Raw genomic sequence first — 144,179 nt, 5'->3', positions numbered from 1 at the left:
CGCGCTATTACACGTTCGTACAACGCGTTTTCGCGCTATTCAGAGAATAGAACTTAAGCGGCTGCTAATCAGGGAGTGTACAACTGGCCCACGGTAAACGGCTAAAATTTTCTGTGGAAAATTTCATTTCCTTGAATGGACTGAGAAGATGATATGTAACTTCCTTACTTGTTATTCCTGCTAGTTGTTTATTTCCGCTATGGTAGTTTCAGTCTATGGATTTCGCTAGTAACTATAATAACGCTTATCATTCGCACACTCAGTGAACCAAATAAACAAACAGCGATTGAAATTCACCTGTTCGGGTTTATTCGGCTCAGCTCCTATAGTCCCGTCCCTTTTGCCTGCGGGAAAGCGTTTTATTTCTAGATGAGACGGGGATTCCCCTTGCACAGGGATCACGTACACTACACATATATTCAAATATCAACTTATGGGTCGTTCAGAAATCAACTTAGACTGTGTTCAAATATGCTCGAAAACCGACAGCGATGCGTTTCAAAGTCATATGAATGATCAACAGACAAACGTGCTCTGGATGCTAAGCGCTTTGTGAAACAAGATTTTTCTCTTCAGGAATATGAATTTAGCGCCCCCTGAAATTACCACCCGGGGCAGACACCGCGGTTTTCCCACCCCACCCTCCGCAGATCCGAGTCTGGTCGCAGTTGCTAAGGGAAACCGCTTCCAATTCGCTGAAACACATGATTGGATCGCTGCTTCCGGATGGGCAGAGACCTTGTCTGCCGAGAATGCCTGCTGCTCGCTCCCCAGTCTCTGGTTGCGCACTAGCAGCTCATCTATTGCCTTCTGTCTACAGTCTATTGTCTTTTGCAGTTCTTCCAAAGTCGTTATCTTGCTTTAGCGCCTAGTTCACGATGGTTTGTTCACAATCTCACTCTTTGTACCCGAGGACTTAAGTGTTAGATTCTTCGCAGTTCCGCGTCACTCACACCGATGAGAGTTCGTCACGACGTCGTCTACTAGCTTAGTGATCACGTCGGGGTCACCAGTGAAGCTGGAACGTGTGGATATCGCTGCTTACATGTCAGTCGTACAGTAAGGCGACTTTGGTGTCGTACCCACGATCTTAGTTCAGGATGCAGGCTACGGTGACGGTGTGGTAACGGGAATTGGTGAGTACACTTGCCGAAAATGTATTCATTCTGCCAAATGAGTAAAGGAACAAATGACAAGAATGAAATTGGATCCCAACATCCATTACCCGGCGATCGCAATAATTGTTATATAACAGTTCCATTCGAACTCCGATCCCGGAAAGTGTACAGTCCTTGGTTGACGAGCACTTCGTCCGATCGCTTGAGCGAGGGAGAACAGCAGACGCGTGTCCAGGACGAAACGAACCTTTTTCTAGCAACCGCGGGGCGCCGCGTTTTTCTGGACACGACGAAGCGAAGGCGGAAACGAACGGAAAGCGCCAGAGAGCCAAACTTCCGTAAAGCCGTCGGCACACGGACCGTGCATCCGAGCGTTGAGCGTGCCGAGTTTCTGACGTCATAGCGTGGAACAGCACGGTCGGGAGTCTTTCCGAACGTGCAGAGCAATATCTAGCATGTCAGAAATTCTCAGCGTGCGTCTGAGCGTTGACCAATCAGATGGCACAACGCCACCTACGTCACACGCACGCCATCTCCCTTCAGCACAGAGCTGTGAAGCGTCATATTGGCATTCAGTTCAAGCCTATACATATATATGGCGTTTCTGATCCCCAGCAAATTGAGAATCACTCGAAAACCCCTTGATTAACTGTGTGATTCGTTGCAATAAAATAATGAGAAACGTCATATTCGTGGCAAAATAATTATTTTAACTTGCGTATTATGAGTGTATGTCATTTGATGGTAGCGACTCACTGAGGATCCACAAAAAAATCCATTGTTTTTAGTAAATTTATTGTAATTAAATTTCAGGTAGTAACATAGCTACGAGTAAAGCATTTAGCAGGTCGTAACATGTCAGGACTGTTTGAACATCAGTTGCTGTCACTTTAGCGTAGTGAGTAGCATCAACGATCAATGACCAAACTTGTAGTAAGAACAATGGTTCGTGTCTCACGACGCTTAAATATAAGTTCAACTTCTTTTGAGGAGTGAGTTTGCTCGATTGGCTTAATCTGCAAGACAGCTTGCGATACTGGTATAAAGATACTTTATTCCTTTTTCTTTTGAGTTTCGTAATTCACGTCTTTTAAAGATTCTGCTAATGGGTAGGAACAGTGATCAAGTAAGAATCACCTAAGGGTTTTATCAAAATGTGAGAAAGATAAAATTACGTTTATCTTATGTGGAGAACTATTGCAAATTTGTGTCGCACTGTTTGTAAAGGAACTTTTCTAAGCCTGTGCCCTTATTGATTGGACTTGGTACTTTCCTTTTTGTCTTAAAACATGTACTTTGGCATTGAAGTTTTTGTGTATATTACATATAGAACAACGTGACTAGGATATGGACAATGGAGGAAACGTGCGTTTTAATAGAGCTAACGTCGGAATTTTCCACGCGCCCGTTGAGTAAACAGTGTGATATACGAATAGAAACATCCGACAACTGCCGCTGGAGTGCGTCGCGATCACGTATACCACGTTGGGGCCCACGTACTGTATGCACAAGTCGCATCGTTCCCGAGCGTTCAGCAGCACGTTGAACATGGCACGCTCAACGTCAACTTTCGACAGCACGGTCCGTGTGCCGACGGCTTAAGCATGGTCTCCCACTAAACTCGACCCACGTGGTCCGAGGACTGAAGTTACAGACCCTCCAAAAAGGCATCTATACTGTACAGCGGCTAATTTCGCACTGCCGTTGCCTTTTCTTTCGTGCTGACCCGGTCCCGTTTGCCTCACTGGGGCTGTTGTATGACCTGTTAATTTCTGAAGTTGCCCCCATACACAACAGCTTAGGTGAGCAGTACCTTCCAAAATTTACGTGGGAAACATGAACCAGCAGACTATTGAACAGTCAGTTGTATGAATAAAAAATGTTCTTTGAAGTATAGCTATCCGGATATTACTCCACGTACAACATTTTGGTTGAGTGTGGAAAAGCTGTAATCCACCAAATGCAACGAGTAAAGAATTTTTGCATAACTGTAGAAACTGATCCTCAAATGCTGTCAGCAGTGTAATGGATGTGAAGCTAATTTTTTCACAAATCACTCATTTGTATTGCGATACACAGGCCAATATTTCCTCCCCTATACGATCAATTAGCGGAAACAGTATCAGTATCTTCCTATAGCGTTCACTGCAACATCACAGTAACTGAATGGCATGGATACAACTGTTTACAATCAAGGTATCATTTGACAGTATGTAACAATATGACCAGTGAAGCAGCACCAACTTACTTTCAAATCACAAAAACTAAAAACTAAAAAAGAGTTCAAGAGCTACTGCTAGCGCGGCAGTTAGAATACTTACTTCGAACTCAAGGCTTCTCTCAACAGCTTCTAAGTCTTCCGTCGAATTTGTTAATGGTTCTGTTCCCGCAATATTCAGCGTGATTCCTACGCTACCTACAACAGATTTCCATTTGGAGGATTAGTAGAACTGTAGCTTAAGCGGCCCCTCCAGCCGGAGGTTCGAGTCCTCCTTCGGGCATGGCTGTATGTGGTGTTCTTAGTATAAGTTAGTTTAAGTATGAAACTTCCTGGCAGATTAAAACTGTGTGCCCGACCGAGACTCGAACTCGGGACCTTTGCCTTTCGCGGGCAAGTGCTCTACCATCTGAGCTACCGAAGCACGACTCACGCCCGGTACTCACAGCTTTACTTCTGCCAGTACCTCGTCTCCTACAGTTTTAATCTGCCAGGAAGTTTCATATCAGCGCACACTCCGCTGCAGAGTGAAAATCTCATTCTTAGTTTAAGTATGTTTAAGTAGTGTGTAAGTCTAGGGACCGATGACCTCAGCAGTTTGGTCCCTTAGAAATTCACACACATTTGGACATTTTGTAGCTTATGGCTTAGGTGGACTGGTGTTCAAGCTGCGAGCTGTGCACACGTGGGGCTCAATTTAACCATTAATTTATTTAACACCAAGAGCATGGAAATACACTTTCACTAAAACAACGTATATCTGCAGCCTGTAAATATCCTTAAACAGGGCTCCAACCAATCGATACAACAGTATGTCTTCCATTAAATCACAGAAATAACTCCAACCTTAGCCCTAATGTACATAACTGGGCAACAACTTTTAACAGTCTATACTGGATGGCCCCCGAATATAACCAAAAATGGCTCTGACCACTACGGGGCTCAACATCTGAGTTCATCAGTCCCCTAGACTTAGAACTACTTAAACCTAACAAACCTAAGGACATCACACACATCCATGTCCGAGGCAGGATTCAAACCTGCGACCGTAGCAGCAGCGCGGTTCCGGACTGAAGTGCCTAGAACCGCTCGGCCACAACAGCGGGCTCGAACATAACCATTTAGAATATCTGAAACAACTGCAACATTAAAACATAAGATGGCAAACAACTCTTAGAATTAACTTGCATCATAACACATAATTATCCGATGGTTTAAAAATACTACTACTACTAATACTACCATCACCAGATACTGTGACACAAAGCTACACAGAACTCTACCAAACTATCTACGCACGTATCTTAATAAATTCTTGTACATTAACACAGACATTTGATTATTCACACAGAACAAGTAACAAGATGAATTCTTCAGAGAATTTTGCCAGCAACTGAGTTATGCTCACGGTGTAATGTAAACGAAGCACTTTAGGATTAATGCGAGGAGCGTTCAGTATGTAATGCAACATTTTTTTTATATCTGAAAGCAGGTTGGTTTTTCAGAATTCCAATACAGTATATTATTTTCAACATGCTCTCCATTCATGAGATGACCTTACACGACCTAACTCGGAGGGCTTGTGTATCCGCATGATACCACCCTACTGGTTGACATCGGAACCATCTTGTTGGTGCATCAATAACCTCTGCATCATCCACGTACTGCTTCCCGTTGATTGTATCCTTCACTGGGCCAAACAAATGGAAGTCGGAAAGTGCAAGATGCGGGCTGCAGGGTGGGTAAGGAAAGACATTCTAATCAAGTTGTAAGCATATTATCATATCGCTGGATTGGTTGCGAAGTATCTTTGCGGGCAGCCGCGTTTGCACAGTCGAGCACGGGACACGGAACTGGTATGTTGTGTTAGCTCTGCATGTGAGAGGCATTGTTGTTATGGAAGTTAAAGTGTTGCTAGAGGTGCTGTTATAGTAAAGTGATGAAATATGGAAGTGATTCAGAGGAAAGAACGTAATGATGTAATTAAAAATAAGCAGTGCCGCCGATAACGTATTTGTGTATCCTCTCGTTACGTGTCGCACCGTACATCAATCATCCGCGCCGTGTTCGGCCTCTCAGAATGAACTGATGCCGATCAGCGATATAGTTTACCAAGAAAGAGAGCATTCAAGTGGCAGTATCTTGTTGTGAGCGTGAGAACGTGCGTTCGGTCATCCCGTTCCGCATCACCAACAATCAGCAGCGCCGCGACGGTTATACGCACGCTCGTACAAGTGAGAACCGAGAACTGAAAAATTAACTCTATGAACAGTGTTATATCATTACTAATGTCAAGGAGGGCTGGTATCAAATATCTGTGTATGCATGACGAGTGTAAGAACTTTCCTTCGATCACTCGGCTTCTGCATCATTAACAATCACCCGCGTCGTCTCGGTTACGCGTACGCTCGTCCAAGTGATACTGTGGACAGGTAATCATCAAGAATGTTAACTGGGACAAGCAGTTATGTCTTAGAATGTAAACAGTGCAACCTGTGATTTCTTATCGTCTCAGAATATAGATGTTCGTACCAGACGTAGGACAGTGTTGTGCTTAACGTATAATGGCTCCCCTAAACCCGCTTGCATATCTCGATAGATAATTTCAGGCAAGCCAGCAGCTGTGTGGAACAGAACAGTACGACCGCCGCGGGATTGTCAGGTACGTGGTGTGGACAGGGCGCACGGTCAAGAAGCGATAACCGGTTAGAGAGACCCCCTCCCCGCCATTTGTACCCCGGGCGTGTTACAAAGTTTTTTGAGCTCCTCTCGGGAATCCAGACTTGCATTTTTGTGGCGACGAACACACTGAAGTCGTTTCTTCAATTTTGTGAGGGTACCACAGCAAAATTCCGACTTGATCGTTGTACAATGAGGGAAGACATCAAACAGGTAACGCCTTCAGAGTTCCAGAAGACCGTCGCCATTACTTTAAATGCTGAGAGTGCTCCTTTTAACTTTTTCTTCAGCGGAGAAGTGGTGTGGCGACACTGCATGGGTTCCCGTTTTGTTTCCTGTTCGAAGTGGTGAACCCATGTTTCATCGCCTACGGTGGTGTTCTTCAAAACATTCTCACGATTAGCCTCGTAGCTTGCTAGGAATTCCGCACAGATCGTCCGTCATTGCTCCTTGCGGTCTTGTGTTAGTGTGGCGAGGAACCGAGCAGGCGCACACCTTTGAGGAGTCCAGCTGGTATCACGAGTGTCAGCACTATCAACGGAGACGTCCAGCTGAGCAGTGGTGTGTCTGATTGTGATGCGTCCATCACCTCGAGGGAGAGTGTCCGCACGTCCCACTGTGTTAGGAGTCAGAAACGTGTGAGGCACGCGGTAGATTGGACAGGTTTGCGCGACCATGTAGAAGTGACGACAGATGCCTCGCCCAACGACTTATCACGCTGTTGTTCAATGCCAGCCCCCTGAAGACATTCTGCAAGCGCCTGTGAATATCTGCAATGCTCTGGTTTTCAGCCAAAAGACACTGAATAACAATTCTCAGCTTAAAACGCACCTCCGTTACAGGAGCCATTTTGAAGGCTACGTAAATCCCCGCCACCTATCGGAACTACATGAAACTTGGAATGGACCTTTATTTACGTGACCATTACGGCACTCCAACCCTAGTTCTCGTTACAAGTAATATCGTACTACTTTTCTGCGAAGTAACAGACATATTTTTGTGACAATATTCACATCTGGTTTTATTAATGTATAGGTACTCCGATGTATCGATATATTACAGTGATATGGTTCTTGTATATATTCATTTCTGTGAGGCTGTCATAATCTTTGACTTACTTGTAACCGTTTTGGCGCGAATGCGCACAGAGCAGTCTTTGTTTCACTGCAGAAGTTAGCCAAGCGGTTAAAGGCGCTCCAGTCTGGAACCGCGCGGCCGCTACGGTCGCAGGTTCGAATCCTGCCTCGGGCATGGATGTGTGTGATGTCCTTAGGTTAGTTAGGTTTAAGTAGTTCTAAGTTCTAGGGGACTGATGACCTTAGCAGTTAAGTCCCATAGTGCTCAGAGCCATTTGAACCATTTTTGCAGAAGTTAAGTTGTTATTTTGCTTTGTAAAAGAACAGTCAAGTCTTGTGTTTGGATAAAGTCGAAATTAAATACATGAAGATTGATACAAAACTGTTTTCTTGATGATGTGACAATTAAGAAGATGTATATGCGAATTTACAAGAAGTGTAATAAAAATGTGGATCGTGAACACCAAGTCAAAAATTATTTCTACCATACCATTGTTCTGATCTGGGATTGTTTGATCATTAAGAATTTTCTGAAAAATGCATTTGTTAGGTCTTCAAATATTGCTAAAATACAGATCTGGATTTCTAGCAGTCAAAGTGGAATCACCCTAGAATCGACAAGATGACCCATAACAAGTTCGACGAAATCTACATGGGAATCCATTCAAGATAAGTGCCAAAAATTAATGACTTTTTTACAATGACTTCATTATTTCCATTGTGACGATACCATCCACAGTCAATAACTTTGTTGTTGCCCAATAAAGCGAACATATGCTGCGTGACCAACATTATTCATCTGATTTCTAATCTACTTTGCAAGTGGTGGTATTGTTAGAAACTGTAGCGGCTGAAGTGGGAATATTCCATGATGTCCCACAACAAATCGCTCATTATTTAAAGCGAAATTCACTGAGAACAAAATGTATTGCATTACTTATTGAACGCCCGTCATAATTATGATTCGATTGTCATCTAATGAAGCAACTTTGCAAATACCACTAACGTCACAAAAAGAGAAAGTGTTTAACATTACCATCCTAAACCGGTAGAAGATGATGGGTGATTAACAAATTGTAAAAGCAATGCACTAGAAGATGGGAACGTACACTGCTCCTAAGTGAGTAAAAAAATTGTTTAGCCTGGATATCTGTTCAAGATGAAATAACAGAGGACAGCGCTCTTAATTACCACCTTCTTTAAGACACGTCGGTGACACTGACAGCTGTAAATCATATGTTCTGCGTCACAGGTAGCCCGGAAGCCCACGTTACTAGATAAATTTGCTTATTTTGTTTGCATAGTTACATGACAGCAATGTCAATAAATTGTCTTTTTTATTGTTTTTATTGTTGCACAGGATATTGTTCACTGCATTCGAATTTATATGCTGAAATTTTTCTTCTGCAAATACGAAAAAAATTAGAAAATTTACTAACGTGTTAGTTAGTGGTAGTCAACCAAAAAATCTTATCGCCATATACGCAGCATTCCGTATTTTGTAAAACAGCACAGTGACTTTGAAAGATGAATCATCAAATGACTGCTAGAAGGACAATCTCTACACAACTGGAAAGACACACACACACACACACACACACACACACACACACACACACACACACACACATATATATATATATATATATATATATATATATATATATATATATATATATATACTCCTGGAAACTGAAATAAGAACACCGTGAATTCATTGTCCCAGGAAGGGGAAACTTTATTGACACATTCCTGGGGTCAGATACATCACATGATCACACTGACAGAACCACAGGCACATAGGCACAGGCAACAGAGCATGCACAATGTCGGCACTAGTACAGTGTATATCCACCTTTCGCAGCAATGCAGGCTGCTATTCTCCCATGGCTTGCCATGCCATTTCCACCTGGCGCCTCAGTTGGACCAGCGTTCGTGCTGGACGTGCAGACCGCGTGAGACGACGCTTCATCCAGTCCCAAACATGCTCAATGGGGGACAGATCCGGAGATCTTGCTGGCCAGGGTAGTTGACTTACACCTTCTAGAGCACGTTGGGTGGCACGGGATACATGCGGACGTGCATTGTCCTGTTGGAACAGCAAGTTCCCTTGCCGGTCTAGGATTGGTAGAACGATGGGTTCGATGACGGTTTGGATGTACCGTGCACTATTCAGTGTCCCCTCGACGATCACCAGTGGTGTACGGCCAGTGTAGGAGATCGCTCCCCACACCATGATGCCGGGTGTTGGCCCTGTGTGCCTCGGTCGTATGCAGTCCTGATTGTGGCGCTCACCTGCACGGCGCCAAACACGCATACGACCATCATTGGCACCAAGGCAGAAGCGATTCTCATCGCTGAAGACGATACGTCTCCATTCTTCCCTCCATTCACGCCTGTCGCGACACCACTGGAGGCGGACTCCACGATGTTGGGGCGTGAGCGTAAGACGGCCTATCGGTGTGCGGGACCGTAGCCCAGCTTCATGGAGACGGTTGCGAATGGTCCTCGCCGATACCCCAGGAGCAACAGTGTCCCTAATTTGCTGGGAAGTGGCGGTGCGGTCCCCTAAGGCACTGCGTAGGATCCTACGGTCTTGGCGTGCATCCGTGCGTCGCTGCGGTCCGGTCCCAGGTCGACGGGCACGTGCACCTTCCGCCGACCACTGGCGACAACATCGATGTACTGTGGAGACCTCACGCCCCACGTGTTGAGCAATTTGGCGGTACGTCCACCCGGCCTCCCGCATGCCCACTATACGCCCTCGCTCAAAGTCCGTCAACTGCACATACGGTTCACGTCCACGCTGTCGCGGCATGCTACCAGTGTTAAAGACTGCGATGGAGCTCCGTATGCCACGGCAAACTGGCTGACACTGACGGCGGCGGTGCACAAATGCTGCGCAGCTAGCGCCATTCGACGGCCAACACCGCGGTTCCTGGTGTGTCCGCTGTGCCGTGCGTGTGATCATTGCTTGTACAGCCCTCTCGCAGTGTCCGGAGCAAGTATGGTGGGTCTGACACACCGGTGTCAATGTGTTCTTTTTTCCATTTCCAGGAGTGTATATATATATATATATATATATATATATATATATATATATATATATATATATATATATGCATGCAAACATTCACAGGTTGAACAGAGGGAAGGCAATTTGCACCTCAAAACTTGGTAATGAAGTGAGTCTAAGTACTTATGGAAAGAAATAAGAATTTCTGCCTACTACAGTGTTCTTTCTTAAATGGGACATGAATGCAATGGTCTGAGTTAGGCTATTATAAATTTTATTTCAAAAATAAACAATAAGGATAATGAATGTTTTTACCAAGAGGAACCATAGAGAATAATACAGCAACGTATTATGTACATCAGAAAAAATGTCCAATATCGACCTAAAATATGTTGTACTGCATAGGCTTCAGAAGTAAAAAGAAGTCTACTTTAGATTCTTTTCCTCTTCTTTTTTTTATTTGTCATACACCACACACTTCGGTTTCAAAGCAACAACCCTGTTCTCATTATCAATACTAAAAATGAGAAAATTATTCATTTGTACTTAAAGTCACTCTCTTTGGCATGGAAAATTGCCAATTGTTCAGGAACACACATTATCAATACCTCGCCATCAATGATAAAAGTTTTGATTAAAATACAACAAAATTTAAAGGATATAGTTCTGATCAACATCTTATATTATACTGACGAATTTTTTAGCAGAACCAAGTATTGTATGTGTTGTTGACTATATTACACAATGCATATGCTATGTAATGCTTGACCTTGGCACAAGCTGAATGCTGTATTGCGATTTGTTAAAAAGCCAGAGTAAAGTGACTTGTTTTTATGACGTTTACTTACAACAACCCTGTAATTACATTATGTATTTGAGTACATATAAATTACAGTTAAATGTTTTCCGAAGAAATGTGTCATTTCTTTTTTATTTCTCCACATTTCACCTCACATAGGATCAGAGAAAAGAATAGTAGCACATTAGATCTTTTGGAAACACGTATTTTTGTTGCGTGTCCCAAAACCGTGAGCATGTCCTCACTATGGAACAGAAGCAGTAATTAACGTGCCCTGTAAAAAAGAAATGAAAAGGATGCTAACTTTGTATTGTTTCCACCGCTTTGAGAAAAGAAAATGAATTATTGACACCGAAACAGATCTGCGATTTTGTTAAGGATTATGTGCTATGTATTTAATATACTTCTAATAGCTTTCTTCTAAAGAACATTTTTGCTGCTGCTTCTCTGTTTGGACTGTTTACTTGTCGAAGGAGAATAATGATTGTTTGAGTGGAGGATGCAGCGTGGTGTGAATGCAATGGTGTCCACATATATAGGGTTTCAGAGATGACGAGGTAAAAGGAAGGATTAGAAAATTAAACTTTGTACTGAATTTGTGCATATTCAAGACATATTATTTCCATTTTCTGTAACAGACTGTGTACTTACAATGAGGGTGGGTAGTTTATTTGTATGTAATCAGCAAACGACCAATAACGATAATTTAAATAATTATCATTATTAATGTGGTATCACCCAGAGATTGCAGTGCCACACCAAATGCAGCAAAACGGATCGATGGCACAGACATTAGTGAGGGCTCACTGCAGTCTGCAACAACTATTGGGGGACACTGCAGAAGACACGCCCTCCCCCTCAGTATGCCATCTTCCTCGCACTGTGTTCAACACAATGTCGAGCATGCAAGAGCTCAGGCCAGTCACACACCTCAGCTATGGCACTCACCAACACCGTGTAGGACAGTGTCAGTTATAAGTCTGATGAAATACATTTCCGCAAATGGTGCATTTTGTACTGTAAGAGAACCGTTTGTTAATCTGTGCATCTTTCATGCGCAGTGACAGTTGTAAATTATCAAGCAATCCTAAGACTTCCTGGCAGATTAAAACTGTGTGCCCGACCGAGACTCGAACTCGGGACCTTTGCCTTTCGCGGGCAAGTGCTCTACCAACTGAGCTACCGAAGCACGACTCACGCCCGGTACTCACAGCTTTACTTCTGTCAGTATCTCGTCTCCTACCTTCCAAACTTTACAGAAGCTCTCCTGCGTTTCATATCAGCGCACACTCCGCTGCAGAGTGAAAATCTTATTCTGGAAACATCCCCCAGGCTGTGGCTAAGCCATGTCTCTGCGATATCCTTTCTTTCAGGAGTGCTAGTTCTGCAAGGTTCGCAGGAGAGCTTCTGTAAAGTTTGGAAGGTAGGAGACGAGATACTGGCAGAAGTAAAGCTGTGAGTACCGGGCGTGAGTCGTGCTTTGGTAGCTCAGTTGGTAGAGCACTTGTCCGCGAAAGGCAAATGTCCCGAGTTCGAGTCTCGGTCGGGCGCACAGTTTTAATGTGCCAGGAAGTTTCATATCAGTGCACACTCCGCTGCAGAGTGAAAATCTCATTCTGGTATCAAGCAATCCTGTACAAACTGCGGTCTCGGACTCAAATAAATCTTTTACTCATTTGTGTAACATCTACATCTACATCTACATCTACATCTACATTTATACTCCGCAAGCCACCCAACGGTGTGTGGCGGAGGGCACTTTACGTGCCACTGTCATTACCTCCCTTTCCTGTTCCAGTCGCGTATGGTTCGCGGGAAGAACGACTGTCTGAAAGCCTCTGTGCGCGCTCTAATCTCTCTAATTTTACATTCGTGATCTCCTCGGGAGGTATAAGTAGGGGGAAGCAATATATTCGATACCTCATCCAGAAAAGCACCCTCTCGAAACCTGGCGAGCAAGCTACACCGCGATGCAGAGCGCCTCTCTTGCAGAGTCTGCCACTTGAGTTTGTTAAACATCTCCGTAACGCTATCACGGTTACCAAATAACCCTGTGACGAAACGCGCCGCTCTTCTTTGGATCTTCTCTATCTCCTCCGTCAACCCGATCTGGTACGGATCCCACACTGATGCGAAATACTCAAGTATAGGTCGAACGAGTGTTTTGTAAGCCACCTCCTTTGTTGATGGACTCCATTTTCTAAGGACTCTCCCAATGAATGTCAACCTGGTACCCGCCTTACCAACAATTAATTTTATATGATCATTCCACTTCAAATCGTTCCGCACGCATACTCCCAGATATTTTACAGAAGTAACTGCTACCAGTGTTTGTTCTGCTATCATATAATCATACAACAAAGGATCCTTCTTTCTATGTATTCGCAATACATTACATTTGTCTATGTTCAGGGTCAGTTGCCACTCCCTGCACCAAGTGCCTATCCGCTGCAGATCTTCCTGCATTTCGCTACAATTTTCTAATGCTGCAACTTCTCTGTATATTACAGCATCATCCGCGAAAAGCCGCATGGAACTTCCGACACTATCTACTAGGTCATTTATATATATTGTGAAAAGCAATGGTCCCATAAAATTCCCCTGTGGCACGCCAGAGGTTACTTTAACGTCTGTAGACGTCTCTCCGTTGATAACAACATGCTGCGTTCCGTTTGCTAAAAACTCTTCAATCCAGCTGTAGGGAAGCAGCCTACTCACGCTGTAGTAAATTCACATCAGTTTCCATTGTGTGCCAGCCAGTCTGCTGTAACTAGCTCTGACGTCATAAATGTTGCGCAATACCTTAAAAATCAAGCAAATGACCTAAAACTTTTCTAGCATGTCAGGAATAATACTAAATTAATGTGTGTTAAATATCAGTTCGATAACTTCAGCCATTTTTGAAATTTGGACGTTTTTCTGAAAAAATCATTGGCGCAACAGAAAAGAGCTAGAGACTTCAAAATTTATATTTAGATTCATCTTTCATAATGATTTAATAAAAACAGTACTTTGGATTTCACAGATTAAGACCTTAGTGGAAATTCATGATTTTCTGGTTTTCGTCTCAAAACTGAAGGAAGCAAGATAGATTAAGTAGGCTAATAAATAAGGCTAGGATGTTTAGATTTAAATAGGTTGGAGGTCCGCTATGACTGTGAAGATGTGAAAAGTTTATTTTGAATACCTATAAAATTATAGCGATAGCGGATCTCAAAAGGGCCAGTTCAGAGCTCATCTACTGCGTGCAGTGTAATTTAATTAATTCTCTCGCCCAAAATATTTAACTTAGCCACGTCAAAATTTTATTATCAATACTTACCTGCGTGCTGGATGCACGTTTAAATTAAGAGCTTCATCGGCCATCAGCAAAAGAAGCTATAAATTATTATGTAACTTGAAGTGGTGCGTTACTAGCCCAGCGGCTAGTCGGGAGAGCCGATTTGATCAGGCGTTCCCTTAGCCGTCCGCACCGCGGCTATATATATAAGAGCGCTGCGCGAGGAAGGAAGGCAATTCCGAGCTGCGATGTCTCTTGCGAATGTTGTGTGTTCTGGAGCTGAGGGTGTGGCGGATCGCTGCCTGGCGGAGCTAGCTTCGTCAGCGGCCCCATCCGGCCCCCCACCTACGACGACCCGGCCTATTCACCCGGACTCTGAGATGGCTCATTCTTTGGATTCTCCACCTTCGCCTGGGAGTGCTGTCTCCCCCGCTGGCGGCTTGCCGTCGACGCCGTCCTTTTCTGCTGATTCTTCTGGGCGATGTGGTATCGATTCAGGAATCGATACCGCCGCCCTTAGGCGGTTAGATAGGGCACATGGCGCGTCAGGGCCCCCTTCACGTGGGACCAGCCCGCGCGCGCCGAGGCAAAGACAGGATTCCACTTTCCTTCGTCCCTCGTCCGCCCTCGACATGCCGGACATTTCCGACGCGGTCAATGTCCCTGAGGAGTCGGACTGTGACTCCCTTGGCGGCTTCATGGATGACAGCGACATCGCGGAGGGCCTGGAGGAACACCTCGCCGCTCTCCGTGACGCTGCAGAGGAAGAGGGCCAGGCGGTCGACCCTGTCCGGCTTCAGACCGCCTTCTACCCAAACATGACTGCCGCGGCCGCCGACTGCGATACCGGGGACGGGATGGAGTTCGATGACGACCATCGGCGCCCGGTCGCTGAGCGCCGGAAGCGGCAGTTAGCCTCCTCCTCGGACTCTGAGGCCCCTCCGCCCGCTGACCGCGGGCTCTCCAAGAAGAAGAAGGCCGTTGTTGACGCGGAGGGCTTCCAGGTGCCGCGCAAAACGGCACCTCGTCGCCAGTTCACCACGTCCTTGACGGACGTGCCCGTCAGCAACGCGTTCGCGGCTATTGATGGTGCCGCAGACGCCCCACCCCCTCCCCCGCCCCCCCCCACCATCAGCCACCCCTCCTGCCCCTCCACCCATTTACGTCCAACACAAGGGACCCTAAAAGAGCTTTTAGATATCCTCACTGCCCACACTGAATTCCCCTTCCGTATAAAATGGTCCGGTAATGACAACTATCGCCTGTATGTACAGTCCCCCACTGACCTTGCTAAGTCCCTTATTATCCTCAGCAAGTTCAACATAGGATTCTCCACCCCTCCGAAACGGACCCGCCGCCTCCGTGTTGTTGTCAGAGGGCTCCCTATGGAGTATTCTGATGATGACCTGCGGACGGTGCTTGCGTCTTTCCACATCTCCCCTACCATTATATCCCGGATCATCTCCCCTCGAACCCGACGCCCCACCCCTCTCTTTTTCGTCTCCGCTCCTGACACGCCGGAGAACCGCCCCCTCCTAACCCTCTCGCTCCTCGATCACGTTAGCGTGACGATGGAGAAGCCGCGCTCCAGGAGGATGACCCTTGTATGCTACCGCTGCCAGGGATTGGCGCACTTCGCGGGTGACTGCACCCGCGAGGTGCGTTGCGTAAAGTGTGCTGGTGGTCACGCCTCCTCGGAGTGCTCTAAACCCCGGGACGTCCCCCCCACCTGTGCCCGCTGTGGAGGGAATCACACAGGCAGTTATATGGGCTGCCCCAAAATTAAGTCTTTCAAGGCAAGCCAGAAACGGTTTGCAGGGACATCGGCGGCGGCCCGCCCGGGCACCAGTTACTCTGGTGCGCTGGTCGGGTCGGCGTCGCGGGCCCACCCCCCCCTTGCGTCTCGTTCCCATCCCGCCCCTCTGGGCTCCTACCCACCCCCGCTCCTCTCCCTCCCCATCCTACCCCCTCCAACAGCCTTCCCTCCCCTTCCTCCCAGCGGGTGTCACGCTCCGCTGTTCCTTCCCCTTCCCCCCGGCAGGCGTTAAGCACTGCCTCCCCCTCTCCCATCCCAGTACACTCTCAGCAGCATCGTCTCCCCACCCCCTCCTCTGTTCCCACCCCCCTTGGTGACCTCATCACCACTGTCGTTGAGGCACTGACCTCGGCCATCTCCGCCACATTCACCTCCCTCCTCCAATCCCTCCCACACCAACTTGCCACCGCCCTCTCCCAATCCATGTCCCCCATCGCCGCTCCCGCTCCCATTCCAACCAGTCATGGCTGTTAGACATCACGGATTGACAGCCATGATCTGGAATGCCAACGGTCTCCCCAGACAACAGGGCGAGTTCCGACAGTTCCTCCTGGATGAGAGGGTTGATGTTTGCCTAGTTGCGGAGACGCACCTCAAACCCCGTGTAGCGAACTACTCCTGCTACCGGACAGACAGGCCCACCGCCTATGGTGGCACGGCGGTCTACGTGCGTAACTCCCTCCGCCACCACCCTATTCCCCTCCCCCCACTTCACACTGTGGAAGCCACTGGAATTGTCGTCCACACGGTGAGGGGTCCCGTCACGTTCGTGGCTCTCTACAGGCCCCCACGAGGCCTTCTCGAAACACCGGACTATGAAGCATTGCTGTCGGTCGGCAACGACGTCTTCGTTGGCGGTGACTTCAATGCCAAACATGCTGCCTGGAACAGTAGGTTAACCAACACATCAGGTCGTCGCCTCCTCCGGGTTGCGGAGCAGCATCATGCCCGCACCATCGGCCCGCACGACCCCACCATTTACCCTTCTGGAGGACGTCCCCCAGATGTCCTAGACATCGCAGTGGTGAAAGGTCTACCCCACCCCATCACTGCAGCCACCCGCATCGCTCTAGCCTCCGATCACCGACCGGTCATCTGTTCCATCGATCTCGCTGGAACCTCGACCATGCCGAGGGAAGGCCTGGACATCCGCGGTATTGACTGGCAGTCCTACCAGAGACGGGTCGCAGCAGCCCTACCCACCATCCCTGCTGCCGATCACACGGACGCAGATCGTACCCTCATCCACCTCACCACCATTGTACTAGATGCTGCAACAGCAGCGACCCCTCACCGTCCGCACCGGCCCCCGGATCATCTGCGTCCGCTCCCCCCCCCCCCACATCCTTGCTCTCATCACAGCGAAAAACCGGACCACCTGTGAATGGCAGCTCACTCGGAATCCGGCAACCAAGCGGCTCATCAATAGATTACAGCGCCAAATCAAGGCTGCGGTGCAAGACCACCGCAATCAGGCATGGGAGACCAAAATCTCTGCCATTTACCTGAGTGATCCGTCTGCTTGGCGGCTCACAAAAAGCCTTCTGCGGCGAGGGCAACGGATCCCCCCCCTACAGGTCGGCGATGACTTTGTGTCCGAACCAGACGCCAAGGCTAACGCCTTGGCTGATGTCTTCACGCGCAACTTCACCCCGGTCAATGACCCCATTGACCCCGACCATATTCGCCTGGTCACGGCACGCCTCCCTCAATTCCTTGCCGTCCAGGACCCTGAGGATGAAATCACCCCCATCAACGAAGAGGAGGTTGCACTGCAATTGCGGTACCTCAAATCCAAGAAAGCTGGCGGCCCCGATAAGCTGACTAATGCCCTACTCAAACAGCTTCCCCCAGCTTCTATTCCCATCCTGACGGCCACATTCAACAACATCCTCACAACCAGGCAATATCCCTCTGCCTGGAAACATGCTGAAGTGGTCGCCATACCCAAGGCTGGGAAGGATCTTCGTTCCCCTGCCAGCTACCGCCCCATCAGCCTCTTGCCCGCCATCTCCAAGGTGTTCGAGAGGCTGTACCTTAAACGGCTGCTCATCCACATTGCCCGAGAACGAGTCCTCCCTGATGAGCAGTTTGGCTTCAGGCAGGGCCACGCCACCACCCACCAACTCCTGCGCCTCGTAGAAGAGGCACTGGATGCCATTGAACGTAGGGAGTACTTCGGGGCCATACTCCTCGACGTGTCCAGAGCGTTTGACTCGGTCTGGCACGAAGGGCTGCTCTACAAATTATTTTCCCTTGGCTTCCCAGTGTCCCATGTACGGCTAATAGCCACGTACCTGGAAGGTCGCACCTTCCATGTCAGGATCCCTGACGGTAAATCCACGCGACGACGCATCAGGGCAGGAGTACCACAAGGCAGCGTACTTGGGCCGCTACTCTACTCCCTCTTCACAGCTGATCTGCCGTCTGCGCCGAGGGTACATTTAGCTCTCTACGCAGATGACACTGCACTCTTCTCTCGTTCTCGGAGTGCGGCAGTTCTTCAACAGCGGCTCCAGGGGGCTACAGATTCCCTAACCGACTGGGCTAGGACCTGGCGTTTGGCATTTAATCCCTCCAAAACCCAAGCCCTTATCATCTGCCGACGCCGTATTCCCATTCGGCTCCCTCAGGTGGCGGTCCTTGGTACCCCAGTCCCCTGGACTCGTACTGCAAAGTACTTGGGTGTTACCCTGGACCAACGCCTAACCTGGCGCCCCCACATCGACGAGGTGCGTCGTAAGGCAATGGGGCGGCTATGCCTGCTCTACCCTCTCATCAACCCAACCTCTTCCCTCCCCACGCACCTTGCTGTTAGACTGTACACCTCCCTTGTTCGCCCCATCCTTGAATACGCGGTGGTGGTGTGGGGCAATGCTGCCCCCACCCACCTCCGCCGACTCCAAACCGTACAGAACCGGGCTCTCCGGCGTGCCCTCCGCCTCCCCTTCGACTTCCCCACCCACGAGCTCCACCTCCTGGCTGAAGTGCCGCTCCTTCGTACCCGCATCCTCTCCGCCGCCCACTCCTTTTACCACAAAACCCGTCACTCTCCTAATCCCTTAATCCTTTCCCTGGGCACCCGTGTTCACCGACTAGCCACCACTCGATGGCCCGACCTTTTATTTCGCCCCCCATGACTTCGCTTGCACCGGGCACCTCCTCTCATGCCGACTACCTCCCTCACGCCATAGATTATTCCCCCCAACATGCCATGTCTTTCGCTCCCCAAACATGATCCCCCTTCCCCCCACACTACCCCCAATGTTGGGCTAATCATGTTAGGCCCTTCCTTTTTCCACTTCTTCAACTGTCACCCTCTGACTTCTTTCTCTTCCCCCCCCCCCCAACTTCGCCATTTCAAGACTGACTGCCGCCACCATCACGTCGCCGCTACGAAGCAGAAGAGGCCAGGATAATGGCCGTTCGCTTTCACTCACTCTCACTGTTCCTCCTTCTGTCCTTTCTTCTGTCACTAATCGTAATTCCCGGCCAGTCAATTGGGCCGTTCGTTTTCCTTTTCTCTCACTGTCCCTCTCACTATCCTTTTATCTTTCTTAAAAAAAAAAAAAAAAAAAAAAAACAGCACAACTGTCAAGTACCAGCCACCACTACCAAGTCATCACTCATCCTCACCACACCATGCAAGAAGGCGAAGCGCAGCACGCGCTAGAACTTCGTCCCCAGCAGAGGGTTCAGCCCTCAGTCACGTGCGACTGCGAGGAAGGAAGGCCCCAGTTCTCTCCAGACACTGAATAGTACGCCATCTGTGTCGGGAGTCGCGTCGCATCGGTATCACTGCTACAAACAGCCTCGGGTGCCGTATTAAGTTACTAGAGATACGCGGAACCGTGAAAGCATTTCAAGTGAAGGGTTAATTCTGGGATGATTTTCATTATCTAGCTTCAGTTTGCGTATTGTCATATTTTCACGTGCCGTCACGGGACAGACATTCTACCAATTATTTAGCGTGGCGTTTGATGAAATATTCTCATCAAATCTTGGCGAGCATTCTTTTTAACATTTAATTCGGACATTTATAGTTGCATCAGCGCATTAGACTCTGAACTGCTCTGTTAGTTAGGTTGTAGGGATACTTGTGTTTTTTACCAGTGAATTTCAGAATGTACTCAACTATTTTGGAAAATCGTTTTTGATTAGAAATCCCGGACAATCTCCTAATTCCTCAGAGCTATAAGCTGCAGCTATAATGGTATTTTCAGATGAAGTGGGCACTAGGAACTCTAATTACAGGCTCCACGTTTTGTTAAATCACTTTCTGGGTGCTAAAAAGTAAATAGAGAGCCAGTGTTGAGAACGGCGAAAGACAGCATTAACAACATTCTAAAAGCCTGAAACTGATTCAACATGCAAACATTTATACAGAAAAATTTTAATTTTCACAAGTTAACCGCCGCCCCACAGTTGGATCCGCGTGTCGCCACTATCAGTGATTGCAGACCGAGCGCCGCCACACGGCAGGTCTAGAGAGACTTCCTAGCACTCGCCCCAGTTGTACAGCCGACTTTGCTAGCGATGGTTCACTGACAAATTACACTCTCATTTGCCGAGACGATAGTTAGCATAGCCTTCAGCTACGTCATTTGCTACGACCTAGCAAAGCGCCATTACCAGTCACTATTGATGCTGTAAAACATGTACCGTCAAGAGCGATGTTCACCAATTATGGATTAAAGTTAAGTATTCCAGAAGCTACGTACCTTTTTTGCTAGTCTCTATTCCTTTAACTGTTCCAGACCTCACGGCAGCCTGCGTGAGCTTAAACGCGTGCCTTTCGGCTTCCTTCATAGTGGATTGGCTGTCTTGCCAGTCCACAACATTCTGTGTAAAAGCATCCTGCAGTTTAAGTACCACCGCTGTCCTTCAAGAGGTAGGTTCTACGGTTCGTTCTCTGCACTTTGGAAACTGTGAATGCCTCTTTTGACTTCTCAAATGGTGTCTTGAAATACACACTAAATCACCTACATTAAATTGCTGTTTGCGTTGGTCTAACATTTTAATACGATTGTATACCGTATCTAGAAGTTTATCGCTTTTATTGTGTGATGTTTGGTTCGGTTATACTTGATATTATTTGCGGGAGCATATCGATCCACTTGTGTGAGCCACAGAGATTGAACCGCATCGACATCTGGGCTTTCACTGTTCTGTTCAGACATTCCACGATACTCGCCAGCCGGCCCCTGTGGCCGTGCGGTTCTAGGCGCTACAGTCTGGAACCGAGCGACCGCTACGGTAGCAGGTTCCAATCCTGCCTTGGGCATGGATGTGTGTGATGTCCTTACGTTTGTTAGGTTTAAGTAGTTCTAAGTTCTAGGCGACTGATGACCTCAGAAGTTGAGTCGCATAGTGCTCAGAGCTATTTGAACCTTTTTTGATACTCGCCATCAGGTGGGTGAAGGTCGATTAGTGATGTATTACATACAGTTCCATCACAGTCTTGAAATATGTATTGTAAAACTCACAGCCGTGATCTGTTTGAAGGTTGTCTGGGCTTCGATTCGTCCCCGTCTGCAGCAATCCATCAAACACAAGCGCGACTTCCTTACCTACTTATGCTTTCACGGGTAACGCCCAGGCATATTTAGAATAAGTATTAATGACCGTTAAAATGTATTTGGATCCGTTATTCGTACATGAATATTCCCTCATGCAGACAAGATCAGCCTGCCACAGGTCGCCCAAAACTTTAATTATAACATATCCTCGCGGGTATGTTTCGAGTGCTGGTTTGTGCGCTTCCTACATCCGAAATACACACACATCGGTCGTTGTATGTACGGAATGTCTTAACATTTTTGGTAGATTAGCGAATAATACAGTTAAATATTCTCATAAAAATTCTTTATTAATTTTTACATATACAATTACACGCTCAAAATACAGTTATAATAATGTCCGATTTATTTTTAACTTAGATGTTAAATCCACAATGAATCACCTATTTCTTTCTCCCAACAGTAATTTGACAAATACAGAGAACGTGTGTTCGTGAATTCTAATACATATCTAATTTTCTTCCTGTAAAGTACTTGTTTTATCGCTTTAACTATTAGCTGAGACCTTTCCTGCAGGTCTTCTAGGCGGGAGCATTCGGAGAATTTAATTTTTCCGCTTATCTCCTCCATGATGTTGTTGTTAAAACGTTCCACATCTTCCTGTGTGTATGTCGGCAACTCTTTTGCTCCCCATTTTTGCGGGATTTCTATATAGAACTTTAAGTTCAAAACTTTTGCAAGCGAGTGTTCATTAAGTGCAGTTATTCCATCAGTTTTAAATTTGAAAATGGCTGTTCTGTTGACAGGTGAACAATATCTGGCTCGCCACGCTTTGATAGAAAGTAACTATCTTTCTTAAGCCAATCCAAATGGGGTAGAGCCTAATAAACACAATTTTTCGTGTATGCCTTAAAAAGTAACCACTCTTGAATCCATTGACGCCCCCTGGTGGTTGTGTTGTGAACCAGGTCAGTTCAACTCCGGACCTCAAGGTGAACACACTGGATGGAGCTACTGCTTATGGCAGCTCAAATCGTGTCAATGAACAATGCATACAAAGTCTTACATCCATTCTGTCCAGCAGCCCAGCACAGACTGTGACCTTTTCCCACCAATTTCCAGATATTGCAGGGATGGAAAAAGATGATGGTTCAGTTAGGTTACGGGAAGTAGTCGAAATGACCCATTTTCCTTCCAAAATTTGAGCTTCCCACCATGATGTCACAGGGACATTGGCACATCTATGACCGCCATCTTGGATCCATCATCTTAAATAAATTTGGCAACAATGCAGAGTTGGGAGGTGTTCTTGTTGCCTCGCTACTCCTGTGTGGATTCTGACTGTCTGTATTACTAAATCTGAATTAATCTTTGTTTTCATACTTTACCAATGAAAGAATAGGCAGTGATGAGTAGTAGGGTACTTTTGATATCAAATTGGTATGCAAATTAATTAATTGGATGGTGTGCACGAAGACTGGAAGAAGAATGATGTTCTCCTTCCCGACAACATACGTGCCATAATTGTAGCTCCATCCAATTGCGGCAAGACAAATGTTCTCATGTCTCTGCCCACTAGGGTTTCGAAGCGTTTACGTATTGGTATAGCAGCAACTGCAATCAGAAACTGGCATGTTGTGATAGAGATTGAGATAACAGCTAAAATGTTAAAGAGCAGTTTATGTAAATGCAATGGGAAGAACTGTGTCGTGCAAAAGGCTACATCAAGCAGCAGTTGACTGCCGAGAAGACTGCGGGAAGACAAATGATCTAATGTCGCTGCTAACACATCCGGGCGGAATCTGCTTTGAGCATGTATGTGTATTTATTCAAGAACACTGCTTCAACCCAAATACCAACTATTACAGCAGATACGGCAGGGTTAGATGATGTGACATACACCACATTCAATGAGAGCAGTGATATCTCTCCATCGGAAAATGTTAAGTCAACGCAGTGCTCATATTTTCATATTTGACGATGTTGCTGTGGAAAACTAAGATCAAATTAGGCGATATTTCTGTTTCGATCGCTTACAGCTGTTGATGTATTTTATCTGAGTCAGACAGATCCCATAATCCCAAAACAGGTAGTCAGGGATAATGCAAATCTAATTATAGCATTCAAACAGGACAATCTGAATCTAAAGCACATTTTCCAGGCTCAATTAGGAACCCATATGTAGTTCAATGATTTTGTAAAGATAAGTGCAGATTGCTTGAAACACTCACAGTATGGGTTTGTTGTTTTTGACAAAACAAGAAAACTGAATGATGACAGATTGGCAAATATAGACAGAGCCTCCAGAAGTTCCTATATATATATATACATGGTGATCAAAAAGTCAGTATAAATTTCAAAACTTAATAAACCACGGAATAATGTAGATAGAGAGGTAAAAACTGACACACATGAACGGAATGACATGGGGTTTTATTAAAACCCAAAAAAAGATCATCATCATCATCATTTAAGACTGATTATGCCTTTCAGCGTTCAGTCTGGAGCATAGCCCCCCTTATACAGATCTTCCATGATCCCCTATTCAGTGCTAACATTGGTGCCTCTTCTGATGTTAAACCTATTACTTCAAAATCATTCTTAACCGAATCCAGGTACCTTCTCCTCGGTCTGCCCCGACTCCTCCTACCCTCTACTGCTGAATCCATGAGTCTCTTGGGTAACCTTGTAACCTGAATCAACCCAGCTTTCGCTCCCATGCAACAAAGTTGGTCGAAAGATTGAACGGTGCACAGATAACTTAGTCTTGGTACTGACTTCCTTCTTGCAGAAGGGAGTAGATCGTAGCTGAGCGCTCACTGCATTAGCTTTGCTACACCCCGCTTCCAGTTCTTTCACTATGTTGCCATCCTGTGAGAATATGCATCCTAAGTACTTGAAACCGTCCACCTGTTCTAACTTTGTTCCTCCTATTTGGCACTCAATCCGTTTATATTTCTTTCCCACTGACATTACTTTCGTTTTGGAGATGCTAATCTTCATACCATAGTCCTTACATTTCTGATCTAGCTCTGAAATATTACTTTGCAAACTTTCAATCGAATCTGCCATCACAACTAAGTCATCCGCATATGCAAGACTGCTTATATTGTGTTCACATACCTTAATCTCACCCAGCCAGTCTATTGTTTTCAACATATGATCCATAAAGAATATGAACAACAGTGGAGACAGGTTGCAGCCTTGTCTTACCCCTGAAACTACTCTGAACCATGAACTCAACAGTGGAGACAGGTTGCAGCCTTCTCTTACCCCTGAAACTACTCTGAACCATGAACTCAATTTACCGTCAACTCTAACTGCTGACTGACTATCCATGTAAAGACCTTTAATTGCTTGCAAAAGTTTGCCTCCTATTCCACAATCTTGTAGAACAGACAATAACTTCCTCCTAGGAACCCGGTCATATGCCTTTTCTAGATCTATAAAGCATAGATACAATTCCCTGTTCCACTCATAACACTTCTCCATTATTTGCCGTAAGCTAAAGATCTGGTCCTGACAACCTCTAAGAGGCCTAAACCCACACAGATTTTCATCCAATTGGTCCTCAACTAATACTCGCACTTTCCTTTCAACAATACCTGAGAAGATTTTACCCACAACGCTGATTAAAGAGATACCTCTGTAGTTGTTACAACCTTTTCTGTTTCCATGTTTAAAGATTGGTGTGATTACTGCTTTTGTCCAGTCTGATGGAACCTGTCCCGACTCCCAGGCCATTTCAATTATCCTGTGTAGCCATTTAAGACCTGACATTCCACTGTATTTGATGAGTTCCGACTTAATTTCATCCACCCCAGCCGCTTTATTGCACTGCAATCTATTGACCATTTTTTCCACTTCCTGAAATGTGATCCTATTTCCATCATCATTCCTATCCCATTCTACCTCGAAATCTGAATCATTACTGATCGCATTTTCACCTACATTGAGCAACTCTTCAAAATATTCCCTCCATCTGCCCAAGGCATCCACAGGATTCACCAGCAGTTTTCCTGACCTGTCCAAAATACTTGTCATTTCCTTCTTACCTTCCTTTCGAAGACTGCTAATTACACTCCAGAATGGTTTTCCAGCAGCTTGCCCCATAGCCTCCAACCTGTTTCCAAAGTCTTCCCACGATTTCTTCTTGGATGCTGCAATTATCTGTTTCGCTTTGTTTCTTGCTTCAACATAACTTTCTCTGTCTACCTGGGTTCTGGTATGTAGCCATTTTTGATACGCCTTCTTTTTCCTTTTACAGGCTGCCTTGACTGTATCATTCCACCAAGCTGTTTGCTTCATCCTACTTTTACACACTACTGTTCCAAGACATTCTTTAGCCACTTCTGGTACTGTGTCCCTGTACCTTGTCCATTCCTTTTCCAATGACTGTAATTGACTACATTCAACTAATTGGTACCTTTCTGAGATCGCTGTTATGTACTTGTGCCTGATTTCCTTATCCTGAAGTTTCTCCACTCTTATCCTCCTACATATGGACCTGACCTCCTGCACTTTCGGCCTCACAATCCCAATTTCACTGCAGATTAAATAATGATCAGTGTCATCAAAGAATCCCCTGAATACACGTGTGTCCCTCACAGCCTTCCTGAATTCCTGACCTGTTATTATATAGTCAATGACAGATCTGGTTCCCCTGCCTTCCCCAAGTATACCGGTGAATGTTCTTATGTTTAAAAAAGGAGTTTGTGATTACTAAGCCCATACTGGCACAGAAATCCAAGAGTTGTTTCCCGTTCCTGTTGGCCTCCATATCCTCTCCAAATTTACCCATAACCTTTTCATACCCTTCTGTTCGATTTCCAATCCTGGCGTTAAAATCACCCATGAGCAGAACACTGTCCTTGTCCTTTACTCTAACAACTACATTCACAAAATGTCCGACAGATGGTGCTGGACAGTAAAACTGCTACCGTGACGGGTGAGAGGTACGCCGATTTGTTACAGAATCTCATCATCCCCAGTCTCGCTGATAAACACCTGCTGAAACGTACGATGTGTATACAGGATGTCGCTCCACCCCATATTGCTAGAAGCGTGAAAGATTTCTTGCGCGCGTCGTTTGGTGATGATCGTGTGCTCAGCCGCCACTTTCGTCATGCTTGGCCTCCCAGGTCCCAAGACCTCAGTCAGTGCGATAATTGGCTTTGCGGTTACCTGAAGTCGCAAGTGTATTGTGATCGACCGACATCTCTAGGGATGCTGAAAGACAACATCTGACGCCAATGCCTCACCATAACTCCGTACATGCTTTACAGTGCTGTTCACAACATTATTCCTCGACTACAGCTATTGTTGAGGAATGATGGTGGACATATTGAGCATTTCCTGCAAAGAACATCGCCTTTGCTTTGTCTCACTTTGTTATGCTAATTATTGCAATTCTGCAGTCCGCACTAAGCGCTGGGAGCGTCAACGTCAGTATTGTGTTATGTAATTAATAACGTTGTGTTTCAGTGAATGGTACACTGTGATGCGTTTTTGAATAGGTCCTTAGGAGAAGAAATGCATTACCGAATAAAAAATACAGGGCACCATTTAAAGAAGTCATACCGTTGTTCATATCTTTGTAAAAAAGCCGGCCGGGGTGGCCGAGCAATTCTAGGCGCTACAGTCTGGAACCGCGCGACCGCTACGGTCGCAGGTTAGAATCCTCCCTTGGGCATGGGTGTGTGTGATGTACTTAGGTTAGTTAGGTTTAAGTAGTTCTAAGGTCTAGGGGACTAATGACCTCAGAAGTTAAGTCCCATAGTGCTCAGAGCCATTTGAAACATTTTTTGTAAAAAACAAAACTGCCACGAAAGCAATCATGCTGATTGATGTCCCCCTGGCGGCTAAAGAACATTTGCTTGAAAAATTTTGTAATGTGCATCTGGACAAACAGTTGTTTAGGGTGGTCAAGATAAATAGGACACCCTGTATAGTAATGGTGTTTTTATACAATATCCCAGTTTTCTATGATATCGCTATTGAGGTATGGATCATAAGGACACACCGAAATTACAATAGTAATCCGTTGTAGGTGCCACACACTTTATTCAGTCATAAAGCATTATCAAATCACAATCACAATAACAAAGGTGATTGCCTTATAAGGCCAGGTCACTTGGATTAATGACGAACAAATTTCTTTAACTGGAACAAGACCCATAAAAACTTGAAAATTGAATGTAACTAGTTAAACTAAGATAAACTTCATTACTTAGATGGAACTAATATCCACACGATTCCTATCAGAACTATAATTACTTACTATCAGCTAAAGAATACATTAAGTAACAGAACACAGATCTTTTAAGATTTGGCTAGCCAACTTTCCTAAATAAAACATTATTCCTAAAAGCTTTATTACAATAAAATCACTTCCACGACTAAGGAGGTGCTTTAATTTGACGAAACAAATTTTCAAGTTTACTTAACTGAGTAGATTCATCAACAATGTTGCTAAAATCATTACTAATAGAACACGACCGTATGACAATAGCCCCTAAAATGAGGCCGCTTCAATACAACGTGTGAATTAGTGATAGACGCAAGCACACCAAAGGATTTTAATTAATACAAGAGATGAAATAGAAATGTACTCAACTTTCCACTGCAATTGAACTTCAGACACCATAACTCTTCACGGGAAGGATGGAATCACAAGACAGTAACAACATAACCCGAGATGTAAGGGGGGGGGGGGGGAGGGGTTGCAGGGCCTTAAATATCACTCTGCCACCGTGGTACTCTGCTCCAAGTTTGCTCGCGTCGACCACTGCTAATTATCTGCAACACAAAACACATCAGCGGCAGACTATATTCTGAGGCATGAGATACACAATCTTGCCTAGAGAACAGGTGATCACTATTTTCAATGAAATCAGCTTCCGTGAGTTACTTGGCCAGTCACGGCCCCCCTAAAATGTGATTAACCAATTCGCAAAAGGACCACTAAAATAATGTCTTAAAGTTAAAATGACAAGAATTATTTCGGCACACATTTAAACGCCAAACTAAAATAATGAACTACAAGGTAGAATGGAAGACATATCTCGGCATGGCTTGGAACGCCAGACACCGACTTACCCACTACTCGTTGCACTTCAAGGTACGTATTTAGCCATGTTTCATGTCGGTTTGTTGGACATACCCATACTTCCTTAACTGCCGTCAAGTATCAAGTCACGACAGCGAGTTGCGTGATAAACAACTAGAACAATTCCCAATACTTTTTAGTACACTGGCATGTTCAGTTAAGATGCACGCAACCCACCGAAGCGATTCGACGACTCCAGTTCATTCGGCCTGTGTAGCTTGTAACAGACTCGAAGGAACTTGTTCTTCCAACCTCTAGGAAAACCAAATCACCATGGGCAATAGATTGGCGTTGCACGATTCAACGAGCTGTAGCGGCTGGCCACATTCCTTCGTCGTTCCGATTCGGCCTCTCCGCGTGCTGCCTACGTACACAGTCCCACGTCATTGCACCTCGCATCGCCGATACCCTCACAAGAGACCCAGCAGAACGCACGCACTGCCGTTAAATGCCCGCCGCCAAAGATATGAAGAAGAGCAATCAACATCGAAGTCCAAAATGAGAATCGATGGCAACTAGAGCCAGAAATGCACCAGCTCAACTATTTCTCTCAAAAGCTGACAACATAGTGACATCGACAGGACGTCGAGAATGGTCTTACTTTATTGGAGAATATACGTTGCATTGTGGAAAACCCAGTAAAAATACCTTAAGTGGAGGAAAATACGTAAAAATATATTACGTAAAACTGGAAGTTCTTACATACCTGCGTATGTGCGGTTTCTGCTGGTGCCACGTAATATCCTTATTAACAAATATAATTCCAGTGATGTAACGTGTTATAAACAAGTAGACTCAACCTGCTCATATGCTCCAGAGTGCATCTAGTTATAAAATATGGAAATGGTTGAAAAATGAGTAAAATTGGGAAAACACTGAAAAATGTGGAAAAATACGCAAATATGAGACCACTTATAAATCTCCCTAGGTGAGGTTTCTGGTGGTGCCAAGTAATATTGTTATTAACAAATAAACCTAGGGTAACGTAATTTGTTATAAACAAATAGACAATCTCTCCCTCTGCTACGCAGCCTCAGAACGCCTCCAGTTATAAAACCGCAAAATGTAGAAACTACGAAAAAGTAGGGGAAACTACGAAAAAGTGGGAAAACTACGAATAAGTGGGAAAACTACGAATAAGTGGGAAAACTAAGACTAAGTGGGAAAATTACGAATAAGTGGGAAAACTACGAATAAGTGGAAAAACTACGAATAAGTGGAAAAACAACGAAAAAGGGGGAAAACTACGAAAAAGTGGGAAAACTACGAAAAATTAGGAAAAATATGTAAAATAGAGAGTATGTACATAACTGCCTAAGTGTGGTCTCTCCTGGTGACACATAATATTGTTACTAACAAACAGAACGCAAGTGACATGACTTAACGTAATTTGTAATTAACAAACACACACATCATTTCGCTATGCTCTCCAGCTCCCCAGTAACCACTCCCACACAAGTGTCTCAGTCATAAAAGATGAAGGTGTGGAAGGGGTGCATGATCCTTATTGGACAAGGGGAGTGGGGGAAGGCGGGGGGCGGAGGGCTCTCGCGATTTTTATGACTCAGAGACAATTGCCTGGTGATTCTTTCCCACTGGTTCCTCGGGGGAGAGGCAGTGAGGGAAGCAAGGAGTCCACCTGGGTAATCTGAGTCTGGATGTGTAACATGATATCCCTTATCAGAGATCTCAAGAACGTATTAGAGCCCATCATAAATTCCTGTCCCTTCCCCACTCTTTTGAACCAACCAATCAACCAACCTGAATTCCTGCTCCCCTTCTCTAACACGAAACCCGATACCACACAGTGTCATGGGCTATCACTATCAATTGCATAGCTACGGTCTTGCACTGGAAGCTTTCCCGTTGACGATCCTACTCAGCAGTTCACTCCTTTACATTTACATCCACATCATTACGCTGCAATTCACAATTAAGTGCATGGGAGAGGCTTCAGTGAATCAAGTTATTTCCCTACCTTTCCACTCTCGAACAGCGCACTGGAAAAATTAGCACTTGAATCTTTCTGTGAGACCTTTGATTTCTCTTACTTTATTATGATGATCTTTTCTCCCTACGCAGATCGGCCCCGAAAAGTGTATTTTCGCAATAGGAGGAGAAAGCTGATGATTGCAATTTTAGGAGAAGATCCCGTCGCAACGAAAAACGCCTTTGCTTTAATGACTGCAAAAAACGCCTTGTTTTAATGTTTGCTACCCAACTCACGCGTAATGTCCGTGGCACTCTCTTTACTATTTCGCGATAATACAAAACGAGCTGCCCTTCTCTGAACTTTTTCGATACTCTCCGTCAGTCCTATCTCGTGTGGATCCTACACCACATAGCAATACTCTAGAAGTGGGTGGACAAAGATGGTATAAGGAGTTCCTTTAGTAGACCTGTTGCATATTCTTTGCCAATAAATCGCAGTCTTTGGTTTTCTTTCCCCACAACCTTATTTATATGATCGTTCCAATTTAAGCTACGCATAATTGTAATCACGAAGTAATTAGTTGAATTTACAACCTTTAGATTTGTGTCATTTGTATGTGTATCCGAAATTTAACGGATTTCTTTTAGCGTTTTTCATTATTTAGAGTCAATTGTCACTTTTCGCATGATACAGATGTCAAAATCATTTTGTAATTGGTTTTGATCAGCTGATGACTTTACAAGACGGTAAATGACTGCATAACCTGCAAACTACTTAAGACGTTGGCTCAGATTGTTTCCTGTATGGTTTATGCTTATCAGGAACCAATGAGGGACTATAACAAGTCATTGGGGAATGCCAGATATTAATTCTGTTTCACTCGATGACCTTCTGTCAATTACTACGAACTGTGACCTTTCTGGCAGGAAACCACGAATGCAGTGACACTACTGAGGCGATGCTCCGTAGGCACGCTATCTGATTATAAGATGCTTGTGAGGAACGGTGTCGTAAGCCTTACCAATAGCACTTATAACTTCGTAAGAATAATCAACAGGTAGTTATGTTTCACGAAAACGATATTTTCTGAACCCGTGCTGACTATTTGTCAATTAAACGTTTTCTTCTAGCTAATTCACAATTTTGGAACACAGTGGATGTTCCAAAACCCTATTACAAATCGAAGTTAGTGATATCAGTCTGTAATTCAGTGGATTATTCCTGTTTCGTTTCTTGGATATTTGTATGACTTTGTGCAACTTTCCAGTCTTTAGATACGAATCTTTCGAAGAGCGAGCGGTTGCGTATGATTGCTAAGGATGGAGCTTTTGTATCAGCGTACTCTAAAAGGAACCTTATTGCTATACAATCTGGACTGGAGTAATTGCCTTTATTGAGTGATTTAAGCTGATTCGCTACACCTAGGATATCTACTTCTAAGTTATTCATGTTGGCAGTTGTTCTAGGTTGGAATCCTGTAATATTTACTTCGTCTTCTTTGGTGAAGGAGTTCGGAAAACAGTGTTTATTAAATGTGTTGTATTACCATCGTCATCAGTGACATCACCATTGTTACCACGCAGTGGAAGTATTGACTGCACGTTTCCGCTGGTGTGCCATATATAAAGAAGTATCTTTCTGGTTTCTTACAATCTCTTTGGTTTTCTCGCCAGATTTCGAAACAGTTAATTGTGGAAAGTGTCAACTCACAGATGACGAACGGTGGACGGCGACAGCTGTTGTTGACGGCCGCGTACATTCCGTAGTGAAGAGTAGGTGGGGGACGGGAGGGGTGGGAAGGAGGGGGAGGAGGCGAAGTGTTCGTCGCATGACGAGTGGAAGTGGTTCCAATGTACGAGGGAACACTCTAGTGTTTCCCTGGGACCCTCAACAACTTCGCTGCGCAACCAACTGTCAGCAGCGTGGCATTGCTGTCGCTGGAGCAGTGCAGTTTACGAAACTGAAAGGGAGTGTTCAGTCGAATTTGTTGGTGAGCAACAGTCATATCGGATTTGCTACGAGTGAGATCCTCAGGCCCTCAGGTCAAATGCATAAATCTTAACACTTCATATATACATACTCTAACATCCCTACCACAACTGTGGTGTCACCGCCAGACACCACACTTGCTAGGTGGTAGCCTTTAAATCGGCCACGGTCCGCTAGTATACGTCGGACCCGCGTGTCGCCACTATCAGTGATTGCAGACCGAGCGCCGCCACACGGCAGGTCTAGAGAGACTTCCTAGCACTCGCACCAGTTGTACAGCCGACTTTGCTAGAGATGGTTCACTGACAAATTACGCTCTCATTTGCCGAGACGATGGTAGCCTTCAGCTACGTCATTTGCTACGACCTAGCAAGGCGCCATTATCATTTGCTATTTATCTTGTGATGCATGTACCGTCAGACCGATGTTCACCAATTATGGATTAAAGTTAAGTATTCCCGAAGCTACGTACTTTTCTTCCTACTATAAACTCCTATAACTGCTCCAGACCTCACGGCAGCCTGCGTGAGCTTTAACGCGTGCTTTTCGGCTACCCATCATAGTGGCTTGGCTGTCTTGCCAAGTCACAACAACAACAAAGGTCAAAATTTTAGTAACGATTGTGGTGTTGCTCACGCTGATAATTCTGCATTTTCGGGCAACATCAGTCATATTATGTGGCAGGTGTGTTTAGAGCACAGTTAATAGTCATTTCATGTAATAATGAAAAAACTAGGCACTCATCTTTTTGTGTTTCCCACGCTGGTCTCGTATTATCATGGCTCAGTCGTTGAAAATCTAGGTGATTATGATTCCAAGCTCGGATGCAAAGAGGCCTAGGTTTTATCGTGCTATATTCAAAAGTTTTGTAGATGCGCTTCACAAACCATCCTTGAAGATTACACTTTTGTTGGACAATGGTGATGTAAAAAAATAATTAGCACTCCGAAATTAAGTTACACTTCCTTTTAATTGCTTTCATTGCAGTATCACGTAAACACGAAACATCACTTCACAATACAAAACATACTTGAAAACATATCTCTCACAGTCACTGTTAAAGTTCACATTTTATAAGCGAACTACGTTATGCGTCTTTCCAACATGACGTCCAAGACTTGACTTTTTCAAGGTCCGACTCTCTAACAACTATAGCTTCTTTTTTTTTTTGGTCATCAGTCTACTGACTGGTTTGATGCGGCCCGCCACGAATTCCTTTCCTGTGCTAACCTCTTCATCTCAGAGTAGCACTTGCAACCTACGTCCTCAATTATTTGCTTGACGTATTCCAATCTCTGTCTTCCTCTACAGTGTTTGCCCTCTACAGCTCCCTCTAATACCATGGAAGTCATTCCCTCATGTCTTAGCAGATGTCCTATCATCCTGTCCCTTCTCCTTATCAGTGGTTTCCACGTATTCCTTTCCTCTCCGATTCTGCGTAGAACCTCCTCATTCCTTACCTTATCAGTCCACCTAATTTTCAACATTCGTCTATAGGACCACATCTCAAATGCTTCGATTCTCTTCTGTTCCGGTTTTCCCACAGTCCACGTTTCACTACCATACAATGCTGTACTCCAGACGTACATCCTCAGAAATTTCTTCCTCAAATTAAGGCCGGTATTTGATATTAGTAGACTTCTGTTGGCCAGAAATGCCTTTTTTGCCATAGCGAGTCTGCTTTTGATGTCCTCCTTGTTCCGTCCGTCACTGGTTATTTTACTGCCTAGGTAGCAGAATTCCTTAACTTCATTGACTTCGTGACCATCAATCTGATGTTAAGTTTCTCGCTGTTCTCATTTCTACTACTTCTCATTACCTTCGTCTTTCTCCGATTTACTCTCAAACCATACTGTGTACTCATTAGACTGTTCATTCCGTTCAGCAGATCATTTAATTCTTCTTCATTTTCACTCACGATAGCAATGTCATCAGCGAATCGCATCATTGATATCCTTTCACCTTGTATTTTAATTCCACTCCTGAACCTTTCTTTTATTTCCATCATTGCTTCCTCGACGTATAGATTGAAGAGTAGGGGCGAAAGGCTACAGCCTTGTCTTACACCCTTCTTAATACGAGCACTTCGTTCTTGATCGTCCACTCTTATTATTCCCTCTTGTTTGTTGTACATATTGTATATGACCCGTCTCTCCCTATAGCTTAGCCCTACTTTTTTCGGGATCTCGAACAGCTTGCACCATTTTATATTGTCGAACGCTTTTTCCAGGTCGACAAATCCTATGAAAGTGTCTTGATTTTTCTTTAGCCTTGCTTCCATTATTAGCCGTAACGTAAGAATTGCCTCTCTTGTCCCTTTACTTTTCCTGAAGCCAAACTGATCGTCACCTAACGCATTCTCAATTTTCTTTTCCATTCTTCTGTATATTATTCTTGTAAGCAGTTTCGATGCATGAGCTGTTAAGCTGATTGTGCGATAATTCTCGCACTTCTCAGCTCTTGCCGTCTTCGGAATTGTGTCGATGATGCTTTTCCGAAAGTCAGATGGTATATCGCCAGACTCATATATTCTACACACCAACGTGAATAGTCTTTTTGTTTCCACTTCCACCAATGATTTTAGAAATTCTGATGGAATGCTGTCTATCCCTTCTGCCTTATTTGACCGTAAGTCCTCCAAAGTTCTTTTAAATTCCGATTCTAATACTGGATCCCCTATCTCTTCTAAATCGACTCCTGTTTCTTCTTCTATCACATCAGACAAATCTTCACCCTCATAGAGGCTTTCGATGTATTCTTTCCATCTATCTGCTCTCTCCTCTGCATTTAACAGTGGAATTCCCGTTGCACTCTTAATGTTACCAGCGTTGCTTTTAATGTCACCAAAGGTTGCTTTGACTTTCCTGTATGCTGAGTCTGTCCTTCCGACAGTCATATCGTTTTCGATGTCTTCACATTTTTCGTGCAGCCATTTCGTCTTAGCTTCCCTGCACTTCCTATTTATTTCATTCCTCAGCGACTTGTATTTCTGTATTCCTGATTTCCCCGGAACATGTTTGTACTTCCTTCTTTCATCAATCAACTGAAGTATTTCTTCTGTTACCAATGGTTTCTTCGCAGCTACCTTCTTTGTACCTATGTTTTCCTTCCCAACTTCTGTGATAGCCCTTTTTAGAGATGTCCATTCCTCTTCAACTCTACTGCCTACTGCGCTATTCCTTATTGCTGTATCTACAGCGTTAGAGAACTTCAAACGTATCTCGTCATTCCTTAGTACTTCCGTATCCCACTTCTTTGTGTATTGATTCTTTCTTACTAATGTCTTGAACTTCAGCCTACTCTTCATCACTACTATATTGTGATCTGAGTATATATCTGCTCCTGGGTACGCCTTACAATCCAGTATCTGATTTCGGAATCTCTGTCTGACCATGATGTAATCTAATTGAAATCTTCCCGTATCTCCCGGCCTTTTCCAAGTATACCTCCTCCTCTTGTGATTCTTGAACAGGGTATTCGCTATTACTAGCTGAAACTTGTTACAGAACTCAATTAGTCTTTCTCCTCTATCAGTCCTTGTCCCAAGCCCATATTCTCCTGTAACCTTTTCTTCTACTCCTTCCCCTACAACTGCATTCCAGTCGCCCATGACTATTAGATTTTCGTCCCCCTTTACATACTGCATTACCCTTTCAATATCCTCATACACTTTCTCTATCTGTTCATCTTCAGCTTGCGACGTCGACATGTATACCTGAACTATCGTTGTTGGAGTTGGTCTGCTGTCCATTCTGATTAGAACAACCCGGTCACTGAACTGTTCACAGTAACACACCCTCTGCCCTACCTACCTATTCATAACGAATCCTACACCTGTAATACCATTTTCTGCTGCTGTTGATATTACCCGATACTCATCTGACCAGAAATCCTTGTCTTCTTTCGACTTCACTTCACTGACCCCTACTACATCTAGATTGAGCCTTTGCATTTCCCTTTTAAGATTTTCTAGATTCCCTACCACGTTCAAGCTTCTGACATTCCACGCCCCAACTCGTAAAACGTTATTCTTTCTTAGATTATTCAATCTTTTTCTCATGGTAACCTCCCCCTTGGCAGTCTGCTCCCGGAGATCCGAATGGGGGACTATTCCGGAATCTTTTGCCAATGGAGAGATCATCATGACACTTCTTCAAATACAGGCCACATGTCCTGTGGATACACGTTATGTGTCTTTAATGCAGTGGTTTCCATTGCCTTCTGCATCCTCATGTCGTTGATCATTGCTGATTCTTCCGCCTTTAGGGGCAATTTCCCACCCCTAGGACAAGAGAGTGCCCTGAACCTCTATCCCCTCCTCCGCCCTCTTTGACAAGGCCGTTGGCAGAATGATGGTGACTTCTTATGCCGGAAGTCTTCGGCCGCCAATGCTGATTAATTATCAAAATTTAGGCAGTGGCGGGGTTCGAACCCGGGACCGAACACGTTTTTGATTATGAATGAAAGACGCTACCCCTACACCACGGGTAACGATCGCTTACGCGCCAAACAATTAGAGTTAAAAGTACATCAAAGATCATAGTGACAAAAGAAAGAATACACGTAAGCATTATATCATTGCAATATAAACATATCTATGTATCAAAAGTGAAATCAAATCTGAATGTTGTCTCAGAAATATGTTAAGTAGTTAACAGAAATACAGTAGAATATTGCTGGTGTCGAGAGGTTCAGGTGAGGTACCATAATGCTTACGTAATTCAAGTACCATTACCCAGTCGAATTTGTTGGAGAGCAACAGTCATATCGGATTTGCTACGAGTGAGATCCTCAGGCCCTCAGGTCAAATGCATAAATCGTAACACTCCATATATATATATATATATATATATATATATATATATATATATATATATATACACACACACACACACACACACACACGCAATGCATTGCCCGCAGCTCGTGGTCGTGCGGTAGCGTTCTCGCTTCCCACGCCCTGGTTCCCGGGTTCGATTCCCGGCGGGGTCAGGGATTTTCTCTGCCTCGTGATGGCTGGGTGTTGTGTGATGTCCTTAGGTTAGTTAGGTTTAAGTAGTTCTAAGTTCTAGGGGACTGATGACCATAGATGTTAAGTCGCATAGTGCTCAGAGCCATTTGACCCATTTTTGAACCACACACACACACACACACACACACACACACACACAAATAACATAGCTAAATCTATACTACCTGCCATTAAAATTGCTAAACCAAGAAGAAAGGCAGATGATAAACAGGTATTCATTGGACAAATATATTATACCAGAACTGACATGTGATTACATTTTCACGCAATTTGGATGCATAGATCCAGATAAATCATTACCCAGAACAACCAGCTCTGGCCGTAATAACGGTCTTGACACGCCTGAGCATTGAGTCAAACAGAGCTTGGATGGCGTGTACAGGTACAGCTCCCCATGCAGCTTCAACACGATACCACAGTTCATCAAGAGTAGTGACTGGCGTATTGTGACGAGCCATTTGCTCGGCCACCATTGACCAGAGGTTTTCAATTGGTGAGAGATCTGGAGAATGTGCTGGCCAGGGCAGCAGTCGAACATTTTCTGTATCCAGAAAGGCCCGTACGAGACCTGCAACAGAACCTGGATTCATCCGAAAAAATGACGTTTTGCCATTCGTGCACCCAGGTTCGTCGTTGAGTACACAATCGCAGGCGCTCCTCTGTGTGATGCAGCGTCAAGGTTAATCTCAGCCACGGTCTCCGAGCTGATAGTCCATACTGCTGCAAACGTCGTCGAACTGTTCGTGCAGACGGTTGTTGTCTTGCAAACATCCCCATCTGATGACTCAGGGATCGAGACGTTGCTCCATGATCCGTTACAGCCACGCGGATAAGATGCCTGTCATATCGACTGCTAGTCATACGAGGCCGTTGGGATCCAGGACGGTGTTCCGTATTACCCTCCTGAACCCACCGATTCCATATTCTGCTAACAGTCATTGGATCTCGACCAACGCGAGCAGCAATGTCGCGATACGATAAACCGCAATCGCGATAGGCTACAATCCGACCTTTATCAAAGTCGGAAACGTGATGGTACGCCATTTCTCCTCCTTACACGAGGCATCACAACAACGTTTCACCAGGCAACGCCGGTCAACTGCTGTTTGTGTATGAGAAATCGGTTGGAAACTTTCCTCATGTCAGCACGTTGAGGTGTCGCCACCGGCGCCAACCTTGTGTGAATGCTCTGAAAAGCTAATCAATTGCATATCACAGCATCTTCTTCCTGTCGGTTGAGTTTTGCGTCTGTAGCACGTCACCTTCGTGGTGTAACAATTTTAATGGCCAGTAGTGTATGTCTTAGAACTGGAAGAAAACTAAATAGTATTCATTCCCGACGCTACCGCTCCACCCTAGTAGCATCACTACTCTGCGTTAGAGCGCTCGCTCTACTGACTTCATAATACCTATATTATTTTACACAAATGCTAACTTCTTTCGGGTCTCGTTTCTTTCCACACAATATATAGTAAATAGTTACTTAATAAAGTTTCCAATGCATTGCTTCGCCTTCAGTTCAGAATTGACTGTGGAGTCACGTTTCTGTGGTACCAGTTTACTGGTGTAGACACTAGACAATCTGCTCGAAGCTGTCACGCTGGCTCCTTCGAAAAGTACACTGAGGTGACATCTCATAATGTAGAGTCGGACATTCTTTTCACATGCGCAGCGCAGCAGCTCGAGGTGGAATGAACTCAACAAGTCTGATGTGTTGCCAGCATGTCTCAAGGCTACGGGGAGTGAAGGGACAAAGTTGACAGGGGATTCTCAACAAAGTAATAGCATAATAGCGCCGGCACACTGGTACCAATATAGATATTCAGCCTGCTGTAACCGGTTCTTAGAGAGTAAACTTTATTCAAATAAAATATAAAAATAAAATGAGAAACTAAAACTGACAATGTATTGAATTTATAGATTTTAGCCACCGGATATTAGCCTTTGAAATATAACACGCACAGTAATTAAAAAATAAGCATTCAAGAAAAAAATAGAATGTTTGTATATGAATGCCTCAATATGAAACAAAATCAATCCTAGGCACGGTGAGTGAATTTATATCTCAATGAAATTAAACTTCAGACTGAAATACTGCAATTCCATAAAAAAATTAATCGACCAATCCCTTGTCAAGGGGACTTTACGCAAGACCTAATTTTACAGCATTAAACAAACTTATTTTACAGGAAAACAAAAAATTTCAAACAGCAGTTTTAGTTTGTCTCTTCTGAAGCATGATGGGCCAAGCAGAATCAGTAAGCTCTACTTCCTCTTACTTAAACTAGCATATTACAACCACCTTTTTTTCTCTAAAGAAAGCACTTTCTCATCGACATTGTATTGTTGCACCACGGCACCCTTGAGAGAGCATCGGCCACACTGCCTACGTCCGACGGCGGCAGCAGCTGAGGCAGCCTCGAACACAACACAACGAGTTGCACCCCACTAGAGAGGACGCCGTCGGTAACAGCAGCACCAGTGCTCAAGATACTGCGTGACGCCACTGGAAACCGCGCCCAAGCCTAAATCGGCAACAGGCAGCAGCAGCTTCCACTGCGGACGCTGCTACGCCACCGCGGCCCTGCCGCGCCTACCCACTCAGCTGTGCCGCTCCTCCGCGTCACGCCAAACCAACAGCGGCCCAGCACTGTTCCAGGGCTGACTGCTCCCTATGACCGCCATAGCCGTGCCGCCCTTGGCACAGTACACTACTTCCCTCTCCTGGACGAGCTCGTAACTCCCTCCAACACTGCTGGAAACCGATCTCCTCTGAATCGTTCCGCGCCTGCCTAAATAGGAGATCGCGACCAGTTGTACCACGGTAAAGATCGGGCAGGAGAAACAGCCGACACACTAAACGTTTCAGAGATAAGTTACAACTCAAATTCGTTGTAAGTCTTCTGCAGAAATACTGAACCATGCTGCCTCTATAGTCGTCTGTAGCAACAAATATGTAGCCAGTGCAGGATCTTGTGCACAAACTGACCTCTCGATTACGTTCCATAAATGTTCGATGGGATTCATATCGGGCGATTTAGGTGCCCAAATCATTTGCTCCAAAAGTCCAGAATGTTCTTCGAACTATCACAAATAGTTATGGCCCAGGCACATGCCACATTGACGTCAGTAAAAATTACATCTTTTTTTGGGAACATGAAGTCCATGAATGACTGCAAATGATCTGCAAGAAGCCCAAACTAGTGGAACAAACTATGTACCACCCATCTCTCCATTGTTGCCACATGTATCCAAGATGGAGGCGATGACGTCATCCAAGATGGCGGCCTGTAGACTTGACAACAGCACACTATGTCTTCGAAAATGGCGGCCGTGACGTCAAATGATGACACGAGTGCCGGCCACGGTGGCCGAGTGGTTCTAGGCGCTTCAGTCAGGAGCCACGCGACTGCTACGGTCGCAGGTTCGAATCCTGCCTCGGGCATGGATGTGTGTGATGTCCTTAGGCTAGTTAGGTTTAAGTAGTTCTAAGTTCTAGAGGACTGATGACCTAAGATGTTAAGTCCCTTAGTGCTCAGAGCCATTTGAACCATGACATGAGAACTGTTATACGAGATGGCATCTTTTGGTGGGAAAGTGCCACGCCCTCCTGTCATGCCCCCTGATGGGAAGTTTAATTTCCATGAGGACACTGCAACACACCATGGCTACCTCCACTAACCAAAGAAAATGGAGGGAAAAAAGGTCAATTGGGCTACCTAACATAAGACAACCGACCGCCACCTCTTCCTAGGAATTGGCGGGAAAAAGACTCGGCCTGTGCTGGGCATAAGTCTTTCAGTCTTTATTTAAACGATAACAGGCAGCACCACCATCAAATCGGTTCACAATGGGGTCTGGAGCAGAACTGACCTACTACACAGTACTGCCACCAGAGGGCACTGTCATCCCTCCCGTGATGTAATCCAAGATCGCAGTATGGGGTGGGGGAAAATGGTGGGAAAAGGAGTCAGCCTGTGCTGGACATATGTCTTTAATTAAACAATTAGAGGCAGTACCTCTATCCAGTGCATTCACCATGGGGTCCGGAGTCCAACTGACGTAGTACACAGTACTGCCACAGTCAGCGCTGTCATCCCTCCCGTGATGTAATCCAAGATGGCGGTCTCGGATGGGGGGAAAATGATGGGAAGTGACTCAGCCTGTTCTGGGCTGCTGTAGAGAAGAAGGAGTGTACTTAATTTGTTTTGGAACAATTTATTTAGGGACGCATTTCATGTAGTTCATTTATTACACTGATACAAAACATTCACTCTGATGTGCTTAGGGTCCCAATACACAGTCTGCAGACCTGAAAACTACTCGTAAATAATGCAGTACACTGATGTACACACACTCGTAAATTACCAAAATACTACAGCACACAGCATACAGACCTCTAAACTCCTCGTAAATCACAGAAATAATGCAGTAACTGAGGTGCAGACCCGAAAACAACTTGTAAATTATCAAAATAACGCATGCAAAACACTGCAGACACACTCACTAGGAGTAAACTGTCCAAATAATGCACAGCACAGCCTACACACCAGCTCGCAAAATAATGCAACAGACATAAAAACTATGCACACGCACCCCCGCCGCCCCCCTGTCCACTGGACGCCACAGAACACTATCGCACATGCTCCCAGAAGTCAGGATGCACTGGCAGCCCCCATGAAGTGACAACGTAACCATCAGCTGCCGAGCCACATCCACACGCAGGTGCCCGTTTGGCTCCTGCAAGCATGAAGTGGTGGCATCCCTTTAATACTTGACACCTGAGAAATTCCTCTCGAAATACGTGATCACCTAGGCACTGTTGCTGACGCAACTGGACGGGCGTGAGGCCTATTTGCAGAGCGACTCACCCTTGTAGACACTGCAGAAATCTGTTCAATTGCTTCCCAGAATAGCAAATGCCGTTTTCTCTTCCTCATGATCCTAACAATACATTCGAGCTGCATCTAGCCGTGCTTACCTGCCCATCGCAAGCGCATCTAAAAAGGTTCTCAATGTTATACTGATGTCACATGGCTAAGTAAAATAAGAACCAAATTGACCTCTCAGAAATTGTATAGTGTCCCAGAAATAGTTAATGCTAGCTTTTGTAGGCGATTTTGTGATGTCTCAGTTTCTCTGCATGGAAAATTTGCCCTAACAGAACATTTTTACGAAATTTTTACGAATAACATTGAAAGCATTCTTCCTCACAGTCCTAATGTGGAATTCCATCCATCACGTATTACCCTTTCTGCTTTCAACATACACAAACGTTCTCACTGCTATGTAGAGACTCCTATATCCCAGCACAAAGGATGTCTTGTGAATGAATGGAGAATTATGATTGACTCTTATCGAATTTACCCGCCGAATTACTGATGCCGCCAGTGTGGAAACATCGTCCACGTTACTTTTTCAGTGGCAAAAACTATTTAGAACAGATCACCATAGTGCACCAACAATTAAACCTTGCAAAGTGGCCTGCATATCATCAAATATGGAAAGACTCTTACTCAATTACACTGCTCTCCCACAGAGGAAAGGAGCTTAAACATTAGAGCATGAAACCGATCTCTAACCCAGCAATATATCACCACATACCGTCTCGATCTAGTAAACATACAATTCGTATCCTGTGCCATACAAAATCACCCCTTTTACATCATTGGAATAGCTATTGATCGCCATAAACTTGTACATTTATGGTGAAGACAGACAGCATAAGCATAAGCAGTACTAGATATTTCCCGCAAGGTTGGGTGGTCATCCACTCCATACTCATGACCAGAGTGCCCTCAGCTGACCGAAGTCACTATTAGAATGGTTCTACATATTCAGGATTGACTCCCCTCAGCACAAAAGCGTAACTGCTTCTGGCACCGACCTGCTTACTTGCTTTTCTGCATCCATCTCCAGACTCTGGGATTACAAGAACATGTGTAATTTAGTATGGTTTGCCAGAATATCATACCATTATTCCGATTTCTAAATATCAAGCACTTAGCAGTATTGGTTGAGCAACATAATTCGAAGATATGGACCAGAAATTATTTCTCTAGAAACCCAAACCTTTTGCGATGTGGAGCATGCTGTAAACTACTGAGTAACTAGAAACTTACCCATCTGTGAAAACCTTTACTTGAAAAAACTCGAAAAAAAGAAAAATAGGGGAAACTGAATTTTTCACTTGTGAATACTGATGTCGGTATGTAACAGATTCCAACAGATCCCAATAATTTACAAAGTCAACTAAGATGTTTCCATGTTCCAGTATCATGTGAGAAAACTTGTGGCTTAATTGTTCAAAATGCATATAATAGCGACCTGTGATCTGCCAGTACAAGGTCCAAACATGTTTATTAACTGATTATGAGTAGTGTGCATCGTCTCTAACCAATCTCGAAAGTTCTGCTGATAATCCACATGATGTATTCAGGAGTTCATTCCACAAAATTGCAGAATTTTTTCCAAATAAGCGAGGTAATTTGTGGAGAGGGGAGGGGGGGGGGGCTCCAGGGGCGTTGCATACAAACAGCTGTACATGTTGGGGGCCCACCCTAGATGACTGAGGGTGCAATCCCCATCTGCAGGAGTCAAACAGCGTCGGCAGATTCCCCACTTGGTGAAGGCTCCATAGGACAGGCCTCGTGCGCTGGCAGCTGGACACCTGGCACAGGCTGACTGGCAGCAGGCTAAGCCAGTGTGGGGGCAGATGGGGCACCCCGGTGAACAGGGCCGCTTCCGCGCGCCTGCTGCAGGCTAGGGTCATCACTTCTGTCTCTATGCTGTTCGTTTTTGGAACACAACCTATGACCAGCTTAGAGACAGAAATGATGACACTTTCTGCAGGACCTGACCATCATTTTGCAGGACAATGTTCAAGCACGTACAGTGCAGGCTGTTACTGATTTGTTTGACTGATGGGGCTGCTAAGTGCTATACCACCTACTGCACTCCCCTGACTTAAGCCCTCGTGAGTTCAACTCGATTTCTAAACTGAAGGAAACACCTCACGTCATTCGCTTCAGAACTGCTACAAATTCGTCGGGAAATAGACCGCGTCCCTCGAACTGTCAACACAACTGGCACTGCTAAGAGTATCCTACGACTTCCACATCGCTGGCAACGGGTTATACACAATGTTAGTGACTACTTTGAAGGTCAGTAAAACTTTGACACACGTACCTATTTCGTACGACCTGTAAATAAATAGTTGCCACTATTAATGTTCCAACCCTCGTATAACCGTTGGAGACTGATTGTGCGTACCAAAACTGAAATCTCTGAGGAGGAGGAGGAACTGTCGAAATAATTTTCCTCAATACTACTGTCTTACCCAGTCTTGGTGAAAGAGATAACTTATCTAGGATCTGGTTCAAAGAAGTAAAATTCATCATTGTTTATCTATGTTCTTCATTTTTCTAAATAAGATTTCAGTGAAATAACCTTGGTGAACATTGTTAATATACATATATATAGATAAGAAATGATGGTTTCTATACTTTCAACTACTCACTTTCAGAGTCAATGTAACAATATAATGACCCCATGCAAGGGTATTAACTTTATTTTGCAGTACAAAACTTTTGTCATTTTCTGCTGTTAATGCCAACATGTTCTGTCACAGTCGACTACATGACACTTCAGCTTTTCTTATACTGCTATTGTAATCTTCAAGCAATATTAGATGCTTCTTGAAGTTCCTCTTCAGTAGGTATTATTTCAATAGCATGTGACTTATTGCCTGCCAATTTTCAATGTACCATGAAAACTAATCTCTATACCATTTAATTCGCGTTATTCCAATGGACATAGTCGATATCTGGCAATGATTTGTTGGAGATCGTCTTCCTCACTGCAGTCACCCTCTTCTTCTTCACTGCGTTCTCTTCAGCATCATCTTCCTCATCAGTATCATCATCATCTTCCTCCTCACAATAACCCTCTTCATCATCAGCATTGTCATCATCATGCAGCATCGGGACAGAGTTATTGTCTCTGGAAGTCTTTGTGCAATGTTTGGGTGTCTTTTCAAAATCAATTCTATCTACTTTTTGCAGGTATCCCATCTCTGAATGGTATATCCATTTTTAACTCTGCAAGCAGTCCCCTATTCGTTGACTTCTACCACTAGCGAATCAATTCTTTCGACTCTCGAAGCTCTCCTTACCTAACCGAGCTTCGCTTTCTTCACCCAGTGTACAGGAAAAAAAACCATCTCCCCTTGAAGTGGTTATTTTCCAGGCTTTTATACGTCAGAGTTGTTCAGGGAATTTTGTACAGTTTACTAATATTTGATGTTGGCATCTTATTTATTTCCTGTTTCCGAAGTCTGAAGTCCTGGTGTTTCTTTGTATTTAAGAAACTTCCTTTCCTTTCTCCATGTTAAAATACGGTTGGAAACTTGAAACAAAACAACATACTAAGCGCAGTGATACCTGCACTTCCAGATATACAGGGTGAGTCACAAAGACATGCAAATATTTTAATATGTTATTCTACAAGTAAAACTAAAGAAAAAAGTTCAAATAAACATATGTTTAGTTAAGGAGTTACTTATAATAAAATATTTTGCCTGCAGTTTAGCAACTTCGCTAATATGAAAAACTGTATGAGGTGAAAGTAAAGCACGATTTCCATTTATTTTGTTGGTATTGATCTGGTGAATCTAATAAAACATGTCCCAAATGTGTGTCTCCAGTAGTTTTCAGAACATCCACAAAAACAAAGAAGTAATATCGTAATTTTTTATTAACTAATTGGCCCAGTTTGTTTTTTAAATTCCAGACAATTGCACAAAGTTTTCAACAATAGTGGTAGGGAACTTAATTTTGGAAAAATGATGGTAATAACGTTAACTGAAACTGTATGAATGCGTCAGATAATCTGCTGGTATTAATACTATAGTGACAACTGAACCCAACCGTCAACTCTTGAGTCCATGTGTTTTATCTTTACACGAATAAATCTGTCAGGGGCCAATAATGCGACGATGTTTGTATTAACAGGTGTCAGACTTCACGTGTGCGATTAACTTTTAACCTTTACCAATCTGATAATCTGCGGCATTTCCCCAGATACTGAACATCTATTTATCTACGTGTGCTTGTTTGCTATGTCACTGATACGAATCTGGCAAAAGGTGATAGTTATCTACTTCTTATACAAATAGTGATATAATCTCGAGAAGGATTGTGTTTTCAGTTTATTCGGATTCCCAAAATGTTGTGTTGGATCGGCAGACAAATTGTTGAAGACGTTTGTACCCTCAGTCTTTCTTCGACTTGGGCAAAAGAGAAACATAAATTACTAAAATCTTTGAAGCGAATTGTGCAAAATGAGCAGTTATGTACTTTAGGCATTGTTCCCACTTCACGACTGAGCGGAATAAATATTTCTACTGACATCATCTGCGGTGACACAGATGCTAATTGTTGTGAATGTTATCACCGAATATTACTATTAATTTAGCCCAAAAATCCATAGTAGCAGAAACTGGTACAGTTCATTAACGGTAGCGATCGTACGCTATGATTATTAACTAAACATTTACATTGTTAGAACGGCATTAGAACAGAAACCTGGCAACACGGAACGAAATAACCAATAATACTAAGTGTATCTTGCGGAACAGTACTTTGGTGCAGTTTTATGAGTGGCACTTGATACACTATACCTAATACAGTGAAATCTAAATACACTGACGGAACAAAAATTGCAGCAGCAAGAAGGAGTTAGATCAGCGAAAGATGGTAGGCTTGTTCTACATCTGAAAGATGATGTCCATTTAAAGTCGCATAAGAGACTTTAGTACCGCCATTATGAAGATGCAAATTAGGTTTGCTTCAAATGCACGCTGTAAGGGTCGTGAATGTTAGCTAGCTCTGAGCTTGGAAGTGGTTGAGTTCATGTTAGACAACAATGCCTCTAAGGTGACAAAGATGCTATTATCAGCAACTCACTAAGTTTAAACGAGGTCATGTAATAGGACTAAGAGAAGTCGCCTTCTTCTTCTGCTATACCGCAGAAAGACTTGGCACGAATTTAGCCACTGCCTAAATTTTGATAAATAATCAGCATTGGCGGCCGAAGACTTCCGGCATAAGAAGTCACCCTCATTGTCAAACGGGGCGGAGGAGCGGATAGAGGTTCAGGGCACTCTCTTGTCCTAGGGGTGGGAAATTGCCCCTAAAGGCGGAAGAATCAGCAATGATCAACGACATGAGGATGCAGAAGACAATGGAAACCACTGCATTAAAGACACGTAACGTGTATCCACAGGACATGTGGCCTGTATTTGAAGAAGTGTCATAATGATCTCTCCATTGGCAAAAGATTCCGGAATAGTCCCCCATTCGGATCTCCGGGAGGGGACTGCCAAGGGGGAGGTTACAATGAGAAAAAGATTGAATAATCAACGAAAGGATATCGCTCCACGAGTTGGGGCGTGGAATGTCAGAAGCTTGAACGTGGTAGGGAATCTAGAAAATCTTAAAAGGGAAATGCAAAGGCTCAATCTAGATGTAGTAGGGGTCAGTGAAGTGAAGTCGAGAGAAGACAAGGATTTCTGGTCAGATGAGTATCGGGTAATATCAACAGCAGCAGAAAATGGTAGAACAGGTGTAGGATTCGTTATGAATAGGAAGGTAAGGCAGAGGGTGTGTTACTGTGAACAGTTCAGTGACCGGGTTGTTCTAATCAGAATCGACAGCAGACCAACACCGACAACGATAGTTCAGGCATACATGCCGACGTCACAAGCTGAAGATGAACAGATAGAGAAAGTGTATGAGGATATCGAAAGGGTAATGCAGTATGTAAAGGGGGACGAAAATCTAATAGTCATGGGCGACTGGAATGCAGTTGTAGGGGAAGGAGTAGAAGAAAAGGTTACAGGAGAATATGGGCTTGGGACAAGGAATGAAAGAGGAGAAAGACTAATTGAGTTCTGTAACAAGTTTCAGCTAGTAATAGCGAATACCCTGTTCAAGAATCACAAGAGGAGGAGGTATACTTGGAAAAGGCCGGGAGATACGGGAAGATTTCAATTAGATTACATCATGGTCAGACAGAGATTTCGAAATCAGATACTGGATTGTAAGGCGTACCCAGGAGCAGATATAGACTCAGATCACAATATAGTAGTGATGAAGAGTAGGCTGAAGTTCAAGACATTAGTCAGGAAGAATCAATACACAAAGAAGTGGGATACAGAAGTACTAAGGAATGACGAGATACGTTTGAAGTTCTCTAACGCTATAGATACAGTAATAAGGAATAGCGCAGTAGGCAGTACAGTTGAAGAGGAATGGACATCTCTAAAAAGGGCCATCACAGAAGTTGGGAAGGAAAACATAGGTACAAAGAAGGTAGCTGCGAAGAAACCATGGGTAACAGAAGAAATACTTCAGTTGATTGATGAAGGGAGGAAGTACAAACATGTTCCGGGAAAATCAGGAATACAGAAATACAAGACGCTGAGGAATGAAATAAATAGGAAGTGCAGGGAAGCTAAGACGAAATGGCTGCACGAAAAATGTGAAGACATCGAAAACGATATGATTGTCGGAAGGACAGACTCAGCATACAGGAAAGTCAAAACAACCTTTGGTGACATTAAAAGCAACGATGGTAACATTAAGAGTGCAACGGGAATTCCACTGTTAAATGCAGAGGAGAGAGCAGATAGGTGGAAAGAATACATTGAAAGCCTCTATGAGGGTGAAGATTTGTCTGATGTGATAGAAGAAGAAACAGGAGTCGATTTAGAAGAGATAGGGGATCCATTCTTAGAATCTGAATTTAAAAGAACTTTGGAGGACTTACGGTCAAATAATGCAGAAGGGATAGATAGCATTCCAGCATTCCATCAGAATTTCTAAAATCATTGGGGGAAGTGGCAACAAAACGACTATTCACGTTGGTGTGTAGAATATATGAGTCTGGCGATATACCATCTGACTTTCGGAAAAGCATCATCCACACAATTCCGAAGACGGCAAGAGCTGACAAGTGTAAGAATTATCGCACAGTCAGCTTAACAGCTCATGCATCGAAGCTGCTTATAAGAATAATATACAGAAGAATGGAAAAGAAAATTGAGAATGCGCTAGGTGACGATCAGTTTGGCTTCAGGAAAAGTAAAGGGACGAGAGAGGCATTTCTGACGTTACGGCTAATAATGGAAGCAAGGCTAAAGAAAAATCAAGACACTTTCATAGGATTTGTTGACCTGGAAAAAGCGTTCGACAATATAAAATGGTGCAAGCTGTTCGAGATTCTGAAAATAGCAGGGGTAAGTTATAGGGAGAGACGGGTCATATACAATATGTACAACAACCAAGAGGGAATAATAAGAGTGGACGATCAAGAACGAAGTGCTCGTATTAAGAAGGGTGCAAGACAAGGCTGTAGCCTTTCGCCCCTACTCTTCAATCTGTACATCGAGGGAGCAATGATGGAAATAAAAGAAACGTTCAGGAGTGGAATTAGAAAACAAGGTGAAAGGATATCAATGATACGATTCGCTGATGACATTGCTATCGTGAGTGAAAGTGAAGAAGAACTAAATGATCTGCTGAACGGAATGAACAGTCTAATGAGTACACAGTATGGTTTGAGAGTAAATCGGAGAAAGACGAAAGTAATGAAATAGTAGAAATGAGAACAGCGAGAAACATAACATCAGGATTGATGGTCACGAAGTGGATGAAGTTAAGGAATTCTGCTACCTAGGCAGTAAAATAACCAGTGACGGACGGAGCAAGGAGGACATCAAAAGCAGACTCGCTATGGCAAAAAAGGCATTTCTGGCCAAGAGAAGTCTACTAATATCAAATACCGGCCTTAATTTGAGGAAGAAATTTCTGAGGATGTACGTCTGGAGTACAGCATTGTATGGTAGTGAAACATGGACTGTGGGAAAACCGGAACAGAAGAGAATCGAAGCATTTGAGATGTGGTGCTATAGACGAATGTTGAAAATTAGGTGGACTGATAAGGTAAGGAATGAGGAGGTTCTACGGAGAATCGGAGAGGAAAGGAATACGTGGAAACCACTGATAAGGAGAAGGGACAGGATGATAGGACATCTGCTAAGACATGAGGGAATGACTTCCATGGTATTAGAGGGAGCTGTAGAGGGCAAAAACTGTAGAGGAAGAAAGAGATTGGAATACGTCAAGCAAATAATTGAGGACGTAGGTTGCAAGTGCTACTCTGAGATGAAGAGGTTAGCACAGGAAAGGAATTCGTGGCGGGCAGCATCAAACCAGTCAGTAGACTGATGACCCAAAAAAAAAAACATGAGTGTTAACAGCGGTGGTCAGCGGGAATGTACTGTGGCAAGAAGACGGGGCTGCGGATGGCCACGTGGCACTACGAAGGGGTGACACCATCGGGGGCTCATCGCACTGCATCTCCAGCGGCGATCTGAGCGGCAGTTGGCACCACAGTGACACAGCGAACTCTTACATATCGTTTATTTCAAGGACAGCTCCGAGACAGACGCCCCGTAGCGTGCATTCCAATGACCACAAACCACCGTCATTAACGACTTCAGTGGTGTCAAGCGAGAGCACACTGGAAGGCAGAGTGGAGGTCTGTTGTGGTTTCTCATGAAATCCAGTTCCGCCTCGGTGCCAGTGATGGCCGTATGTTGGTTAGGAGACCAGTTGAGGGCCTGCAACCAACCTGTCCTGGTGGTAGACACGCTGTACTTAAACCTGGAGTTACGGTCTGGTGTGTGGTTTTATATGACAGCAGAAAAACTCACGTTATCCCACGCATCATGGCTACAAATCTGTACGGCAATCTGGTGATTCGACGTTTTGTAGCGCCATTCATGAATAGCATTCCAGGGGGTGTTTTACAACAGGATAATGCTCGCTCACATACTGCTGTTGTAACCGAACATGCTCTATAGAGTGTCGATATGTTGTCTTGGCCTGATCGATAACCACATATATCTCCAATAGAGCACATAAAGGACATCATCGGACTAGAACTCCAACATTAAAACATTAAGCGTACAAAGTGCAGCAGGCGTGGAACTCCATCCCACAAACTGACATCCGGCACCTGTATTACACAATGCACGCACGTCTGCATGTTTGCATTTAGCATTCTGGCAGTTACAGTGGTTATTAAGGTTCCAGCAGTTTATATTCGCAATAGCTTCCCTGGTGCTTACATTATACTGTAATATTGCAATGTTAATCATTTAAATATGTTACCTAGATAAATATATTCCCGGATTTCCTTACTTTACACTACTTATTTTTTTGTGTTACGATTTTTTTTCCGTCAGTGTGACTTTGCTATCTCTTTTGGATCTATGATACTGACACTATACACTAATGGCCATTAAAATTGCTACACCACGAAAGAGACGTGCTACAGACGCGAAATTTAATCGAGAGGAAGAAGATGCTATGATATGCAAATGAGTAGCTTTTCAGAGCATTCACACAAAATTGGCGCCGGTGGCGACACCTACAACGTGCTGCCAAGACGGAAGTTTCCAACCGATTTCTCATACACAAACAGCAGTTGACCGGCATTGCCTGGTGAAAAGTTGTTGTGATTCCTCTTTTAAGGAGGAGAAAAGCGTACCATCACGTTTCCCACTTTGATAAAGGTCGGATTGTAGTATATCGCTATTGCTGTTTATCGTATCCCGACATTGCTGCTCGCGTTAGTCGAAATCCAATGACTGTTAGCAGAATATGGAATCGGTGGGTTCAGGAGGGTAATACTGAACGCCGTGCTGGATCCTGACAGCATCGTATCTAGCAGTCGAGATGACAGGCGTGTTATCCGCATGGCTGTAACGGATCGTGCAGCCACGTCTGGGTCCCTGCGTCAACAGATGGGAACGTCTGCAAGACAAGAACCATCTGTACGAACAGTTCGACGACGTTTGCAGCAGCATGGACTATCAGCTCGGAGACCATGGTGTAAATAGGCTGTTTATGTTTTCTTATTGGCAACGTTACGTAGCGCTCTGTATGAAAATCACTGGCTGTGCTGTGTGCAGTCTGTGGCTAGTTTGCATTGTTGTCTGCCATTGTAGTGTTGGGCAGCTGGATGTGAACAGCGCATAGCGTTGCGCAGTTGGAGGTGAGCCGCCACCAGTGGTGGATGTGGGGAGAGAAATGGCGGAGATTTGAAATTTGTAAAACTGGATGGCATGAACTGCTATATATATTATGACTTTTGATGACTATTAAGGTAAATACATTGTTTGTTCTCTATTAAAATCTTACATTTGCTAACTATGCCTATCAGTAGTTAGTGCCTTCCGTAGTTTGAATCTTTTATTTAGCTGGCAGTAGTGGCGCTCGCTGTATTGCAGTAGTTCGAGTAACGGAGATTTTTGGTGAGGTAAGTGATTTGTGAAAGGTATAGATTAATGTTAGTCAGGGCCATTCTTTTGCAGGGATTTTTGAAAGTCAGATTGCGTTGCGCTAAAAAATATTGTGTGTCAGTTTAAGCACAGTCATACAAATAATTTTTCTAAGAGGAAGTTCCAATGGTTGCGGTTACCCTTGACGCTGCATCACAGACAGGAGCGCCTGCGATGGTGTACTCAACGACGAACCTGGGTGCACGAATGGCAAAAATCCATTTTTTCGGATGAATCCAGGCTCTGTTGCAGGTCTTGTACGGGCCTTTCTGGATACAGAAAATGTTCGACTGCTGCCCTGGCCAGCACATTCTCCAGATCTCTCACCAACTGATAACGTCTGCTCAATCGTGGCGGAGCAACCGGCTCGTCACAATACGCCAGTCACTACTCTTGATGAACTGTGGTATCGTGTTGAAGCTGCATGGGGAGCTGTACCTGTACACGCCATCCAAGCTCTGTTTGACTCAATGCTCAGGCGTGTCAAGGCCGTTATTACGGACAGAGGTGTATGTTCTCGGTACTGATTTCTCAGGATCTATGCACCCCAAGTGCGTGAAATGTAATCAAATGTCAGTTCTAGTATAACATATTTGTCCATTGAACACCCGTTTATCATCTGCATTTCTTCTTGGTGTACCAATTTTAGTGGCCAGGAGCGTACTAATGGCAGTGACTGCACTCTTGGTAGACCTATTATTCCGTAAATAATGACTGCTGAGTCGGAATGTAGACGGCACTGCACCGTACAGAGGCACTGAACTGAAGTGTGGAACTGCTTGTTTGGAAACGTGTATGCTTCAGCGGCTCGTCTTGTTTTGGCAGAAGAATTTCCATCTCTATCAGTACAAGGCGGAAGCAGTGTAGTCCACGGTTGAGAGCGCTCACTTCGGCGACTGTCTACGCCATTGGTTGAGGAATACAGGTACGACGTGCATACAGACGTGACGCAGAAGCAGAAAATTCCCCGAGTTTTTGGCCACCATCTGCAGGCCAGTCAAGTGGTTGCGCCTGTGTAGTAGCAGCCTCTCGCGTCCGTTGTTGTGTATTCTTCAGTACGGTACACAAAAATAATTCCATTTCCCGATACATAGTGAAATAACGCAAAGTAACCTAGCATTTTGTCGGCTGGTCTTTTCTAGGTAAGCTTATCGAAGTACGCGTTTTTAGAATGACCTGTGATGCCTACCATTCTTCACTAAATAGCATTACTATTTCTCACAAATTGCAGAAAATCAATATGTGTAACACCAATTATTCAGTTGTTATCTTCTATATGACAATTGTGTCTCTGTCGAGTTCATCTGTCGCCTGTGTACGCTATAACCAAAACTGATTTCCTGACTAAAGGATTTTAAATTACTCTGTTAGAATCAAACGTCATCGATCAGTCGGAGAATAGTATATCGAGCGTGTAGAGTCAATAATACATGTTTATTTGACTACAAGACCACTTACTAATAGAAACTAATAATATTTTATAATATTACGGTCGGTGTTAATATGACTCTATTGATACCAACAGTTTGTGTGAAGACTGACACAAGTCACAGGTTTTATACTGGCAGCGTCCACCGGCAGCTGTACTCCAGTGAGGCAGTGGTTCGCTTTCAATTAACCGTTGTGACTTCAGTCGGCGTATTCTATCTATTCCGCAAAATAAATGCCGTTGTATTTGAATGTTGCTTCATTCTGAAGAACAATTACAGTCGTCATGGAGATTCCGAAGTGCTCACCTGCGGATCTCTACTAAGCATAGAATCCCGACACAAATAAACAAAAACATGGGCGAAGTATCTGTAAATTATGCTGAAATGAAGGCGTAATTTTCAATTGTTCTTCCTCTGCACTCGCGGAATTTATATGTTTTTTTTTTTACTCTCATTTTTGACCCGGCAGTGTTTTCTGTGCTAACTGTTGCAAAAACTGCAATCCAACGAGTATACATGTGACTGAAATCTAATTTGTATTATAGTTTATGTACTGCCAATACACATAGCACTGCGATTGCAAAACACAACATGTTCTCTAACTTTCAGAATTCAGTATAGTGTGAAACAATGATAGCGAATAAACATTTGAGGCGTGACATCGAAAATGGCTTAGATATGTTCACAAGTTTTCTACCGCAATGTGGTTTTGCATGTGATCAACAAGTAATCAATATCTGTCGCTGGGGAACCGTAAAGGAGAAGCTGCCGATTAAATACATCCCTTGCTCGTTCAGTAGGTGTTCTGAGAGACAGGCTTGCTCCGTGTTCGCCACAAGTAACCGGGCACTGTATGCTGGAAAATGGAATGTGTGATTGGCAGAATAAAACACAGTATCTCGGACGCTCAAACGTGACAACTATTCGCGTTGCTCTCTACATTTGGAATACTTACAGCTTCCGCGTTGTACCACTTCTTCATAGGATTGTTATTTCAGCTGAAGCAGGCTACAAGTAAGAATCGTTCGTAGTACCAATAGTCAACTATGATTACTATACTTACAGTTCACTTTATGTCTTCTTTCCTAGACATATTTCTTAGTTTGAGTAACATACTAGTCACAGTTTTTAAATCGGTATTCTACGACTGCCCTGTACGAGCCATAGGCACGTTTCCTGTAGATTACGCAAGGTCATTTTCCCATTCTATATCTGTTGCTAATCTATACAGGAAAGACAAACTCAATACTTTTCCCGAAAAAAGTGTTCGATAAAGAAGCTCTTGACTTTCGTACTTATCAGCTGATATGATGTATTCAACAAGTAGAGTGACAAGTTAATTTCGCAGAAGTTTGTGATACTACTAGTTTGTTAGTCCACTAACAAATATGACTTATTTCATGATCTCTCGCCCTTTTAAACACCAAACACAGAATAGATTAAGACAATATCCAGCCGACAAATACAGACTAAATCTAAGAACGGGAATCTCCATAAAACATGATCCTAGTATAAAAAAAGTCGAATTTATGTCGAGACGGCAGAGCTCAAGAATGAATTTTAGCTGTGTTTTTGCTCTAGCGAAATTGTTGTTTGTGGTTTCATGGGAAAGTTTTCCATGGGAAAGTGCTATTTCAATCCTCATATCTTTCGAATAATGACCATTTCCTGTCACCTTAGGCTGATCCATCAGAATTCTCAGTCAGTTATTAACTCCTTGTCTCCCACGGACTTCTCCATGCATCGTAGTCTGTGGCTTTTTCTAATTGCAAGCATCTGCCTCTCAGTACTACGTGCTTCTGATTTTCCCTTATCTCTAGAAGTGCTGGAAAGAACTTCTTTGGTCCAGCCATCACTCACTCGCCTTGTTACATCTCCCGCCGACATCCATTTACTTCCCATTAATCACTCCGTCTTCTTCCATTGTCTGTTCCCTGATACCTTTGATTGTTGCCCTGTCTCTCCTTGTAATCCCCGACATCCTTCGCTATGTTGCTCACCGTGCGACGTTATCTCCTGTTACCCATGGTGTGGGCATTGTACGGCCTTCAACTTACGTCGTGGATCGCAAGTATCAATACGGAGTGGCCATACACGGTCTCTCTTCAGCCCAGCAACACAACATAATAATATTAATACCAAAGCCTTAAATTAACAGTGAGAAGTTAGAGAATATTTTAATAAAAGATGTACTGAGTTTGGATCTGTTGGTTGAATCCACGAAGGATAATAAGATTTCTCGAAACAGATTGATTTTAAGTTTTATAGAAATCTCTTTTAATCACTTTTAGAGAAGCACGACGTATGCGAATGTTGGCCACAAACCATAACTCATTGAATAACTGAACAGTGTCTACAACTAGTGCAAATTTTGTTATAACTTCGCAGACGTAGGATTACACCCAACAGCGTGCGCTAAATCACAACGTACAAGTCCCGGTACACGTAAATAACATCGCGGCATAGAGACCGCCCACAGTATTACCGCCTCCAGACGAAATACCTCAGCAGTACTCCAGACGCAAGACGACAGCTGAAAGATCACGAGCTCTGGCTCTGACCACTCCCCGATTCAGTGCAGATACTTTCGTCCTGACCACCACTCTTAATTTCCACAACAATTTCATATAATTACTTACGATAAAACCTACGAAAATCTTTGCAGTCGTTTTCCAATGTCTCAACAAACTCATTTATACATTATTTTAACAATTTTAAACAAATCTGAAACACATAAATCGCCACATTCGACATTCTAGTCAGAACAGTAACTTCACCTATTTTATAAATCATAACTACAATTCAGCACACGTCGAAAGCTACTGGAATATTAAGGTAAGAAACTCATGCTAATAAGATCATTTGTGTCTCTGTGGAGGAGTTCAAAATTACGTAAATAAATTAAATTCTTTATAACATTTTTATAGTTATTTCATTAGAAAAATAATCTGTTCATTATATTAAAGGCATTATCCTCTTTCAGCTGGTGTATCACGAGTATGACTTTCGTCAATAACTTTCTAGAATGAGATTTTCACTCTGCAGCGGAGTGTGCGCTGATATGAAACTTCCTGGCAGATTCAAACTGTGTGCCCGACCGAGACTCGAACTCGGGACCTTTGCCTTTCGCGGGCAAGTGCTCTACCATCTGAGCTACCGAAGCACGACTCACGCACGGTCCCCACAGCAAAGGTCCCGAGTTCGAGTCTCGGTCGGGCGCACAGTTTTAATCTGCCAGGAAGTTTCATATCAGCGCACACTCCGCTGCAGAGTGAAAATCTCATTCTGGAAACATCCCCCAGGCTGTGGCTAAGCCATGTCTCCGCAATATCCTTTCTTTCAGGAGTGCTAGTTCTGCAAGGTTCGCAGGAGAGCTTCTGTAAAGTTTGGAAGGTTGGAGACGAGACACTGGCAGAAGTATAGCTGTGGGGACCGTGCGTGAGTCGTGCTTCGGTAGCTCAGATGGTAGAGCACTTGCCCGCGAAAGGCAAAGGTCCCGAGTTCGAGTCTCGGTCGGGCACACAGTTTTAATCTGCCAGGAAGTTTCAACAACTTTCTAGCTATTAAAGCTTCATACATGGATTTATGTTCAGTGAGTCCGCCCCACTGCCACGGCTCCAAAACTGTCTTTGGATTTTCTCTAGCATGCTTGTGACAAGTTGTAAGTATTTTCATTAAAACCATAAAAAAAGGAATGATCGTGTGGCACTGTTGGCGAGGAGACCCCATCCAGGAAAGTTCGGTCACCCGGTTGCAAGTCGTTTTCCAGGTGACGCCATATAAGGGCGACCTGCGTGTCGGTGATGATGAGATGCTAATGAGGACAACAGAACATACAGTCCATGAGCGGAGAAAATCTCCAACCCTGCGAGAAAATTATCCCGCGCCCCCTGCATGGTAGGCAAACACGTTACATCTCAGCTAAGCAGGCGGATGTTAAAACAGCATTAGTGACGACATTTGAAGTCAAAGGTTCCTCCATATTAGTTCGTCCCGCGACCATGTTGCCGGAACACACACCTCTTCCTGCCTGGAAAAACCCCAATGTGAGCTGCCGACCTGTCAGATTCTGTCCGTCCTGCGGCAATCAAACCACCTGCCTGTAACGTGTTTTCAGATTTAAAGTCTATGACTTGCCTTCAAATACCAATACTGGTACCGGTAACACACACTGCTTGTAAACTTTCTTCTTCATGCTTGTCGAAAGATTCGTTTTGAAAACTCTGTTTAGTTTATCAGACCTACGAGGAACTGGTTTTGCTCAACTTTTTATTTCTTTAGTTGCCCATCCAGTATTTGTGTCCAACTTCTCTACACAGGGCTGTTCTTATTAATATTTAAAATCTCCGAAGCGACGTAGACGACGTTAAGTAATTGGATATGAGACACATGGGGCCGCAAAAGTCGGGAAATACCACAAACATGCAGGACAAATAATGACCATGTGACGTCACCTGGTGGCTTACCACGGTACACACGCAGCGGTTGAGCCATCGGTCCGTCACACCCGATCATCGCAACATAAGTCTAGTAGTCACCACGCGCCTTTGATGTGTGGGGTTCAGGGTTCGAGTCTTGCGTATAGCAGTCACGGTTCATTTCATTGTGGGAGACAACTATGTGTGTACATTGAGGTATTAATTTATTCATTTATTTACCTGTCTCACGGCCTCTGTTGGTTTATTGCAAAGTAAGTACAACAAAATCTCCTGCATTGCGTAAGAGGTAAATGAGTAGACGCTGCCGAAATGCGTCATTACCAGGAAATAACCTACGTTTTCCTTACTACATAAAGGCTAAAAAAAAATAGAGAGAGAGAGAGAGAGAGAGAGAGAGAGAGAATCACACAATAAGAGCAGGTTTTTCTTTCTTCAGCGAGGACAATACTTTTGTTCACTTCTACATTTACAACAGATCACATATACAAAGGTGTTCGAAATTGCACCATTTGCTTGAACGCAAGTATTACATTGCTCCATCACCCTTCACGAATACGCTCGAAAATATCCTCCGGGTTTTGGATGTCACATGTTCAACATCTGTCATCCACTTTTGAGGTATTTCCCGATATATGCGGCCCCATGTGTTTTATATTAAATTACTTGTCTCAGCATCATGTACGTCGGTAGGGGGTTTTTTAAACGGTAATAAGGAACATCTTGTATTTAATATTGGTTCGACTAGTTCAATGACTTCATTAACAATTTGTAAAATTTCTTTTCAATACACTCGTTACACATTATTTCAATGAAGATGTCAGTTGTAGTAAGAGGGGTTTCGTAGATATGGTGCTGAAATTTGCGGAAGGGAGCTGCTATTGTTCGAAGCAGCGATCGTCTAATGCCTGACGCTTCAAAAAAGATATACTAACGCACTGGCAGAAGCGGGTCAGAAATGTTATGCTCTTAAATGAAGACAACTATTGGTGTACTTACGAGATAAATGCCAGCGAGATAGCAAGATCTCCATGACACATTCGGAACTTGATCAAGAGTCTCCAGAGACCGATTGCTGTGGTTTCCAAAGCCGACACCCGTGTAGTTTTCTTTCACCTTTACTGTCGCAAGAGGTGGTGTTCGCAGGCCACTTTTGCTAGCGTTCCGATACAGTACTGGCGACATGAGTTTCAAATAATTCCGAATCATTTTGAATAATATACTTCGTTCAAAATAAAATGATTGAGAGTTGAGCATGGGAGGGGTCGATACTGTCGATTCTATACATTCACACGGTGACGTGTAGTAGTGGCTTCAGCACGTTTCTAATAGCTGCATCTCTCTACTATGCGCTTTCACAAATAGTTTACAACATCCTTTCGCGTGAAACTAACACACCACACAGAGAGACAATGTAAACGACGAATCCGTTTCTCCGTTACAGGTCCATACCGTCGTCTGCAGTTGAGTGTGGAAATTACCACCTGAGGGAGGAGAGCGGTAAGAGAACGTTGAACAGAACGGAAGCTGATGGCCAGACACAGACTGTGAATAGTTGTCGCTATGGCAGTTGTTCTGTAAACCACCAGTTGTCAGTCACTTTGTAATATCCAGCCGTAGTTCCCGAGTGTTGGTGGGAAACGATATGGTACAGCAATGGTTCTACGTCACCTTAAAACCTTTGACTAGGCTTAAGGTCGGCAGATTATGCTAGTTGTGCCAATAAATCCACAGAATTTCATGGAAACACCAGTACAATGGTTCCTCATTCTGAGTAGGAACATCATGTTTATATAATAAAATTTCCGCTTCACATCGCCGTCCGGAAGGCAAGGTACAGTTTAAAATTATTTCGTAACCGTTTACATGCGTATTTTTACCAACTAAAACTAAAGGTCCTACCGAGTAACTGGAGAAGCACCTCCAGACCGTCATTCCATTCCACTGTCGCCATGATACTGTTGGATATTACTGTTCACGCACCATCCGTTAGATCTACGCACGCCTATCTGAGTGCCAGGTAAGGTACCTGTTTTCTCACACTGAACATCCTTTTTGCACGACTCAAGACCCAACGAAGACGTTCTCTGATTCACCGTACCACTCACCGCTCTTCTCCTCATTAACATATCGGCAGAAGCAGAACTACGAAAACCGAAACAAGATAATAACGGAAAACTTAGGACTAATGTATCATTAGAGTGTTCGCTGTAGGCAGATCACAGACCCTTATTTAACAAGGATGCTGGAGGACATCTTGCGTGTAGTTTGTAAAGGAAGTATCCCGATATTCGACTTAAATTCTTTATTCAAATAAAGATGAGAGGATTAAGACAACACATCGAAATGGCTCAAATGGCTCTTAGCGCTATGGGACTTGACATCTGAGGACATCAGTCCCCTAGACTTAAAACTACTTAAACCTAACTAACATAAGGACATCACACACATGCCCGATGCAGGATTCGAACCTGCGACCGTAGCAGCAGCGCGGTTCCGGACTGAAGCGGCCGGCTAATGCTTTATTAAACCACTGAAAACCAGGCCTCCCGAGTCCCGGCTTTCCCGCAAGCGATGTCAGTGCCTTAACTACAGTACCTCCTCCCTCGAAATTAAAACAGAGTTACAACGTCTCTCCACTAATGATACTCTCACTGATCACGCTCTCACCTTCAGTGTAACCCCTACTACCTGCGGCCTGCAAGGATCTCTCACAATAATTTCGTATGTTTTACTGTTACAGTTCAGCAACATTTATACGTTAATACTAAAAAAAATCATTGATTTACCTTACCACTTGCGACATTACCACTTTGCAGTCATATCGCAAACAGTGTAGTCAGGCACGTGAAGCTCTCGTGAATTCTCCATGACCCATATTTGTGGGCGTCAACACTCATGCCTTTTAGAAATCACTCCTCTGATCCTCCTGAGGCACTGTTCCTCGATAGCCTACAATTCGGGGTCTAGTGGTTACCAAACCTGCCTCTAGACTGCAGCTAGAAGATTTTCTTCACTAGGGAACAAGGTGTGCCGCCGGTGTGACCGAGCGGTTCTAGGCGCTTCAGTCTGGAACCGCGCGACCACTACGGTCGCAGCTTCGAATTCTGCCTCGGACATGGATGTGTGTGATGACCTTAGGTTAGTTAGGTTTAGGTAGTTCTAAGTTCTAGGCGACTGATGACCTCAGACGTTAAGTCCCATAGTGTTCAGAGCCATTTGAGCCATTTGGAACAAGATGTGTTGTCTTCATCATTTCCTCTCATCTTCGTCACAAAGACGGGAAAATCTCTGAAGTGGCGACAAACAGAAAGGCGGCCGAAACAACCCCAGATGGGGTCTTCTCGCCAATAGTGCAATACCATCATTTCATTTTGTTCCTCCGCATACATGGTTTCTCAAGCCTTCCAAGGAAAAACGGTGTTTGTAGTTGGGGATTCTGATCTCAGAATTTTAAGATGAAGCATCAGAATAACAGCGCTCGATAGCCGGACTCTGTAAAGTAAGAAAAAAATCATGATTTAATATAAGGAATGTAATTTTATTGCTGTTCTGCTAACGAATGTTCCAGAGAAATGTTCACCTATTGAAACTTTAAAACAAATTGTAGGCAGTCACCGTAATTTGTTTTTGGATTATATACAAGCAGGAGCTGCGAGCTGTCTCTCTCTCTCTCTCTCTCTCTCTCTCTCTCTCTCTCGTTTGTTTTAGGTGGCTGTTTCACAAATGTAAGTACCGCTCTGTAACGTTTGGCAAATAATTACGCTAATTTAATTTCAAAAGCCGTGTTTTAATTAAGACTATACTTTCCTTATTCATTAATTCCACATATAAAATTATTATGCTACATTTTAGAAATTTTCCAGGCTGCAGTGAAGGAGATTTGCCTACAAATTGTATGGTGGCCACAGCCGAACGCTACTAGTGTTCAAACGGCTATTACTTTACCAAACTTTTATTTTAGCGTCCCTGAGATATTTTACCGATCTTTTCTATCAGTATCCGGGCAATGTAATTACGCAAAGTGAGTAATTTTTAGATCCGTCACTGGCCTCTGAAGAATGCCGTCGGTCAACGCTCTCGTCGGTCTGATGGGAATCTGATGCTGGTTGGCGGAGTATATAATTTCATCATCCACAAGTAAAAATTTTCTATGTGCCATTGTATCATTTTATAAGCTTGCCGCCAGAACAGCAATGAATTTAATATTGCATTATTACTTTTTTTAAATACCAGTAATATTCAACAACGTCTCCACGAAGAGTTGTTCACATAGAAGAATTGGATTAAATGCTGTTGTATCGTATTGGAAAAGCTTTATCAACAACTATCAGTTAACTTGCCCTTGAAGTATACACTTAGAAGAATGTAGTGTGTAGAGAAGGCATGTGTAACAAATGAGCCAAAAGGTTTTGAACCCGAATTTTGATCTCCTCACTGAAGTATCCAGCGCAGTACTGTAGTCCAAACTCTCTACAGTTGATATTGTGTACGACTGAGTCCTGTTCCACTATTCAAGCCATGTTGATGCTGTCACAGAAGCCGTGTCTTGCACTGCTGAAAATCCACAAGCCGCAACCGTGTAAGAAAACCGGGAAAGATTGTCTAGCGATTTTTCGACTGCAGTTGTAAGAGTTCAAGCAGCATGAGCTTATTACCTTCGACCCTGCATGACATGCTAGTGTTACTTTGATTTCATTCGAGATGTGTGCGACACAGTTCTTGGAGACTGTAACCATCGTTGACCACGAGAGAACACGACAGTGCGTCAACCGACTTCGATAAGAATGTCTGTGAGAACCTGAACAACACATATCCTCATCGCTGGATTGCAAGCACATTTCATGTTCCACGCTGGATAGAATCGTTGTATCACACTCCCAGAACATTTGTCTTATGGCCTTATGTGAAGCCGTTGTTTTGCGAAACTCGAAGGAGAACAGCTCGTCAGGGCCCGGTCTACCAGTCACATTGTACAAAAAAACAGGAGGGGTATCTGAGACTATACAAGCGAATTGAGACTAGCGTCCCTCATTTGCAATAGACACTAGGGAGTTCAGATGTTCCTGTAGAGTTTAAAATAAACACGTGCAACAGTTCAGTCTAACAACCTGCCTTGACGGATAATTTTTGGCTTAAGATGTACACGCTTTGGCAAGAAAGGTTGTCTGCACAGGAATTTGGCGAGGTCACATGAGGCAGAGCACTACATCCACATGGTGCTGTTAGTCCGTCACTATATTGTTACCCTTCGCCGGCCGAAGTGGCCGAGCGGTTCTAGGCGCTACAGTCTGGAACAGCGCGACCGATACGGTCGTAGGTTCGAATCCTGCCTCGGGCATGGATCTCTGTGATGTCCATAGGTTAGTTAGGTTTAATTAGTTCTAAGTGCTAGGGGACTTATGACCCCAGAAGTTAAGTCCCATAGTGCTCAGAGCCATTTGAACCATTTTGTTACCCTTCATTGGGCAAAATTCATAATCCAAAGAAGTTGCATGTGTGACTGTGTATTCCATGAGGACAGTGACACATTCGTCCTAGCAGCGTCACCAATATACGAGACGGGAGAAACACTTTGAGACTTGAAGAGGAATGCAATGAGCCCAATTCCAAAGAAGGACGTTGTTGACAGGTGTGAACGCTGTAGAACTATTAGTTTAATAAATCAAGGGTGCAAATCGCTGATGCGAAGTTTTTATAATGGAAAATCTGATAGAAGCCGGCCTCTGAGGAGATAAATTCGAGTGTCGGAGGAATAAAGGAACAAGTGAAACATTCTGGTGTTGCATCTTAAAAGATAGGTCGAAGGAAAGGAAAAGTAGGTCTGTAGCATCTGTAGATTTAGATAAATCTTTTGAAAATGTTTAATGGACTACACTCTTTGAAATTTTGAGGGTAGCAGAGATAATAGGTTGTTTACACTTGTACAGAAACCAGACTGTAGTTGTAAGAGTGGAAGATATGAAACGGAAGCAATAGTTGCAAAGGGAGTCGGACAGCCTGTTCCCCATGTTATTCAGTCTGTACAGTGATGAAATTGTAATTCTGTCAGAGAGCATAAGGGACTTGGAAGAATAGTTGATCGGAATGGATAATGTCTTAAAAAGAGATTATAAGATGAACATAAACAAAAGCGAAACAATGGTCATAAAATGTAGTTCAATTAAATGAGGCGATATCTTGGCAGTTAGATTAGAAAACATGCACTAACAGAAGTGGTGGAGTTTTGCTATTTGGGCAGCGATGTAACTGATAATGCCGATGTAGAGGGAACGTATATTGCACACTGTGGAAAAATAAAGCATTTCTGGGAGTAGATTAATGTCCTATATGCATTTAAGTGTTAGGAAGACCTTTTTACAGGTATTTTCTTCTACAGAGGTGAACCATGGACGAAAGGAGTAGCAGCTTTCAAAATGCGATGCCACAGAAGAAAGTTGAAAATTACATGGTAGGATCGAAAAATAATTGGGATCTACTGAATGGAATCGGAAAAAGAAGGTTCGGTTGTTGGGACACTTAATGAAGCATCTACATCTACATCTGCATGGATACTCTGCAAATCACATTTAAGTGCGTGGTAGAAGGTTTATCAACCACCTTCACAATTCTTTATTGTTCCAATCTCGTACAGCGCGCGTAAAGAACGAACACCCATATCATTCCGTACATTTCCCTAATTTTATCGTGGTGGTCGTTTCTCTGTATGTAGGTCGGTGTCAACAAAATATTTTCGGATTCGGGGGAGAAAGTTGGTGACTGGAATTTCGTGAGAAGATTCCGTCTCAACGAAAAACGCCTTTCTTTTAATGACTTAAAGCCCAAATCCTGTATCATTTCTGTCACACTCTCTCCCATATCTCGCGATACTACAGAACGTGCTGCCTTCTTTGAACTTTTTCGATGTACTCCGTCAGTCCCGTCTGGTAAGGATCCCACACCGCGCAGCAGTATTCTAAAAGAGGACGGGCAAGCGTAGTGCAGGCAGTCTCCTTGGTACATCTGTTACGTTTTCTAAGTGTCCTGCCAATAAAAAGCAGTCTTTGGTTAGCCTTCCCCACAACATTTTCTACGTGTTCCTTCCGATTTAAGTAGTTCGTAATTGTAATTCCTAGGTATTTAGGTGAATTTACGGCCTTTATATTTGACTGATTTATCGTGTAATCGAAGTTTAACGGAATCCTTTTAGCAGTCATGCGGATAACCTCACACTTTTCGTTATTTAGGGTCAACTGCCAATTTTCGCACCATTCAGGTATCTTTTCTAAATCGTTTTGCAGTTTGTTTAGATCTTCTGATGACTTTATTAGTCGATAAACGACAGGTTCATCTGCAAACATCCTAAGACGGCTGCTCAGATTGTCTCCCAAACCGGATATATAGATAAGGAACAGCAAAGGGTCTATAACGCTACCTTGGGGAACGCCAGAGATCACTTTTGTTTTACTCGATGACTTTCCTGCAATTAATACGAACTGTGACCTCTCTGACAGGAAGTCACAAATCCAGTCACATAACTGAGACGATATTCCATAAGCACGGAATTTCACTATAAGCCGCTTGTGTGGTACAGTGTCAAAAGCCTTCTAGAAATCCAGAAATACGGAGTCGATCTGAAATACCTTGTCAGTAGCACTCAACACTTCAAGCGAATAAAGAGCTAGTTGTGTTTCACAAGAACGAGATGTTTTCTAAATCCATGTTGACTGTGTGTCAATAGATCGTTTACTTCGAGGTAATTCATTATGTTCGAACACACTATATGTTCCGGAGTCCTGCTGCATATCGACGTTAATGATATGGGCCTGTAATTTAGCGGATTACTCCTACTACCTTCCTTGAATATTGGTGTGACCTGTGCAACTTTCCAGTCTTTGGATACGGATCTTTCGTCGAGCGAACGGTTGTATATGATTGTCAAGTATGGAGCTAATGCATCAGCATACTCTGAAAGGAACCTAATTGGTATACAGTCTGGACCAGAAGACTTGCTTTTATTAAGTGATTTAAGTTGCTTCACTACTCAAAGGATATTTACTTCTCCGTTACTCATGTTGGCAGCTGTTCTTGATTCGAATTCTGGAATATTTACTTTGTCTTCTTTTGTGAAGGCATTTCGGAAGGCTGTGTTCAGTAACTCTGCTTTGGCAGCACTGTCTTCGATAGTATCTCCATTGCTATCGGGCAGAGAAGGCATTGATTGTTTCTTGCCGCTAACATACTTCACATACGACCAGAATATCTTTGTATTTTCTGCCAGGTTTTGAGATAAAGTTTCGTTGTGGAAACTATTATAAGCACCTCGCATTGAAGTCCGCCCTAAATTTCGAGCTTCTGTAAAAGATCGCCAATCTTGGGGATTTTGCATCTGTTTAAATTTGGCATGTTTGTTTCGTTGTTTCTGTAACAGTGTTCTGACTCGTTTTGTGTACCAAGGAGGATCAGCTCCGTCACGGCGTAATCAGTTTCCAAGGAAGCGTGAAAGGTAAAAATTCTGAAGGGGGAGACGTAGGTATGAATACGCTTATAAGTTTATAATCGGTGGAAGTTGCAGTAGTTATTCAAAGATGAAGAGGCTTGCATAGGATAGAGTAACGTAGGGAGCTCCACCAGATCAATCTTAGGACTGAAGACCGCAGCAACAACAATGGAGAGTACTTCGTAAAGCAGATACGGAGTCCAACGAGCTATTCTGACTGACATAGTGTAGGAAGAATGACGACAGGGAACACTAACAAGGGAAACTGCTCTCCTCACCCCCCTTCAGATTTAGTGGTAAAATCACCCATTGAACAGTCCGTCAAAAACTGAACAGAGATCAAGCATTCAAAACAGGAAGAAGGTGAAAAAGTAAACAAGGTATAAACAGTGAACCGTCGAAGCTCAAAATGTGCAACATCGAGCGAATTGCAAGAATCCCGGGATCGTTGTTGCGCGTTGACGGTGTGGGACTTCAAAGGGGTGATCTGTGTTCAAATCTCCCCAGCGCCTCTTTCTTTCTTTCTTTCTTTTTTTTTTTACCGGCCATTGGCGAGTATGTTCTTCTTCTGTAGTCTTGACAATTGTCATAGTATACATAGGTTATTGAATTTGAGTCATTGGGTGAGAATATATTACCGTCGCAAGTAAATGTGATGAATATTGGGAGGAAGTGAGATGACCCATAGACGTCTTAAAAAAAAAAAAAAAAAAAAAAAAACTGATGTGAATGTTGTTACAAGAAAGGAATTTAAGAGCCAAAACTTCCAAGTCGGAAGCAACAGTCATAACATGTGGTACTTGTGTAGAAAAAACAGGAGGTACGTGCGTTTGGAATCCGTTCCTAACACCTCGCATTGTAACGGACGTTACATCACAACACAAATACAGGTTTAAGTGAAGCGAACAAACACGTCAATGACCGGACGGGCAGTCCACAATTTTCTGAAAAAAAAAATTTGAGGGGTAGAAGGGAGATTTGAACACGGATCTTCCGTTATGCAGTCTAACACCGAAGCCACACTACTACGACGCTACGGTCATTCTAAAGCGCACGATATTGCATATCTTAAGCTTGGACTGTTCACGGTTTCGATTTTGCTTCTTTGTTCGCAGTTCAGTATATCTTCTTCCTGTTTTCATGCTAGATTTGTGTTCAGTTTTTGGCGGGATGTCGACTGAGTCGCTTTACCACTATTTCTGACGGGGGTGCGATGAGGATTTCCCTTGTAACCACAAGGCTTGAGCTGTCACAGAAGTTTTAGCAGAAATCAGCAGAGGGATCCGTTAATCTTTAAACGTTTTATTCGGCAACTTTAATAAACGATAATCTACGTAATAAACTCTTGTTCCGCCTCGCTCAGTCCCAGAAGTAATACTAGCGTCTGTACTGTAGTCTTACTACCGTTAGTTAAAATACACAAGAGGTCGCTAGTTAACTGTACCAGTTCCTGCTTCTCAGAAGATGAATCGATATTGTCTGAAACAGAAAAAAAAGTTACACGTCTAGCGGGGATATATATTTTCGTCGGAGGAAGACGCCTTATAATCGAACAGAGTTGAGTCACACCACCTCTGTATCCCATCTCATTGACGATAAGATGGAATAACATGGCAGAACATAATCTTCCAGCTTCTGCAGCTTATTTTCCTTCTCTTCCAGCTCTTCCTCCTACCAGTCAAATGAGCTCCCAGATATTATTCTATCAGAGCACAAGCGTGCTCACAAGCTTCGTAAATGGCGTAACATAGGATACCAGGCGCTCAAAACCACTGTACAACACTTGCTAATCTGACGTGCTCGAGAGGGAAACGGCATTCTATAAAAGGAAATTAGGATAGGGTGTAACGTTCCGTAAACGCAAACACAGTACTGAGAAGTGGTCTCAACATGTTTAAGAAGAACAATAACAGCTAAATCACGAGGACTGCACAAGGATTCGAAGTTAGCTTCACAGGTAGTATTGAGTAGATGTTACATCGTAGCAGACATATTACTGATCGAAGTCTTTACCCATTGTGAAACTGTCTGATGCTTACCATTTAGTAATAGTTTTTATTGGTTAAAAACAGTCTTGGTTGCAATTTTAGTTTTTTGTTTTTCAACTACGCGTTTCGCCTTATTTAGGCATCTTCAGGTTGATCTTTATTCGGTATTTCTTAGACCGATCCTTTAGACAGTGTAGCCAAAGGATATCGTCGAATACATCGGGCCAAAATCGCCTTCGTTAAACTTGCTCCTGTGAACGGGAACGCGTTATGCAGATCTTGGAGTCACTGGCGTCCATCTAGAAAAGTTTTTACTGAGTTTAACGAAGGCGATTTTGGCCCGATGTATTCGACGATGTCCTTTGGCTACACTGTCTAAAAGATCAACCTGAAGATGCCTAAATAAGGCGAAAAGCACAGCTGAAAAAAAAATACTAAAATTGCAACCAAGACTGTTTTCAACCAATACTGTTACACACTGGTTTGCTGTATGCCACATATGGATTGGAAGAATTTCTAATAGTTTTTACCAACCGCACTATTGCTACTCAAACGTACTCGTATTTTTCCTCTTTCAGTTACTGATAACATGCTATTCCAACCGGAACTCGTTGTTGCACAAGAATCAAGTAGTAATCAGATTCCCACGGTAATAATCAGCGATAGCCAACGTTTATCACTTTGTCTCTTCGGCGATGAGTAATACTATGAAGTGGTTTACAGCGTATATATAAGACACGGACTGCAAACGCTTCGTGGCAACGCTGACCTCTCAAAATGCTGAAACCGACACTGGTGGCTGCCCTGTTAGCTGTTGCTGCGGCACAGACTGCAGTCAACCAATTTCCGGATGGTTTCCTTCTAGGGGCCGCCACAGCTGCTTACCAGATTGAAGGAGGCTGGAATGAAGATGGTGAGTGTATCACAGACGTCAATGAATTCTTTAGCGTCAGGCTGTCAACATCGATGTATCGCAGCTACTAGCATAATATCTGCAAACAGTCCTTTTCATTTGGAGCCTGATAATGACTTAAAAGAGTAACCTGCATACACCTTTCACTGCACATATTGCTCACTTCCAGTATTATAAACATGCCGTTTGCTAATATTTAAGCAGACTCAAAATGATCTGATGTAGTAATTCTGTGTAACTTTGAATGGCATACAATTTAGAAATGGTTCAAATGGCTCTGAGCACTATGGGACTTAACATCTATGGTCATCAGTCCCCTAGAACTACTTAAACCTAACTAACCTAAGGACATCACACACATCCATGCCCGAGGCAGGATTCGAACCTGCGACCGTAGCAGTCGCGCGGCTCCGGACTGAGCGCCTAGAACCGCTAGACCACCGCGGCCGGCCATACAATTTAGATTATCCTTTACAATGGTTTGTTTTAGGAATATCGATGGAGATAAAATATGCCAACAATTGATCACTTCATTTATAGCTGAACGACATGTTTCAGAGTACTGTATCTACATTATTACAGAGATTCTGTAAAAATTAATGGTCTATAAATCTTCGATGTATGTGAAAGCTTTTGTGTTGATCTTGTAACAATGATAGTATGTAGCTAAGAGAAAATCGCAACAGTACGTAAATCCGAAAATTTATAACAAAGTTGTTACTTTAATTTTGTGGATGACCTACACTTATTATAAAAATAGATTTATCTATATGTGTGAATGCGTGTACATTCAGTGAAAAAAGTCACAGGACAGCGATGTGCACATATACATATGGCGGTAGTGTCGCGTACACAGAGTATAAAAGGGCAGTGCATTGGCGCAGCTGTTATTTGTACCCTCGTGACTGATGTGAAAGGGTTTCCGACGTGATTATGGCCGCAGGGCGGGGACTAACAGACTCTTTGAAAGCGGATTAGTGTTAGTGATAGACGCAAGGGACATTCCATGTCGGAAATCGTTAAGGAATTCAATATTCCTCGATCCACAGTGCCAAGAGTGTGCCGAGACGACCAAATTTCAGGTCTTACTTCCCACCATGGACAATGCAGTGGCCGAAAGCCTTCACTTAACGACACAGAGCAGCGACATTAGCATAGAGTTGTCAGTGCTAACAGATAAACAAAACTGCGTGAAATAACCATAGAGCCGCGCGGGATTAGCCGAGCGGTCTAGGGCGCTGCAGTCATGGACCGTGCGGCTGATCCTGGCGGAGGTTCGAGTCCTCCCTCGGGCGTGGTTGTGTGTGTGTTTGTCCTTAGGATAATTTAGGTTTAGTAGTGTGTAAGATTAGGGACTGATGGCCTTAGAAGTTAAGTCCCATAAGATTTCACACACATTTTATCATAAAATAACCATGGAAATCAATGTGCGGCGTACGACATACGTATCTGTTACAACAGTGCGGCGAAATTGGGCGTTAATGAACTATGGCAGCAGACGCCCGACGCGAGTGCCTTTGCTAATAACACGACGCCGCCTGCGGCACCTCTCCAGGGCTCGTGACCATATCAGATGGACCCTAGCCGACTGGAAAACAGTGGCCTGGTCAGATACGTCTCGATTTCAGTTGCTAGGAGCTGATGGTAGGGTTCGAGTGTGGCGCAGACCCCAGGAAGCTAGGGACCCAAGTTCTCAATAAGCCGCTGTGCAAGCTGCTGGTGACTCAGTAACGGTGTAGGGCAGGGGCGGGAGGAATCCTGCACGTGTGCGGTGCACTTGCACGCGTGCAGTTAACAGGTGTTCTGCGTGCACACAGGGGCAAGCTGGCCACCCGCTTACCTCCCCTCCCCACCATACCTTCTGTCCACTCCTTCCTCTGTAACGCGTTTTGTTTTTCTAGCTTGCTTTATTGAATGATGGAATAAGGTTAGCAGGAGTGCTTGAAATAAATCATGGTTTGAAAGAGTACCTATTAACTACGATACGTTTTATTTAATTATCTCAGGTGGAGTTTACAATACGTTTAATATCTGGAACAAAATTTCTGCATACAGACAAACGCAAACAGTTACGTAAATTTTCATCACATATGTTTGCTCTTAACCGAGGCTTATTAATTCAGCAAATGGTTTTCCAGCTCTCACTATATTAAGCGCAATTTTATAGCTTGCACGTACCGCTGGGCTATTATTGTTGTCGTCCTGAAAAATTGAAAACAGTGCTCCATAAAATGTTAAATCAGTTAGGTGAGAGACATGACGAGAAATTCGCAGATCTCTCGTGACAACGGCAACTAGGACAGATGCGTCTAATATCGTCAGGTCGCTCTTCTTAAGCTCAGTCAATTTCCCCATCCGCTCAGAATCCGACAATAAATTGTATTCGTCCTTGTGAAATTTATTATAATGGCCTTCAATTCTAAACTTCCGCTGACCAGCGAGAATACTGCCACATAGTAAACATTTCGTATTTTCACGTCTTTGCACAAAGAAGAAATGATTCTCCCATTACTTTTTAAAAGAAAGCAAATCTCCACGTCTCCGTTTCCTGGATTCACTCTGCATTTTCCGGTTCTTGAAATACAACGTTCACTACGTAGTGGTCGCTTCGCATCAACGTCCGCAGCTTAGCCTGGTACTACACTGCCGCAACCTGCCGGCTGTCGCCACTGCCCCATTCGGCGATTGCACGCGAGCAGCACACGTGCAGCGCTGTGCGCTCACGTGCCGCGTGCAACGTTTGCCCGCCCCTGGTGTAAGGTGTGTTTACTGGAACGGGCCTGGACCTCTGAAACAACTGAACCTCTCACGGACTGGAAATGGTTAAGTTCGGCTACCTGGAGACCATATGCATCCGTTCATGCACTTGATGTCCACAAACGATGGCGGAATTGTTGTGGATGGCAATGTGCCATGTGTCCGGCCGATAATTGTTTTCGATTGGTGTGAAGAACATTCTGAATAATTCGAGTGAATGGTTAGGCCACGCAGATTGCCCGACAACAAGCCCATCGAAAATTTATGGAACCTAATCTAGAGGTCAGTTTGTGCAGAAAATCATACATCGGCAACACTTTCCCAATTATGGACGGCTTTAGAGGCCACACGGCTCAATATTTCTGCAGGGGACCTCCAACGAGTTGTTGAGCCTGTGCCACATGGATTTGTTGCACTGCTCGGGGCAAAAGTAGGTCCAGCACAATATTAGGAGGTCCCCCGCGACGATTGTCACCTCAGTTATGTACCTAAGTTGGCCCTAAACCACTCGACCGATTTCAACCAAACTTGGTACACATATCACCTATTGTCAGAAGTTAATCTCTAAAAAGATATGAACCACCTGCATATCCGGTGGGAGGGAGTGGGGGTGAAAAAGCAGTGTAGGCCACGACGTGCGAAATCAATACTTCATTCATCCTGTATTTGAGATGGCGCTTAGCGACTTGCAGAAAACTTTACTCATAATGTCAATCCATCAAGAAGCACTTCCTAGCTATCAACCTCCAGAAAAATGATGAAAGGGAAAAGGTTTGACGCATGCAGCATGACGTTTTCATTTAGTAGTTGTTTACTAATAACTGCATTCGCGACAAATTTTCCAGACAGTATTCGCATATACCACTGAATGTACCGCCGGCCGCGGTGGTCTAGCGGTTCAGGCGCTCAGTCCGGAACCGCGCAGACTACTACTGCTGATACGGTCGCAGGTTCGAATCCTGCCTCGGGCATGGATGTGTGTGATGTCCTTAGGTTAGTAGGGTTTAAGTAGTTCTAAGTTCTAGGGGACTGATGACCACAGATGTCAAGTCCTATAGTGCTCAGAGCCATTTGAACCACTGAATGTACCAACAAATTTATGTCATTGCATGACGCTGAGTTCAGGAGATATGACGGTATAGACACTGAGATGCGTGGAAAACTGCCGCATCATGCACGACGTTTAAATGTGTTGCTGCTTGCTACGTACTCTATTCCCAACACATTTTGCAGACAGTATCCGCATATGCCACTAAATATATCTACAAAAATATGTTCTTGTACGACACGTAGTTCAGGAGATACTGGGATGCGTGAAAAACTGCCGCATCGTGGATGACGTTTAAATTTATTACTTCTTTGCTACTAAATCTATTTGTAAAATATTTCGCAGCAGTATCCACATGTTCCGCTGAATGTACCTACAAAAATATGTCATTGTTAGACACATAGGTCAAGAGATACGACGCCACAAACATTGAGTAGCCTGAAAATGACATTGCAATGCGAAATTAGATATACAGGGGAAATATGTATAGAAATACGTGTGAATATGTTAAATAACTGCGCAATATATCTGGCATGTATGTACGAGATCAAAGACTTGGGTCGGTAGCTCATGTTAAATGCCTGGTACGACTTCAGCGAAATTTGGTGCACGTATTAGTTCCGAACTGGAAAAAAAGTGAGAACCACCAGACACCGACTGGGGTAGGTGTGATAACGTGAAGAAAGAAGAGGGGGAGGAGGCGACCGGTAAAGAGGGGAGAAGGGCATAGATAGGAGGTGGCTTGCAGAGTATCTATGTAGATGTAGATGCAGATGTAGATGGACACAGTAACGGTGAGGTGGGCAGAGAGCGAGGAGTGGACGAAGTAGACAAAGAAAGGAAACAGAAATAGATGGACAGAAATAGGGAATAGGAAGAGATGGGCACTGAGAAGGAGAAGAAGGAAGTAGATAGTGAGAGGGAGAGGAGGAAATGGACAGAGAAAGGGAAGAGGACTTGTTGGACAGAAAGAGGGGAGAGAAGGAGTACTGATGAACAGCCAGAGGGGGAGGCAGTGGACAGGGAGAGAGGAAGGAAGAGATGGGCAGAGAGGGGGAGAAGGAAATGAACGAAAAGAGGGGAGGAGAAGATTGATTATGTGGGGAAAGGAGGAGTTTGACAGGCGGAGAAGGGGCGCATGAACAGAGGGACACGAAGAGATGGACAGAGGGAGGGGGCAAGAGTCAATAGACACAGGGAAGCGTAGCAGGAGATGGACAGAGGGGGGAACACAAGCAGATCGAGAGTGAGTGTAGAGTGGAAGAGGTGGAGGGACAGATGGAGTGTAGTGGGTGGAATGGAGAGGAGGAAGGAGAGGATCATATGATACAACACTCGCATGAACGCATACTCGGGCAACACCGGATACTTAGCTGTTAGTAGAAATATCTTACCGTGGTCACGAATTGTTTTTAAGAAACGTATAGACGTTACACGCTTCACTCTTCATACAGACTATATACTCTAGTATGCCATCTTATAAATATCCATTTTCATGTGAGCAGTAGTCTGTGACATCATTTTACGAGTAATTAATATTTTTTAAACACGTTTTTGCAGATTAAGATTAATCTGGTACCTATCTGGGCCTGTTGAAATCTGAGCAGTGATTTGTCTTGAGATACAGATGAAATCATTCCAAGAGTGTCCTTCCTGTCATCCTTCTTGTTTTCCGAATGTGTCAGCGCAGTATGGCGGGCGATACTTTCCTTGAAACTGACGGTAAGCGCCTTCCTCTCCAAATTGTGCAAACACTGAAGGCGTCTTGCATTCTGTATTTCTATGTTCACTCCTGGCATCTATTTGCCAGGTAGTGTAATAATCGACTGTAGAGTCCCAGCATCTACTGACATGGCTATGTTTTTTTTTCACCATCATACTGCTACCAGTATGTTCAAATGATTTTTACTCTGGTACATTAGCTTACGGGTCTATAGGTGAGAGAAATATAATGCAGTGTGACAAAAAATTCCCAAAGATTTTATTTGAAATCCCATATATGTATAATATAATTATAAAATATTTTTCTACTCAGTTTTAATGTAACACTGAGCAGCTGAGCCGGCCGCTGTGGCCGAGCGGATCTAGGCTCTTCAATCCGGAACCGCGCTGCTGATACGGTCGCAGGTTCGAATCCTGGCTCGGGCATGGATGTGTCTGATGTCCTTCGGTTAGCCAGGTTTAAGTAGTACTAAGTCTAGGGGACTGATGACCACAGATGTTAATTCCCATAGTGCTTAGAGCCATTTGAACCATTTCTGAGCAGCTGAACGTAGTGCACATTGTTGACTGTACAGTGTACTTGTGTAACTGTAATCGCGTAGGATTTGCGCACTGTCGATGCGCTGGGAGAAACTGTGAAGTCGTGTACATATCGATCGTGAACTTGCCGACAAAAATGTTTGTCAAAATAATCGCATCTGGAGTGAATACGAAGAAAGCTCTGACGTGATGAACACTACACACACTCACGAATGGAACTGTGTTGTGGCCAGAGTCCAGACACCGTTTTACTGCCGACACATGAACCATCTGAGCGACGGCCTGGATCAGAGATCGGAAATTAAACGACTTGGACAGTTGTGAATAGACCACCTCGCCGTTCCTTCCTTAACAATGTCTGCAGTTTTCAGTATAATTTGCATAATTCAGCGTTCTCCTCCACGGGCACGATTTTTTTTTCTTTTTTTAAACGTTTGCCCCTCCTTTCTCAGATGCCATTGCTTGGTCGAGGAGTTATTTCATCTTTCATACTGCCAAATTGTATAGAAAATTTCATATATTTGCCTGCTCTCATGCAGCTGTTGTACATTTATGCTCTGCCTTACCACTGTAGCCAGTCACTTTCCCACGGAGAAACGATAGTGAGCGTTACAGATTGGTAGCAGACGCTGGTTTCTTTTCATGGCCAACACAGGACATCCTCTCTGTGAAGCGACATTCAGACCAAGACTGCCTGTGTATCGATCCTCGTACATCCACTTCTACATCTACATCGATACTCTGCAAATAACATGTAAGTGCCTGGCAGAGGATTCATCGAACCACCTTCACAGTTCTCTGTTATTGCAATCTCGTATAGCGAGCGGAAAAAAGGAACACTTATATCTTTATGTGCTAGATCTGATTTCCTTTATTTTATTGTGGTGATCGTTTCTCCCTGCGTAGGTCGGCGTCAACAAAATATTTTCGCATTCGGAGGAGAAAGATGGTGAGTGAAATTTCTTGAGAAGATTCCGCCACAACGATAAACGCCTTTGTTTGAATGATGTCCACCCCCAGTCCTTTATCATTTCAGTGACACCGTCTTCCCTATTTCGCGATAATAAAAACGTGCTGCCCTTCTTTGAACTTTTTCGATGTACTCTGTCGATCCCATCTGGTAAGGATCCCACACCGCGCAGCAGAAGAGGACGGACAAGCATCCGTTTGCTATGGACACTATTTCGACAAGCCCATATTCAGCTGCTTAAAAATGCTATATCTGTGACTTCAAAATTCAGTACTAAACTTAAAAACATTTTTAGCCTCATAGGTCATTATGTAGTCTATGTCGAAGAATCGTAACCACATTGGCAGCTGATGATGACAATAAATCAAGAGATCAGTTGTATGCCGCTGTTCGCAGGGCATTTCATTACAGTATGGATTTATGTTTGATTGGAAGATAATTGAAGAATCGGCATTGAGAGCGTCCTGCTGATAATCTCATGGTACTCGTAAAATAATTGTTTCATACTAGCCATTTCTCGGAAATGACATGTATTATGTATAGCTCGTGTCATTCGATAGAAATACGTATGAACCACACTGCAACGATACCTATTCGTGTATGCAGGCAAGGGCGAGAACATCTGGGACTACATGCTTCACGAACACCCGGAGTACGGTACGAATGGTGACAATGGTGATGTGGCCTGTGATTCGTATCACAAGTACCAGGAGGACGTGCAGATGCTGAAGGCGCTCAACGTGAGTACTCGCTGGCGTTACGCAGGTGTGGTACTCGGTGAATTTACACTGTTGTGATGCGTTTCAATTTCAGCACACAGTCCCTGTCTCCACATTGATGTATTTTCCCAGATTTCTCTCAATCTATATTGTGAACAGTATCTGATTCAACTGTTTTCATCTTTTTTTGTACTCAGACAAAAATTAATGTACACTGTTTCATCGACGTGTAATACAGCATTTTATAATACTTTTATTCCCTTGTTTTCATTAAAATAGTTGGAATTCTACTTGGTGAAACAAAAGTACAGATACAGCACACACATATAAATAACGCAGATTCTCTATAAGCACGCAGAGAAAGCTGTCCTTGTGACCGTGAAACGAAGTAGATCATGTAATGGAAAATATCGGTAAATAAATATTATGAGATGTTACATAACTTGAAGTGGTCAAAGCAGCAGTGGATTACATCATTCACAGCAACAGCCGAGATATGTACTGCTATGCACTTTATAGTGCTGAAAAACCCATACTTCAAGGTAAAGCTGTGACGGAATATTGATATCAGTTTATAAAAAGAGGTGCATTTTTAACTTTAGGTATTTTACATTTTTCTTGCTTATTCATGAACTGAGAACAACAATGTGAGGTGAAATGACAAGTTTAATGTCTCAATATTTCTTACCAAACTACAGCTTTTCACACAGTTTTCAACTCGCCAACATAAAAACAGCGCAATGGATAACGCATCTTGCCAACATCAAAAAGTGAAATAAGTTTATACTCAACAATGTTAAATATTAACTCTCTGAAAGAACATTAATCTTAAGCACAATATTATGAAAGTTTAATTGGAAGTTTCTTTACATTAATCCTAAGCACAATAACATGAAATTTTAATTGGACGTTTCTTTGCAAAATTGCTCCCACACATACTTTATGATGTTGGTCAGTACTACGAAAATCGTCCGATTCCGGTTCAAAGTTCGGTACTATTTAGGATGACAATCAAGTCTACGGTGGATGGTTAGTCAAGTGACAAATTTGAGCGCAAGTTTACCCAAGGCCGCTCGATTTTACAGTGGACGCAAGCTGGTGAACCAACAAAGTTTACGCCTCTGCACGCGGTATTTACCTTAAGCTGCGACGTGCTGCTGTCTACAAGGCCGCTCTCTCACACTGAAATTCCTACAAAACTAATCTGGCCTTTGCTGAACTTTCCAGCAGAAACTTTCCCTATGTTTCTCGTTATGCGAGAAAACATGTACTCAGCCCTAGTCTTATTATGTGGCATGGTTAGAGCAGCATGCATATTATAGTGCGCTCTTAGTTCTCGCAAGAACACTTAACCAATTTTGCTGGTTCGTTCTCCACAGTTGGAGCTAAACGTTTGTTACAGCTAATTTTAGCTGGAGTGCAGCCGCTGTGAATGCAGAGTCCACACCAATTTCTTCTCTGCCTCGTATGGAGCGTTAAGTGCTCCGTTCTACACTTGACACCAGTTCAGTGAAGAGTCCTCCACAAAATTTCCCTCTTGTCCTACTCATAGCAGAACTGCCTCCCTCCACTTGGGTTCCTTTTTCACATCACGGCTTTTTTCGACCCATAGGAGCGTTCCTCTTATTTTGTAGAAACACCCTTTACCAATCACAACGTTCCATTTATCAAACTGCATCGAAACTTCAGTAGTTTTCTCCTTCCTAGTGAGTTTCCGCCTATCGGCCGTTTTGTGCCCATTCTAGGCGCCTGAAGTACATTGACCTTTCCATGTGTCGCACTCGCTGAACGAAAATGCGTCACTTGCTTTTGTTCGTATCCCATTGGAATTTCGAAACGCAGTTTTCTAAAGCTTCTTCTCTGCTCTTGTACCGATGCCCTCGCTACAGGCGGCCCTCCAGCTTGAATCACTTGGCCCGGGGTCGCTGTCCTCCTTCCTGCCACCCCTTTAAGTGGTTGCTGGCGTAACTCCCACAGCGCAGCTTCACTATGACCTTGTGGAGCTGGCTTTTCAAAACTAAAAGCGGCTCGACTCGCATTCCCTGTTCTACCTTCCACTCAGAGACATACATTGTGTAGGAATGGTGTGTTAATTACCATTGATTGACTGCCATCCCTTTTTGCATGACATATTGATAGGCAAATGTTCTCATAACTGTCGATTTACGTTAGGTGTCATCTTCACCTTCTCATTGCGATTTGTCAAGGTCTCATGTAAGGTGCAAATCTGACCATTTATTCTGACGCCTTACAAGAGTACAACAAATAATACATTATGTACTGGTAGATAGGACAGCTTGGCTGTGGAAGTGGAAGGGTAGCCCACAACATACACAGTATTCATAATTGCAAGCACCCAAGCTTTAATGATCTTCCAGCAATAAAGGCTCTTAACAAATTCAATTAAGCAAGGACATAAACTCGGTTACAAACATATGTTAACCTTCAACCAGCGAATAACCCCAATAAAGAATTACCAATCAATAAAACGTAGATAAAGGACTGCTTTACAAGAATGCTTAAATCACGTAAAATCAGGAAAGCTAAGTTACAAATTTTATGTTAAGCTTCAACAGGTGAATAACCTCAATAAAGAATTCTCATTTAAGTAAAACAGATCGGAAAATGCCTTACCAAAAATTATTGAATTGTGTAAAATCATGAAAAGCTGAGTTACAACTTTTCTCACAAACTACTTAGGAATTTACAACAAATAAACAAGCTTGGTCTGTTTAATGACAAGGTAACTGCCAAGTCCAAGCGACCGAAGCCACTCAGAGCGGACGACCGCCCCAACGCTGGTCATCAACCGACATCGTCACGGCCCAGTGGCCACCGTGCTAAAACAGACTAACGTTTCGGTAAGCGACCGACACCAACACAGGAGTAACAGTGACTGAAAGTCGGCGTACGCCTTACGAAACACGGCACACCCTGAAGCGGGAGCAGGTTCAAATGGCTCTGAGCACTATGGGACTTAACTTGTGAGGTCATCAGTCCCCTAGAACTTAGAACTACTTAAACCTAACTAACCTAAGGACATCACACACATCCATGCCCAAGGCAGGATTCGAACCTGCTACCGTAGCGGCCGCGCGGTTCCAGACTGTAGCGCCTTTAACCGCTTGGCCACCACGGCCGGCGCGGGAGCAGGCACAGCTGACTAGCGGCCATACAACCGCGAGCAAACAAATCTCACGCCGCCCGTACTAACGCAGGAAATGATAGCGAGCGACAAGACGCCACGCGCAAAGCAGCAACCGTGCCTACCCCTCGACCACAGAATGTGCCCTGTCTCCATATCTATGGTAATACAATTTATAGCACACAAGAAACGATTTAATAATGGCATTAGTTCAACGAAAGATCAGTTAAAAGTTATGTCCAGTAAAGATTTACCAACGGATTTACCTACAAACCAACTTCCGGACCACAGGCGGAAATTAGTAAACTTGGCATAAGTTTCCACCAGACCGATAAACAAGAAATCAAATTAAACAGTTGCCAAAATACAGTCACGATACGCAAGCCCTTCAAGACCTTGCTATCTTACTCACAGATCATTAACGGCGAAACATACACAAATGAATGACAAGAAATTCACCATTGAAAACAAACAAAAAAAAACACCACAAAGGTTAAATTAATTAATTTGCAGACGAGCTAGTCACTGAAAGCTCAGTTCCACAAGATTAGGACTAACCTCACTCGGCAGCAATACACTTGTGTGCGTGATAACTAGGTTGCCCAAACAGGACTCCAAAACCCAAAACAACAGGTCACACGTTAGCTGTCTTGTTCTCGGATACTAGGCAACACCGGGCTAAGACAATCGCGACAAAAAAATCTCTAAAATTACAGCTGCCTGCAGCAAAACAAATGAGTCAGGGTGCATGAACGTAAAGCACGAGCCACTGTTCCAGCCGGAGCGTAACCTTTTCAATGCACATACGGACAGAAAAACACACGTGGGCATAAAGGGAGCAGCAGATGCGTACCGAGCAAACTATACTGCGCCAAAATACGACCCACGTCACGTCCACAAACCGGATCACTGCTCCCGGAGCTGGTGTCTGCTCGCTGGACTGCCGCAACTCTCTGTCCCCCGGAAAGCGATGCTGACTGCCGCCTTGCTCAGCGCTCCCTTCTCGACCGTTAGTGCACAACAACTCTTCTCTCGTCGCCTCAGAGTGCGGCCGCAATGTCCGTTCTCCCCTGCTGTCCGCCCCAGACTCCCGTACTCGTACTCACTCCCCCGTTAAGCCGTCGGCACACGGACCGTGCTGTCGAACGTTAACGTTGAGCGTGCCAAGTTCAACGTGCTGCTGAACGCTCAGGAACGATGCGACTTGTGCGTACGGTACGTGGGCCCCGACGTGGTATACGCGATCGCAACGCACTCCAGCGACAGTTGAGGGATGTTTCTAGTTCGTAAATCACACTGTTTACTCAACGAGTGCGCGTAATTCCCACGTTAGCTCTATTAAAACGCACATTTCTTCCATCGTCCACGAAAAGGAAAGTACCATGTCCAATCAGTAAGGACACAGGCTTATAAAAGTTCCATTACATACAGTGCGTTACAAATTTGGAATACTTCTCCGCATAAGATAAACGTTATTTCATTATTCCCACATTTTAGTAAAACTCCAAGGTCAGTCTTACTTCATCACTGTTCCTACCCAGTAGCAGAATCTTTGCAACATGTGAATTACGAAGCGTCAAAGAAGAAGGAGTAAAATATCTTTAAACAAGTAGCGCAAGCTGTCCTTTAGATTAAGCGAATCGAACAGTCACCCCCCAAAAAAAAGGTGAACTTTTATTTACATAACATCAAATATTATAGTCTTGTATTAAACTAATAATAAAGTATCGGAACCTAATAAAAACGTGAATGTTAAGAAAAAAAAATTTGGTTGTGTCAGGACGCGAACCTCCGCCCCAACAAAAAGAACTCTTTGCAGAACACTGACGCTCCTCATTACGCTAAACCAACATCTCACTAATTGGCACCAATCATAGTATCTTAGACCATGCTATAAAACATTAATCGTAGATATGCTACTAACTGAAATTTAATTATAACAAATTGTACCAAGAACAATGCGTTTTGGGTGGATTTTCAGTGTGTCGCTGCCTTCAAATAGCCTACTCTCATTATACGCAAGTTACAATAATTCTTTTGCCGCGAATATGATGTTTCTCATAATTTTATTGGAACGAATCACACAGTTAATAACGGGTTTTGCAGTGATTCTCAATTTGCTGGTGCTCGGAACGGCGTATATATATAGACTTGAAATGAATGCCAATATGGCGCCTCACAACTCTGTACTGCAGGGAGACGGCGTGCTTGTGACGTAGGTGGCGTTGGGCCATCTCATTGGTCAACGCTCAGACGCACGCTCAGAATATCTGACATGCCAGATATTCCTCTGCATGTTCGGAGAGACTCCCGAGCGTGCTATTCCATGCTGTGACGTCAGAAACTCGGCACGCTCAACGCTCAACGTTCGGATGCTCGGTCCGTGTGCTGACGGCTTTAGGACCCGATCCGACAGGAGTCGCTCGCGATCGCACATAGTGCCAACCTCAGCCAGAGGAGTAATCGATGGCGTCTTGCGCCCGAGAGCCGCGCCGCGGCTCACATTACCATAAAGAATTACAAATTGATCAGTGAAAACACGTCCTGTTATTACGATGGTAATAATTTTAATTTGAGCAAAGAGCTTTCAGTCACTTATCTTGATCATTACCTCTGCCATATGTGTAATTCATTCCATGAAGAGAGCCACTTCCTAGCCCCACGTTGGGCAGCGGTTTAGTGTTGTAATGGATTTGTGCTTTAACCTCACATTGATCAGCTAATTAATGGTGATTTCTTTCATTTTTTCTAAAATATTTGTTGCACTACAGTGTCGCATGATTCATTAACAAAAGCTAACTGGATTAGCTGTACCAGCTGCAGGAATACAAATTGCGTAATTGCAACCAATTTATTTCCAAGAAATATTTGAGACCATAAGCCTCTCTTCAAGATTCTGAGATAACATTGTCCGGATTTCAAAATCAAAGCAGTTATTAGTGAACCAGTAAATGGTAAAAAATCTGATGTTAAGTTCAGCGAAGAAATTTTGGAACTTCTTAAAACTAAAACAGGAGTGGGACAAGATGATGGACAGTCTCCATTACTTTTCAGTTGTGTCTTAGATAAACTAATCCAGGAGTGGCGACAGATAAAATCAGTGTTTAAACTGCCGAGCCAATCAAAGGAGGAGGAAGTAATACGAGGATCGACTGATTTACTTTCGCAGACGACTTGCCGATTCTACGTCAGGAGATTTAAATGGTGCAGAAACCAACAGGTACTCTTAGAGAACAGCGGGAAGACTGGCGTTCCAAATATTGTTTGAAGAAAAGGAAAACAACATACATGTCCAGCAAAAGCTTGGCAATCAAAATTGAAAAAACTAAATGTGGGATAGTCGAGAAAGTTTCTCAATTAAAATATGCAGGCAAAGTCACTTAGGAAACAAGCCTCGGAAAGAATAATTATAAAATTCCTGTTCTCAATATGAAAACAGTTTTCAGGCTTATAAGACACATGTGTAACAAAAAGTGCGTCGCCAAATACGCCAAACCTAGACATTACAATACAGTCATTAGCTCAGAGTGTCTTTATATGGCTGAGGCATTCATTTTAATATGTAGAAGAGAAGCTGAAGAAATCCAAAGAGAGAACGAAAAGTAATTAGGAAAATTTTATGTCCAAATTATGCCGAAAATGGAGCGTACAGGCAAAGAGCGGATAAAGAAATTTTAAGGAATAGTGATGTGCAGTCGCATATGTAATTCTATGGACATATTAAGAGAACGAAATCAGATTAACTTGACTTGTTTTGGTATGCTACGAAACCGACAGTAAAGTAAAAATTCACACAATAAAATTGGTCGGTGCGTTAAAAGAAGATCGGAAGGAAGCAGGAGTAATCCAACTTAATACAACGGTCAGGAAAAAATTTAGGCATAAAATTCACAACTGGAGAGTTGGCCCGGCAGAACCCAAGAAGATCGGAATAATTTGGTCAGACTAGCAGAAAAGAGCCTATTCTGAGAAAATGACAGTAATGTGGGCCCAAAGTAAAACTGAAACAAAGCGCTGAGAATGGGTCTAGTTGGGTCCAAACGTGAATAATAATAATAAAATATTTCTGTTTTGCTGTATGTCTGGACTGATGGCAAATCACTTTACAAAACTCACCCAGATAGAAATAATAATTTCGATCACACACTAGAGTTAAAAAAGGAAACACTGTTACGCATTTGGTATTAATACTTATCTCAGAGCTGATTTTCGTGGCTGTTAATCATTAATTCAATACAAACAGGACACTGGCAGGCATATATTTACATGAATGCTGTGGTACTTGCTATTACCGGGTAGCACACGGCTTTGAGCCGGTATAGCGAGTTATGCAGTGCAGCACACGAGGAAGAATCTCAGAAGTCAGGCGTAAATCTGGCAATCACTGTGTGCTCGGTTATGGCAGCAGTTGCTTCAGTAGCGGGGAGATTGACGGCGGTCAAGTATCCACTGCGGAACAATGTAACCAATAGACATCAAAATCAAATTATGGAGCTCCCGCCAAGCTTGTAGTTAAGGAGGCTAGACCAAGGTTCTTCACTGGATTTGCAGGCTCTGAGTATTAATCTCAAAAATCTAATTATGTACTGGCAGATTTAATTGCTGTTGCGTAGTACTGCCGCTGCAATGGGTCCTCAAAAGGCCTGTAGTATTATTATGCGGTGAGGCGTCCCTATTTACAATCGATGCTAGTGACATCAGGTAGCTGATCCATTCTGGTGGACACATTAAACTGTCATACAATGTCAGCATCATTATTATTGTCATCATCAACTTCTAATATTGGAAAAGTTTACTGTATCTTAGTTGTGTGTTGTTAAGCATACATTCCTCAACTTCAAATTCATGCATATCCTTGATGTTCAGAGTAAGTCAAAAATAGCTTCGTTTTGTATCTTTATACTGCATCTAGTGACTCTGTGAAGTTGGAAAAGCGATTTTCTGCTATTTTGTTGGAGTTTTATAGTGTAGTATGACTTTGATTGTAGATAATCAGCCATTTTTGCGTTTTCAGTCTTCGGTCGATATACTGTATTTCTTTCTAACACACTAAATATGTGTGACATATTCATCTTGCAAACTGCAATTAATTGAAGGGTATTTTACACCAAACGCGTTTCGACTTAATTTACAAAGCATATTCTGTGGTCATTCTGAAAATATGGATGTATAACATGTTTATGCATTTTGGTGTTCACAGATTAAAATTTTTCTCAATGAAGTTGGAGTTCAGTTTACTTATGGTATCTCTACCTCTTGTTTACATGTTATAGAAACCAAAGGTTTTGCATTCGTTGAGCGGAGACTGACGTAGAGAAACTTGGTTATACATTCACTCTCATTTCACTTTCATTCCGATCACTTCTCACTCGGCTTTCTGTGCATTTCTGGTGTATGTTTGATCCTTTTTCTGTGTTGTACAAAGGTTTGCCATATCCATCTCATCCACCTTAAAATTATACTTCTCCGAAGTTACATGTAATCTTTCGGTAGGTGCTGTCGAGTTTTTTCTACAGCCATTTCTTCCTCTATATCTCACTGCTTCTCCCATCTTTTACTACACATACTTCCACGCTTTGTTAAGTTTATTTTCTAGCAACTTTTACTGTTGCTTTACTACCTCATTTTCAAGATTCTTATAGTTTCTTCTACTTTCTCTAAGTCCGATATTTCTGCATAATTCATTACTTCTTTACAGTGTAAAGTGTCCTACGTTACCTATTATCTCTTTTACTATATTTGTCTGCTGTTTTACTATTTCCTCTTTCACTATATTCCACTTAACCCCTACTGAACTACTTTCGACGCCTTTGCATGTGTTATTGCCACATACAATTTAATAAACTCACTTTGTTCTAAATTTGCTGTATGCCAATCCGTTGTATACTTTTTCTTTCTTTATGCTCTTGAATTTCAGTGCTATTTCGTCATTTAGAAGTTTCTGCCTGAATTTCACAATGTGCTTTGAAACTCTTTGGATAGTTCGATTTATATTTTGCATTCCTCCTCCTTGCTTCAGTCACCTCAGACTTTCAAATTTTCGTCTTGGTCTACAAATTTATCGATTCCTTCATTTGCTTATCAAGAGTATACCATATTCTTACGTGTGATATTACTGGTCAAATCTTGGAAATTAATCCTGTAAACATATGTCCAGAAATAATTACTTATTGGGATATGGGCGATTCTGTCCTAAAAACAAATATACACTATGTGATCAAAAGTATCCGTACACCTGGCTGAAAATGACTTATGAGTTCGTGGCTTCCTCCATCGGTGATGCTGCGATTTAATATGGTGTTGGCCCACCCTTAGCCTTGATGACAGCTTCCACTCTCGCAGGCATACGTTCAATCAGGTGCTGGATAGTTTCTTTTGGAAAGGCAGCCCATTCTTCACGGAGTGCTGCACTGAGAAGAGGTATCGATGTCGGTCGGTGGGGCCTGGCACGAAGTCGGGGTTGCAAAACATGCTAAAGGTATTATATGGGATTCAGGTCAGGACTTTGTGCAGGCCAGTCCCTTACAGGGATGTTATTGTCGTATAACCAACCCTTCATAGGCCGTGCATTATGGACAGGTGCTAGATTGTGTTGAAAGATGCAACCATCACCCCCGAATTCCTCTTCAACAGTGAGAAGCAATAAGGTGCTTAAAACATCATGAAAAACATGACCACACCATAACACCACCGCCTCCGAATTTTACTGTTAGCACTACACGCGCTGGCAGGTGACGTTCAGCGGGTATTCACCATACCCACACCCTGCTATCGGATCGCCACATTGTGTACCATGATTCCTCCCTCCACACAACGCTTTTCCACTGTTCAATCATCCAGTGTTTACTCTCCTTACACGAAGCGAGGCGTCGTTTGGCATTTACCAGCGGGATGTGTGGCTTATGAGCAGCCGCTAGACCATGTAATCGAAGTTTCCTCACCTCCCCCCTAACTGCCACAGTACATGCAGTGAATCCTGATACAGTTTGCAATTCCTGTGTGATGGTCTAGATAGGAGTGTGTAAATCTCTCGTACAGACGTATGAAACAAGTGACACCTAATCACCTGATCACGTTCGTAGTCCGTGAGTTCTGTGGAGCGCCCCATTCTGCTCTCTCACGATGTCTAATGATTACTGAGGTCGCTGATATGGATTACCTGGCAGTAGGTGGCAGCACAATGCATGAAAATATGGTTTTGGAGGTGTCCGGATACTTTTGATCGCATAGTGTACCTTGTCACATTACAGGAGCTGCTCATGTGTTTATCACTCATTCTGACACATGCGTCAGCCTTCCTTCTCAAAGATTCATGGGTACATGCTAACACACCTGATTCTCCTCAGATTTGACCACTTGAATGGACAAACACCCTTCTGTAACGTGTGTACAACGTCGATGGATGTCGAATACGACATTACCTTTCAATGTCGCCATAGCCAGAAATGTGAGGGATTAAGGCCAAGTAACAGTAAGGTCACGTCACTGAACCTCGTCGATCAATCAGCCGGTCATTACTCATTTGTGTTGGATACTACGGTACGAGATCAGGCGTGTAAAGTGGGTTGCATCTGTGTCGTCGGAGGCTACGTCTAATAACAGAATCAGTCAAACACAACGGGTTAGTACACTGGACTCGCATTCGGGAGGACGACGCTTCAATCCCGCGTCCGGCCATCCTGATTTAGGTTTTCCGTGATTTCCCTAAATCGCTTCAGGCAAATGCCGTGATGGTTCCTTTGAAAGGGCACGGCCGACATCTTTCCCTAATCCGATGACACCGATGACCTCGCTGTTTGGTATCCTCCTCAAACAACCTAACCCAACAAACACAACGAATAAGAGCTGAGTAACGACTGTTCTCTACACAAGTAAAAGACAATATGTCAACAACGCTTGTTTCCAGACGTATTTTTATGTGACATTTCTCTATTTATCACCAGTACTATCTCGTGTAAAAATAATGGATAATTTAATCGCCCTGCATAACACCTTGTCCCCCTTATTATCGCGTGATTTTGGCATGTTAACTCGTAGAGGTGTGGTCGATGTGGCTTAGTTCCAATCTTTAGATGAATGATTTTGTAAGTAACCAAAGGTGAACTCATATGTGTTCCTGAATCTTTTCTCATGTTGACTTTTGTTAAGCAGGCCACCCATATCTATTCTGCTATGTGCTTACACAAAGAGAGAGAGAGAGAGAGAGAAAACTTAAGCATTTATTTCGAAATTGATTCCACGTGAATATTTAAATTTTATGTTCCACAAAATCCATTAGCTGATTACCTTTGTCTGAACGGTTACGTGAGGTGTGCCGACCCTTCACTGCTTGAAGTCTGGTGGAGACACTTTCGATGAGGTGTCTGAATGGCGGCCCAATCTTTCTCGACATCCGAAACCAGAGAAGGTAGTCATGTTGGAAGCTGAGGTGTGGAGCGAAGTCCACGTTCCAACTCATCCCAAAGATACTGCATTGGGCTGAGGTCGGGACTCTGGCCAGGCCAGTCAATTTCAAGAATGTTATTGTGAACAGACCATTGTGGAATGTGTGTTCTTATAGGACAACTATCCAAAGATTTACACCCAATAATATCCAAACAGCAGACTCTGTACACAATTTATTAAATTGCCAATACTAAACTCTTTTTAGTAACAACAAATTCATATAACTTACAGAGTTTAACAAATGGTTCAAAGAATGAGCTTTAAAAACAATAACGGCGGCTTACCACCATAAAATCAAAGAACCTTTTACAATAGTGCTTTTAGAGTTTAGCGAAGAGACAAAATCCAATAATAAGTTAACTTGGCAATATAACTTAAAACCTTTAATAATGATAATGACACTTGGCACCACAAAATCGGAAAACATTAAGAGCAGTAATAAACAAACAAAAAAATACTAATAATGGCAACTTGGCTCCATAAAATAAGAGAAATTTCTTCTGCAACAACAAATTACAATTGTGCTTGAAAAGTTTTTACTCCACAGACCAAGAGCCAATGATAAGTTAACTTGGCATTACAATATAAAATCATTTATACAAAAAAACTTTGAGGAAGATAATGTCACTTGGCACCATAAAATCAAAGAAGCGCAACACACAATCAATAAATATAATACCAAAATAATAATTTGATTCAACCAAAGGGCAGGGACAACTCCCAACGAAATCACAGACTAGCGAGCTCTCAACACTTCGGAGCCTTCCCACTAGAAACGGTCCCCGAAATAAACCGCTGAGAGCTCCCTGACATGCCTCCCACAACTGCCCATCACTTACGCACCTTTGTTATGGTCTGTAACACACGTCAGATAATATCAACACAAGATAAAAATCAAACAACAATATAACATCCCGACAGCACATGATAACCACGGCGCCGTTAACTCGGGTGCTCTTAACATGTGCCGGGAGCCAACAAACACAAATCTAAATAAACAATTCTCGCACAGTCTTAGAAGTGCCTTAACGACACGAAACGCGACTATTCCACCAAGTTAATAATACAGTGAGATAAAAATACAGAACATACCACTAAAGGCTGTTACACAAACCAAATTGACGAGATCGTGTTGTTCAGGTCCCAGAAGACCACATATACCAAGCAGCAGTAATTCACTATGCATATACTGTCCAAAACCGCCTTTCTTAGGCAGACTTTACCTAACACATCAAATGCCAAATATACCATACATGAACGCAACTCCGGGCAGGTAACAGGAACCACCTACGTGAATTCCTTCAAAAAGGAACAAACAGGCACCACAAAAGGTAACGCCGTGCAGACCGGGTGGGCAACGACCCACTCTGCGGGATAACCAAAAGATACTCCAGTTGAGAAAATAAATTAGTACTAACAAATATCGTGACGTGCCACACACATGCAACAAAAAGTTCCAACAAAGCCGTCCCACATCAGAATGAGGTTCAGAAACCGCTGCTGGAGCTTCCAGCGGAAAATCTGACGAGCCAACCGAGCCCACACCCTAACCTGGCAGACGACTCCAAAATTCAGCAACTAGTTGTCTCCGGGCCAGAGTATCACAGGACCCCACCGGACCTCCACATCAGACAGGCAGGCAGAACAAGTACGCCGACTCCAATTAATCACCACCGTACGGCCAGCACAGCGGCGAGTCGCCTCCGCCACAGACCACTCTGCTCATATTTGCGCCAGTCACCAGCAGGTCGGGCAATACCCGGAAAACCGACTACCCTCTCGCTTTCCGCCGGCCACCACAAACACACGACAGCGACGTAATAGTAAATCACCACCGGAGCGCTACCCGCATCAGAGCAGCGAACTGTAATCGATTATAGCGCGCGCTCTGAACAAGATCACAGGATAGCGGCGCGCGCCATATCACATTGCTTCACACATGATTCTTTATGACACGGCCCATTGTCATAGTGATACATACAGTTCTGTTTTCCCAACTGTTCCTCAGCTGCACGTAGTACACGGTGCTGTTAGATCTCTTCATACCCTTCTGCATTCATCGTTTTCTCAGGTGCAATAAGGAAACCACAACCTAACCACGAAAACCATCCACATACTGTAACACCACATCCCCCATATTTCACTCTTGACGTTACACGTGATGGCAGGTGAAGTTGTCCGACATTCGCCAAATCCAAACGCATCCATCGGATTCGTCACTGCGAACCACTCGCTTCCAGTCATCCCCTCTCCTGTGGCGTCGCTGTCTGCATCAGCCGAAGCGTCATTTAGCATTGATTACAGAAACGTATGCCTTATGACGACCTAATCGACCACTGCACCCCTCTTTCTGACTCCGTAGCACAGTTATTGCACTGGCTCGACTGCCTGTAGCACGCTGGAACTCACAAATGAATCCTCCCGCTGATTTCCTGCCATTTTCTACAACCAACCTCCGCAGTGATCCACGTTTCGTGCCCGTCTGTAGCTGAGGTTTGATTGCTCTTCGTTTAGCAGTGGTTGTTCCTGCTTGTTCCCACTTCACAGTCTCGTCTCCAGCAGTCGCGTGGACATCTACAGAAGGATTTTTTACTCAGGTGGCGACCGCAGCTAGTCCACGTTCGGAGTCAGTGAACTCACCTGACCGGCTCATTCTGCTGTTACCGCTTCGCTATTGGCAACAAAACATTCACCGCCTTCGTGAATACTGGCGGGTCTGCCTTGCGTGACATGTATTAGTCAGTTCCGCACTGCATAGGGGTTTCCAGGTATTTTGCATCAGGTAATGTAAGTAGGTCCAAAAACATCCTTTCCTCAATTCATTGCTTATATACGTTTTAATTTTTTCTGACATTTCTTTTAAAAAGTTAACACTCCCTGTTCATGGGTACGTCTCGCGTTGTCATCCAAAGTGTCGTGGCTTGAATGTATCCATCTGCGGATGTAGGTGTATACCATTTCGATAACAGTGCCTAAATGCTGAAGATAATGCGGTAAATAAAGTAAAATAAAACAAAGCTGGGTGGAAAATTAGTATGGGTAAGGCCTTTGTGCTTCGTAACAAAATCCTCCTCAAGAATCTCTTCCTGTCGAATACGAAATTAGAAAACGTACCTTCAGCTGAAATCTTACATTTACAAAAGCGTACCATAAATTCCTGTTTATTTGAATGCGTCATTTGCCGTTTGTAATTTAAACAACCCTAATGGTAGTTATTAAAATTATTCTGGGTATTATGCAGCATCATTGCTAAAAACTAACAACAGTAATAAACTAAAACCGACGTTTCGGCCGAATTGCAACGGCCTTCCTCAGGGCACGACTGGCTTTGCATGGGGATAGAAGTAAGTACAGGTGTTCACATTATTTTGCCTATCCCTTGTATCTAGCAAATTAAAACAATCTACCTCTCCTACGTCTGGTTTTGCATGGGGATAGAAGCACCTATCCCTATGCAAAACCAGTCGTGCCCTGAGGAAGGCCGTTGCAATTCGGCCGAAACGTCGGTTTTAGTTTATATTGTTGTTAGTCTTTAGCAATGACGTGGCATAATACCCAGAAGAATTTTAATCACTATGAGACCGACCGCGGAAGCCTACGTTCTTAAACCCTAATTATATTTGTCTCACAGTCTTACAAAGTTGTCTTCCAGACGAAGAGAGTTATTAATTTCATAAAGTATCTCACGCTATTCTCCTTGTTTATGAACAGGCGGACGTGTACCGCTTCTCCATCTCCTGGGCGCGCATCCTGCCCACTGGAGACGTCGACGTCATAAACCAGCCAGGCATCGACTACTACAACAGCCTCATCGACGAGCTGCTGGCAAACGGAATCCAGCCCATGGTAAGAGGGACACATACATATACGTGTTTGGGATGGACAGACAATCACTTGCCTGTGTACGCTGATACTTTTGCTGGATGTTTGTTGGATGTATTAACAGTGGTAATAACATCGGACTCTATGGTTGAACAGTACCGGCATAGATCAATTCCTCAGGAATATGTGAGAGTTAGAAGAGAGAAGAATACCTCGACCCAGTTGGTGGTGGGCCACTCGCCAGTCTGTTTACTTTGTCGTCGCCCCCGTACGTTGTTCTCTCAGCTTACCTTTGGTAATTCACTGGTCAGACACACAGGGGATAGTAAAGAGATGGTTGTGTTTGACGGTCAACAACGCTGATAAGTCACTGTCGCGCTGGACTGTGCGTGTTCGGTATGAAGTTGGCATCAGTACAGGTTGTTTACGAGTAGTGCACACTTCGTATTTCCATTCAGAGGTGAGGTCGACGTGCAATGGAAGACCTCACAGAGTTCCAAAGTGTGTAGATTGTGGGTGCCCGAATAGCTGGAGCGTCAGTAACCAAGACAGCCAAGTTATTGAATGTTTCAAGAGTCATGACGGCCTACACAAAACATGGAAAGACATCATCATGTAAATGTAATAGTGGGCGCAAATCAAAACTAAATGACGAGATCGTTGTACGCTAATATGAATTGTGTCAAAACAACACAAAACTAAGTCGGCTAAAGTGACTGCAGAGCTACTACTCCCATCATTACTCTCAAAGGCCATGTTGCAGCGAACGATTATGTGAACATTATAGGTGATTAGGCGCACCATATGATTCAGATGTTGCTCCGCAACAATGATACCATATTTCCGGACGATAATGTACCCATTCACACTGCCAGAGCAGCACAATTGTGGAATGAGGAGCATGCAACTCAACTGCAGCGCCTTCCCTGGCCAGTACAGTCCCAGGACTTGAGCTTTATAGAACCTTTGTGGGCGGTATTGGTGGAGTGAATGGAGACTTAATATTAGAAGAAGGGATGGGAACAATAACAGCTACTGAGGAATATAAATATTTAGGTGTGAAAATTACAAATGATGGGAAACAGGACAAAGAAATTAGATCAAGAATAAATTCTGGAAAGACGACAATCTCTTTATTGAATGGAATTCTCTGGGACAAACACATAACAACTGATAACAAAATAAGGATTTTTAAAACAATAGTTAGGACCATTATTACATATGATTCAGAAGTGTGGACAACAAAATGGCAACTGAAATCAAAATTATTAGCCACAGAAATGGATTTCTGGAGACGTTCAGCAAGAATATCAAGACGAGAAAGAATAAGAAATGAAGTAATCAGAGACAAGATGAAATGTAAAAATTCAATTATGGATTTCATCGATCACAAACAACTTAAATGGTATGGACACATCAGACGAATGGAACAGGAAAGGCTACCAAAATGCATAATCGACTGGGTACCAATTGGAAGAAGAAAAAGGGGACGACCACCTGATACATGGAAACAGGGAGTTCAGTCAGCAATGAGGAAGAACAACATTCCTGAAGATTTATGGACAAATAGAGAGGAGTGGAGAACAATAATTAGTGACTTACTGTAATCTAGAATAGGTGCTGGAAAAATGTACTCACATTGTAAATCCAGAATAATAATAATAATATTGGAGCGCAGACTCCGGAGCAGATTTCCGTCTCCCTCGTCACTACAGAAATTAGAAGAGGTTCTGATCGAATAGTGGCATAACATTCCACTAGTGGCTATACTATCGTTATATGCCAATATTCCAAGAAGAATCGCAGCTGTATTGCGGGCAAGTGGGGGTCTAACCCGTTATTAATAAACCATTCCCAAGTACGTACAGGTGTTCACATTATTTTGCCTATCCTTTGTGTCTAGCAAATTAAAACAATCTACCTCTCCTAGCATATGCGAATTTACGTCTAGAGGAAATATTCAAGTCTCGTTTTTACATTTCCCTAAGGTTTCCTGTACAACACTGTCTGGATGGAATGATCTATCCACTGTTCGAGTAGTACGCTTTCACATATTCAGGCAACGATGCTTAAATCTTATTGGAAGGGAGAGAAAGAAGGCTTGTGAAAACCTGACGCTAGCCAGCCATTAACTGATACTCAGATCACAAAATCCCGACTTAGGCTTCAATGCATCAACATACATATCACATAGAAGACTTGTGACTTGTTAAAATTGTTTAGCGTCAAGGAAAAAAGACAAATGTTACAAAATGGTTCAAATGGCTCTGAGCACTATGGGACTCAACTTCTGAGTTAGAACTTAGAACTAGTTAAACCTAACTAACCTAAGGACATCACACACATCCATGCCCGAAGCAGGATTCGAATCTGCGACCGTAGCAGTCTCGCAGCGCCTAGAATCGCACGGTCACTTCGGCCGGCTACAAATGTTACAGAAACGATCTTTGAAATGTATAAATGTTCGGACTAAAGGCAGCCAATTTACACACCAAACAGGAGACTTGCTAGAATTGATTAGCGTCAAGAAAAAAAATCTATTCAGAACGTAAAATATAGTTGACGAATGTCTCATTTATCGAATTTCTCATGTTGATCATATTCTTGCATAGGTGTTTGTTTGCCACATTCGGTTCAGAAATACATCCTTCATATAATCCGGGCGGTCGCAGAGGGTGGGTTTACTGGTAGTTGGGAGCTCCAACGTCAGAAGCGTAATGGGGCCCCTTAGGGATATGGCTGCAGGGGAGGAGAAGAAAACCAATGTGCACTCCGTGTGCATACCGGGAGGAGTCATTCCAGATGTGGAAACGGTCCTTCCGGTTGCCATGAAGGGTACAGGGTGCACCCATCTGCAGGTGGTCGCTCATTTCTGCACCATTTATGTGTGTCGCTATGGGTCGGAGGAAATCGTGGCTTCCGGCGGCTATCTGATTTGGTGAAGACTGCCAGTCTCGCTAGCGGGATGAAAGCAGAGCTCACCATCTGCAGCATCGTCGACAGGACTGACTGCGGACCTTTGGTACAGAGCAGAGTGGAGGGTCTGAATCAGAGGCTGAGACGGTTCTGCGACCGTGTGGGCTGCAGATTCCTCGACTTACGCCATAGGGCCATTGGGTGGTGGGGTTTCGGGTTCCGCTGGATAGGTCAGGAGTCCACTACACGCAACAGGCGGCTACACGGGTAGCAGGGGTTGTGTGGCGTGGACTGGGCAAGTACAGAAAGGGCAACAGCCTCAAAGGGTGCGGGGCAAAGTCAGGACATGCGAGGACCAAGCAGCAATCGGTATTTTAATTGTAAACTGTCGAAGCTGGTAAAATACCGGAACTTCAAGCGCTGATAGAAAGCACCGAAGCTGAAATCGTTATAGGTACGGAAAGCTGGCTGAAACCAGAGATAAATTCTGTGGAAATTTTTACAAAGGCACAGGCGGTGTTTAGACTGGATAGATTGCATGCAACCGGTGGTGGCGTGTTTGTCGCTGTGAGTAGTAGTTTATCCTGTAGTGAAATAGAAGTAGATAGTTCCTGCGAATTATTATGGGTGGAGGTTATACTCAACAACCGAGCTAGGTTAATAATTGGCTCCTTTTACCGACCTCCCGACTCAGCAGCATTAGAGGCAGAACAACTGAAAAAAAATCTGGAATACATTTCCCATAAATTTCCTCAGCATGTTATAGTCTTAGGAGGAGATTTCAATTTACCAGATACAGACTGGGACACTCAGATGTTTAGGACGGGTGGTAAGGACAGAGCATTGAGTGACATTATACTGAGTGCACTATCCGAAAATTACCTCGAACAATTAAACAGAGAACTGACTCGTGGAGATATCATCTTGGACCTACTGATAACAAACAGACCCGAACTTTTCGACTCTGTAAGCGCAAAACAGGGAATCAGTGATCATAAGGCCATTGCAACATCCCTGAATAAAGACGTAAACAGGAATATTAAAAAAGGGAGGAAGGTTTATCTTTTAGAAAGAGTAATAGGAGGCAGATTTCAGACTACCTAACAGATCAAAACGAAAATTTCTGTTCCGACACTGACAATTTGAGTGTTTACGGAAAAAGTTCAAGGCAATCGTAAAATGCGTTTTAGAGAGATACGTGCCGAGTAAAACTGCGAGGGACGGGAAAAACCCACCGTGGTTCAACAACAAAGAAAACTACTGCGAAAACAAAGAGAGCCTCACTACAAATTTAAACGCAGCCAAAACATCTCAGACAAACAGAAGCTAAACGATGTCAAAGTTAGCGTAAGGAGGGCAATGCGTGAAGCGTTCAGTGAATTCGAAAGTAAAATTCTATGTACCGACTTGACAGAAAATCCTAGGAAGTTCTGGTCTTACGTTAAATCAGTAAGTGGATCGAAACAGCATATCCACACACTCTGGGATGATGATGGCAATGAAACAGAGGATGACACGTGTAAAGCTGAAATACTAAACACATTTTTCCAAAGCTGTTTCACAGAGGAAGACCGCAGTGCAGTTCCTTCTCTAAATCCTCGCAAGAACGAAAAATGGGTGACATCGAAACAAGTGTTCAAGGAATAGAAAAGCAACTGAAATCACTCCACAGAGGAAAGTCCACTGGACCTGACGGGATACCAATCCGATTCTACACAGAGTACGCGAAACAACATGCCCCCCTTCTAACAGCCGTGTACCGCAATTCTTTAGAGGAACAGAAGGTTCCAAATGATAGGAAAAGAGCACAGATAGTTCCAGTTTTCAAGAAGGGTCGTAGAGAAGATGTGCAAAACTATAGGCCTATATCTCTGACATCGATCTGTTGTAGAATTTTAGAACATGTTTTCCGCTCGCGTATCATACTATTTCTGGAAACCCGGAATCTATTCTGTAGGAATCAACATGGATTCCGGAAACAGCGATCGTGTGAGACCCAACTCGCTTTATTTGTTCATGAGACCCAGAAAATATTAGATACAGGCTCCCAGGTAGATGCTATTTTTCTTGACTTCCGAAAGGCGTTCGATACAGTTCTGCACTGTCGGCTAATAAACAAAGTAAGAGCCTACGGAATATCAGACCTGCTGTGTGGCTGGATTGAAGAGTTAGCAAACAGAACACAGCATGTTGTTACCAACGGAGAGACGTCTACAGACGTTAAAGTAACCTCTGGCGTGCCACGGGGCAGTGTTATGGGACCATTGCTTTTCACAATCTATACAGGATGGTCCATTGATCGTGACCATGCTAAATATCTCACGAAATAAACGTCAAACGAGAAAACTATAAAGAACGAAACTTGTCTAGCTTGACGGGGAAACCAGATGGCGCTATGGTTGCCTCTCTAGATGGCGCTGCCATAGGTTCAAATGGTTCTAAGTACTATGGAACTTAACATCTGAGGTCGTCAGTCCCCTAAACTTAGAACTACTTAAACCTAACTAACCTAAGGACATCACACACAGGCATGCCCGATGCAGGATTCGAACCTGCGACCGTAGCGCTGCCGTAGGTCAAACGGATATCAACTGCGTTTCTTTAAATAGGAACCCCCATTTTTATTACATATTCGTGTAGTACGTAAAGAAATAGAAATGTTTTAGATGGACCACTTTTTCGCTTTGTGATAGATGGCGCTGTAATAGTCACAAACATATGGCTCACAATTTTAGACGAATAGTTGGTAACATGTAGGTTTTTTAAATTAAAATACAGATCGTAGGTACGTTTGAACATTTTGTTCCGGTTGTTCCAATGTGATACACGTACCCTTGTGAACTTATCATTTCTGAGAACGCATGCTGTTACAGCGTGATTACCTGTAAATACCACATTAATGCAATAAATGCTCAAAATGATGTCCTTCAACCTCAATGCATTTGGCAATACGTGTAACGACATTCCTCTCAACAGTCAGTAGTTCGCCTTCCGTAATGTTCGCACATGCATTGACAATGAGCTGACGCATGTTGTCAAGCGTTGTCGGTGGATCACGATAGCAAATATCCTTCAACTTTACAGAATGAGATTTCCACTCTGCAGCGGAGTGTGCACTGATATGAAACTTTCCTGGCAGATTAAAACTGTGTGCCGGACCGAGACTCTAACTCGGGACCTTTGCCTTTCGCGGGCAAGTGCTCTACTAACTGAGGAGAACTTCTGTGAAGTTTGGAAGGTAGGAGACGAGGTATTGGCAGAAGTAAAGCTGTGAGGACGGGGCGTGAGTCGTGCTTGGGTAGCTCAGTTAGTAGAGCACTTGCCCCCGAAAGACAAAGGTCCCGAGTTCGAGTCTCGGTTCGGCACACAGTTTTAATCTGGCAGGAAAGTTTCATCCTTCAACTTTTCCCACAGAAAGAAATACGGGGACGTCAGATCCGGTGAACGTGCGGGCCATTCACCTGTCATGAAATATGCTATTCAACACCTCTTCAACCGCAAGCGAGCTGTGTGACGGACATCCATCATGTTGGAAGTACATCGCCATTCCGTCATGCAATGAAACATCTTGTAGTAATGTAGGTAGAACATTACGTAGGAAATCAGCATACATTGACCCATTTAGATTGCCAGCTATAAAATGGGGGCCAATTATCCTTCCTCCCATAATGCCGCACCATACATTAACCCGCCAAGGTCGCTGATGTTCCACTTGTCGCAAGCATCGTGGATTTTCCGTTGCCCAATAGTGCATATTATGCCGGTTTACGTTACCGCTGTTGGTGAATGACGCTTCGTCGCTAAATAGAACGCGTGCAAAAAATCTGTCATCGTCCGGTAATTTCCTCTTGTGTCCAGTGGCAGAACTGTACACGACGTTCAAAGTCGTCGCCATGCAATTCCTGGTTCATAGAAATATGGTACGGGTGCAATCGATGTTGATGCAGCATTCTCAACACCGACGGTTTTGAGATTCCCGATTCTCGGGCAATTTGTCTGCTGCTGATGTGCGGATTAGCCGCGACAACAGCCAAAACACTACTTGGGCATCATCATTTGTTGCAGGTCGTAGTTGACATTTCACATGTGGCTGAACACTTCCTGTTTCATTAAATAACGTAACTATCCGGCGAACGATCCGGACACTTGGATGATGTCGTCCAGGATACCGAGCAGCATACATAGCACACGCCCGTTGGGCATTTTGATCACAATAGCCATGCATCAACACGACATCGACCTTTTTCGCAATTGGTAAACGGTCCATTTTAACACGGGTAATGTATCACGAAGAAAATACCGTCCGCACTGGCGGAATGTTACGTGATACCACGTACTTACACGTTTGTGACTATTACAGCGCCATCTATCACAAACCGAAAAAAGTGGACTAACTAAAACATTCATATTTCTTTACGTACTACACGAATTTGTAATAAATATGGGGGTTCCTATTTTCAAAAAAACCCAGTTGATATCCGTTTGACCTGTGGCAGCGCTAACTAGCGGGCTAACCATAGCGCCATCTGGTTCCCCCCTTCAAGCTAGACGAGTTTCATTCTCTGCAGTTTTTTCGTTTGATGCTTATTTCGTGAGATATTTGGCCCGGTCACTATCAATGGACCACCCTGTATAAATGACCTAGTAGATAGTGTCGGAAGTTCCATGCAGTTCTTCGCCGGTGATGCTGTAGTACACAGAGACGTTGCAGCATTAGAAAACTGTAGCGAAATGCAGGAAGATCTGCAGCGGATAGGCACTTGGTGCAGGGAGTGGCAACTGACCCTTAACATAGACAAATCTAATGTATTGTGAATACATGGAAAGAAGGATCCTTTATTGTATGATTACATGATAGCGGAACAAAAACTGGTAGCAGTTACTTCTATCAAATATCAGGGAGTATGTGTACGGAACGATTTGAAGTGGAATGATCATATAAAATTAATTGTTGGTAAGGCGGGTGCCAGGTTGAGATACGAGGTGCATTCAAGTTCTAAGGCCTCCGATTTTTTTTAAATTAACTACTCACCCGAAATCGATGAAACTGTTGTTACTTCTCGACGTAATCACCCTGCAGTCGTACACATTTTTCATAACGCTGACGCCATGATTCCATGGCAGCGGCGAAGGCTTCTTTAGGAGTCTGTTTTGACCACTGGAAAATCGCTGAGGCAATAGCAGCACGGCTGGTAAATGTGCAGCCACGGAGAGTGTCTTTCATTGTTGGAAAAAGCCAAAAGTCACTAGGAGCCAGGTCAGGTGAGTAGGGAGCATGAGGAATCACTTCAAAGTTGTTATCACGAAGAAACAGTTGCGTAACGTTAGCTCGATGTGCGGGTGCGTTGTCTTGGTGAAACAGCACACGCGCAGCCCTTCCCGGACGTTTCTGTTGCAGTGCAGGAAGGAATTTGTTCTTCAAAACATTTTCGTAGGATGCACCTGTTACCGTAGTGCCCATTGGAACGCAATGGGTAAGGATTACGCCCTCGCTGTCCCACAACATGGACACCATCATTTTTTCAGCACTGGCGGTTACCGAAATTTTTTTGGTGGCGGTGAATCTGTTTGCTTCCATTGAGCTGACTGGCGCTTTGTTTCTGGTTTGAAAAATGGCATCCACGTCTCATCCATTGTCACAACCGACGAAAAGAAAGTCCCATTCGTGCTGTCGTTGCGCATCAACATTGCTTGGCAACATGCCACACGGGCAGCCATGTGGTCGTCCGTCAACATTCGTGGCACCCACCTGGATGACACTTTTGGCATTTTCAGGACGTCATGCAGGATTGTGTGCACAGAACCCACAGAAATGCCAACTCTGGAGGCGATCTGTTCAACAGTCATTCGGCGATGCCCCAAAACAATTCTCTCCACTTTCTCGATCATGTCGTCAGACCGGCTTGTGCGAGCCCGAGGTTGTTTCGGTTTGTTGTCATCCGCACTTTCAACACATCCATAACTCCATCACCACATGTCTCCTTCGACTGTCGATGAATTTCAATTGGTTTCACACCACGCAAATTCAGAAAAGGAAACATTGCACGCTGTTCAAGTAATGAAAACGTCGCCATTTTAAGTATTTAAACCATTTCTCATTCTCGCCGCTGGCGGTAAAATTCCATCTGCTGTACGGTGCTGACACCTCTGGGACGTATTGACAATGAACGCGGCCTCATTTTAAAACAATGCGCATGTTTCTATCTCTTTCCAGTCCGGAGAAAAAAAAATCGGAGGCCTTAGAACTTGAATGCACCTCGTACATTGGGAGAGTCCTTAGAAAATGTAGTCCATCAACAAAGGAGGTGGCTTACAAAACACTAGTTCGACCTATACTTGAGTATTGATCATCAGTGTGGGATCCGTGCCAGGTCGGGTTGACGGATGAGATAGAGAAGATCCAAAGAAGAGCGGCGCGTTTCGTCACAGTGTTATTTGGTAAGCGTGATAGCGTTACGGAGATGTTTAGCAAACTCAAGTGGCAGACTCTGTAAGAGAGACGCTGCATCGCGGTGTAGCTTGCTGTCCAGGTTTCGAGAGGGTGCGTTTCTGGATGAGGTATCGAATATAATGCTTCCCCCTACTTATACCTCCAGAGGAGATCACTAAAGTAAAATTAGAGAGATTCGAGAGCGCATGGAGGCTTTCCGGCAGTCGTTCTTCCCGCGAACCATACGCGACTGGAACAGGAAAGGAAGGGAGTGTCAGTGGCACGTAAAGTGCCCTCCGCCACACACCGTTGGGTGGCTTGCGAAGTATAAATGTAGATGTAGATGTAGATATAATGATGTTTCAGTTTACTTATACACGTTTTTAGCAAGATTTGGGTAGTTTCTGTTATGACGTCTAACCAGACAGCTCTAGTTTTAGGGGTAAAATCTTCACCTGGATAGACCTTCGCACTTGTGACTAATATGTGTGACGTCATTTGACAGCCCTAGGAAATTTAGGAGCTCATTGTATTAAAAGTTGACGGTCTCTTGCGGAGGAATGCCTTAATGTATACTCTGTTGTCCGCAGCTCGTGGTCGTGCGGTAGCGTTCTCGCTTCCCACGCCCGGGTTCCCGGGTTCGATTCTCGACGGGGCCAGGGATTTTCTCTGCCTCGTGTTGACTGGGTGTTGTGTGATGTCCTTAGGTTAGTTAGGCTTAAGTAGTTCTAAATTATAGGGGACTGATGACCATACCTGTTAAGTCCCATAGTGCTTAGAGCCATTTGATTTTTGTCCTCTGTTATGTGACTGATTTCAATGTAATAGATGCAGACATAGATGTAAATTTTATATACTCGCCTGATGTAAATTGACTGTCGTAAGTCCATACGTTGATACATTTGGAAGATCGTTTCTGTAACATTCGTTGACCCTTCAATCAATATGTTGCTAGGTTGTTTGATGAATATGGTTATCCCGTGCTGGCGTAATAATCAGATATAGGTAGGACAATAACTTCCAAAATATGTGTACTTGCTGTCTACCTAGGCCTTGAAAACCTGACTGTTTAACGCCTTTTTGAAGGATCTTCGCCGGCGGTTCTAGGCGCTTGCGTCTGGAACCGCGCGACCGCTACGGTAGCAGGTTCGAATCCTGCCTCGGGCATGGATGTGTGTGATGTCCTTAGGTTAGGTTTAAGTAGTTCTACGTTCTAGGGGACTGATGACGTCAGATGTTAAATCTCATAGTGCTCAGAGCCATTTGAACCACTTTTGAAGGATCTTCTATCAGTCGAGTTATAAAATGTGCGTGGGATGCTCCGTGAAATCAGGCCTAATGGTGATTATTTATTGAATGTCTGGAGCCATGGGTATCACCCAGATATAAAATTTGGTCCTGGGTCACGTCAAACTGGTTTATCGATGCAAACTGTGACTCATCTTGATCTTCGATAGTCGATGAGCACGTTGTTCACGCTGTTCTCATCTTGTTAATCATCTAAAGTGGGTCTAAGATTATCTGCGTGCGTATTTCCTGTGACCTTCACTCCATAGAGACAGCATCCGTTCAGTGGAGACTCTAACCTTAGTAGTGGAGCTTCTATTGCCATCACAAAGTGACAAGCTGACAAAAGAGATCCCAGAGTCTGTAACTTTACCTGCTCTGAAAGAATATCATTAATCTTTATTCGAATACGTACATATCGTCCACATAATTTGATGATTTAACTAATTTCCTACCAGCTGGGCACTGCCGAAAAGTAAAGTTAAAAGCGCTTTGGGAAAAGTGGTTAATTTTCAACCAATGAACTATTGCAGTGTGGTTTGAATACTGGGAACAATCGGACAGAAGTATTTTTATGTAAGTTCTGTACTCGCAAACGAGTCGAAAGTATTGTTTTCGTACAGTGTTTATGTACATCTGAACGTGAATTATTATCAAGATATTTGTGTACGTATCACTGCGAAACTTCTGTATCATTAGCAAACTTACCTGTGGTTCTTGTGTATCAATGCTTTTACCGACGGTAAGAAGCCGCGAAAATATCCTTAACTTGTTATTGTTGTTGTTGTTTCGATTTTCAGTCTGAAGCCTGGTTTGATGCAGGTCTTCACGCTACTGCACCCTGTGCGATGCTCTTCCTCTCCGAACAGCTGCTGCAACCCACATACATTTGAATATCTGTTTGCTGTACTCGTCTCTTGGTCTCTCTCTGAAACATTTACCTCACGCTATCCCCTCCAGTACTAAACTGACGATTCCTTGGTGTCTAATAATGTGCGCTGTCATCTGATCCCTTCTTTTAGTTACCATATACCACAAATTCCTTTCTTCTTCATTTCTATTCAGTATCTCTTCATTAGCTACGTGACCTACTCAACCCCCCCCCCCTCCCCCATCCCCAAACCACAGCATTCTTCTGTATAAATATTAATTTCATAGTCTTCCATTCTCTTCTTGTATGAAATGCTTATCATCGACGTTTCATTTTTGTACAAGGCTACACTCTAGCCTTCAGAAATGATTTGCTGGAACTTAAATTTATTTTTGATGTTAAAAAGTTTGTCTTCTTTAGAAACGTTTTTTTTTTCCATTGCCATTCTACTTTGGCCACCATCAGTTACTTTACTGCCCACGCTGCAGAACTCATCTAATAGTCTTAGTGTTTCATTCCCTAATCAAATTCCCCAGGCGTCACATGATTTAATTTGATTAAATTCCATTGCCATTTTCATCTTATAGCCACCTTTGAAGACACTGTCCATTCCGTTCAACTGCTCTTCCAATTCCTTTGCTGACTGTGACAGAATTGACGTCGTCATCAGTAAACCTCGAAGTTTTTATTTATTCTCCCAGAACTATAATTCCTTCTTCTGATTTTTCTTTGGTATCCCTTACTGTTTGCTCAATATACCGACTGAATAACGTCCAGGACAGGCGACAACTCCTCCTTCTCTAATACTGGTTCCCTTTCATGTACTTTGACTCTTATAATTGCCATCTGGTTTTTGTGCAAGTTGTATCTAACCTTCTGCTTTCTGTACTTCAGCCCTGTTACTTTCAGAATCACGAAGAAGAATTCTAGTCAACATTGTCAAAAGCTTTCTCTAAGTACACAAAATGTCTAGAAATATTTCTGCTTCTCTTTAACCTAAGATAAGTCGTAGGATCTGTATTGCCTTGAGTATTTCTCTGGCACCCAAACCGATCTTTCGTGAGGTGGCTATTAAAAGTTTTTACATTCTTCTGAACATAACTTGTATCAGTGTTTTGCCACCATAACTTATTAAACTGATAGTTCAGTAACATTCACATCTCACAACACCTGTTTTGTTGGGACTTGTAATTATATTTTCCAAAAAATGTAATCTGAACTTCATCGTACAATAATTAACAACTGTAAATATGTCTGGCCCACACGTGTGATTAACCAGTAATAAAATGTAAAGTATAACTGGTTATTTCTATTCGAGTACTTTCAGATAATATGTGAGTGTGTTTTCAAGTTTGGGCTTTGTTATTCGGAAGTCGCTCTGCTACCTAACTTTCAGGTAGCATCTGTTACAGTGTTGACAGTGAACGTTTTCAGTCTATGTGTTGTGGAAAGCGAGTGACTGGAAATAACTGTCTCGTGCTCTTGTTGCACATTAGTGAATATACAAATGCACCACGCAAGCTTTATTTCGTAACGCACCATCTACTGGCACAGGCAACGTAGTCAGATATCGTAATAAAATCATTACCGATGCTCCCAAACAATGCAAGAAGCGCTCATGCACTTATATCATGCTATAAACATGGTACGTTTGACTTCGTCCAGAAACGTACAATATCGTCAGAAAGTTAAGCATAATCAAGAAAAGAGGACATATTGCGTTTTATTGTATTAACTGAAAACAGTCTCGGTAAAACCGAGGTTAACGAAGGAGTTGTTGGCCTGATGCACTCGACGATACCCTTTAGCTACACTGTCTGATGGATCGTCCTAAGAAATACCAAATTAAGATTAGCCTGAAGATGCCTAAATAAGGTAAAATGCGTAGTTGATAAATAAAAAAAATTGCAAACAAGACTGTTTTCAACTAATAATATTAATCACTGGTTTGCTGATTCATGCCATAGATGGACTGGAAGAATATCTACATATTGCGTTATCAAGATGTCTGAACGATTACTGAACAAGATACAATTTAATTACAAGATATTTGGCGTACGATAGTGCCCTAAACATGATGTTAGAAAAATTCTGAATGTTAAGATACGCATTTGTAAGGAAATGACACAAATGGTAAATCCCTTCCACGACAATAGAAGCTGTTAATAGGGGACATGCTTACCTCTACACACTGCACAGTGACGTGGCATGCTCTGTACCAGATGGTTCAAGAGTTACCTTGGTAGTCGATCCCATTCCCCAGCAAGAGCGGTGTGGGGGTCTGAAGGTGTCCTTGGTGGAGATTGATAGGATGCAGTCCGTCTGTCGAATGCATCCCAGGCATCTTCTATACGATTCGGATCCAAGGATGTCGCTGGCCAGTCCATGCAATGGGTATCTTCAGGTCCAAGAAATTCGTTCACTACATCAACTCAGTGTGGGTGGATGTTAACGTCCATAAATAGGAAATCTGGACCGACAAAAGGCAAACATGTCGTAGCTGTACTTCATCTTTGTACCTCTGGAGGTGTACAGTATTCCAAGAGCGAAGTTGTTCATCTCAGTATGCCCATTCAACATGGTGCCTCCCCACACCATGACGCCATCACTACCAAACCGGTCTCTTTTCACTATGTTCCTAAAGTTGTATCGCCTATCAGGTGGTCTCCAGACTTACGTGCGACGAGACTCATATTGCAAACTGAAGCGGGAGTCATTTGCGAATAGCACTTTCCTCCATCCATTCACGGTCCAATTTTAACGTTGAGACTCCACAATACGCGGGCCCGTCTCTGTGTTGGAGTGAGCCGAATGCACAAGACCGGACGTCTGGCAAACAGCCTTGCTGTTCTGAGCCTTCGGTACCGAGTTTGTCGGGAAACAGCAAGTCCTGAGGCAGCTACAACCACTGCAGCCATTTGTGTTGCAAGTGTACTCCAATTCTGCCGGGCAATTACGGCCAGATATCGGTCCTGCTGGAAGGTGGTTGTTCTTGTTCGACATTGTTCAGGAGTACAACGAACATCTGTGTCTCGCAATCGTCACCAAAGCCTCGAAATGACACTGTGCGGTATATCCAAGGATACTGAATTTCCGACTGCGTCTGCACTGCTTTCAGGCGGCCGAGTATTCTACCGTGTCAGCTTCACGAAGAGACTGCAGTCTCCTCACTGTGAGTGGACAAACAATATTGAGGCATGAGTGGTATCATGCACTGTCTGTGTCTACATTTCGGTTACGTCGCTATTCACAACACGATGTACTCCTTAACTGCACTGAACGAACAAGTAGACAAATACTAATATTTACTGCGATGTTGGGTGATTGCTTACTTTTTTTTCTTTTCATTTTCGTGATTTCGTGATTATACTTAACTTTTGGACACAGCGTGTGTGAGGCCAAAGGGCTTTTAGAATTTAAAAAAAGTTGCAGCGGAGCTCCTGTTACTAGTGAACAACAGATGTAGGTCAAATGGTACAAATGGCTCTGAGCACTATGGGACTTAACATCTGAGGTCATCACTCCCCTAGAACTTAAAACTACTTAAACCTAGCTAACCTAAGGACATCACACACATCCATGCCCGAGGCAGGATTCGAACCTGCGACCGTAGCGGTCACGCGGTTCCAGACTGAAGCGCCTAGAACCGCTCGGCCACTGTGGCCGGCGATGTAGGTCACCTCGATCATTGCGAATGGTGTTGATTTTTGCGATCAAGTCACCATAGATAGCGTTTGTTTGTGTCATAGATTCGTGACACTATAACTTAGGTACATATAAGTCAGATAAACGGCCAAGGGTGCATCCTAGTTCTCAAACGCTCTAGAAATGAAGTTCAGAGGGGTAAGCACAACACCGGCCTTTAAACGCAGCAATCCACTCAGTCCATAGTAGATATTTATATGCGAATTCTATATTCACGATAAGTTCTCAGTACTTCCGTAGAATTTTGAGGCGAATATGTGGCAGGTAATGAAGTGAGGCAAATGGGAAGAGATTGCCCATTTTCGCCTCTCTGCGGCACCTCACATGACTGATTTCTCTGGGAGCGTCCAGTTGAAGGGACTGTCTACACAGTGCTGGTGCAATACTTTTTTTAGTCAATCGTAAAGGAGACAAAAATTACTATAATTTGAACAACAATCAGTCTTGAAACACGATTAATTTGGAAATTTCCCTTGAATGTATTTTTTATATCTGTCAATATAATATATGCACAGAAAGAAACTGATTTCAGACTTAACAAGAACCTCTAAACATAAAACTGAGGAAGGTAGTCAGAATACGATATGGAGTGGGTTTCGAAATACAAATTTAATGATGAAGCATATGTTGTGCAGGTGACGATGTACCACTGGGACCTACCGCAAGCACTGCAATACATCGGTGGATGGCCAAATCCACTACTCGCCGACTATTTCGTGGAGTATGCCAGAGTGCTGTTTGAAAACTTCGGTGACAGAGTGAGTACCGACAGTTATACTGTTTCCTGCGCGGGTTTCTGCCTGCTGGAACACATCTGACAGCCGTGGTTCTTCAGGTGAAGTGGTGGATCACGTTCAACGAGCCGGAGGTCTTCACCGGTGGCTATGCTTCCTCTGGCGGTCAGGCGCCTTCGCAGAACGCGTCTGGCATCGGCGACTACCTGGCCTCACACACTGTGATCAGAGCACACGGACTCGTGTATCGACTCTACGACGAGCAGTACAGGGCAACGCAGAACGGTGCGTTAAACGTCCCTAGTACTGAGTTTCCTATTGATCGGTATTATTTTATTACTACTATTCATTTAATCATTGTACATAAATAACCCAACCATTTTCGTCACTGGTATACAATATGCCACAGAGAACGGAGAAAATATTTCTTCCATATGCATAAATTCATAAAAATCTCGGATGAACCTCCCACTTACCTAATCTTTTCTGCAATAATATGCAGGGTGTAGAAAAATTTTGTAGCGAAATTTTAACCCTGGATAGCTGATGGCAGTAGGAACCAAAATTACTAATGTTGTGTAGGTCGACACTGCAACATTTGTAAACTACGGAAATCTGTCCACGGAATTGCTCTGTTGCCGGATGCACTGGACAACGCTCGTTAACGCAGCATTCCGTCGTGTTCCAGGCCATCCATCATCACCATTATACCCCGCCAATGAGCCTGTTTCGCCAAGTCGCCGATGAATTGCTGTAAACGTGTGTGGGTGGTGTCTTTCTGGGTACCGTTCCTCATACAACCGTCGAGCTTCATGCGCATTTCCGTCGGCTAGTTCGTAAAAAAAACCATATCTCGTTGTCCTTGAAACGAATACTGTGCCGCCATGCTTACTGTACGACTAAATCACAGGTGACGTGTGTATGCGGCCCTTATGTGTGAATGCCTCTGACGTCAGGTGGAGACAAACAGCAAGACTTATACGACACGTGTGCGTATCACATTGGTGCAGTGACGGGACGATTGACGTTTGTATGTGTGAACTGACAACCATAGCGCCGCCCTTCAACCGACGATTGGCAACAGGGCAATCCTACGGCCAATCGGAGCGCGTGGCGCCAAGTTTCCGTAGTTTAAAAATGGTGTGGTGTCGACCTACACAACAGTAGTAGTTTTGGTTCCCACTGGTATCAGCTACTCGGAGTTAAAATTTTGTGACACAGTTTATCTCCACCCTGTATATTCGGACACCGCTGCATTCACAACAGTCTGTACACTTCACTCACACAGTCATTATTCTTCTTCGATAAATATTTAGGTACGCTACCGCACTGAAAAAAGCCGAACAGGGATAACCATCAGCGGAAATTTTCTTTGCAAGAATCATCACAAAGTCGTAGTTAACACATTCCACTAATCCCTAACAAAAACGAAGATCCGTTTCGCTGTGAATAGTTCATTTTTTCTTCGATCATTCGAAAACTATACGGTATTAACATGTTTTTCATCTCTTTCTTACAGTAGACTAGAGTTTAGTTACAGTTGTTGTTTACTTGCGAGGAGATCCTGAAGTGTTTGGTACACGTAAGGAAAAAAGAAATTTACAAATGATCTAATACGCTGGTGTCCATTCCTCTCATTCTCTGTATCATACTCTTCAAGGATGTGAAAAGGAAAAACAAGTTTGCCTTGTTTTAAGGGGCTCTGGAAAGCCCTGTCTTTCCAGTGTTAAAATAGTGGTTATATACTACATGTTTTCTCAGAAAGTATTTGAGTTAGGAAGCTGAATTTTTTGCAGATTATTTATTGGAGTATTGGCTACAATGTAGTACAGGCATTTTAAAAAAAATGAATACGGTTGTAGGAGATTAATTTTTTCTATTGTAATGAAAATTCACTACTTTTCGTGCCGTTTTTTGTTTATAAATTCAACAATATACAGGTTTTTGGGAAACACCTGTGTTAAGTGACACAGATGGGACTACGTAACATTTCCCGATAATCTGAAGCAAATTGTTTGGTAGATCCTGAGAAAACATGTAATTCTTATGAAAAAATTTAAATTATTGGGAATCGGGTGACAAAGTTTGGAATACCGTTATAGCGCATTCCAGGTCCATAGGATGGATTATCTTCATCTTCTGCAAACTCCTCCTCCAGATTCCTCTTTGTCCTCCTCCTGTTTACACTGGCTGGTATTCATAGGCTCGTTAAAGCATTGTCAGCAGCCCGTAGACGTTGCTTGTCTAAAGCAAACATCGTTCGTACCATGATGAAAGCTATCTTCATTCCCATATTTCGAAATACTTCGCATCTTACAGCGTTGCCGTCTTTGCAAGTAACAACAGCATCATAGACACCACAGTGAAGTATCTCTCTTCCAACAAACAAGGTCTTGGGGATTCTTGACTATTTGACACTATTTACACTTCCATTGGGGTTTTGAGTTTTTCCGTGAACACACTTTTTCCACAGTCTGGGTGCTGCTTAGTCTCTTAAAATAGGTTTTATCACTTCTATTACACCATGAGCAGACTATGTTTATGAGTGTACACTTCACCAGCTAACAATCCCTTTTTGTACTTGCACCAACTTTTTTCTCCTTTGAGACACAAGTAATGACGGGGACTTTCATCGGTTGAAAAATTATGAAAAAAAAAGAGCCCAAACAGCCTTCTTCATTTCATCGACACTGTGTGTGTTTTGTCTAATAGCCATGCCATAATCGTTCTGTATTTTACGAAGTACAGTATCAGTTAACCTTCCCTTCCTATCCAAACCTTTACCATCACTGAGTTTTTGTTTTTTGTACGGCTCTTTGTCGCCGAAGTCTTGATCCCATTCGTTTCTGTACATGTCCAGTACACTCAAATTTCTACACACCAAGGTAATTCACATACCGCACTTTATCAAACGCAACAGAACGTTGAAATATACTAGCAACACCAGCCACTTCCATTCCTTCACTATTGCCACTGTAGTTAGCTGTGCAATTATTTTCATGTTTACCTTTATTTGTTTGTGGGTACCTACAATATTTAGATATTACTGCTATATCTAAAACTTCTCCTGTATACATGCTGATGGCAGATACTACATTATGAAGAGATGTGTGTCCCATTTATGACAGGTACCATCTAGTTCTGCAGTCAAGTCTGTAATACCACTGTTTTCTATTAGATTCTATACAGACATCTTCTACTATAGACCCTATAAATCTATTTTAGTTCGTAAACTTGGTTGGGGGATTTGGAAGATACATCGTACCACAGACAAGTGCACCTGCAGTAGCACTCTTACCAATTGTACGCATTGTACAAATCTAATGCTGTGTTCAAGATTTTGCTGTCATTATCTTCATTTGGAGTTACTGCAACACTGTTCAAAAGGTGGTCATATATGAACTTTTACCACACTTCACTTCCATGTCACCGGCAAGTCCTACGTGATTTTTATAGTGAGTTCCAGACCAACTTCACTACAATGACTACGTCTTACGCAGTTTGCAAAACTTCCATTGAGAACTGATATCAAATATTTCATCCACTCGTCTCGCTTATAAAACATTAATACTGAACCATATTTGCTCTGCGAAGTACTTTCTTTCTCACTTTCGTTGCAATGGGCAGGTGTACCAACAACACCTGGTTATCATCTTTATTGTTTACGGTAACAACACCTACCTTTGGATTTCCAACATTTCTCATTTTCTTAAAAGCCTTGAGAGTATTTCTAGTCACTTTACGTTTACCCATGATTACCCTACAATAAAACAGAGATTCAATGAACAGAGTTCACTATGAATATTTGCAGGACTTCAAAAGAGTAAATAAACATTAAGCACACAACCATCGAGTGAGCGATATATATAGAACTATCACAGTTAGTCGCAACAATTATTTTGTAACACTGATTCGCATCACTAAAATGTACATGATGAGTATGTAAATTCATGAGAACAACATTTGACAGCAGTTTAACAGCGCCACAATGGGTCGCGCCCATGCAGAATATATTTCAAAAATACTTCTAAAAAAGCTGTAGTGTTCTGAACTGAATAAATTAAAATCAGTTGAAAGGGAAAGTCTGTTGAGTTTTAAAATGCGTAAAAATAAAAATTGAACATTTTATGATTTTGAACCTTTTCAGTGCCCCTTATTGCACACATTTAATTCTAGTTCATACCAACTAAAGTACTTAATGTACCGTTGTAGACAAGCATCAGAAAGAATAACGGTTTACAATATTCCTTAAACAACAAATCGCAGTATTGACCCGAACCTGTCCCAGCGTCAAGCATTACGTGGCATGCGTGTTGTAGGACATAGATAATAGATTCTGTTCTGCTGAATAAAAGTCATCAGTGGAGTATATGATTTTGATCAACACTGTATCCCTTATGCATCTACTAAATTTTATTGTATCTCAGTTAAAATTTTTATGGTGCCTGACAAATACTTGATATTGTGTATTCTTGAGGAATTGACACTTTTCTCTCCCAAAGAGAGTGACTTTAGGAACTGTGTCCCTCGCTTCTGTAACTACTGTCCTCCTAGCAGTCATTTGATGACGCGACTTTCAAAGTCACTGCACTTTTTCACAAAATGCGAAATACTGGATACACAGCAACAAGATTTTCTGATTGATTGCCAACAATTAACAAGAGGGTATAGCATTTAAATTTTTCACGTATTTCCAGAACAGATTTATGTAAATTTGCAGTACAGAAACTTCAAATGCGGTGAACATTGAACCCCATGCTAGCAAAAACAATTAACAAAAACAATTCATTTACATGGTTCTCATGTAATGTTGAAAAACAATATAAGTAATATGTTGACAAGAGTGCAATTTTCTTCCAGTAACGTCACGTTCCAGTTTGATTGGAATGTAGAATATCTTAACTACAACTGTCAACGTCACAACTGAGTATTAAGTAGGTTGCCAGTGAATATCAGTGTCCTCTGTTCTTTTGTCTAGAACAGGTTTCCACGCTAAATCATTTTCTCTATTTATTTAGCAGGAGTATTCTTTCTTGTCTGACAGTACAATGCTTTTGGAAGTTACTGATAACTGATAGTAATAGCTATTTCATTAGCCTTCATCCCTCACTAATTTATGGTAATAAATTAACCCTCTTGCTCTTCTTGTGATACTAGTGGCATTTGCGAGCATGCTTCAGTAGATGATGATGGAGTTCATAGCTAAGATGAAGAAACAATGCACAACAAACTCCTGTGTTACTAAATAATGCCTAACATTCTTTGTGCTAACTGAAAGTAGGGAATTTATTAATTTTCCGAATGAAAATCTGTTACAGGCAGCGTAGGAATCACGTTGAATATTTCGGGAAGAGAGCCAGCTTCAAATTCGACTGAAGACTTGGAAGCTGCAGAGAGACGGCTTCAGTTCGATGTAAGTACTGTAACTGCCACACTAGCACTATTAGTTCATGTGTTTTTCTTTATTATTAATTTGAAAGTAAGTTTCGTCCTAGTGGCCGTGTTGCTACTTATTATCACAAGATGGCTTAATCGTGAACAGTTCAGTTCATGTCATTCAGTTACTGTCATGCTGGAGTGAATACTAGAGGAAGCTACTGGTATGGTTTAGACCTTGAGGTCCTTCATGGGAGGAAGTATAAATCCGTGTCTCCAGTGTAGATGCATTATTTGTGAAAAACTGAGCTATAGATCCTTCAAAGTTCTTATAATCGTTGACGAACAGAGTCTACAATTATGCAAAGATTTTATTTAATTGTTACTTTCAATGGATTACATTGTTTTAACTCTGAACCTAGAAACCTATAAGTGGATCATATTAATGTCCAGATGATCAATATGTGAAAGAACATTTGTTATGTAAACAGACGACCGTTTATTATTGATAAATAATTTTGCTAATTGATATTTGTCGCGTGAATTTCGAGAGGTATCGCTCACATTATTTGTTGCCTACAAGACTAAATGCAGTACTAAGAGGGTTCACTACATTGGTACATTCTACTATTGTACACAAGCATTACAGGCATGTTTTCCTACTTCTCTTCATTTCCCCACCTTTAGAGCAAGCTGCAGGCACTCAGCTTTGAGACACTTTCCCAAACACTACAGTGTCATTAGCAAACAGTTGCAGATTGCTCTCACCCAATCCCTGATTTCGTTAATGTATTTAAAGGACGAGAGTGGTCCTGTCACATTTCTCAGGGGCGCTCCTGGCAATTCCTTTGTCTCTGATCAACAGTCATCGTCCAGGGCAACGCACTGGGGTGTATTACTTAAAAAGTCTTGGAGCCACTCACTTATCTAGGAGCCGATGCAATACACTCGGACTTTCGTTAAACGGTCGACAATATGGCACTGTGTCTATGCCTGATATCTCTAGATATATTTAAAATCCAGTTTTCATACTTTTCTATTATATAGTCACCAGTTTTGCTAGTCAAAATGTCGCTGCGAACATCGATAAACTGATTATGAGGAAAAAGTACTGATTATTTTTATACATTGTTGATCAGGCTGGACTCTACGCACACCCTATCTTCAGCCAAGATGGGGATTACCCGACTGTAGTGCGTCAGAGGGTAGATGCCAACAGTGCAGCTGAGGGACGACCCCGCTCACGGTTGCCAACTTTCACTGAGGAAGAGATTGCATACCTCAGAGGTAAGCTTATGTCGTCCTACCACCTTTACATTCATGAATGCAGAGTACGTGCCATGATATCTCCAACATAATGCCAGATTTAACAAGTTTAAAATAATCTTTTATTTTCGCATTTTGTCTTCTTGTTCAAGTTCTTGTTCCTTTGTTTCTTTTTCATACACTTCAACAGCAGTGCCAAAAGCACCAGCTACTTTCCCTTCCAGAGCATGCACTCTTATCTTCCAATTTATATTTGCATGCTAAATTCGAAAACCCACTTTCTTCATTATTCATGAAACTTGTACTTCGTTTTAGTTTCTTAAAATGTCACTCACCGACCACACTAGGATATGACCTCTAGTTTTCTGTTCTTTAACGATCCAAGTATGGAGTAAAACACTCGTAAATAATACCTCAAATGTAAAATACATTTCGATCTGCTAACTTGTAAGTCACATTGTAATGTGTCACTACTGGCACGACCACTGTCATTCAGAGACTTAATTCATGTGATGCTATGTGTCTGCCTGTACACGTTTCATGTTGTAGCAAACATACCTTGAATGCTCCTAAGGTGATTTGCCACATCTGCACTGCTGTCCTACCTTATATACTACCTGTCTCTGTATTTGTTGTTGCTATCTGTACTTTCCCATGTCAGTCCATGGGTCAAGGAGACTCACATCCTCATCCAGGTGGTAGATGTTCCAAGAGTTACCTAAATCGCTTGAGCTGAGTATAGATATGAGTTCATTGGAAAAGACATTATTTATTTCCATTCCTATCCCTTTGCTCCATTTCCAATGGACCAATTATTGATGGGATAGACATTAATCTGCATTTCGAGGAGTGAGACTTACCAAGGGAAGAAAAATCACCCTCCACCCTAGAATTTGGTTGGAAAATATAGAAAAGTGGGGTAAGCGCAAATAGTTCCCGATTACATACCATGCACATCATCACACGACAACTTTCAAACTTTTTCATTGTCCCATGGAGTATTATGAGTTATATTCAGAAAAAGTTGTGGTTTACGATCAGTAGATACCCCTGTCAGTCCAAAAATACAGGAAAGTTAAGATGGTGGTTTTAATACTTCAGGTCTTCAGGTCTTCTACATAATGGGTACAACGCAAAAAAACGTCCATGCAGCGACGTGAAGCTATCAGCAAAGTCCTCTTTAGGATGTTTTCCAACTCAAACATCATACTGGTTGGAATACCGGTTATGTCATCAGAGTGGTGACGGTTCATGAGAGATTTTCCACCTTGTCGTTTTGTGGTAGATTCGTATTTATAACACCCATTCTCATCACCTATGATGACCGTTTTTTTTTTCCAAAAAAGAATTTTCCGAATTTTGCATTTCAACAATGTAGCGGCAGGCGTCAGGGCATCGTTGTTTTTCTTCAGAAGTCAAGATATGTGGGACAGATTTCACACGCAGTTTTCTAAAGTTGCTCTGTTGTGGTTTTTAAGTCAACAACACTGACACACAATCGCTGCATGTCCACTATTTAACACTGTCTGTTCAAAACGCACTAGTGGACTGTTTAACGTTGTTAGTTCAAGCATCCACTACTACGCTGACTTTGCTTGTGCGTCAGGATTAAAATCAGTCATGGAACGTTTGGCACGGACATGGTAGAAGGCCACAAGAAAATGTTATACGAATTCGTGACATACAAATGTGAATTTATAAGACCATTTGAGCTACAGTAGTTATACACTGCTGAGCGAAGATTTGATCACCGCCTACCGCGAGATCGAATACCTCCTGGTGCGTTGCGGGTACTTGAAATGGTAAGGAAAAAATGCAAGACGGTAGAGACGAATGATGAATAACTACAGCGGTGATATGGTCTACAAAATTCTCTGTCGTAAGCGATTGTGGCAAAGAACAGAAAGTTATGGCCTGGTGCCTAGAAACGAGGACCTCGTAAACAGCGAAACTCGTCGACAGTTGGCGAGCTACTGTCGTAGGTATTTGTGGAAAGTGGTTGGAGTATGGTGAAACCACTAACAGACGAGAGATCGTTGGACATGCCTGTCTCGTCACAGACTGTAGAGGACGGAGGGCTTGCCTTCTCTGTAAAGCAGAATAGGTGACGGGCTGTGGCAGCTTTGGTGGCAGAGTACATTGCTGCTTCAGGCAGTAATGTTTTGGAATACGCTCTGCAGCACACATTGTTCAATTTGGGCTTCCACAGGAGATGACACTTCCGTGTTCCCGTATTGAAGCGTCGACATAGTCAGTTACGATGGCACTGAGCGAGGGCTCATCGAGACTGGACCGTGGATAAACAGAAATGTCTCCCTTGCTCTGAAGAATCAAGTTTATCGTTACACCGGGATATGTCATTGTACAGAAAGCTACTCGAAACGTGAACTGCGCTACAGATGCAGGCTGCTACGGACAGTGTTATGCTATGGAGGACATTTACCGGGGCTTCCATGGGACTTGTGATAGTAATCGAAGGCACCATGACACTTGTGTACTATGTGAACGTTATTACAGACTGCACACATCGTTTCATGTGTGATGTTTTTCCTGAAAGCTACAAAATCTCCAGCAGGATATCTGTCTATGTCATTAGGTCATAATCGTGCTACAGTGGTTTAAGGAGCATGACGGAGAACTTGCGTTTATGTCTTGTCCACCAACCCAACTAAAATGAACCCGATATGACAAATACTGTTGGCCCATAACTTGTAGGAATTGCATATGTTATGCGTAGACAGCTGTGCTACATGGCTACCAACTTACCGATCAGCATTATACTGACCAAAATCATGGCTGACCTACCTCCCAGCTGAACACGTGGCACCGAATGTCTGACACTTTCGTTGCAACATGGTCGCCTCCATCCTCCTTACGACGATCGTGAGGCACCGCACCAACCACACACTCGTCTGTGATTCTTCTACCACTGATCCAGATTCCATTTCAGGTTTTCTCTTGCTTACATTCTTCACTCAACGTGGTTCTGTGTTTTTTTCTTTTTTTTAATTCTGTTTCGTAGTGGGTGCCTGGAGGGCAAATTCATCATGTAGAGACGACTGCTTACTCTGTGAAACAGCTTAGCAATTCCATTCCTTTTCAAAAGGAAAGAGCACACCTCGGAGTCTGTGTGTTGTGGTAGCAGCCATGAACTGGTGCTGTTATCCAAGGACGACAAGAAAGTGGTATATAATTGAGATCATTGTTAAGCGCATCACTGTAGCGGAGAAGCTGAATGTACAAAGGACGTCGCAGTGGTGTTCGACAACTCCATGGTCAGCTTCCCGCACAGACCATTCTTCCTGCCGCTGGTAACGATGCGCCAATAGTATAACCTTGAAATGACCCTGTGAGGTCTACTGATAGATTGAACTGCATATCCAATCTTCTTGAGATGGATATTTCGTAAAATCTGGCGGAATTTTGGCGTAAAAGGCGAACTGTCAATGATAATCCGAAAGACGACAGAGTTACGAGGTTTACCAGTTATTGAATGGTTGCCTTATTTTCAAAGGAAATACACATACTTAAATTAAGCATTGAAGAGAAATACATTGGAAAATCATGACATTTCGTAATAAAATTCAGCACACTGCTCTAGTAGAAAGCTTTTTGCACTATTGTGATGATCTTGAGACGTGATTTTTTTGCAACGCAGGTTAAGTCAGTCCAAATACGTTTCAATCCACTATAATAAATATATTTGGATCCCACCAAAATACGTTAACAGCACTGTCGTGAAATAGTATGAATATTAAGAAAGCAAATATCTTTACATGTAAAAGATTTTTGCTAATAGTTGTCCTCGTACATATTTTTGATCAACAGACAGAATTATTACATGTTACTACATGTTACTTTAAAATTATGGACATATACAGACTGAGGTGAAGAACGAAAATTTATACCAAGGCCAGGATTGGAACCTGGGAATCCTGCTTACAAGGCAGATATGGTAACCACTACGTCACCCTGACACAGTGTCTGCATAACTGCATGGACTACCGTAGCACATTTACCTCCACAATCAAAGTTCCCATTCACGCCTCAGCCATCTCGGCATTCCCCCTAAACTCAAAAAGCATTGCTGAGGCTCTCCAGCTGTACTGGAAAAGCACCCCAACATTGAACGAAACGGGGATCCTGCCTGAAAGCCAGACATAGGTGCTTTAACCAAGTGACACTACATGGTTCCAGAGTCCTTTTCAAGCCTCAAACATCTACAACGTATACACGGAGACTGAAGCAAGGAATGAATGGGTGAAGAAGGGAGGCATGCTAGTGTACTTGGAAAGTCATTGTGCCAGGGTGGAGTAGTGGTTAGCGCATCGGCTTGGGAACAGGGACCTTCGTTCGAATCCTATATAAAAAAAAAAAAAACTTCAAATGTGTGTGAAATCTTATGGGACTTAACTGCTGAGGTCATCAGTCCCTAAGCTTACACACTACTTAATCTAAATTATCCTAAGGACAAACACACACACCCATGCCCGAGGGAGGACTCGAACCTCCGCCGGTCCACCGCACAGTCCATGACTGCAGCGCCTGAGACCGCTCGGCTAATCCCGCGCGGCGAATCCTATCCTTCGTACAAATTTTCAATCGTCGCTTCAGGCTGTATAAACACATTATAGGTCAAGAGTAGGAAAGCTCGCTGGAGCCATAAAATTTCATTTGATTAAAGCAGATAAGCCTGGGTTTCAGGCAGGTCGCCCGTTTCGTTGGATGGTGAGGTGCAATTGGAATACAGTTGGAGAGTTCCTGCAGTGCTGTTCAAGCTCAGGGGGAAAATCAAGTGGGCTGGGAAATGGGATTGAGGAGTCCGTGCAGTTTCACAAAGCCACAGTACCAGTGGAGCCCAGTGGTCAGTGCATCTGCCGAGTGGGCGGGAGACTTAGGTTTGAATCCCGGCCTTGATAAAAATTTTCATTCGCCGCTTAACTCTGCACGTTTACATTATAATTTTTGAACTTGAAAAGGTCTTTGGAACCATTTACACTAAAGTGACAAAAGCCATGACATACCTACTAATTTCGTGTCTGACCTCCGATTGCCCAGCTTAGTGCACCAACTCGACGTGGCATGGACTCAACATGTCGTTCGAAGTCCCCTGCAGAAATAATTGAGCCATGCTGTCTCTATAATATCCGTAATTGCGAAAGTGTTGCCGGTATATAATTTTGTGCACGAACTGACCTCTCGATTACGTCCCATAAATTTTCGATGGGATTCATGTTGAACGATACGGGTGGCGAAATCATTCGCTCGAATTGTCCAGAATGTTCATCGAATCAATCGCGAACAATTGTGGCCCTGTAATATGTCGCATTGTCATCCATAAAAATTCCTTCGTTGTTTGGCAAAATAAAGTCCATGAGTGGTTGCAAATGGTAGCCAAGTAGCCGAACATAACCATTTCCAGTCAATGATTGATTCTGTTGGACCACAGGACCCAAACCGTTCCATGTAAAATCATCCCACACCACTGTGGAGCCACCAGCAGCATTGCACAGTATCTTGTTGACAGCCGGGGTGCATGGCTTCTTGGGATCTGCGCCACACTCAAACCTTACCATCAACTCTTACCAACTGAAATCGGGACTTACCACACCAGGCCACCGTTTTCCAGTCGTCTATGATCCAACCGATATGATCACTAGTCCAGGAGAGGCGCTGCAGAGCATGTCGTGCTGTTAGCAAAGACACTCGTGTCGATCGTCAGCCGCCATAGCCTATTAACGACAAATTTCGCCAACTATCCTAACGTATGCGTTCTTCGTACGTCCCACATTGGTTTCTGTGGTTATTTCACGCAGCGTTGCTTATCTGTTAGCACTGACAACACTACGCAAACGCCTCTGCTCTCGGTCGGTATGCGAAGATCGTTGGCCACTGTGTTGACAGTAGAGAGAGGTAGTGCCTGATATTTGGTATTCTCCACACACTCTTGGCACTGTGGACCTCGGAATAATGAATTCCCTAAGGATTTCGGAAATGGATTGCCCCATGCGTCTAGCTTCAACTATCATTCCGCGGTAAAAGTCTGTTAATTCCTGTCGCGCTTCCATAAACACAACGAAAACCCTTTCACATGAATCACCTGAGTACAAATAGTAACACTGCCACTGCACTATCCTTTTATACGTTGTGTACGGGAGGCTTCTGCCATCTGTATATGTGCAGACCGCCACCCCACGACTTGAGTCATGACAGTGAAGTTTCATTTGACTTGTACCTATGTGTTTTTTATGAGGCTACGTTCCGCGGCATTGAAACTATTTGTTATTTAACTGCAATGTTTTAGGCTCTGTAATTATCCGTAGATTAATTCGTTATACTTTTTGCGTAATTATTTCTTCCGTAATGTATACATTTGACAGCAACAAAACTCTTGTTACAGGTTCGTCTGACTTTTTCGGAGTTAACCATTATTTCACAACCATGGTGACATCAGGTGAATCTGGAGTATCTCCATCCAAGAGAAGAGATTCCGGCGTCGTCAGCGTCAACGTTGGGGTACGTTAGCTGTGGAAGTCTGACACTAAGTATTCAGCTAAATGCGCGACGATAAATAATTTAAAGTGGTATTTAGATCAGTTGAAGTACTTTATACACGACAGCAATTACTGTGTAGACGCTGCTTGTCATCAATATGCATTGATGACATATCACATAATTCAGTATGGTAGCTATAGGGCACACATTTCTTATTTACTGGTATAGTCAAGTACGAAGGACCTCACCAAGTAGAGAGGATAGGTAAAATAATGTGAATACCTGTACTTGGGAATGGTTTATCAATACGAGGTTGGACTCCCTTTTGCCCATAATGCATCTACATCTACATCTACATTTATACTCCGCAAGCCACCCAACGGCGTGTGGCGGAGGGCACTTTACGTGCCACTGTCATTACCTCCCTTTCCTGTTCCAGTCGCGTATGGTTCGCGGGAAGAACGACTGTCTGAAAGCCTCCGTGCGCGCTCTAATCTCTCTAATTTTACATTCGTGATCTCCTCGGGAGGTATAAGTAGGGGGAAGCAATATATTCGATACCTCATCCAGAAACGCACCGTCTCGAAACCTGGCGAGCAAGCTACACCGCGATGCAGTGCGCCTCTCTTGCAGAGTCTGCCACTTGAGTTTGTTAAACATCTCCGTAACGCTGTCACGGTTACCAAATAACCCTGTGACGAAACGCGCCGCTCTTCTTTGGATCTTCTCTATCTCCTCCGTCAACCCGATCTGGTGCGGATCCCACACTGATGAGCAATACTCAAGTATAGGTCGAACGAGTGTTTTGTAAGCCACCTCCTTTGTTGATGGACTACATTTTCTAAGGACTCTCCCAATGAATCTCAACTGGGTACCCGCCTTACCAACAATTAATTTTATATGATCATTCCACTTCAAATCGTTCCGCACGCATACTCCCAGATATTTTACAGAAGTAACTGCTACCAGTGTTTGTTCCGCTATCATATAATCATACAATAAAGGATCCTTCTTTCTATGTATTCTCAATACATTACATTTGTCTATGTTAAGGGTCAGTTGCCACTCCCTGCACCAAGTGCCTATCCGCTGCAGATCTTCCTGCATTTCGCTACAATTTTCTAATGCTGCAACTTCTCTGTATACTACAGCATCATCCGCGAAAAGCCGCATGGAACTTCCGACACTATCTACTAGGTCATTTATATATATTGTGAAAAGCAATGGTCCCATAACACTCCCCTGTGGCACGCCAGAGGTTACTTTAACGTCTGTAGACGTCTCTCCGTTGATAACAACATGCTGTGTTCTGTTTGCTAAAAACTCCTCAATCCAGCCACACAGCTGGTCTAATATTCCGTAGGCTCTTACTTTGTTTATCAGGCGACAGTGCGGAACTGTATCGAACGCCTTCCGGAAGTCAAGAAAAATAGCATCTACCTGGGAGCCTGTATCTAATATTTTCTGGGTCTCATGAACTGCGATTCTTCTTGGAATAGTGGTGTACAGTAATTGCATAGCCTCTAGTGGAATGTTATGCCACTCTTCGATCAGAATCTCTTCTAACTCCTGTAGTAACGAGGGAGGCGGAAATCTGCCCCAGAGTCTGCGCTCTAATAGTGCCTACAAGGGTTGGAAAATGCTCAACTCCGAGAACTGTGCTGGCCAAAGAAGACGCGGCAGTTGAGTTGCAAGCTCCTCGTACCACGATTGTACTGTCCTGGCTGTGCGAATTGGTGCATTATCGTCCTGAAATATGGCAATTTGAATCATGGGGTGCACCTGACCACCTATAATGTTCACATAATAGTTCGCTGTAACACGGCCTTTGAGAGTAATGATGGGACGAACAGAACACCATGATACGGCTGGCCACACCATCACACTTCCTTACCCGATGGAATCGAGCAATCAGGGTTGTAGGCTTCCTTTGGCGTTCTCCAGACGTAAGCCCTGCCCGACGTTGACTCGTCGGACCATATGATGTTTTTCCATTGATCAACCGTCCAGGATTTATGCTCCTGACACCATGTTATACGCTTCTTTGCGTTGGTTGTTGTCACTAATGGTCTGGGTATAGCAGCTTTATGGACTCGATAGATACGGGGCCTCGAAGATGGCTGTGAAGCTCTGCAGTCACTTTAGCCGCCATAGTTTGGTGTTGTTTTGACACAATTCGTGTTAGCGTACATCTGTCTCTGTCATTTAGTTTTGATTTGCGCCCACTATTACGTTTACACGATGATGTCTTTCCATATTTTGTGTAGGCTGTCATGACTGTTGAAAAAGTTGCTCTTGAAACGTTCAATAAGTTGGCATAATTGGTTACTGATGCTCTAGCTAATCGGGCGCCCATCATCTACCCTCTTTGGAACTCTGTTAGGTCTTTCACCGCACGTGGATCTCGACCTCTCCATACGAAGTGTGCACTAAGCATATACAACCTACTCTGATGCCTAGTCCGTACTGAACACGCACAGTCCAGCGCGACACGTGCCTTACCTGTCCACAAGTCTACAACAGAGTACAACATTCAGTTACCGGCCGGTACTGACAATTAAATACAACAATAACACAAATGAGAACCTAAACTGATGTTGTCCCCACATTAATGAGCTGGCATCGCAAGGAAACATTTTGTTACTGAATACAATTCGCGGCCGCAGCCGCCACTTAAGCAAACACACGTGAGATACCAGCACGCCAGACAAACCGTATACAGCAAACACCCTCTCCATTTTAACGTAATAGAGCATAAAATATCTTAATATAGGAAAGAGCAGATTAAGCCGACACAGAGATCAGACAAGATGTACAATCAGGCAAGTCAAGTTGCGTAACGGATAACTAGAACAGCTGGCGACAGCGGAAGAATGTTGAGGAGGTGGCACACACTTTCGTAGTAGTCTACACAAGCAAATAATTAAGCTCAACATTGCACCAGGCTGCTGATTTCAATGCTGGTCTAGCAAAACCGGAATGGATAGCCTCTAACGAATCTCACCTGTGAGTCTCACAGAAACACTGAGGCCGTCATTGCATAATTCTTTAGGGGTTGTAACTAGCGCGTTGTACCGTGCCAACTGCCCGTACTGAAACCTTCACAAATAGCGGCGTATGGCGTACTCGTTCCTCTCCAGCAAGGCCGGGCGTGTTTTCTTCCTCACACAGGCCACTACTTCCCGCTAAAAACACACGCCGTGCAGCCTACACGCTACCAAGTGCCAAGCCAACGCAGAACTCACTGCTTGACCGTTCGCATTGACAGCCGAGACGCGGCTCTCTACTCCACATTCCTCCTAAGACTCTCCCCTTGTGCTCACTAACCTCTCTGACAGAGATAATTAGCCGTAAATAGGAAAGATAAACTAGGCGATAACTGATGCCAACAGGAACAGCAGCGGAACTGGACCCAGTACACTATCCTGAAAGACACCTGTGTTTATCTCTTCCTTGGATTGCAATGGTTCCACTAAAAATTTTTCATCAGGAGACATAAGAACTTTCTCTGCACTTTGCATTGTTTTCCAAGACGGCAAGGGAAAGACAGATTTCACAGTGTATACTCTATAGTGTTTTCTTGATTTCTGAAACCAGTTTGTACCCATGTCCCACTTGTCGTGAGCATTCATTTCTGATCTTTTAATATAACTTTGCTTCCGTGCTATTAAACTCAATCCTACGTAACATATGTATCGTCATTTTTTCCTGTTCCAGCAATTTCCTTGGGCATTTCGCAACTTACTGAACTGGATTGCCAATGAATACCCAGGTTATCCTATTATTGTGACCGAAAACGGCTTGGCAAATGGTGGAGGTCTCAATGACACAGATAGAATGAATTACCTTACGGTGAGTTCCGATTATTGCTTTAAAATATTGATAACATTAGGAGCTTATCTCCATAAAGCCAGATCTTTAAATATGTTAAATATTGATTGCAGTCTTACTTGACGGCGCTTCTGCAAGCTGTCAACATCGATAGCGTTCCAGTGATTGGCTACACTGCCTGGAGTCTCATGGACAACCTAGAATGGAACAGTGGTTTCACGTGAGTCCTTGTGCATTTTCTTGCTCAATTTTGTTTATTCCTGAGGAAGAGACAGAGATCTGAAGTGATTTATCCATCATGAGGATCTCTTCGGAGAAGACAGGAAATGATGAAATGAAAATTGGCTGGATTGAAGCCATGAGCCAAACAATTATTTCAGTTCTTGAAGAGGCATTCTATTTCACTCTTGTTGGCCACACATATTCCTTTGAGTGGAAACGATGCTTAATTCGATCTAGGCCGAATAATAACAACCGAAAATCACCATGCTTTTACTAACTGATTAGAATATTGTCAACGTTGTCAAAGACTTAGTATTATGTTCAAGAACAGACACTGGATTATCTTAATATTTATCAGTGCGATACAAGTCAATCAGGCTTCCAAAAACGCGTTACGACAACAAGTACATTAATTAAAGTGACTGAGTATCTTAACCCATGGACTGACAGAACATTGCTTACTATCAGCTCAGTATTTGAGGCGTATTGTTTCGTTACATTAGGTTCGAAAATTAAACAGTTGAATTTCTCAGATAGTGCACTTATGGGGTGCAACGGACAGGTGAAAAAGAAACAACGAACCAGTTATTTAAGGATTGGAAAAGTTGTCATGGTAAAATGTCCTCTCAAGGGTGCTTTAGAAGTTAACAGACGGTTCCGCTTTTATTCCTGTGTAGGCCAATTGTCAATTCCTTAACTATGTTATATTATAGTAAATGTACCTTAATCCTGACTGTATCGAACTGCAGCAGAGTGCTAACACTAAAACAATTGCTTCTTCTGTATCACCTGTGAGCAACATCAAGATTGGTTCAAAATTTGGATCTCAAACTACAACCGATTCCAGCTAGCAATAAATGCTTGCATGTGTTTGTAACGGTCGGTTCTTTGGTCACGTTGTCCTTGTGCTCAGATAGTGTGAGGCAACCAGCAAAGCAATGTGATTTTTTTTACTAGTTCTGTTTTGTTTATCGGTTTCATAGAAACTCCTCTCCTCAATACCTCTTCAGAAATTATTCCAAATCTGAAGCACAAATACTTATACGTTCAGCATCTTTGCTGAATCGAAGTATAACTCTAAATATTCCATTATATCAGCCATACGTGTTCTGAAACATTCTGACCAGTAGCCCGATTCAAATACTTCTCCTGGGTTCATTATTGCAGCTCCTTTATTGAAACACGTAGGTATTCCTCTTGCGCAACAATTTGTAGCTAACAATATTTCAGCTTTCCCATCTATACAGTTTTGCTTCTTTCCTCCGTCATCTCGTCTAATGTTAATTTTCATTTTGGTAGCGACGGTTCCCTGTTATTCCTCCATCTTTCTAGGACCAAATAACAATGCGCGAAGAGTGAGAACTTGCAAACTGTAGCTGGGTTCTCTGAGAGAACATATTTCCTTTCATTCATTGACGTTGCTGACTCCACCATAAACAGGTCTTTCACTATAGGCATGCGAGCGAAACACAAAATCTGGAATCCAGGTCAGCTCCTCTAATATACAGTTCTTAGGCAAGCTGCAACTGCCCAGTAACCTCGAAGCTTTGCAGACCGTCGTCTAGCAGACTTCACTGGATTTCTTTGTGATGTGATAAGCTAAGGGCTCTGTCATGTTGTGTAGCGACTAGCCCTGGTCGACGTTGTGCTGGCATAGTGGCACAGGATGAACACCACATTCATCGGCACCTCAAAAAGCGCATGGAAATGACACTTTACCGCACAGTGAAAACTATAAGACTAAGGTCAATTTGGAATACACTGTGGAAACGTAATGAGTTTTACGCGTCTGAACATAGGAAAAGACACTGAAATACAAAAATTGAATCTAAGACAAAGAATATCTCACCACGAAGCAGTAACCCAAATGGGACGGAAATCAGTAGGTATGATGTTCATGTACAGAGAAACAAATGATAAAAATTTCATAAAAATTGTATGATTTATTCATGAGATGGAGCTTCACAAACTCAAGAAGTCAACAACACTTTGGTGTACTTCTGTCTCTTATGCAAGCAGTTATTCAGCTTGGAATCGATTGACAGTGTTGTTGGATGTCCTCCTGATGGATATCGTGCCAAATTCTAACAATTGGCGTGTTACGTCATCAAAATCCAGAGGCGGTTGGATAGTCCAGTCCGTAACGCTACAACCGCTCTCTTGTGGAGAGAGATGTGGCGTTTTCGCTGGCCAGTGTAGGGTTTCACAAACACAAAGTCAAGAAGAAGAAACTCTCTCCACGTGCGGGTAGGCATTATCTTGCTGAAATGAAAGCCCAGGGTTGTTTGCCATTAACGGCAAGAAGACACGGCGCTGAATATCATCGACGTACCGCTGTGCTGTGAGGGCGGCGCCGATGACAACCAGAGAGGTCCTGCTACGAAGCCAAATGGCAACCCAGACCATTACTCTCGGTTGTCAGGTCGTGTGGCAGGCTACAGTCAGACTGGTACCTCACCGCTGTACGAGGCGTCTCCTGACAAGCCTTTGGCGTGGAATCTCATTGACAGGAACAGGATAGTCTTCAGTGATAAGTATCGCTTCGAAGTGAGCCCCGGTGCCCAGCGAAAACATGTCTCGAGGCGCCTTTCACAGTGGTGGGATACCAACTTGACTGTCGGCCTCTATACGCCCCTACAACCAGGAGTTCCGAGGGCTCTTCATTTCAGAGCAGGCCGCTTTGATTGTAAACGGTGACCGTCTTGAAACACAGCAGTGCGTCCACGATATTATACTTCAACTGTATATGATTAATGTATCACCTACATCTCAGATACAGGCAGCATTAACCCCATTTCGCTCATAGATAAGGTGCTGTCCAATACTGGAGAGTCTTCGCAATACTGATGCGAGTTTAGATGGGAAACAGAAATGGACTGAGGCGTGAGCAGGAGTTTGGGTTGCGGAAGAAGGTGTCCTGCGGTAGCCCATGCAGCGGTGACAGTTGCAGTGCCAGTGTCGTGTAATGGCCAGCACACCTACGTAATAGGCAGGAAACTTGTATTCGAATTCCAGTGCTGACACAAATTTTAATGCATTTGCCTGACATAATTATCGTAGATAAATGTGAGGCTCAGTATGTCTCGGTATCATCAAACTGTTAGATAAGTAAGACATTCCAGTGGTCATACGATACCAGATGCTTGAGCAACGTGGTCGATGGCAGAGTACACTTCGTTTACATGAAGTTTCAACTTAGCTCAACAGAAGACAGCTGTTTCATCCATCTAACACCACCGTATCTCTAACTATTCCGCTCCATAACATAACCTCAAACTAGCGACAGACGCCTTATTTTTTAATTTTTCTTTGTTTGCACAGCGGATTGCCCGAACTGAAACTTTAGAGCAGCAAAAGTACTGGCTGTAGGAGAAAGTAAATTACACACCTCTTTCGCCTTTCTCCTTGGTCCAATTCTCACTCGGCAGAAATCATAATCCATCGTTCAAACAGCGTATTTGCTTCAGCACCCCCTCGCCGACGGTTCATAGCCTACAATACCGTGGTGAAGCACCAGCAACAACTCCGATACGGAGACGAACGAGCTGTGTGCACATCACCACGTAATTGAATAAAATGTTCTCGGGTTTCCAACCGCATCAATTGCTCTCGGTTAAGCACTCCTTGGCCATTGTCAAGTGTTATGACTGCCAGTGGGCTGTTGGTGCGCCCTTATATACGCTAGCTGCCGGCTGTGACGTCACTGGTGCCCGTGACATTGCCATATATGGGCATGTTTTGAGTCGGCGTTCGATGTGCCCTCTTCAACCGCGCGATCGGTGGGTCCCACACAGCGCTGAGTTGCAAGCCACCGTCTCAAAAAATGGTTCAAATGGCTCTGAGCACTATGGGACTCAACATCTTAGGTCATAAGTCCCCTAGAACTTAGAACTACTTAAACCTAACTAACCTAAGGACATCACACACACCCATGCCCGAGGCAGGATTCGAACCTGCGACCGTAGCAGTCCCGCGGTTCCGGACTGCAGCGCCAGAACCGCACGGCCACCGTGGCCGGCGCCACCGTCTCCATTCAGGATGTTTGCGGTAATTTTTATTTCAATAGCTTCCTTTACTAAACTGTCCCAGAAGCCTTTAGTGCCAGCCACGACAGAGAAATCGTCAAATTTTATGTGGTGACTGGTTTCTAACGCATGCTCAGCTAACGCAGATTTCTCTGGATAGCGTAGGCGATAATACCTCTCATGTTTCCAGAATACCTCTCATGTTCTTTCCTGCGTTGTTCCAACGTGCGCACTGCTTGTCCGATGTAATTCTGTGCTCTACTATGACTGATTTTTCAAGTTTTCTGGACTGGATGTGCCGGCTGTGTCCAATGCAGTGCTCGTAGACGAAGTGGATTGCCTGCCGTAAGTAATTTTCGTCACTTTCACATGTCAGATTGTGCATACCAAATACTTTCGCATCCAGGCTATCTTTCACATGACGTATAAACTTCTTAATTCTCCACAGAGATTGTAATACTAGTCTAATACTATATTCACAAGCTGCGACGTCGTCGCGAAAAAACACAGTGACCCGAATATGTAATAAGTTTCCTTTAATTTACGTCTATGGTCATAATCTTTTCTGTTTAACACATTACCGGTTTCGGTCTTTAATGACCATCATCAGATCTGTCTCATAAAAACAAAGTCCTAATGCACTGCAGCCATAGTGACAGAGTCAACTGTTAAATGCGGAATCAGCACCAGCATCGTCAAATATGTCAGTCTGGCACTAGACCTAAGTGTAGGGAGGAAACGGAGCGCAGGAGACGAGTCCATTAAGGTGGTTCAACCAGATGTGGGCTGCAGTAGTTATTCAGAGATTAAGAGGCTTGTACTGGATAGATCAGCGTGGAAATCTGTATCAAATTGTTTTTGGATTGAAGACCACAACAGTAGTAACAGTCCTGCTCTTGGGGTGACGTCACTTCGCCAGCGGATGTCAGAGTTCCAGGCAACAGCACCCGATGAATGGCAAACCTGAACGCCACTATTACGGAGGCTGACTTTGATCCCAGCAAACGTCTCCTGACGAAGGAATTTGTGATTAGCTTCGAAAGCTAGAGTTTAACTTCGATTTGACATGGTCCATACTCCGACAAGACTTTATACAAGGATGTTGCCTTCTTAAATTTCCATGTTGTAATCACTGCGTATGGGCTACATATTCCTCTGTAAACAATTCACACTTTTCCTTCTGTCGGTTTCGCAACAAATCGTAATTGTGACCCTGACTACAAGATCTTGAAAACCATTATCTTCGTTTTCCCTGTATCACACGTTCCTGTTGATTTATGTACTGTGTGTATATACCTTACAGTGAAGATTACAGAAGCGACAGTAGATCTAATATACATGCATGTCAAAGACTTACTGTTTGTCATTGTTTGCAGCATAAAATACGGACTATACGAGGTGGATTTCGACAGCCCTAACAGAACCAGGACGCCGAAGGAGTCTGTATCTCTCGTTTCGCAGATCTACGGGAGCAGGGAAGTGCCTGAGGAATACTTCCGCTATACTGTTCTCTGAATTTGTTACTACGACTTGCTTTGTTCTGTCCTATATACTGTATGTCTGTAATGAGGAAATAAAGCACTTCGGCTCACACTCTTAATCAATGAAGTTATTTTCTTGTGTGTTAATGAATGCATTGTGCAAAAGCACTACGCTTTGCTATTCAGATTTTTATATCCTTTTGTACTTTGTATAGCAAACCAGAACGAGAAACACGTGTCACATCAATCCACGACGACATATTGATATTTAAAGACGAGGCTCAGCAGTATGTAGATTACAGAGCGGACCGTGTTATTAATTCCAGTTTCCTTATCGTGTATGTAATTCTTGAATCTTTACTACATCACTTTCATGGAAATTAGATATCACCCATTTTCTTTGTACCTGCTTTTAATTATTTCGTTCAAATGGGTCAAATGGCTCTAAGCACTATGAGACTTAACATCTGAGCTCATCAGTCCCCTAGACTTAGAACTGCTTAAACCTAACTAACCTAAAGACATCACACACATACATGCCCGAGGCAGGATTCGAACCTGCGACCGTAGCAGCAGCGCGGTTCCGGACTGAAACGACTAGAACCACTCGGCCGGCTAATTATTTCGTCCTAAATTAGAACCAAGTAGACAAGATGAGGAAAGAAAAAAGAAATGAGATGGCAAGGAGAGACTAGTTGGCAACCAGCAAGTTAAGATCAGCTGCTCATGGAAGCTAAGGCTGCTTCGAACGCCACAGTGTCATGTACCGAGAGGGGGAGTGCGGGACACGTAACTACGGTAACAGGGTCTTACCTCAGCAGACTCTTGTCTGACTGGAAGATAATGAGGCTGCCTGTAGACTTCGAACTAATGCTCGCCTGCAAGATGTAAGTGCTACAGAGTATGGAACACGGTGAGGATGATTAAGGAATCGGAGAAGACATTTGTAGAAGTCCCCTATGTCGTACAACTTCGGATAGCTCCTCTGGCACTAATGATCGACACAACTACACATAAATGGCCCATCTGCAGCTCTAAGAAGACATATCGGTAGCAACGGCTGACACAGAGGTAGTGGAAAATAAGTCCAGCTTCCCTGCGACATGAAGACAGCGTCCACTGGTGACTGTGTAGCCCTACTCTTCCTTGGGCACTGAGGAACCCCTATTTATATGGCTCGTGTGCCTGCTTCCCGAATTTTTCGAACCACTCGTACGTACACAGTTCTCTTCCATTACCATATCTGTTTACGTCTTGCAGCTTTGTCCTGCTGCCGGGGTTGGCCTTTGCCTAGTCACGTAGTCAAGAGTGTACTCTCCCCTGTTTCTCGCCAGGTGCCGAGAGGCCATTTTGCGTATCTCGTTCAAAAACTGCGACAATGTTCCCGGGCTCCCTTTGCCGCCCACAGTGAAACAATTCCCGACTTTTTCATTAAATTCTATGGCGCGCGCAAGTGCGGTTTGTAATGACAATCTATCAATTTTCTCCCCCAGCGTGCTCTGCAAGGACCAACAACTTAACATAGCTTTTCAATGTCAATGAATTTTTGCTTCTTCATATGATTACAACGCTGATAACGATGTATTAATGTTAAGTACAAGAAATGGAAGTCCAATAGTGAACTGGGGCCGAATTACAAAGAATTTAGGTCTCTCAGTGACCCATACACACACCAAGATTACCTGAGACAAACATGAGATGATCCTAGATGACGGTAGTGGCTCTAAACGGCCTGCAGAAAAGAAGAGATTCTTTTAACGGGATCAAAGCAGCGTATCGGGCGTTCAGTAAAATTTGCCGGACAAGCACAGTTCCGTGATGTAGCTATTGCCTTAAGGCGGCAGTCAGTCCCCTAAAACAGTATGTCCTGAAGAGCGCTGTTACTGGCTGAATTATCCCTCCGTATATGTTTGAATTTTTGACTAAAACTATGCAAGCTTAGAATCTTATTCACACTGAGTTTCGCTGGACTTCATTCGTTTGTGATATTTACCGCTTAAAGCAGTAAAGCTGTAAGCTGTGAAGTGAACTGCACTGGAAATAGCGCAGTGTCACTATTTATTTTGATAATAAGCTGCACTAAAGCCAACGGACTCGCCGCAATGGTAACGCCGGTTTCCGCCAGATCACAGAAGTTAAGCGCTGTCTGGCTCGGGTAGCACCTGGATGGGTGACCGTCCGGTCTTCCGAGCGCTGTAGGCAAGCGGGGTGCACTCTGCCGTTCTGGGGCAAACTGAGGAGCTACTAGATCGAGGAGTAGCGGCTCCGGTCACGAAAACTGCCAACGGCCGGGAGAGTGGCGTGCTGCCCACACGTCCGTACAATCCGCATCCAGTGACGCGTGTCGGCAGAGGGAGACACGGCGGTCGGTCAGTACCGTTGGGCCTTCTGAGGCCTGTTGGGACGGAGTTTAGTTCAGTATAATTTAGCTGCACTAAAGAGCACCACTGTTGTAAGTTAAACAATATATACTACTGTGGGGTTCAACATTTTAACAGTGTTACCTGAATATCAGTCGTTTGAGAGTATGAAGGAATTAAATTAATTGCGAAACAGAAGACAAAAACTACTGTAAAGAAAGTTGCTGATGTGAAGTTTTTTATTGCCTTGTCCGAATGTAAGTACATTAGATTACTAGTTTCGACAGAACTAAGCTCCCGTCTTCAGATAGGAAAGGTTACACAAATTGCAAAAATATTTACTCAGTAATAGTAGTAGTAGTAGTAGTAGCAGTAATCATAATAACGATTTAAAATATTTTTTTGACGTACCCACAGAGTACAGGTTATGTCATCGTGCTGTGCAATGAACATCACTTTTGTATTGGTGCCATCGTAACGGAACGTGAACTTGATATACAACAAAATTACCTTCACATAAGTTCAAGTATCTGCGCTAGTAGAATAGAAATGCGGAAAAAACAAGTCTGAAAACAATTTATTGGACTCTCCAAAAACAAACGATAATAGAATATCAAAAAGAACAACCGACTCGATCCCAACTGCGGATCGACACAAGTACAAAATAACAAATAATAATAATAATACACTACTGGCCATTAAAATTGCTACACCACGAAGATGACGTGCTACAGACGTGAAATTTAACCGACAGGAAGAAGATGCTGTGATATCCAAATGCAGAGTATTCACACAAGGTTGGCGCCGATGGTGACACCTACAACATGCTGACATGAGGAAAGTTTCCTACCGATATCTCATACACAAACAGCAGTTGATCGGCGTTGCCTGGTGAAACGTTGTTGTGATGCCTCGTGTAAGGAGCAGAAATCCGTACCAACAAGTTTCCGACTTTGATAAAGGTCGGATTGTAGCCTATCGCGACTGCAGTTTATCGTATCGCGATATTGCTGCTCGCATTGGTCGAGATCCAATGACTGTTAGCAGAATATGGAATCGGTCGGTTCAGGAGGGTAATACGGAACGCCGTGCTGGATCCCAACGGCCTCGTATGACTAGCAGTCGAGATGACAGGCATCTTATCCGCATGGCTGTAACGGAACGTGCAGCCACGTCTCGATCCCTGAGTCAACAGATGGGTACGTTTGCAAGACAACAACCATCTGCACGAACAGTTCGAAGACCTTTGCAGCAACATGGACTGTTAGCTCGGAGGCCGTGGCTGCGGTTACCCTTGACGCTGCATCACAGACAGGAGCGCCTGCGATGGTGTACTCAACGACGAACCTGGGTGCACGAATGGCAAAACGTCATTTTTTCGGATGAATCCAGGTTCTGTTTACAGCATCATGATGGTCGCATCCGTGTTTGGCGACATCGCGGTGAACGCACATTGGAAGTGTGTATTCGTCATCGCCATACTGGCGTATCAGACAGCGTGATGGTATGGGGTGCCATTGGTCACACGTCTCGGTCACCTCTTGTTCGCATTGACGGCACTTTGAACAGTGGACGTTACATTTCAGATGTGTTACGACCCGTGGCTCTACCCTTCATTCGATCCCTGCGAAACCCTACATTGCAACAGGATAATGTACGACCCCATGTTGCAGGTCCTGTACGGGCCTTTCTGGATGCAGAAAATGTTCGACTGCTGTCCTTGCCAGCACATTCTCCAGATCTGTCACCAACTGAAAACGTCTGGTCAATGGTAGCCGAGCAACTGGCTGGTCACTATACGCCAGTCACTACTCTTGATGAACTGTGGTATCGTGTTGAAGCTGCATGGACAGCTGTACCTGTAAACGCCAGCCAAGCTCTGTTTGAGTCAATGCCCAGGCGTATCAAGGCCGTTATTACGGCCAGAGGTGGTTGTTCTGAGTTTTGATTTCTCACGATCTATGCACCGAAATTGGGTGAAAATGTAATCACGTGTCAGTTCTAGTATAATATATTTGTCCAATGAATACCCGTTAATCATGTGCATTTCTTCTTGGTGTAGCAGTTTTAATGGCCAGTAGTGTAAAAAAGACCCGACTCTTCACGGGGTGCGAACACAGACAGTCCTACAACCTCAACAGTTTCGTCGACAATACCAACAGATCGGCCAGCTAGAAGAGGCGCCTGGCGGTGGCTGCTGGGGCGTCAGCTCTGTATCCTTCCGAGTGGTGCGTCGAGCAGCCTTTTGCCTGTAGTGCGCCGCCTTGTAAATTCCGTTGGCGGATGTATCTGCCGGAACTATTTGCCATTACGTGCCTGGCGCAGCAAAGTAGTTTCTAGGCTAGCTGCGACCTCTGGTGAAGCTGTTCTGCAGCCTCCGTGAACGGGTAGCGGTTCCTGGCGGTCGTTGGTGGAGACCTGGTGGTGTGTTACGTTGTGGCCGCCGTTAAGTCTTTGGTTTGACAACACAGACGACGTAACTTTTCCGGGTGAAGTGTGACACATCAAGAATCGCAGGCATCCCGTGACGGTCAGACGTAAAGTGGGATGCCGATGTAGTAGGCGCTACGATGTCCGAAGTGTGCGGTAACAGCATAAGTAATTATAGTTGCCTGCCCACTACATGCTGCCGGATAGCAGTCAGGCTGACAATAGTACCGAGGAATACCACCAGATGGCAGCAGTCTCTTTACTAACAATAATATATGTTTTCTAGGATTTTTAAAAACGTACATGTATCAGTATTTGAAAGAACTCAAAATGTGATGACAGGACAGGAGAGGTAGTTGGAATTGTGGAAAGGGCCAAAATGAGCGGCTGTCAGTTACACTCGAACACATATAACTTTATTTATTTGACCAAACATCACAGTACAAAATCTTGAACTTAGTTATAGGCTGAATACGCCACACTGTCTTATTCCTTAAGGACACAACCACTTTAATTTTTAAAAAAAGTCTAAAAGCCATTAACTCAAAATTTAGAAACCAAAAAGAATATTTAGAAGGCAGAAGGCCTAACATTATGTAAATTCTATAATTTGGCTGAAGGCCCAAAAATCTAACACTTGGAAAGCAACAACCTTAATTTAAAGACGGCTGAAGGCTGATGATTTAAGACTCAAGGTAAAATAAAGAAAAAAGAACACACACAAGGCAGAAGGCCTTGTCTTCAATTAGGCTGAAGGTCCCAAACAGTCTAACACTTGACAAGCAAGGAATTTTAACTTTCAAGGTGCTGAAGGCCCATGACTTAAAACACCACTAAAACAATTCAACTTTAGTTTAAAACAATTGGCTATGAACCATACAAACACACGCCATACACAACAGAAAATAAGAAAAGGCAGTGCAGCTAACGGCACTCAGAAGTTTTGGGGGGTCGGTCAGCACTAGAAATACTAACATTCACTTAGGTGAGACAGGCAGTGGGTCCAACTATTCTCGATCCGACGACAACCCAACTAACAGACAGTCAACGGACCCACCGACAAGGCAACTTGCCCTCCACTCGACCAGCACACAACCGGGAGTTCAATGCAAACGTAACAGGCATGGACGCCCACAACCGAGCATGCCTTAAGCTGCCGAACTACATACCGAGCTGGACAGCGACAACACGGTGAGGAAAGGACACTGCCTAAGTTTACGTCAACGGCCAGGACAGGTAACCGGAACGTTAACGGGCACAAGGCAGAAAATGCCGCTGGTGCACTTCAATTGCAAATAACCAAATACAGTTGGACTACATCGGACGGTGGCTAAACCTACGCCAACTCTAACACACACGTTGTTGCTTGCGGGAATGTCCCAACAGCCTACGAGAACCAAACGGCACAATATGAACAGTCTTGACTTCCTGATAAATTAAATCCAAACTCAACTTTAGTGTCCAGGGTCGGTGAGCCACGGACCTCGTAGCAATGAGAAGCCCCACATACTCCGACACTGCGTAGAGACCGCCAGCTAGCCTGGCCAAACTACGCCCCGCGGAGATTTCCTCGCTGCTCCACGCCAACCGACTGACTCCTCGCACACCAGCACGGAGACAGCGCCGACCGCGGTGGCCACGCGGTGTAGGCGCTGCAGTCCGGAACCGCGCGACTGCTACGGTCGCAGGTTCGAATCCTGCCTCGGGCATGGATGTGTGTGATATCCTTAGCTTTTAGGTTTAAGTAGTTCTAAGTTCTAGGGGACTGATGACCCCAGATGTTAAGTCCCATAGTGCTCAGAGCCATTTTTTGAAAGGAGACAGCGCTAAAATAACTGAGCAATCGACATCACAAGCTACTCACGATTTCACAGGGGACGAAGAACGCAACCAATGCTAAAAGCGGTGACCGAGCAATGACACGGCCAGTAATTGAAATTAACATAACGAGGTGGTAGTAAGTAAAAACAGGATGTCAAATGAGATATGGCACGAACGCGAGCCACGCATAGCTCATGTAATATCATGTATTTTACTTTTCGCGTTACAATAGACATCATATTGAAATTTCTGATTATAGTGTCGTTTTATGTAATTGTTATCTTGGTCTACAAATTTATCGATTACTTCTTTTACTTATGAAGAGTATACCATATTCTTACATGTGATATTCTGGTCAAATCTTGTAAAATAATCCTGTAAACGTATGTCCAGAAATAATTACTTATTGAGGTATGGGCGATTCTGTTCTAAAACAGACATAAGCTATATGATCAAAAGTATCCGAACTCCTGGCTGCAAAAGACTTACAAGTTCTTGGCGCCCTCCATCCGTAATTCTGCAATTCAATATGGTGTTGACTCACCCTTATCCTTGATGATAGATTCCACACTCGCAGGCGTACGTTCAATGAGGTGCTGAAAGGTTTCTTGGGGAATGGAAGCCCATTCTTCACGGAGTGCTGCACTGAGGAGAAGTATCGATGTCGATCGGTGAGGTCTGGCATGAAGTCGGCGTTACAAAACATCCCAAAGGTGTTCTATAGGATTCAGGTCTGGACTCTGGGCAGCTCAGTCCATTACAGGGAAGTTATTGTCGTGTAACCACTCCGTCACAGGCCATGTATCATGAACAGATGCTCCAACGTGTTGAAAGATTCAATCGCCATCCCCGAATTGCTCTTCAACAGTAGGAAGCAAGAAGGTGCTTAAAACATCAATGTGGGTCTGTGCTGTGATAGTGCCCCGCAAAGCAACAAGGGGTGCAAGCCCCCTTCATGAAAAACACAACCACTCCATAACACTACCGCCTCCGAATTTGCCATACTCACTTCCATCCATCGTATCGTTACTTTGTGTGCCGTGATTTGTCACTCCACACGACGTTTTTCCACTGTTCAGTCGTCCAATGTTTACGCTCCTTGCACCAAGCGCGCGTCTTTGGCATTTACTGGCTTATGAGCAGCCGCTCGACCATGAAATCCAAATTTTCTCACCTCCCGCCTAGCTGTCATAGTGATTGCAGTGGATCCATATGCAGTTTGGAATTGCCGTGAGATGGTAATGGAGAGATGCCTGTATATTACACATTGCGACCCTCTTCAATTGTTGGCGGTCTCTGCCAGTCAACAGACGAGATCACCGTGCACGCTTTTGCGCTGTACGTGTCCCTTCACGTTTCCACTGCTGCCACTGGTGGTATTCCTTCGTACTATTATGTCAGCATGATTGCTATCCGGCAGCATGTAGTGGGCAGGCAACACAGACGTATGCTGCTTTTTTTGATGTGCCGTACTTGCATGACTCTGTCTTACCATGAACACACAGCTGTAATATTTAATGTTCTACTGCCTTTTTACTATGCGGTAATGTTATCTGAGGCATCTATTGGTACTTGTACATTTACTATAATAAATCATGTAAAGGTTATTTTGTCGTATTTCGGACTCTCAGTCCATAACGATGGAACGAAAACGAAAGTGCAGTTTACCGTGCAGCATGGTGTCATAACCTGTTCTCTGTGGGTGTGACAAAAAGAACTTATGTAAAATCGTGACTAAATTGATCAATCCCCGGGCGATAATGTGAGATATTTATCACAGAAACAATTTAAACACTGCTATTTTCGCAGTAGACGTTCAACTTTCTTCCACCGTTTTGTGGCTGTAGCTCACAACTGAATGTTTCTGACCTTTGGTTATGTGTAAAATTTTGTTCTTATTCTAAGAACAACACACACACACACACACACACACACACACACACACATGCCCGAGGGAGGACTCGAACCTCCGGTGGCAGGGGCCGCGCAACCCGTGACATGGCACCTCTAACAGCGCGGCCACTCCGCGCAGCCCTGCGTGATTCTTAAAAGGTAAAATACATGCTGTCGGACAGTTGTCTCCAACTACACTGCTCTAAATTATATCATATGGGATACATTAGTTGAACTAAACATTTTATTAAAAATAATTTGGTCACCACCAGTACACCGCAATATAATTATTCTTCTTAACGAAACGTCGTTTCATGCTGAACGTAATGACAGTGTCACCAGTAGTACACGCTGTCGACTTATTCGACACTGTAATGCAATTTCGCGCACACGCGAATGAAATAACTTATTTACTAACAAGTTGTTTTAACCACACAAATCGCAAAGAATGGTGAATATACGTGATTACAGTGCATGACATGTTAGAGGATGCACTGGTGTTTCGACGACACACATCGTCTGACGTTGTTGGAGCTTCCTTATGGGCAGCATATTTGAGTGCTTCCCAAAGATAGAAATCGAGAGGAGCCAAATCTGGGGATCTCGAAGACCATTTGACAAACGAATTTCATCCTATCCTACATCCAAGAAAGTTCTCATTTAGTGTTTACGCTGCAGCACAGGACGAGTGACCGTCATGTTGCCACCACACACACTGCCGAATATCCAGTGTTACCTCTACAAAAAGAACCCGCAGAATCTTCGTCAGAAACTGTGAGTACGAATCTCCATTTAGAACGCCTGAGATGAAGTAAGGTCCCACTAAGTAATTTCCTGAGATGCCGCAACATACGTTCACGCTCCACGGCAGTTGATGTTGCACCTGACGAAGCTAGTGTGCATTTTCGGCTGCCCAGTAGTGCAAGTTAGGCAAATTTACATTTGTGTGTTAAGTAAACGTTGCTTCATAGGTAGAGAGCACACGTTGGAGAAACGTAGGATTGTCTCTCAATTGCTGAAGGACAAGCCGGCAAGATTCTGTATGACGTTCGAAATCACGGTCGTTGAGTGCATGTTATACTGACAGATGATAGGGATGGAAATTCTGTCAATGCAATAACATTCGTCTAGCTGATTCCACATTCCTTGGCAGTATGTCTCGTACCACTGTGCGGATTCATTAGCGTCGTAGCCAAACCAGCTTCTTCATGTTTCCTGTTAGTTGCTGTCTTATTCCTTGTCCTCTATTTGACGTTCAAGCAGCCTGTCCGCTCTAACGTTCAGTCCTTCATGCAACTGCCTGTTGCGTCGGACAATGGCGACCCGATTAGAAACCCCTACAAGGCGGTACTGTTTTTAGGGCATTTACTTTATATTCACCATATAAAAACAGTATATCCAACTTCTACTCAATGGTGTGTAGAAGACAAATACCTGTGGAAACGACGTCCAAACACTTAAATGTGTTAGTATATAACATACTCCGAGAAATCCTTTTTGTCCCATAGTGTACAACATACATTCTCTCTACATCCGCATGATCAGTCATATCACTACCGCAATAGGAGGCCGCTGTGGCCGAGAGGTTCTAGGTGCTTCACTCCGTAACCGCACTGCTGCTACGGTCGCAGGTTCAAATCCTGCGTCGGGCATGGATGTGTGTGATGTCCTTAGGTTAGTTAGGTTTAAGTAGTTCTAAGTCTAGGGGACTGATGATGTCAGATGTTAAGTCCCATAGTGCTTAGAGCCATCTGAACTATTTTTAGTGTGCATGTTAAATTAGAAATGAGCTGCCTGCAGTGCATTCTAATACAACGTAGCACGAGAGCTTCGCTTGGTGGTGTTTGTACCGGTAATGCCGATTCCTGCCACCGTGCGAACAAATTCTAGGACATTTCTCGAAATTTTTTTAACGACAGATTTCAGTGTTATCATTAACAAACTGTACATCACTATAATTCTCTTCTCTAGATCTGTCGAGTGCAGTCATAAAACTTATACGATTCCATTTGAAAAAAAAAAAAAAAAAAACAAAAAAAACGTACTTGGTTCAATATCTCTGTTGATGCCAGCACTAAAAACATTAACCAAACATAAAATACGCACCCCTCAATTCTCAAACATTGGCCGAAAACAGTTCTTTCGATATGTGTAATCGTTCACGTAATAAAAGCGGTGTTACGTCTTACGTGACTTGCCGATTATGTGTACTTCGTGAGGTCGTAGATGTGGACAACCAATGGCAGGAAGTTGGTGATGTTAGGATACTATAAGCTTCTCAAACTAGCCAGGAGTGTGACGTAATACTGGCCTCCATAAGTCTCGCCACCAAGAGACCCCAGTAAATGACGCTGCTCGCTGAAAATATGCTTGTCCCTTTTCATTTGTTATGTCTTCCTTTGCAGGTGAGTGGTTGTTTAGTAGCTACAGGAGTGAAGACCTGATGCACTTCATGAACAGAGAATTCATACATTAATTCATCCAATATCTAATATCAAATAGTGAAAATAATACATCACTTTGTTGCTATAGTGCCAGCATTATTTGCTAACAGCAAAATTGAACGTAGAAATAGCGGGTGATCAAAAAGTCAGTATAAATTTGAAAACTTAATAAACCACGGAATAATATAGATAGAGAGGTAAACATTGACACACATGCTTGGAATGACATGGGGTTTTATTATAACAAAAAAGTTCACAAAATGTCTGACAGATGGCGCTGGACAAAAAAACGTCAGTGACTACACATGACAATCGTGTATAAAAGGAGCTGTAATGAGAGAGAGAATCAGATGCACCAGCAGTCGCAGCATGTTGACGTTACTTGAAAAGGCGCTTTTAGTGAAGCTGTATTATCAGAGTGGGGAATGTGCTGGTTCAGCCATAGGAAGGGGATTCGAACGTTTAAAGGTCCGTTGATAAATGCAGCTGTGGCGAGAATGATTTCTAAGTTCGAAGCCACGGGTTGTTTAGACGATAGACCCCGTAGTGGCCGACCGAGCACAAGGCGTAATGCTGCTGAGACAGTTCAGGAAGAAATGGAGACGGTAACGGGTTCGTCTATGCACGGGGAAGTCAGTTCTTATGCAGTCGCACGTCGCACCGGCATTCCATACACTACTGTTTGGTTGGCACTTAGGCGTACCCTCCGATGCTATCCGTACAAAATCCATCGGCATCATGGACTATTACCTGGCGATTTAGTGAAGTGGAGGGCATTTGCGGTGTGGGCGTTTCAAAAGATGGCGGAAGATGACGATTGGTTGAGTAACGTGTTGTGGACCGACGAAGCTCATTTCACGCTCCGAGGGTCTGTCAACGCCCACAACCGCAGAATTTGGGCTACCGAAAATCGTAGAACTGTCGTGGAAACTCCATTGCACGACGAGAAAGTCAGGGTTTGGGTTGGATTTACCACGTCTACCGTTATTGGGCCTTTTTTCTTCGAGGAAATGAGTGGTTCTGGTTTTGTAACTGCTACCGTGACGGGTGAGAGATACGCCGATATGTTACAGAATCGCCTGGCTGATAAACACCTGCTGGAACGTACGATGTTTATGCAGGATGGCGCTCCACCCCATATTGCTACGCGTGGAAGATCTCTTGCGCGCGTCTTTTGGTGATGATC

At 43.6% G+C, this 144,179-nt stretch overlaps 1 protein-coding gene across 1 annotated transcript; it reads left to right on the top strand.

Annotated features, from left to right (window-relative positions):
* Window positions 1-70,095: 70,095 nt before the first annotated feature.
* Window positions 70,096-132,164, top strand: LOC126094623 (myrosinase 1-like). The gene is made up of 11 exons (XM_049909104.1): window positions 70,096-70,238; window positions 77,882-78,015; window positions 93,296-93,430; window positions 109,251-109,373; window positions 109,451-109,634; window positions 114,668-114,762; window positions 115,865-116,012; window positions 122,392-122,507; window positions 126,204-126,338; window positions 126,431-126,537; window positions 131,941-132,164. Exons 1-11 carry the CDS (start codon window positions 70,103-70,105, stop codon window positions 132,077-132,079), a joined length of 1,452 nt encoding a protein of 483 aa, XP_049765061.1. The 5' UTR covers window positions 70,096-70,102; the 3' UTR covers window positions 132,080-132,164.
* Window positions 132,165-144,179: the final 12,015 nt, after the last annotated feature.

Source organism: Schistocerca cancellata, chromosome 8, assembly GCF_023864275.1.
Source record: "Schistocerca cancellata isolate TAMUIC-IGC-003103 chromosome 8, iqSchCanc2.1, whole genome shotgun sequence".
Taxonomy (NCBI): domain Eukaryota; kingdom Metazoa; phylum Arthropoda; class Insecta; order Orthoptera; family Acrididae; genus Schistocerca; species Schistocerca cancellata.
The sequence above is the reverse complement of the archived record's forward strand: the minus strand, read 5'-3'. Positions and strand labels throughout refer to the sequence as shown.

Bases quoted from the DNA above. Each gene is read 5' to 3' on its own strand.
- LOC126094623 (XM_049909104.1), top strand. From the start codon at position 70,103: ATGCTGAAACCGACACTGGTGGCTGCCCTGTTAGCTGTTGCTGCGGCA. The intron at 116,013-122,391 runs GTAAGCTTATGT...CTCTTGTTACAG, and splicing joins AGAGATTGCATACCTCAGAG to GTTCGTCTGACTTTTTCGGA. The intron at 126,339-126,430 runs GTGAGTTCCGAT...TATTGATTGCAG, and splicing joins ATAGAATGAATTACCTTACG to TCTTACTTGACGGCGCTTCT.